Source organism: Leptodactylus fuscus, chromosome 10, assembly GCF_031893055.1.
Source record: "Leptodactylus fuscus isolate aLepFus1 chromosome 10, aLepFus1.hap2, whole genome shotgun sequence".
In the NCBI taxonomy this organism is placed as follows: domain Eukaryota; kingdom Metazoa; phylum Chordata; class Amphibia; order Anura; family Leptodactylidae; genus Leptodactylus; species Leptodactylus fuscus.
Window position 1 is genome coordinate 6148544 of NC_134274.1, and position 121896 is coordinate 6270439.

Sequence of the window (121896 nt, forward strand, 5' to 3'; positions counted from 1 at the left end):
ATTCAACCGGTGCGCTGGGGGTTAAGTGGCCGGACACCGGCACAGGCTGTGTGCCGATGGCATCCATTCATTCTTATGGAAGCGCAGTTTCGAATAGTACTCGCTCACTAGCTTCTGCCACAATGCTTGGCATTGTAGGAAATAACCTCTGACCTCAATCCCGCCTAAAAAGATCGCGATCATGAAATTTACTTGATCACCGATCGGAATCCGATCTTTTCCGATCCCGATCGCTCAACCCTACTTATAAATACTGTCCCTGGTGGCCTCATGCTTCACTACGATTTCATGGACATGTTGGTCTGGGTACAGTTGATATAAAAGTCACCTGAACCTGTTGAGTTCTGAATATCTTAAGTGTATGATGGCCATAGTGACTGATCCTTACAAGATTGCTCTTCCTTTACCGGCCATTGAGAAGTTCAGAAAGTGACCATAAATGGGTGCCTGGATCTTTTTGACTTTTCCCTTCCCATTATTAGACCAGGCAGAGTAGCAAAGCCTAACTCTTATCAGTAAGAACAACACGACATCCCGCCACACCATCTGTATAATACTCCTGCAGTGACCTGATTCACATCTCCTTTCTTGCCAAATTTCTAATCAGCGACCAATCGACCGTGTGAGCAAAGAAGCAAACAAAGTAGTGAAAGTAAATGTAACGGAGAGCGAGAAAGAAGACGCCTCCAGGTAGAAGAAAGAAGACCCAAATGTCCGACCAATAGAGATGATGGAAGTAACGCAGAGAAAGACACGAGGAGGAGAATCCATAATCTGTAATAATCCAAAGAGAAAAACCGAATAATAGAGATACTATAATATACAAGAGAGTACAGTGGTACTAAAGAGGCGGTAATATAGTAATCGTATATATAGGAGTAGTATTATAGTAGTTATATTCTTGTACATAGGAGTAGTATTATAGCAGTTATATTCTTGTACATAGGAGTAGTATTATAGTAGTTATATTCTTGTACATAGGAGTAGTATTATAGCAGTTATATTCTTGTACATAGGAGTAGTATTATAGTAGTTATATTCTTGTACATAGGAGTAGTATTATAGTAGTTATATTCTTGTACATAGGAGCAGTATTATAGTAGTTATATTCTTGTACATAGGAGTAGTATTATAGTAGTTATATTCTTGTACATAGTAATATTATAGTAGTTATATTCTTGTACATAGGAGTAGTATTATAGTAGTTATATTCTTGTACATAGGAGGTAGTATTATAGTAGTTATATTCTTGTACATAGGAGGTAGTATTATAGTAGTTATATTCTTGTACATAGGAGCAGTATTATAGTAGTTATATTCTTGTACACAGGAGTAGTATTATAGTAGTTATATTCTTGTACATAGTAGTATTATAGTAGTTATATTCTTGTACATAGGAGTAGTATTATAGTAGTTATATTCTTGTACATAGTAGTATTATAGTAGTTATATTCTTATACATAGGAGGTAGTATTATAGTAGTTATATTCTTGTACATAGGAGTAATATTATAGTAGTTATATTCTTGTACATAGTATTAGTATTATAGTAGTTATATTCTTGTACAAAGGAGTAGTATTATAGTAGTTATATTCTTGTACATAGGAGGTAGTATTATAGTAGTATAGTAGTTATATTCTTGTACATGGGAGTAGTATTATAGTAGTTATATTCTTGTACATAGTAGTATTATAGTAGTTATATTCTTGTACATAGTAGTATTATAGTAGTTATATTCTTGTACATAGTAGTATTATAGTAGTTATATTCTTGTACATAGGAGGTAGTATTATAGTAGTTATATTCTTGTACATAGGAGGTAGTATTATAGTAGTTATATTCTTGTACATAGGAGCAGTATTATAGTAGTTATATTCTTGTACACAGGAGTAGTATTATAGTAGTTATATTCTTGTACATAGGAGTAGTATTATAGTAGTTATATTCTTGTACATAGTAGTATTATAGTAGTTATATTCTTGTACATAGGGGTAGTATTATAGTAGTTATATTCTTGTACATAGGGGTAGTATTATAGTAGTTATATTCTTGTACATAGGAGTAGTATTATAGTAGTTATATTCTTGTACATAGGAGTAGTATTATAGTAGTTATATTCTTGTACATAGGAGGTAGTATTATAGTAGTTATATTCTTGTACATAGGAGGTAGTATTATAGTAGTTATATTCTTGTACATTGGAGCAGTATTATACTACTTATATTCTTGTACATAGGAGTAGTATTATAGTAGTTATATTCTTGTACATAGGAGTAGTATTATAGTAGTTATATTCTTGTACATAGGAGTAGTATTATAGTAGTTATATTCTTGTACATATGAGCAGTATTATAGTAGTTATATTCTTGTACATAGGAGCAGTATTATAGTAGTTATATTATTGTACATAGGAGCAGTATTATAGTAGTTATATTCTTGTACATAGGAGCAGTATTATAGTAGTTATATACCGGTCATGGTATTGTTATGGTGATATATATCTCATTACTCCTACTCCTATATTTTATTGTATAGTCACGTATAACCACAACTTAGACTCTTGATGTCTTGGAGTGTGTCACATGTTTCCTTTTGTGGTTGATGATAGAAAATGATTAGTAGACGCAGTAAATGGTTTTTCTTGTGACATTTCATGTGTCATCTGCTTTGCAGCTTTACTATTGGAGGAAGTACATGTCATATAGAATTCTGCCTATGGCTGCTTTCACACTTTGAGTATCCATCAGACCTTTATGTACAGAGACTTTTACCCTCCAGTATATGGCGGTGTCCATCACTCACAGATTATATCCTTATTATTACATACTTGCCTCTGTATTGGTCAGCACCGCAGATGTGAAGCTATACTGATCTATCGCAGCCTGATGGACAATCTTGTGGTCTGATCGGATAAATGGAGGGTTATAGAAATGAAATCTACGCCAAGAGGTTTTCACATCTAACAAATGGACATTGGAAAATGTGATGCAAGTAGTTTTAGTAGTTGATCTTCCATCCTAGGCAAATGTAATATTAAAAAATATATATTTTACAACAGCTGCTAAAAATAATTTTTGTTTATTTTTGACCATCCCTGTGTGTTAGGACCTGCCCAAGTGACCCCTTTACCCCCCCCCCCCCCGCGCCCTTTACCAGCAGTCGATCCTTATTTCCCATCTTTCCTTACTTACATGCTCACGCCCCAGGTCAGCGCACTGCGCCCTGTTATTGGACCGTTTCCTTAATTTCGTGCTGACAGCAGGTTCTTGTGTTGGTAATGATGATAGATTTTGTCGATTTTACTGGCATGGCAGTCGTGTCCTTGCACAATGTGATTGGGCAGGGCTTTACTGTACACAGCAAATACATAGAGAGGAGCAAAAGGGTAACAATGCTCTGACCTTGTGACTTTCATGCTGCGCAGGGGTTTTATTGCAGTTGTTAGTATGGGGGGGGCTATAGGTCTGCATTGACCTTGTTAATCCTAAATGGAAGGAAATTTTTAACCAAGACTGAGTGTCAAGAGGAATCATAGATGCAGTGGAGCAGTAAAACGATGGTTGCTAAAGTGCTATACAAATATTTGCTTTTCCATCTGCTTCCTCCCGTCGTCTTCTTTTTATGCAATTGTCATCATGGTATCAAAATAATTATGAATAGGGAAGCGAGTGTTATGGGGTTTCAGCTGATGTATGTCCGTATCCGTGCAAGGGCTAAAGATTTAGGAGAAGTCATCCTATGTGTCTTGTCAAAACCCTCAGCTATGAACTGATTTATGTCATAGAGTATGTAGTAGGTGACTTATGGTAATGTAGTAAAACATAGAATTTAAAGGGGTTTTCCAGGATTTAGATTTTGATGGCCTATCCTATTAGTAGGGGCACAGGACCTTGCAACAGCCACGTACTTCATTACTGGATGGCTCCATATACTGTGTAGTGGTTGTTCCTAACTACTGCAGCTTAGCTCCAATGTAAAGCAATATTACAGAGTGCTTGGGAATTTTTTTTTAGAGTCAAAATCTGCTTTGTGATTTTTGTCACCCATGTCTCGTGGCCTGAAGCCCCTGTCTTTCGTGGCCCGTAGCCCCTGTCTTTCGTGGCCCGTAGCCCCTGTCTTTCGTGGCCCGTAGCCCCTGTCTCTCGTGGCCCGTAGCCCCTGTCTCTCGTGGCCCGTAGCCCCTGTCTCTCGTGGCCCGTAGCCCCTGTCTCTCGTGGCCCGTAGCCCCTGTCTCTCGTGGCCCGTAGCCCCTGTCTCTCGTGGCCCGTAGCCCCTGTCTCTCGTGGCCCGTAGCCCCTGTCTCTCGTGGCCCGTAGCCCCTGTCTCTCGTGGCCCGTAGCCCCTGTCTCTCGTGGCCCGTAGCCCCTGTCTCTCGTGGCCCGTAGCCCCTGTCTCTCGTGGCCCGTAGCCCCTGTCTCTCGTGGCCCGTAGCCCCTGTCTCTCGTGGCCCGTAGCCCCTGTCTCTAAGTGGCCCGTAGCCCCTGTCTCTAAGTGGCCCGTAGCCCCTGTCTCTAAGTGGCCCGTAGCCCCTGTCTCTAAGTGGCCCGTAGCCCCTGTCTCTAAGTGGCCCGTAGCCCCTGTCTCTAAGTGGCCCGTAGCCCCTGTCTCTAAGTGGCCCGTAGCCCCTGTCTCTAAGTGGCCCGTAGCCCCTGTCTGCTACCTGTACTTAGGTGTCTATTAATGCTCATGGGATGGTCTTTTACAACTTGTCCAAAAATAAAATCCTGGGGTGTTCCTTTTTAAGAATAGGTCATCAACCTCGAAATCCCAGCAAAACCCCTTTTAAAGGGTCGGCTGATATAGAGAATTCTCTGGAGTCACCCTGTATGGGCATTACATGGATTCTTCCATCAGCGGGACAAGCTCTGATCAGTTTATAGTCAAGAGCCCCCTTATAACAAAGTGTGACGATCTAAAAGAGGACATATCCTTTAAGGGTTACTCCACATCCAAACATACATTGTATCCCTACTGGTTTATCAGGTCATTCTGCTACAACTAGAAATTCTGTAACTGGTATGAAGATGTTTCTGAATCTCTTCCTATACGTTGGTTACGGTTTTCCTACCATTTTTGTATTTTGGGTTTTTTCCACCAATTTAGCAATAATTTAATAATCTTCTCTCCGTATAATCTGACCAGTATTTGCATCTTCATCCTGCATGATCGAACAAAATTGAAAGCAAATTTCTTAATTTCTGCTGAAGCCTCAACCACATTTACTGTAATACACAGGAAGCTTGCGCCCATTTCCTAAAATAACGATAAAAGGTATCGTAGAGGTCAAGCACCTCCAGTCAAACCTCAAAACCACAGTTTCACTGATGCCCCCTCCCTCTATCAACTTATAATTAAATGGGTTAAAAATAGTGAAAAAATGGCTTTTGACACAAACAATTGACCGTGATTCTGGTCAGTTTTGTGACACTTGAGACCCAATGGCAATTCTTGTTAAAAGAAATGACACAAGGTCCCTCCAAGTTTACAGCCTAGCTTTACCAGACTGGCAATGGTCATATATTTTGGCTCTTCCCGGTCTAATGCCAGCTGTGGCCATTCCAATGCTTGGCTATCTTTAGACGGCTAGGTACTGGATGATACCCGGCTCTTCCCAGTACCCCTGATGGTGGTAGGTGCCTGGGTAATAATTGAGGAGAGTTAATGTTGGCCTTTTTACCAGCTAACATTAAGCTCATGACAGCAGCCATTGCTAAGGCAGTAGTAGAATATTTAAAAATATATTAATTACATATAATACTCTTCACAGTTCTCTTCTTTCTTCTGTGGTAAATAAATAGAAACCAGAGTTCAAGGTACTTTGGTTTCTATTCTGGTGTAGTTGACCTGGAAAAGAGAAAATTCTCTCTCCTCGCAAAGGTCTTGTAAACCAGTATGAGCTATTGCAGGGACTCCTAATACTACCTAAGAGTCCCTGCACTATGTTAGAAGAGTCACGTCTTCTAGTCAGACTTAATGTGAGCTACTGAAGTGACTCACTGTCAAGGCCACCAGAACCAACCCAATCAGATTGATGTTGTAGATAGGGGTGAGGGGCAGGAGAGACAGGAGATACCGGCTATTCATATTTTGTTTGCATGTTTCTAATGCATTGAACTGGTTTCTTAAGAAATTGGAGTCTTTAAAGTGATTTCTCCATGAAAATAACTATATTTACATTTGTAGACAAAAGTTAGAATTTTTGCAATTAATATACATTTCTTTAAAATTTTATAGATTTTCTCTAGTCATCTTAGTTTCAAGACAGGGACACTACATATATGAGAAGATAACCTGACCACAATAAGGACATCATGGCTGGTTATCAGGAGGAAACTACATATATGAGAAGATAACCTGACCACAATAAGGACATCATGGCTGGTTATCAGGAGGACACTACATGTATGAGAAGATATACAAACACAAAACTGGAACAGGCCAGATGGTTATCGACACTCAACATATCCAACTACAGGTTCAAATATAAAAAATATATACCTTTATTAACACAATGTTAAAATTATATACATCAATATAGAGAAATACACATATACTGGACAGATGCAAAACACTGTATAAAACAGTACACATAGATGATTTTTTTTATATTTGAACCTGTAGTTGGATATGTTGAGTGTCGATAACCATCTGGCCTGTTCCAGTTTTGTGTTTGTATATCTATGTTTGGGGTTTAAGACATGCTAGGTTTGAAGGGCTTAATGAGGGAGGGAGGTAGGATTGAATTATGATGGGTTATACCTATTCCTCCAATAGATGTGCTATACTTTTGGTATATTTATGTATGAGAAGATAACCTGACCACAATAAGGACATCATGGCTGGTTATCAGGAGGACACTACATGTATGAGAAGATAACCCGACCACAATAAGGACATCATGGCTGGTTATCAGGAGGACACTACATGTATGAGAGGATAACCTGACCACAATAAGGACATCATGGCTGATTATCAAGAGCGGACACTACATGTATGAGAGGATAATCTGACCACAATAAGGACATCATGGCTGGTTATCAGGAGGACACTACATGTATGAGAAGATAACCTGACCACAATAAGGACATCATGGCTGGTTATCAGGAGGACACTACATGTATGAGAAGATAACCTGACCACAATAAGGACATCATGGCTGGTTATCAGGAGGACACTACATGTATGAGAAGATAACCTGACCACAATAAGGACATCATGGCTGGTTATCAGGAGGACACTACATGTATGAGAAGATAACCTGACCACAATAAGGACATCATGGCTGGTTATCAGGAGGACACTACATGTATGAGAAGATAACCTGACCACAATAAGGACATCACGGCTGGTTATCAGGAGGACACTACATGTATGAGAAGATAACCTGACCACAATAAGGACATCACGGCTGGTTATCAGGAGGACACTACATGTATGAGAAGATAACCTGACCACAATAAGGACATCATGGCTGGGTTTCATTACTAAGATAGTTAGAGAAAATCTATAAAACTCTGTAAAATCTTTACATGATATTTGCAAAAATCTTTGCCTCTTAATAGTTTACCTCTGTATATCTGGTTGTGTCCATGAGACTGTCCCTTTAAGTACATTCAATCTAAGGGCGGATCTGTCACGATCCCTACCTAGGAGCAGATATTACACCCTCCGTATCTACCTGCCCTGTATTTGTCAGGTTACACTTGTGCTGATACATTATACAGAATCTTTTCCCCTCCCTTTGTGTGTTCAGGGGGTCACTGCTTGTGGGATTCCCCTGATATCTGGACAATAATATAATTTCATTTGGTATCTTCTAATTCAGGGCATAAAACATGGTATCTTCTTGTTTTGGTGACTTTATCGATGACCCCGATCACATCATTGCTTTTAATTGGTTACTTTTAATTTTGTTTTTTAATGACCTCTAAACTGCCGTCATTACACCGAGTGCACGTAAAAAGTGGGAAGGACGCGTCTACATGGTAACCCATCTCAAAAGAGAACGGGCTCCCAAGACTACTGGATCAAAGACCAAAAGGTACAAATTTTAATTGGTTCTTGTAGACTTGATTTTGTCGTGTTGCTTCCACAATCAGGCCATGATGGGGGAAGACTGTATAGCCCAAAAAACATAGGCACTACTGTTTCACTTTCTACAACTTGGAGAACCTTTCACCAGCTTGAGCTCTTTACATCCTATAACGAGCGCTGCTCCACCGATTCCAGCACAGTTGGAATTTTCTCTCTAGCCCCCACCATGACCAAGAAATCAGTACAGTTAATTTTGGTGCTCGATATGTTAACTAGACTCCCTAACATCAAGTGGGTGGTGTCAGGCAGGAGCAGGGAAGGGGGCGTGACTTAGAGCTCCAATCAGAGGCAGACAATGTCACAGCTCTGAGTCACGCCCCCTGCCTGCCTGACACCACCCACTGGAGATTAGGGAGTTTAGTCAACATATCAGGCACTGAAACTAACAGAACTGACTGCTCGTGAATGGTAGGAGCTAGAGAAAAAATTCCAACTGTGCTGAAGTCAGTGGAGCAGCTAAAGTAGAAGGATATGAAGATGTTGAGTAGGTGCAAGTGGTGAAAGGTCTTCTTTAGCCCTGGACAACAATGTTAATGAAAATTTGGATTTGTATACAGTTTGTAATGCTTTTCCTCGATGCTGTGTATACCTTAAAAAAAAGTAAGAAATTATCTCGCCATATTCCCCTACATCACAACAATCATGCACACAGTTGTACAGAATTCATACATAATTATAGGTCCCCTACTGAACCATGCAAAGGATGTAGTACCTTGTTACAATAGACATACTCAGTATCCTGTCCCCAGTATATGGCACTATATAGCGGTATGCAGTGCATATGTCTCCGGGGTACACTGTGCACCCCCCTGCAGCTTTACGTTCCATGTTGTTGGAGAGCTCCTTTATCTTTGGTATTATCACACCTCCCTTGCTCCATGCCAGCCCTGGATTAGTGTAGAATATCTGTTCTCCTGTGGGCTGGTATAAGCTGTCAGCAGACACAGGCGTACACGAGATTATCATCTGCATATGACCCAGAGGTGTGTGCTGGCATATGGAGCAAATACACACTGGGAGAAGGAATCGTTCAGAACAGGCTCTGCAGGTACCAAGTCCTGTGCCAAGAGCTGCGTATCGAATGATATACTTAAAGGAGCCACAAATCCTGTTCATATAGCATACCAGTGCAGACATGTAGGTGACGCCGCTGTTACGGTAAAACAAAGCTCAGTCATTGTGTCATGCAAAGCTCTGCAACTTTCTAACAAACTTTGGTGTTCAATTTGCCAACTTGTTCTAGATCTCTGCTGTTATACTGATATCATAGAGGTCAATAGCCTTGACAGGCCTAACACTACTCACAGCTGAGAGTTGAATCCAGTCTTCAGTTCACCAGTTTGTGGATGCCCATGTCCGTGTTGCCCTCTCCAGTAGTTGGTGTCCGTGGCTGTTGCTCGCTGTAATGAGATGTAGTCTGCAACCTAAGAAACAATCTCTCCTGAAAACCACCATCCACATTGGACTGGTCTACTTGAGTTTGATTGTCTGCCATGCGGGGAGGAAGTCTCCCTCTCCTCCTATACACTATATTATTAGTTTATCTGTCATCTCCTTCCCATATGACCCTAGTACACAGGTAGTTCATAGCCCTGCAGTTTTAGGGTCTCCATGTCCAGCCGCCCCCATTATCCTGCAGTCCTTACTCCCTACTGTTAGCCGGGCTTCTCCCCCACACTATGCAAACAGGGAAGGGAATAAACACACCGTCCGCAATATATGGGTCAGGTGCGTTGTCAGTTTGTGTTAAGATACAGAGAGGATCTATATCATATATATACTGCCTTGTCCCTTTACATAATTAAAGAATGATTCATTTTGTAATCTCTAATTACGGTAAGTGAGGCTAAATTATGCATTTAATTTGGGGGAGGAGCGGTGCACTAATTTCACCACACTATTGGCCCATGATCTGGGCACATGTCATACGAATGCCAGGCAGCTCGGCCAGAAAGACACAGTCTTCTCTGTCCATGCTCTATATACATGCAGCGCGCTCTACATCTGCTCCCAAAATCCTGGCACTGACACATTGTAACGCTGATTGTACACTCACATTCCATTAAGGGCACAGTGGTTCTTGGCAGCGAAAGGCACTGATACCGCGACACTGCCCACTGTGCATATATTGTGTCTGGCACTGACTAATGTGGATATAATGGATTACTGCGAATTTATAGGGTCTCTGGTTGGACCCACGTCATAGTACTAGGAATGATAGGAGACAGTAGATATATTCTTGTACATAGGAGGTAGTATTATAGTAGTTATATTCTTGTACATAGGAGTAGTATTATAGTAGTTATATTCTTGTACATAGGAGCAGTATTATAGTAGTTATATTCTTGTACATAGGAGTAGTATTATAGTAGTTATATTCTTGTACATAGGAGCAGTATTATAGTAGTTATATTCTTGTACATAGGAGTAGTATTATAGTAGTTATATTCTTGTACATAGGAGCAGTATTATAGCAGTTATATTCTTGTACATAGGAGTAGTATTATAGTAGTTATATTCTTGTACATAGGAGTAGTATTATAGTAGTTATATTCTTGTACATAGGAGCAGTATTATAGTAGTTATATTCTTGTACATAGGAGCAGTATTATAGTAGTTATATTCTTGTACATAGGAGCAGTATTATAGCAGTTATATTCTTGTACATAGGAGTAGTATTATAGTAGTTATATTCTTGTACATAGGAGCAGTATTATAGTAGTTATATTCTTGTACATAGGAGCAGTATTATAGTAGTTATATTCTTGTACATAGGAGCAGTATTATAGTAGTTATATTCTTGTACATAGGAGCAGTATTATAGTAGTTATATTCTTGTACATAGGAGCAGTATTATAGTAGTTATATTCTTGTACATAGGAGGTAGTATTATAGTAGTTATATTCTTGTACATAGGAGCAGTATTATAGTAGTTATATTCTTGTACATAGGAGCAGTATTATAGTAGTTATATTCTTGTACATAGGAGTAGTATTATAGTAGTTATATTCTTGTACATAGGAGTAGTATTATAGTAGTTATATTCTTGTACATAGGAATAGTATTATAGTAGTTATATTCTTATACATAGGAGGTAGTATTATAGTAGTTATATTCTTGTACATAGGAGTAGTATTATAGTAGTTATATTCTTGTACATAGTATTAGTATTATAGTAGTTATATTCTTATACATAGGAGTAGTATTATAGTAGTTATATTCTTGTACATAGTATTAGTATTATAGTAGTTATATTCTTATACATAGGAGGTAGTATTATAGTAGTTATATTCTTGTACATAGGAGTAGTATTATAGTAGTTATATTCTTGTACATAGGAGTAGTATTATAGTAGTTATATTCTTGTACATAGGAGTAGTATTATAGTAGTTATATTCTTGTACATAGGAGCAGTATTATAGTAGTTATATTCTTGTACATAGGAGTAGTATTATAGTAGTTATATTCTTGTACATAGGAGCAGTATTATAGCAGTTATATTCTTGTACATAGGAGTAGTATTATAGTAGTTATATTCTTGTACATAGGAGTAGTATTATAGTAGTTATATTCTTGTACATAGGAGTAGTATTATAGTAGTTATATTCTTGTACATAGGAGCAGTATTATAGTAGTTATATTCTTGTACATAGGAGCAGTATTATAGTAGTTATATTCTTGTACATAGGAGTAGTATTATAGTAGTTATATTCTTGAACATAGGGGCAGTATTATAGTATTTATATTCTTGTACATAGGAGCAGTATTATAGTAGTTATATTCTTGTACATAGGAGCAGTATTATAGTAGTTATATTCTTGTACATAGGAGCAGTATTATAGTAGTTATATTCTTGTACATAGGAGCAGTATTATAGTAGTTATATTCTTGTACATAGGAGGTAGTATTATAGTAGTTATATTCTTGTACATAGGAGCAGTATTATAGTAGTTATATTCTTGTACATAGGAGCAGTATTATAGTCGTTATATTCTTGTACATAGGAGTAGTATTATAGTAGTTATATTCTTGTACATAGGAGGTACTATTATAGTAGTTATATTCTTGTACATAGTAGTATTATTGTAGTTATATTCTGGTACATAGGAGTAGTATTATAGTAGTTATATTCTTGTACATAGGAGCAGTATTATAGTAGTTATATTCTTGTACATAGGAGCAGTATTATAGTAGTTATATTCTTGTACATAGGAGTAGTATTATAGTAGTTATATTCTTGTACATAGGAATAGTATTATAGTAGTTATATTCTTATACATAGGAGGTAGTATTATAGTAGTTATATTCTTGTACATAGGAGTAGTATTATAGTAGTTATATTCTTGTACATAGTATTAGTATTATAGTAGTTATATTCTTATACATAGGAGTAGTATTATAGTAGTTATATTCTTGTACATAGTATTAGTATTATAGTAGTTATATTCTTATACATAGGAGTAGTATTATAGTAGTTATATTCTTGTACATAGGAGGTAGTATTATAGTAGTTATATTCTTGTACATAGGAGCAGTATTATAGTAGTTATATTCTTGTACATAGGAGCAGTATTATAGTCGTTATATTCTTGTACATAGGAGCAGTATTATAGTCGTTATATTCTTGTACATAGGAGTAGTATTATAGTAGTTATATTCTTGTACATAGGAGGTACTATTATAGTAGTTATATTCTTGTACATAGTAGTATTATTGTAGTTATATTCTGGTACATAGGAGTAGTATTATAGTAGTTATATTCTTGTACATAGGAGTAGTATTATAGTAGTTATATTCTTGTACATAGGAATAGTATTATAGTAGTTATATTCTTATACATAGGAGGTAGTATTATAGTAGTTATATTCTTGTACATAGGAGTAGTATTATAGTAGTTATATTCTTGTACATAGTATTAGTATTATAGTAGTTATATTCTTATACATAGGAGGTAGTATTATAGTAGTTATATTCTTGTACATAGGAGTAGTATTATAGTAGTTATATTCTTGTACATAGGAGTAGTATTATAGTAGTTATATTCTTGTACATAGTATTAGTATTATAGTAGTTATATTCTTATACATAGGAGGTAGTATTATAGTAGTTATATTCTTGTACATAGGAGTAGTATTATAGTAGTTATATTCTTGTACATAGTATTAGTATTATAGTAGTTATATTCTTGTACATAGGAGCAGTATTATAGTAGTTATATTCTTGTACATAGGAGTAGTATTATAGTAGTTATATTCTTGTACATAGGAGTAGTATTATAGTAGTTATATTCTTGTACATAGGAGTAGTATTATAGTAGTTATATTCTTGTACATAGGAGGTAGTATTATAGTAGTTATATTCTTGTACATAGGAGTAGTATTATAGTAGTTATATTCTTGTACATAGTATTAGTATTATAGTAGTTATATTCTTATACATAGGAGTAGTATTATAGTAGTTATATTCTTGTACATAGGAGTAGTATTATAGTAGTTATATTCTTATACATAGGAGCAGTATTATAGTAGTTATATTCTTGTACATAGGAGTAGTATTATAGTAGTTATATTCTTGTACATAGGAGCAGTATTATAGCAGTTATATTCTTGTACATAGGAGCAGTATTATAGTAGTTATATTCTTGTACATAGGAGTAGTATTATAGTAGTTATATTCTTGTACATAGGAGTAGTATTATAGTAGTTATATTCTTGTACATAGGAGCAGTATTATAGTAGTTATATTCTTGTACATAGGAGCAGTATTATAGTAGTTATATTCTTGTACATAGGAGCAGTATTATAGTAGTTATATTCTTGAACATAGGGGCAGTATTATAGTATTTATATTCTTGTACATAGGAGCAGTATTATAGTAGTTATATTCTTGTACATAGGAGCAGTATTATAGTAGTTATATTCTTGTACATAGGAGCAGTATTATAGTAGTTATATTCTTGTACATAGGAGCAGTATTATAGTAGTTATATTCTTGTACATAGGAGGTAGTATTATAGTAGTTATATTCTTGTACATAGGAGCAGTATTATAGTAGTTATATTCTTGTACATAGGAGCAGTATTATAGTCGTTATATTCTTGTACATAGGAGTAGTATTATAGTAGTTATATTCTTGTACATAGGAGGTACTATTATAGTAGTTATATTCTTGTACATAGTAGTATTATTGTAGTTATATTCTGGTACATAGGAGTAGTATTATAGTAGTTATATTCTTGTACATAGGAGCAGTATTATAGTAGTTATATTCTTGTACATAGGAGCAGTATTATAGTAGTTATATTCTTGTACATAGGAGTAGTATTATAGTAGTTATATTCTTGTACATAGGAATAGTATTATAGTAGTTATATTCTTGTACATAGGAGGTAGTATTATAGTAGTTATATTCTTGTACATAGGAGTAGTATTATAGTAGTTATATTCTTGTACATAGTATTAGTATTATAGTAGTTATATTCTTATACATAGGAGTAGTATTATAGTAGTTATATTCTTGTACATAGTATTAGTATTATAGTAGTTATATTCTTATACATAGGAGTAGTATTATAGTAGTTATATTCTTGTACATAGGAGGTAGTATTATAGTAGTTATATTCTTGTACATAGGAGCAGTATTATAGTAGTTATATTCTTGTACATAGGAGCAGTATTATAGTCGTTATATTCTTGTACATAGGAGCAGTATTATAGTATTTATATTCTTGTACATAGGGGCAGTATTATAGTATTTATATTCTTGTACATAGGAGCAGTATTATAGTAGTTATATTCTTGTACATAGGAGCAGTATTATAGTAGTTATATTCTTGTACATAGGAGCAGTATTATAGTAGTTATATTCTTGTACATAGGAGCAGTATTATAGTAGTTATATTCTTGTACATAGGAGGTAGTATTATAGTAGTTATATTCTTGTACATAGGAGCAGTATTATAGTAGTTATATTCTTGTACATAGGAGCAGTATTATAGTCGTTATATTCTTGTACATAGGAGTAGTATTATAGTAGTTATATTCTTGTACATAGGAGGTACTATTATAGTAGTTATATTCTTGTACATAGTAGTATTATTGTAGTTATATTCTGGTACATAGGAGTAGTATTATAGTAGTTATATTCTTGTACATAGGAGCAGTATTATAGTAGTTATATTCTTGTACATAGGAGCAGTATTATAGTAGTTATATTCTTGTACATAGGAGTAGTATTATAGTAGTTATATTCTTGTACATAGGAATAGTATTATAGTAGTTATATTCTTGTACATAGGAGGTAGTATTATAGTAGTTATATTCTTGTACATAGGAGTAGTATTATAGTAGTTATATTCTTGTACATAGTATTAGTATTATAGTAGTTATATTCTTATACATAGGAGTAGTATTATAGTAGTTATATTCTTGTACATAGTATTAGTATTATAGTAGTTATATTCTTATACATAGGAGTAGTATTATAGTAGTTATATTCTTGTACATAGGAGGTAGTATTATAGTAGTTATATTCTTGTACATAGGAGCAGTATTATAGTAGTTATATTCTTGTACATAGGAGCAGTATTATAGTCGTTATATTCTTGTACATAGGAGTAGTATTATAGTAGTTATATTCTTGTACATAGGAGGTACTATTATAGTAGTTATATTCTTGTACATAGTAGTATTATTGTAGTTATATTCTGGTACATAGGAGTAGTATTATAGTAGTTATATTCTTGTACATAGGAGCAGTATTATAGTAGTTATATTCTTGTACATAGGAGTAGTATTATAGTAGTTATATTCTTGTACATAGGAATAGTATTATAGTAGTTATATTCTTATACATAGGAGGTAGTATTATAGTAGTTATATTCTTGTACATAGGAGTAGTATTATAGTAGTTATATTCTTGTACATAGTATTAGTATTATAGTAGTTATATTCTTATACATAGGAGGTAGTATTATAGTAGTTATATTCTTGTACATAGGAGTAGTATTATAGTAGTTATATTCTTGTACATAGGAGTAGTATTATAGTAGTTATATTCTTGTACATAGTATTAGTATTATAGTAGTTATATTCTTATACATAGGAGGTAGTATTATAGTAGTTATATTCTTGTACATAGGAGTAGTATTATAGTAGTTATATTCTTGTACATAGTATTAGTATTATAGTAGTTATATTCTTGTACATAGGAGCAGTATTATAGTAGTTATATTCTTGTACATAGGAGTAGTATTATAGTAGTTATATTCTTGTACATAGGAGTAGTATTATAGTAGTTATATTCTTGTACATAGGAGTAGTATTATAGTAGTTATATTCTTGTACATAGGAGGTAGTATTATAGTAGTTATATTCTTGTACATAGAAGCAGTATTATAGTAGTTATATTCTTGTACATAGGAGTAGTATTATAGTAGTTATATTCTTGTACATAGTAGTATTATAGTAGTTATATTCTTGTACATAGGAGCAGTATTATAGTAGTTATATTCTTGTACATAGGAGCAGTATTATAGTAGTTATATTCTTGTACATAGGAGCAGTATTATAGTAGTTATATTCTTGTACATAGGAGTAGTATTATAGTAGTTATATTCTTGTACATAGGAGTAGTATTATAGTAGTTATATTCTTGTACATAGGAGTAGTATTATAGTAGTTATATTCTTGTACATAGGAGCAGTATTATAGTAGTTATATTCTTGTACATAGGAGCAGTATTATAGTAGTTATATTCTTGTACATAGGAGTAGTATTATAGTAGTTATATTCTTGTACATAGGAGTAGTATTATAGTAGTTATATTCTTGTACATAGGAGGTAGTATTATAGTAGTTATATTATTGTACATAGGAGTAGTATTATAGTAGTTATATTCTTGTACATAGGAGTAGTATTATAGTAGTTATATTCTTGTACATAGTATTAGTATTATAGTAGTTATATTCTTATACATAGGAGGTAGTATTATAGTAGTTATATTCTTGTACATAGGAGCAGTATTATAGTAGTTATATTCTTGTACATAGTATTAGTATTATAGTAGTTATATTCTTATACATAGGAGGTAGTATTATAGTAGTTATATTCTTGTACATAGAAGCAGTATTATAGTAGTTATATTCTTGTACATAGGAGGCAGTATTATAGTAGTTATATTCTTGTACATAGGAGCAGTATTATAGTAGTTATATTCTTGTACATAGGAGTAGTATTATAGTAGTTATATTCTTGTACATAGGAGTAGTATTATAGTAGTTATATTCTTGTACATAGTAGTATTATAGTAGTTATATTCTTGTACATAGTATTAGTATTATAGTAGTTATATTCTTATACATAGGAGGTAGTATTATAGTAGTTATATTCTTGTACATAGGAGCAGTATTATAGTAGTTATATTCTTGTACATAGGAGTAGTATTATAGTAGTTATATTCTTGTACATAGGAGTAGTATTATAGTAGTTATATTCTTGTACATAGTAGTATTATAGTAGTTATATTCTTGTACATAGTAGTATTATAGTAGTTATATTCTTGTACATAGGAGCAGTATTATAGTAGTTATATTCTTGTACATAGGAGGCAGTATTATAGTAGTTATATTCTTGTACATAGGAGTAGTATTATAGTAGTTATATTCTTGTATATAGGAGTAGTATTATAGTAGTTATATTCTTGTACATAGGAGTAGTATTATAGTAGTTATATTCTTGTACATAGGAGTAGTATTATAGTAGTTATATTCTTGTACATAGGAGTAGTATTATAGTAGTTATATTCTTGTACATATGAGCAGTATTATAGTAGTTATATTCTTGTACATAGGAGTAGTATTATAGTAGTTATATTCTTGTACATAGGAGTAGTATTATAGTAGTTATATTCTTGTACATAGGAGTAGTATTATAGTAGTTATATTCTTGTACATAGGAGTAGTATTATAGTAGTTATATTCTTGTACATAGGAGTAGTATTATAGTAGTTATATTCTTGTACATAGGGGGTAGTATTATAGTTATATTCTTGTACATAGGAGGTAGTATTATAGTAGTTATATTCTTGTACATAGGGGGTAGTATTATAGTAGTTATATTCTTGTACATAGGAGGTAGTATTATAGTAGTTATATTCTTGTACATAGGAGTAGTATTATAGTAGTTATATTCTTGTACATAGGAGGTAGTATTATAGTAGTTATATTCTTGTACATAGGGGGTAGTATTATAGTAGTACCCCAGTCCAACTCAGACTATTACTCCTTAGCACTTGTTCCCACACTGTTGCCCCTGACATATTAGGGCCAGTTCACATGGGGTTAACGCGTGTGCATTCTGGCACATATACATGTGTCAGAATGTGAGCGCTCAAAACAGATCCCATTCATTTCAACGGGTCGTTACGGGCGTATAACATGTGTAATTTTATCATAAACAGAACAGCAACTTTCTCAAGTCACATTTTCTCAGACCGTTCACATTTACTTGTCTGTATTATAAGTAGAGTTTCCTCCTGTTCTCTGTACGGTATATGACCGTGTTTAGCGCAGTGTGTGCAGCTTTCGGGCTGTGGATTTCTATCATATACGGTCACACTTCCTATTTCCGCTCTTATCTTCCAGTGTGACAATATGTTTCTCCCCATGTTTTATATTTTATTTGACCATTGAGTAGATGCTCTAACAAAACTAAATAAATCCTCGGCTCCCCGGCACGTCTGTCATCAGTCACACATGTTTGGGGCTGTGGGCCAAGGTTTCATATTAATCTTTTTGACCTCTATTTGCTGAATTCCTTCCCTGCGATTCCTTTAGCACTGTTTGGCGGCGCTATGTGACACTGTTACTCAGCCCCATACAGTTTGTGTTATTTTTGCAGTATATGGCGGTGGTGACTCAGTATAGATTATTTCACTAATTTATGGGATTGTTTTAGGACTTTACTGGTCCTTGGAATTCACGCCATGTCATAGAGCTATATGGGATCCTCACCAGGGGTGCAGGGCGTCATCCTTAACAGATTCATCCCATGTAGGCCAGTTGCCACCTGGTTAGTAACCCACTAGCCCAGCAGGACTGACATAATGTGACCGGTCAGCCTATAGGAAGGATCTGCGATGGGGCAGCAGAGTGGAAGATGTGCGGCCCAGGGAAGACTAAGATAACATGGTGTATAGTAACACACATAAAGGTTCTCTAGATTTCCGGCACTTCTATTGCCCGCACCCTATCACACCCTGACGGGAATATTACGAGAACTGGCTCACATTCTGTCGATATTTCCTGCACTAATAATGGCGAATGGCCAAGAATAATTATATGTATAGAGGATGGGAGCTGTAAGACACATATATTAAATATATGATCTATAGAGAACTGCCCCAGTTTATGTCGGTCCATTCTGACAACCACAATGCAATGTAGTGACTGTTTAGCTTCTGATCTGCAATACCAAGCACAGCCACTATACAATGCACGGCGCTCTTCTTGGTATTCAGTTGCAGTCTCTTCCACCAGCTGATCTGTGGGGGGGTCTGGGGTATCCATTACATAGTGATGGTCTATTCCAGGGGGCAGAGAGCCTTGGCTCTCCAACTGTTGCAAAACTACAACTCCCAGCATGCATACTTGTTCTGTTGTTCTTGGATCTCCCATGGAAGTGAATGGAGCACGTTGGGAGTTGTAGTTTCGCAGCAGCTGGAGTGCCGAAGGTTCCCTACCCCTGATCTGTTCTAAAGATAGGTCACTAGTATACACGTCCCAGAAAACCCCTTTAATCCATGGGATGCCGCACCCCTTATTTTGGTTGTATTACCCTGGTTGGAAAGATAGCAACGCTAAACCTATGTGACAAATACTGTATATGGCTCTAGTGCGGAGTGATTGGGTCAGATGCTATGTCCTGAAGGGGTTAGAGGGGTTTGTCCACAAATGCAGATTATTCCCTACCCAGAAGTGGTAGATTGGAATGATGTGACTGCTGGGACCTGCACCGATGATGAGAATGACCTCTTTGCACACTGATCTGCGTGGAGCGCTGGTCGCACATGTGCACTGACACTTGGTACTATTACTATTCCAGCAGCCCATAGAAACGAATGGAGCAGCAGCTCGCTTGTAGGACCACCATGTCCAGGCGCAAGGCCCCTTATTCTTGAGACCGGTGCAGGTCTTGCCATCTGCAGCTTCAGGATGGGGAATACGTTGCGTTCATGGAATAACTGAAATACAAACACAATGTTTTCTTCTCGGATTACATAACCCCGAGCTGCCTGTCTGTGCCCGGATTATCTCAGCACTTTATAGGTTACTGCGGGAATTTGCCTAAATCCAGGGGGAGGCTCTGGGTAACCCGGTATGGGTACACGGGTATCTATATCCTAGATAATGCCCAGCCATCAACAAGTTGTCAATCAAGACGATGCAAACGCTTAATGAGGTTGAAGGTTAAAAAATAAAGTCATGTATTGTGCGGGGGCCAAAAATAGGGGTGTTATACGCCAAATACGGGAATTCTTTGATCTGCCAATTGGGATGTGCAAGGGGGTGTAGGACCTGCTGTAAGTGCTCTGCAATAACATGGACACATGAAGTCACTTACATATAATGACTGCGATAGAAATAGGACAAGGGGTTATTTTTTTTTAATCCTGGTGATGAGGCGTGAAGGGTTAACCCTACGGAGCATGCTCAGTGGACATTACTCCACTATGTAACGGGAAGAAGTGAAAAGCAAACACGAGACGAGTGTACGGCGGTAAACACGAGGCGCTCCGGCATCAAAGATCTGGCAGGAGGTGGAGACGTTCTGTACGCTCCAGCCTGCCAAGAAACACCTAGAAACTGCAGAGGGGGCAAGTCCGTACCTGCCGCTCTGACTGATGTCTATTCAGGGTGTCGCACCCTCAGCAGGCCAAAATCTCAAGAAGATGCAAGTGCATAGAGGCTGATCTGCGGGGGTCCCAAGTGTCAGACCCCCTCCTAAGGAAAGGTCCTCAATCTACAATGCAGCAATAAAACTTGGATCCTTGCGCAAACCTTGGGCTTTGTTGCCACTACCATCATAGTTCTCTTCTTAAAGGGGCGGTCCAGCTTGGAATACACATTTTCTAGGAAATTTTAATTTAAAAGGACAATAAACCTAAAAAAAAATTTATAGGCTTAGACAGGAGATGATTTTGCCTCTGTGTGTAAGTTTCCCGATCAGAATTTTTGCAGAAACTGAAGGATAATCTGCTGATCTGCTCCATCTCCACTGACTGAGGGGCGGAGCTTAGAGAAGGGGTGGGGCTTATCTAGATTTATGACTTGGGGGGAGGCTCCTGCTGCAGCCAGTTGTCTTACAGCCAGATAAAGGACCGCACAGAGGATGAAGAGGGGAACCTGTCCCAATTTATTTGTACTGAGACACACAATAGGGTTAAAGACAAGAGGGAGATGAAGTGCTGGGATATTGTGGGTGCACTTTAATAGCGCGGGGTATCCTGGTCTCTTAGAATGCAGCTGCAAAGAGCGTCTCCTTGTCTGGAGGACCCGCCCTGTCCTGTATGGACAAGTCATTGAAGTGAATGAGCACTGTGTAATGCTTAACTTCCCCTGCGGGGGCGCTGCAGGTATCTTGAATGCTTAAGGTTTTCTTACAGATTACAGCTGATCTCTGGTGGTCCCAGTTGGAGGACACTTTGTGAGCTGCTTACTGTGATGGGTATGAAGGATCCCGTTGACTCTTATATTAAAATTTCCTGTTTCCCGTTGAGGTTGTGATGTTTTTGTTATCTGGGGGTTTCCCACAGGCTCCTACGATGTCGCTAAACACAGAGCCAGTGTGAACAGAACCTAACCCATCATAGCACATGACACATTCAGCGGCTTCTGAATCCTGATCTTCACAAAAGGTCACTTTATCTGGATAATTCTGCAGGTAAACAGTTCCTCGGCGCTGCAGTCCCGTAAAAACAGATTTACATTCTTACTTAATCCTCTAACAAAAAGGAAATTAATCAACATGTGATGATGGCCAGAAAGTGGCAGGTCCGGGAACGCGGCCCAGGAGAGCGGAGAATAGTGTGTGAGTATAGTAGGGAGGACGCAGCGACCAAAAAAGTGGCTGTGATGTCGTAAGGGGGTGAGGGACGTCTTATTATGTCACCGACTCTGTGCAAGGTCAAAGTGAAAACTTTAAAGGCGTTGTGTTAGCTGAAGCTAGTATATCCCCCCGTGGATATAGGTTAGGGTCACCACCTGACTCAAAGATTTGTGGCCTTCTTGCAGAGATATCGCTGTTTTTGTCTAAGGTCTTTGGAGTAAGGAGATTGTTGCTGCACAGATTCTTGTTGCTTGAGGAGTTAATTTGCATATTGACAAAACTTACGAAATTTCAGCAATGGAGGCAGCGATACACAAGGGGAAAATACTGTTAGATAGGTTTAGGTTCACCTGGATCAGTCTGCAGGGCTGGGGTGATATGCTGGTTCTGGTGACACTAACCTATCTATCTGCAGGGCTGGGGTGATATGCTGGTTCTGGTGACACTAACCTATCTATCTGCAGGGCTGGGGTGATATGCTGGTTCTGGTGACAGTAACCTATCTATCTGCAGGGCTGGGGTGATATGCTGGGTCTGGTGACAGTAACCTATCTATCTGCAGGGCTGGGGTGATATGCTGGGTCTGGTGACACTAACCTATCTATCTGCAGGGCTGGGGTGATATGCTGGTTCTGGTGACAGTAACCTATCTATCTGCAGGGCTGGGGTGATATGCTGGATCTGGTGACAGTAACCTATCTATCTGCAGTGCTGGGGTGATATGCTGGTTCTGGTGACAGTAACCTATCTATCTGCAGGGCTGGGGTGATATACTGGTTCTGGTGATAGTAACCTATCTATCTGCAGGGCTGGGGTGATATTCTGGTTCTGGTGATAGTAACCTATCTATCTGCAGGACTGGGGTGATATGCTGGGTCTGGTGACAGTAACCTATCTATCTGCAGGGCTGGGGTGATATGCTGGTTCTGGTGACACTAACCTATCTATCTGCAGGGCTGGGGTGATATGCTGGTTCTGGTGACACTAACCTATCTATCTGCAGGACTGGGGTGATATGCTGGGTCTGGTGACAGTAACCTATCTATCTGCAGGGCTGGGTGATATGCTGGTTCTGGTGACACTAACCTATCTATCTGCAGGGCTGGGGTGATATGCTGGTTCTGGTGACACTAACCTATCTATCTGCAGGACTGGGGTGATATGCTGGTTCTGGTGACAGTAACCTATCTATCTGCAGGGCTGGGGTGATATGCTGGGTCTGGTGATAGTAACCTATCTGCAGGGCTGGGGTGATATGCTGGGGTCTGGTGACAGTAACCTATCTATCTGTAGGGCTGGGGTGATATGCTGGTTCTGGTGACACTAACCTATCTATCTGCAGGGCTGGGGTGATATGCTGGTTCTGGTGACAGTAACCGATCTATCTGCAGGACTGGGGTGATATGCTGGGTCTGGTGACACTAACCTATCTATCTGCAGGGCTGGGGTGATATACTGGGTCTGGTGACAGTAACCTATCTATCTGCAGGGCTGGGGTGATATGCTGGTTCTGGTGACAGTAACCTATCTATCTGCAGGGCTGGGGTGATATGCTGGGTCTGGTGACAGTAACCTATCTATCTGCAGGGCTGGGGTGATATACTGGTTCTGGTGACTATAACCTATCTATCTGCAGGGCTGGGGTGATATGCTGGTTCTGGTGACAGTAACCTATCTATCTGCAGGGCTGGGGTGATATGCTGGTTCTGGTGACAGTAACCTATCTATCTGCAGGGCTGGGGTGATATACTGGTTCTGGTGACAGTAACCTATCTATCTGCAGGGCTGGGGTGATATGCTGGGTCTGGTGACAGTAACCTATCTATCTGCAGGGCTGGGGTGATATGCTGGTTCTGGTGACCCTATAACCTATCTATCTGCAGGGCTGGGGTGATATGCTGGTTCTGGTGACCCTATAACCTATCTATCTGCAGGGCTGGGGTGATATGCTGGGTCTGGTGACAGTAACCTATCTTTCTGCAGGGCTGGGGTGATATACTGGTTCTGGTGACAGTAACCTATCTATCTGCAGGGCTGGGGTGATATGCTGGTTCTGGTGACAGTAACCTATCTATCTGCAGGGCTGGGGTGATATGCTGGTCCTGGTGACAGTAACCTATCTTTCTGCAGGGCTGGGGTGATATGCTGGTTCTGGTGACAGTAACCTATCTATCTGCAGGGCTGGGGTGATATGCTGGTACTGGTGACAGTAACCTATCTATCTGCAGGGCTGGGGTGATATGCTGGTTCTGGTGACAGTAACCTATCTATCTGCAGGGCTGGGGTGATATGCTGGTTCTGGTGACAGTAACCTATCTATCTGCAGGGCTGGGGTGATATGCTGGTTCTGGTGACAGTAACCTATCTTTCTGCAGGGCTGGGGTGATATGCTGGTTCTGGTGACAGTAACCTATCTATCTGCAGGGCTGGGGTGATATGCTGGTTCTGGTGACAGTAACCTATCTATCTGCAGGGCTGGGGTGATATGCTGGTTCTGGTGACAGTAACCTATCTTTCTGCAGGACTGGGGTGATATGCTGGGTCTGGAGTCACACTCCCTTTAAGGCCCAAGCAGTCTTGCTGTGGAGGTTTGACTTACTATACGACCTCCTGAGCTGCATGCATAATTCTGTTCGGTCTATACTCGCCTCTCCTACACCCCCTGCTGGTTCAGTGATTTCCTTCCTAGTAGTCTCATGTCCAGTATTGCGCTGTGATCTCCCAGAATACCTTGCAGCGTACAGCATTGGTTGCATTCATTGTCCCACTCGCACCGCAGGTATTAAGTCCTCTGAAATGTCGCGGACACTACAATGCAGCGAGCGAGGATGCCTGAAATTCCTGAAATATAGAAGAGCCTCCTGCTGGGCAACAAAAGAAACGACCAGGGCAACATCGCAGCCACAGGGGCAGAATAACCTGCGGACTAGAATCCTATAGGTGTCCAGTGACAAGAAAAAGTAAGTGAACCCCTTTAGAATTCCCTGGATTTTTATCCGAGTAACAATTATAGACAAACACATTGTAACCAAATAATAATGCGCAGTTCACTTATGTTATTGAGTCCGTCCATCGTGCAGGGAGAAAGTAAGTGAACCCCTACATTTCATAACTTGTAGATCATTTCTCCTTCACCAAATGTTTTCTGGAGCTGCAAATAAGATTTGTACAATGTTAAAGGATTATTGTTACACCCTTGCTCGCTGCCTGCTTGATGACTGTGTCTGGGATGCCTTGTGTGCGGCGCCCTCTGCAGGTCATTCCTCAACCGTCCAGACTGGCCGTTCCAAAACACAAAATCTTGTATTTCAGCCATTGTTTAGTTGATTTACTTGTGCGCTTTGGGTCGTTGCCTCGTTGCGTCATCCATTGTCTCTCCAGCTCCAGGTCACGTATGGCCGCCCGTATGTTCTCCTGTATAATCTGATACCGTACAAGTTATTAGTTCTTCTGTGACCACAAGGCGCCCCCGCCCCATGGTGCACAATGGCCCCAAACCACAAGGTTCCCTTCACCAGGCCTTACACCGCGGCAGAGGAGTTGGTGTTATTTTATCTCTATACATTATATTGTCTATTTGTACTAACAAAATGTCACTTTTGTCTCCTTCGTCCATTAAACATTTCCCCAGGATCGAAGCTCAAGGAGTCGCCGGGTAAGATGAAGAGCGATCTGAAAATCCTGATTATAAATAAGCAGAGTATAATAATTGGAGACCCAGGGGGAGAAAAAACTTTTTAAAAAAACTGTTACTCCCCTATCTCCTGTCTCCTACGCTGTCAGCCTCCGCTGTAGTCCGTCTTCGATGACGTCAGACGTCACATGACCTGGGAACCAGGACGGGGTCATGAGATGACCAGGCCGAAGCCTGCCCGGATCGTGGAGAGGTAAGTAACAGTGTTTTTTATGTTTCTTACCTCTCCCGGGGCCCGATCATTATACGCGGGGGTCCAAAAAGACCCCCTGAGTATAATGGTAGCGGTTGTCACCGGGCCCCTAATGTCCCGGGCCCTGTAGCAGCTGCCTCTGCTGCTATGGCGGTAATTACGCCACTGCATAGACTATAGACTCACAATGAGCAGAACCTAACCCACAGACAGCATGAACGTGGTGCCATCTAGTGGCAGAATATAAAAACTACATGGTAGATGTATGAATCCTGCCCTAAATTTACATCACATAAGACTCAACAAGACGGACGCACAAGTCATAATAAACTTGGCATGTTTTGGACTCCTTCATGTCAGAACGTTTGACCGCCTGTGGGACGTCTAACCATGTAGTGGCTTCAGCTTGCTAAAGTGTATAAGGAGCGAGTCTGGGTAAGAGTAAGTGTATGAGGAGCGAGTCTGGGTAAGTGTATCAGGAGCAAGTCTGGGTAAGTGTATCAGAATAAGGAGCGAGTCTGGGTAAGAGTATGAGTATAAGGAGCGAGTCTGGGTAAGTGTATGAGTATAAGGAGCGAGTCTGGGTAAGTGTATGAGCATAAGGAGCGAGTCTGGGTAAGTGTATGAGCATGAGGAGCGAGTCTGGGTAAGTGTATGAGCATGAGGAGCGAGTCTGGGTAAGTGTATGAGCATGAGGAGCGAGTCTGGGTAAGTGTATGGGCATGAGGAGCGAGTCTGGGTAAGTGTATGAGCATGAGGAGCGAGTCTGGGTAAGTGTATGGGCATGAGGAGCGAGTCTGGGTAAGTGTATGGGCATGAGGAGCGAGTCTGGGTAAGTGTATGGGCATGAGGAGCGAGTCTGGGTAAGTGTATGGGCATGAGGAGCGAGTCTGGGTAAGTGTATGGGCATGAGGAGCGAGTCTGGGTAAGTGTATGGGCATGAGGAGCGAGTCTGGGTAAGTGTATGGGCATGAGGAGCGAGTCTGGGTAAGTGTATGGGCATGAGGAGCGAGTCTGGGTAAGTGTATGGGCATGAGGAGCGAGTCTGGGTAAGTGTATGGGCATGAGGAGCGAGTCTGGGTAAGTGTATGGGCATGAGGAGCGAGTCTGGGTAAGTGTATGGGCATGAGGAGCGAGTCTGGGTAAGTGTATGGGCATGAGGAGCGAGTCTGGGTAAGTGTATGGGCATGAGGAGCGAGTCTGGGTAAGTGTATGGGCATGAGGAGCGAGTCTGGGTAAGTGTATGGGCATGAGGAGCGAGTCTGGGTAAGTGTATGGGCATGAGGAGCGAGTCTGGGTAAGTGTATGGGCATGAGGAGCGAGTCTGGGTAAGTGTATGGGCATGAGGAGCGAGTCTGGGTAAGTGTATGGGCATGAGGAGCGAGTCTGGGTAAGTGTATGGGCATGAGGAGCGAGTCTGGGTAAGTGTATGGGCATGAGGAGCGAGTCTGGGTAAGTGTATGGGCATGAGGAGCGAGTCTGGGTAAGTGTATGGGCATGAGGAGCGAGTCTGGGTAAGTGTATGGGCATGAGGAGCGAGTCTGGGTAAGTGTATGGGCATGAGGAGCGAGTCTGGGTAAGTGTATGGGCATGAGGAGCGAGTCTGGGTAAGTGTATGGGCATGAGGAGCGAGTCTGGGTAAGTGTATGGGCATGAGGAGCGAGTCTGGGTAAGTGTATGGGCATGAGGAGCGAGTCTGGGTAAGTGTATGGGCATGAGGAGCGAGTCTGGGTAAGTGTATGGGCATGAGGAGCGAGTCTGGGTAAGTGTATGGGCATGAGGAGCGAGTCTGGGTAAGTGTATGGGCATGAGGAGCGAGTCTGGGTAAGTGTATGGGCATGAGGAGCGAGTCTGGGTAAGTGTATGGGCATGAGGAGCGAGTCTGGGTAAGTGTATGGGCATGAGGAGCGAGTCTGGGTAAGTGTATGGGCATGAGGAGCGAGTCTGGGTAAGTGTATGGGCATGAGGAGCGAGTCTGGGTAAGTGTATGGGCATGAGGAGCGAGTCTGGGTACACACACACACACACACACACGAAACGTGTTTGTGCGGTTTTATCCATTTCAATAAAGACTCTACATTGGACATTTTGGTTTCTGTGTCGTTCCATCACCAGTGAGCGCTGGTCTGCTCTCCATCACGGATTTCAGGTTTGTGTTCTCCTATGCATTCCTCCTCTGGTTATCCGGTGCACCGCCAGATCTGCTGCCGTTCTCATCTGGATTTCTCCTATAAGTGCGACATTAGGAGTTGTGACTAATCACAGCCCTATCAGGTGAGAGACCAAGTGCTCATTCCATCGCTGCTTCTTATTCTCACGCGCCTGACTATTCTAATACTGCACGTAGAGCGCTCGCTGTCTCCTCTTTGCACTTTACTTGCTATGGCAATGCCAAATATCTATTCGGATGTGCCAATACAGCTTCTTTGATTCTATACATGCAAACATCCATAGATACATATATACATGCAAACATATATACATGCAAACATACATACATGCAAACATACATACATATACACAGGCTTTCCTAAAGCAGTTGAGCACCCTTGTAATAGACTATATAGTGTGCTATAGGACCAAGTACTACAATCCATGCACCAACTACAGAGAAATGTAGCAGAATATTAGAGACGTGACTGCTACATTATACCTGCGCTGATACATTGTAGCAGAATATGACATGACTGGCATGTTGGCGGTAGAGCAAATCAATACTGCTATCATGACTCTTGCCTGGGCTGCTGTCAGTCGCCATTTGATTTTTCCCGCACCCCGGGGTGACGCCTCTGCTCGGCTTTTATAGATATGGAGCATTATAGGTCATTTTTGACAAATTACCCTGTGATAGATATCTGCAGGATGCGAGTGTGACGAGAGCTCTGAAAGCAAAAACCGCGCTCCGCTGTCTACTAACACACAGTCCCTGCATCACTAAACTGGAAAAGCCAATATCTGTCACCGGGAAAGTTGAGTATTTATATGTCCACCACTGCAGCCGTCTTAAAGGGCACCTCCGGCTCGAAGACAACCTTTCATACATAAGTAGTCCAGGTGAATATAAGAAACTTTCTAATATATCTTATTAACGGAATCTGTTCACTTCTCCACTTGCCAGGCTGAGTTACTTTTTACATAGACGTCTATGGAGCGGGGAGGAGGCTGCTTGAAGAGACTCACAAATCACGGGAGATTTTACTCTCTGCTACATCTGCTGTATCTTCAATATAAGGCTCTGCCGCAGCACAGAATGAGGCAATCTCCTCCTCCCCTCTCCATAGACTTCTATGTAAAAAGTTACTTTGTTCAATAAGTGGAGATGGAAGCATTTTTCTTTAATGAGATATATTACAAAGTTTCTTATATTCACCTGTACTATTCATGTATGGAATGTGGTTTTATAAGCGGAGGTTTACTTTAACCCCTTAACAACCGGCCTATAGTAAAATTACGTTGGGCTGTCAGGGAAGGATTTCCTGTCAGTGCTGACGTAATTGGAGCGGATCTTAGCTGTATTTGATAGCTAAGACCCTGCTCCATTACCCCCCATTGGAGGCGGCTCTAATCGGGTTTTTTTTTAACCCCTTCAGTTCCGTAACAATCTGTACAATAAAACTGAAACAATATTTAATGTACACAGTGCACGTTGGAAAATAAAACGGAAAAAATCCACCGAAAGTAATGATTCAAACCCAGGACGCCAGTGCTGTAAGGCTGCAGTCCTAACCACTGAGCCACCGTGTTATCAGATATTCTGTGTTATTGGATATCTACAGCATCTCCGCAGGGTTAATCTGCTGTATCTCTCTATATTATAAAAATGAATTCTTGTCTGTCTGTCTGTTCTCTAATGCGAACCAAACGACTGGACCGATCTTCACCAAATCTGGTACAGAGATACTTCAGATATCCGGGAAGGTTTAAGACAAGACTCCAACTCACTCGGACGTACCGTTGCTGAGATACAGCATTCCAAACACAATGCCCACCCCTTAGCCAATACAAACCTGCAAGTCTTTCACTCATATTCCAACTGCAATACACACAGTCACTGCACATGCACAATACAACACTGATATCCAAACTGAGATACACGCATCAGAGGATTAGATACACAGATCAGCACACAGTATCACACGCCAGAGGATTAGATACACGGGTCTGCGCACACAGTCCCACAAACCAGAGGCTTAAATACACGCTTCAGCACACAGTTCCACATGCCGAAGGATTAGATACACGCGTCTGCACAAAGTACCACACGTCAGGGGATTGGATACATGCATCTACACACAGTTCCACATGCCGTACGATTAGGTACGCGCCTCTTCACACAATACCACACAGGGGAGGATTAGATACGTGTGTCTGCACACAGTACTACACTTTGGAGGATTAGATACATGCCTCTGCACACAGTACCACAAGCTAGAGAATTAGATACACATCTCAGCACACAGTACCACACGGGCGAGGATTAGATACGCACATCTGCACACAGTACCACACGCCAGAGGATTAGATACGCGCGTCTGCACACAGTACCACACGCCGGAGGATTAGATACACGCGTCTGCACACAGTACCACATGCCGTAGGATTAGATACGCGCGTCTACACACAGTTCCTCACGCCGTAGGATTAGATACGCACCTCATCACACAATACCACACAGGGGAGGATTAGATATGTGCATCTGCACACAGTACCACACCAACAAGGATTAGATACTTGCGTCTAAACACAGTACTACACGGGGAAGGATTAGATACAGCTTTACTCCAGGTATCCATAACAACTGATCACAGGTTTTTCACTGATATCCAAAATGAGATACACATAATCACATGACGCTTATGGACATACACACAAACCACATACAAAATACTCCAGTGCAAAACTGGACAATTCTTATGGGGCCACTACACAAACATAACATGTAATATACCCGTGCGAAGCCGGGTCCTCCCTCTAGTATATTATAAGGGGATGTGCCGCAGCTGCTCCCCCCTGCCTGAGCCGCAGCTGCTCCCCCTGCCTGAGCCGCAGCTGCTCCCACCGCCTGAGCCCGGCGCCATTTACCATCTGCTTTTATTACTGGATTTTAATGTTTAAGTCTGAGCTACTTGATTCGGGATCTCAGTGAGTGCGGCCTTCTCTGCACCCTGCCAGCGCCCGTCTCTGCACCCTGCCAGCGCCCGTCTCTGCACCCTGCCAGCGCCCGGCACTGCACCCTGGCAGCGCCCGTCTCTGCACCCTGCCAGCGCCCGTCTCTGCACCCTGGCAGCGCCCGGCTCCTGCCTGTAAGAACATCCCATTAGCGCTCCCCACACGTTGCAGCAGATGGGGCTCCGGCTCCGGCCTCGGCTTACTTGTGCGGCTCTTAAGGTTCTTCTCTACTAATAGCAGCAAAAAAAGAGGATAAATTTACGTTCAGATCCTCCGGCCTGTAGGCGACACGCTGGCTTAGTGGTTAGCTCTGTAGCCTTGGAACGCTGGAGTCATGGGTTTGAATCCAGCCATGACCAAAACATCTTCAAGGTGTTTGTATGTTCTCCCCGATGTCCTCCAATAGTTAATGTGATATAATGAGAGCCCTGTATGGAGCTCGCAACCAGTATTTATATGGAATAACCCTGTAATGTAATAATAACCCCGACACATAGTCTATGTCCTGAGCGGAAGACCTCGCCCCATAGTGGTAAGTGCTGGAAGTTGGTCTTGTACAAAGACCAACAATACTATGTAAGGGAGGCGGGATCAGCCCCTCCTCCCAAAAAAAAAATCAGAGTATCACTGTCATCATAAGTCTCACTCTCTGCCCCCTCCCTCTCCCATAGGCCCCGCCCTCCTCCACAGGCCCTATGCCAGAAAATAGCAGCACAGCATGATACCAGAGAATATCATAAGTCTCACCCCAATCAGGCCCCGCCCTCCCCCACAGGCTCCTCCCCCACAGGCTCCATGCCAGGAAATAGCAGCACAACATGACCCCAGAAAATATCACTGTCATCATAAGTCTCAGACCCCTCCCCCATGTCAGGAAATCGCACACACCATAACACAAGAGAATATCCCCTCCCCCCTCCCCCCTTCCCCTTCGAGTAGGGGGGAGGTGAGGTAGAGTAGGCTGGAGGAAGGTAGAGTAGATCTGTACATCTACTCTACCTTCCTCCAGCCTACTCTACTTTACCTCCCCCCTACTCCCCTACTCTACTCTATTCTACCCCCCCCCCTACTCTACCCCCCCTGCCCCTACTCTACCCCTCCCTCCCCCACCCTCCCCCACCCTCCCTCACCCCCCAGGTTGTAGCGGCTGTACATATAGCGTTATATACAGTATATACCCAGGTTGTAGCGGCTGTACATATAGCGTTATATACAGTATATACCCAGGTTGTAGCGGCTGTACATATAGCGTTATATACAGTATATACCCAGGTTGTAGCGGCTGTACATATAGCGTTATATACAGTATATACCCAGGTTGTAGCGGCTGTACATATAGCGTTATATACAGTATATACCCAGGTTGTAGCGGCTGTACATATAGCGTTATATACAGTATATACCCAGGTTGTAGCGGCTGTACATATAGCGTTATATACAGTATATACCCAGGTTGTAGCGGCTGTACATATAGCGTTATATACAGTATATACCCAGGTTGTAGCGGCTGTACATATAGCGTTATATACAGTATATACCCAGGTTGTAGCGGCTGTACATATAGCGTTATATACAGTATATACCCAGGTTGTAGCGGCTGTACATATAGCGTTATATACAGTATATACCCAGGTTGTAGCGGCTGTACATATAGCGTTATATACAGTATATACCCAGGTTGTAGCGGCTGTACATATAGCGTTACATACAGTATATACCCAGGTTGTAGCGGCTGTACATATAGCGTTACATACAGTATATACCCAGGTTGTAGCGGCTGTACATATAGCGTTACATACAGTATATACCCAGGTTGTAGCGGCTGTACATATAGCGTTACATACAGTATATACCCAGGTTGTAGCGGCTGTACATATAGCGTTACATACAGTATATACCCAGGTTGTAGCGGCTGTACATATAGCGTTACATACAGTATATACCCAGGTTGTAGCGGCTGTACATATAGCGTTACATACAGTATATACCCAGGTTGTAGCGGCTGTACATATAGCGTTACATACAGTATATACCCAGGTTGTAGCGGCTGTACATATAGAGTTACATACAGTATATACCCAGGTTATACCGGCTGTACATATAGAATTACATACAGTATATACCCAGGTTATACCGGCTGTACATATATAATTACATACAGTATATACCCAAATTATACCGGCTGTACATATAGAATTACATACAGTATATACCCAGGTTATACCGGCTGTACATATATAATTATATACAGTATATACCCAGGTTATACCGGCTGTACATATATAATTATATACAGTATATACCCAGGTTATACCGGCTGTACATATATAATTATATACAGTATATACCCAAGTTATACCGGCTGTACATATAGAATTATATACAGTATATACCCAGGTTATACCGGCTGTACATATAGAATTATATACAGTATATACCCAGGTTATACCGGCTGTACATATAGAATTATATACAGTATATACCCAGGTTATACCGGCTGTACATATAGAATTATATACAGTATATACCCAGGTTATACCGGCTGTACATATAGAATTATATACAGTATATACCCAGGTTATAGCGGCTGTACATATAGAATTATATACAGTATATATCCAGGTTATACGGGCATGGTCCATGGTGTAGATGATTGGAGTAGATCCAGTAAATGTTCTGTGAGATTTATTATCTGTAGGGTTGGAGAATGTCATATAATGGAGGAGGAAATTCTAGAGGAGAAGGGAAGCTCATGAGAATGATTGGACATGAGATTAGAATGGTGGATCCAGCAGGTGGCGCTGCCTCAGGTATGGGATGTGCACTGTACAGTTTGGCTCCAGTGGTTACAAGTCTCCTAAATTCGCCCCCTACTGGTTCCACGCCATGTACGGGAGAATCTACTGTTAACCCCTACCGTGCCATTGTGCATTCACCTTAGCAGTGATGGGGGCGGCTTTTCTGGTTTCTGAGATGACCTTACAGTCTGGACCCCCAGAAGAAGTTCCCTTTAAAGCAGCCGAGTATAAATCCTCACGTCTGGCCTCATCGTATAGACAGACACAAGGTTATGCGCGGCTCAGGCGGTGCGGGGCGGAGGGCTTGTCATTAGCGTGTCCCTTCTCCCTTGATGACATCATCACACTTCCTTATGACTCATAGTAACATAGTAGATGAGGTCGGATACAGACTCGGGTCCATCACGTCCCACCTATAACCCTACAATGTTGATCCAGAGGAAGGCAAAAAAAAAAAAACCCCTGAGGCCGATGACAATTGCCCCATATCAGGGGGAAAAAATTCCTTCCTGACTCCAGATCTGGCAATCAGTATAAACCCTGGATCAACTTTATTAAAATGTAAAATCCAGAATATTTATCAGGAATAACTTGCTGTGGAGATGATTTGACTTCATATCTGACACCATCAGCCGCTCACATATACAACATAGAGCACACAGAGGAGAGAGAAGTGCGAGACCACAGGAGGAACGGAGCATGGCAGAGCACCAGAGATGACAGCGCCTCATCCTTACAGCAGGCGGGAGGTGGTAGTGCAAGGACCAGAGTGAGACTGCCAGATACAGAAGTCCAAGGAAGACGTCACCTCAGACCTACAGACAAGTACAAGGTGAGAAGTTGTGAGGAGACGGCGGTACAGAGTCAGTCACACACAGCTGGGGACCTGCAGATAGAGCATCACTACCCTCAGTGACATCACTGTCCAGTTACAGGCTCATCATCCAGTCAACAGCTGGCTACAGAGGCCATTTGATTACCATGTGAAGCCCCGCAAAGACTGTGTGACATCATCACCCAATCACAGTATACCTGCCAATGACCTGGTACAGTAATGATGTAAGCACTCTGATCTTACTCTATGACATCATCACCCAATCATTGTATACCTGCCTACAGAGACTGTGATAGCACTGCCCAATCCCAGGCTCAGTAATGATGTAAAGCATACCGATCTTACTCTATAACCCTACAGTGTTGATCCAGGGGAAGGCAAAAAAAAAAACCCATGAGGCTCCTGCCAATGGCCCCATTTCAGGGAAAAAAATTCCTTCCCGACTCCAATCTGGCAGTCAGTATAAAACCCTGGATCAACGTGTCCTTAAAATCCATAACCTGTAGAACACGCTATACATTGTATACTATCATTAGAACGCTATATACATTGTATATTGGTGATAACACTCTATAGATTGTATAGTATGTAATAAAACTCTATACATTGTAAAAACAAGTCTGTGCATTGTGTATCAGGCATTATAGGAAGATAGAATTGTGTACTGGCCATTATAAGACTCTATACATTGTATCGCAATCATTATAAAAACACTATACTGATCAGTAGAAGCTCTATACATTGTATACTGTCATTAGAACACTCTATACATTGTATACTGTCATTAGAACGCTCTATACATTGTATACTGTCATTAGAACGCTCTATACATTGTATACTGTCATTAGAACGCTCTATACATTGTATACTGTCATTAGAACGCTCTATACATTGTATACTGTCATTAGAACGCTCTATACATTGTATACTGTCATTAGAACGCTCTATACATTGTATACTGTCATTAGAACGCTCTATACATTGTATACTGTCATTAGAACGCTCTATACATTGTATACTGTCATTAGAACGCTCTATACATTGTATACTGTCATTAGAACGCTCTATACATTGTATACTATCATTAGAAGCTCTATACATTGTATACTGGTCATTAGAACGCTCTATACATTGTATACTGGTCATTAGAACGCTCTATACATTGTATACTGGTCATTAGAACGCTCTATACATTGTATACTGGTCATTAGAACGCTCTATACATTGTATACTGGTCATTAGAACGCTCTATACATTGTATACTGTCATTAGAACACTCTATATATTGTATACTGATCATTACATAGTAGATGAGATGAGGTTGGATAAAGACATCAGTCCATCACGTCCCACCTATAACCCTACAGTGTTGATCCCGGGGAAGGCAAAAAAAAACCCATGAGGCCGATGGCAATTGCCCCATTTCAGGGGAAAAAATTCCTTCCCGACTCCAATCTGGCAGTCAGTATAAAACCCTGGATCAACGTGTCCTCAAACTCTAGAGTCCATAACCTGCTCTATACATTGTATACTGGTCATTAGAACACTCTATACATTGTATACTGGTCATTAGAAGCTCTATACATTGTATACTGGTCATTAGAAGCTCTATACATTGTATACTGGTCATTAGAACGCTCTATACATTGTATACTGGTCATTAGAAGCTCTATACATTGTATACTGATCATTAGAACGCTCTATACATTGTATACTGGTCATTAGAACGCTCTATACATTGTATACTGGTCATTAGAACACTCTATACATTGTATACTGGTCATTAGAACACTCTATACATTGTATACTGGTCATTAGAATGCTCTATACATTGTATACCACGGATGTAAATCTAAGGCACTGGAGAGCCTGCAGGGGGCAGCAGAGATGACTGGTTAGTAATGGCCTTACAGCCTGGAGGAGATTCAGTGACAACAGCAGAGTAAGATCTAAGGTTTGGAGTTGTCAGCCAGGACTTGTCGCTCTGCAATGACTCGAGCAGTTACTCCAGGCATCCTGATTATAGGTGACAATTCACATGGGTAAGTGTAGTGTTCCCCTTTAAGTCTCTGCACGAGGTCACCGACCCCTTTATGGTCAGGGCTGCCGTCTCATGACTGCACGTTTTACTCCAAATGAAACAATCTTCTATGAAATCGGCCTATAGGAGCGGCCACGACCGCGGACTTGTAAGTGCTACATAAATGGCTTCTCATCTGAGAACATCCAAACATTCAGCGGGGCGACGGCGAGGACGGGGTCAGCCGCTAACAAGGGTCTGACATCTTGGCTGGGTTACAGGGACGTTCTGCAGATCTCATCATTGTCTGGAAGGAGAGAAGTTTCTTTCCAAGCACTTCAAGTGTAAGAATCGCCTCCATTTGGGTCAGACAAAAATCACCTGGACGTGAATCATCTGAGGCCGTTGTCAGACGCCGACATGGAAAGTTTCTTTAGAAGAAGTGGAGCCGGTTGTGAAGCCGAGCGAAGCCCCTGATTGCTATTCACAGCCAGTCCGTCTCCTGTCCTCACCTAAACCCAAAATATCTGCCGCTCACTCATCTCTATTTCCAGAAAGTGCAGAAGTCCTGGAGATCCGAGACGTGATGTCTATCCCAAGATGTCCGTAGTTACCTTCTCTTATAGGGCTTGTCCCACAGGACACACCGACCTCATAGACCATGTAGTGGGGACAGAGAGTTTAGCTCTGGAGGACTTAATGTGACCATGTAGCACTAGGGGGCGCCATGTAATCCTAGAACATCCAGCAGGCGGACCACCGGTGATCAGTGTCCTTGGGGTGTCCAATTGTAATGGGTAGGAGCCCACCTGTCCCACCTGTTGTGGTCTAGACCCACATGGACGTGTAGATCTGGATCTCTCCATACACTTCGCTTATCCCAGGTCAGGTCAGTGAGGACCAAAGGAAATCGCAGCTCTGGTTGTCACCGGTACAATACTCAGCACAGTAAGAGTTAAGGACGTCCTGCATTAAGGAAATCTTCTGGAGTCTTCTTCAGACCAGGTGAAGTGTTGCGGCACCGCACATGTGTGACCACTACTCTAGAGGGGGCGCAGGACCCCATCCCGATGACTGGTGGTGGCCCCAGAGGTAGGTCGCCCCCTGGTGATCGCACAGTTATCTCCTACACTGTACCCCACACTCCATAGACATCCTGATATGGAATATAGATTGTGAGCCCTATATAGGACAGTGACTATGTCTGTACTGCGCTGCGGAATATGATGGCGCTACACATGGAAGAATAAAATAAAATAATGGGAGAAATCTTTATTGTATTTATTTGGTGTGATGGGATTGTCTGGTCCCTGCTGTGATGAGTAGGGGGCAGGTGACCCTATAAAGGGGTTATTGGGTGAATATGGCGATCAGGGTATGTAGAAAGCTGGGTGACATTCTCTAGGACTATTGTTATCAGTCTATTACCCTGAACATCATCCTGTCCTTGCCCTGAGGCCGCGGCCATCGCCTTATCGTGCGGCAGAGCCATGACTTGGGGTGTCAGGAGCCGGAGATCCCCATAAATGACATAAACTCCTATTCACATTACGGCTTCTTCCACTCCCTCTAAAGCCGCATCTTTCTTGGATTCTCTACATTTATTATTATTATTGCGGCCGCCGCTCACATTAGAGCGAAACATCAGTATTAGGGCGAAACATCAGTATTAGGGCGAAACATCAGTATTAGGGCGACGCGAGATACTGAGAGATGGAAGAAACGCTGCTCATAAGTAACAGAGCGGAGCGCTGCCCCTGGTGGCCGAGAGAGGGAACCACATGTCACTGACTGCACTGTACAAAGAGCAACAGCCCCAAATCATCTCTAGTAATAGCATATATAGTATATAGCACCCAGTATACGGATACACCTATAGGAATAGCATATATAGTATATAGCACCCAGTATACGGATACACCTATAGGAATAGCATACCTACTAATACAGCGAGAGGCCGACTGTAGGACAGGGGAATACAATCTATTACTATCTGTTATCAGCCATGTCAGGAGAGGCCGACTGTAGGACAGGGGAATACAATCTATTACTATCTGTTATCAGCCATGTCAGGAGGGGCCGACTGTAGGACAGGAGAATACAATCTATTACTATCTGTTATCAGCCATGTCAGGAGAGGAGAGGCCGACTGTAGGACAGGAGAATACAATCTATTACTATCTGTTATCAGCCATGTCAGGAGAGGAGAGGCCGACTGTAGGACAGGGGAATACAATCTATTACTATCTGTTATCAGCCATGTCAGGAGAGGAGAGGCCGACTGTAGGACAGGGGAATACAATCTATTACTATCTGTTATCAGCCATGTCAGGAGGGGCCGACTGTAGGACAGGGGAATACAATCTATTACTATCTGTTATCAGCCATGTCAGGAGAGGCCGACTGTAGGACAGGAGAATACAATCTATTACTATCTGTTATCAGCCATGTCAGGAGAGGAGAGGCCGACTGTAGGACAGGAGAATACAATCTATTACTATCTGTTATCAGTCATGTCAGGAGAGGAGAGGCCGACTGTAGGACAGGGGAATACAATCTATTACTATCTGTTATCAGCCATGTCAGGAGGGGAGAGGCCGACTGTAGGACAGGGGAATACAATCTATTACTATCTGTTATCAGCCATGTCAGGAGAGGAGAGGCCGACTGTAGGACAGGAGAATACAATCTATTACTATCTGTTATCAGCCATGTCAGGAGGGGCCGACTGTAGGACAGGAGAATACAATCTATTACTATCTGTTATCAGCCATGTCAGGAGAGGAGAGGCCGACTGTAGGACAGGGGAATACAATCTATTACTATCTGTTATCAGCCATGTCAGGAGAGGAGAGGCCGACTGTAGGACAGGGGAATACAATCTATTACTATCTGTTATCTGCCGTGTCAGGAGAGGAGAGGCCGACTGTAGGACAGGAGAATACAATCTATTCTGTTCAGTATCAGGCCTAAGCCTCTGATTTTTTAGTGAGTTGAGGAGATTGTTTTGTTTGTGAAGTCTACTTTCGGAAATGTGTGACATCAGGATATAATCTGGTGACATCACAGCCCTAGTTGGTTATTCCTGATGCTGTAGATTACTCAGATCATTGGTTCGCTGTCCATGGTGCTGAACCCCAATTACTGCCCATACAGTGACCTCTGCCCCCTCTATAGACACTGAGGATACATTAATAGGGTGGTCGGGTCTGACTATAGTTGTGTCCAATCTCCAAACACAGAGATGTATTACAGCAGAGCACCCCACATGCTCCTCCCCACCCCCATTTTTCTGCGTTTTTACAGGTGCAATCAATCATTTTGACATTTTTTGCAGAAATATTTTAAGAATGCAAGACAGCTCTCTGTATAGACCCAATATTTGGTCCATAAAGGGGTATTCAAGATATAAGCTCCAACCCCTGACTTGCTACATTGACATTAAATATGTAAACCCTGCCCCTGACTACACAGCGTAGTCAGGCCTGAAGAGGAATGAGTCATGTGACCTCTGTCAGCTCTAATAGGCGTCACAATTGGAGATCTGTCTGTCTGACTCCCTGGTTGTTGCAGTTGCGCCCTCTAGTGTTTCAGCTGTAAAGGGGCAGAGTTATGGATTTGCTATATAAGCAATTCCCTGGTAACTGATCAGATCAATAGACCACAAGTATACAAGCTGCCCGCAATCCAGCACCGCTCTGGTTCGCAGAGTCTAAGGCTACCCCGAGGTGTTCACCAGAGCCCGCCGCAAAGCAGGATGGACTTGGCTGCTCGGGACCCAGGTTGCAGCCGCAGAACAAGGTGTCAGAAAGCAGGTGCACTTGTAGCCCAAGAACCGGACCAGAAACCCTACAGTGGGCAGGGACAGCCGTATACAAGCCGGGGGCATAACCAGGAGGGTACGGGAACAGCCAAAACAAGAGCAGAGGAACATCAGAAGCCGAGACTATGGTCAAGTCCAAGAGGTCACAGACAAAGCCAAATCAGCCAGAGAGGGGATAACCAGGAGAGCAAGCCAAAAACTAGGGAAAGGTCCTGGAAGGTCACCTACATACCAGGAAAGGTTGTCAGTGCTCGGTGTAGCATCAAATGACTAACAGCGTCCAACAGCTCTGGATGTGATTGGAGTATGAGATGGACACAACTAAAGAACGGGGCTAAAGTAATTGCCCCCTCAGAGACCTGCCGTCGGCCCCTCCCCCTGCTGTCGGCCACTCCCCCTTCTGGCTCAGTGTCTGCAAGGTGTGCGGTGCTGATTTGCATTCTGGAGGTTGTATTTTCCATAGTAGCCCTATTTCTACATAATTGTCTCTGAATATAAAGCACCGACATATAGAATATTGTAAAACCTCAGCTACACTGTTAGGAAAGTATCTGGCCAGATCAGGGTTAATTCCAGCAGTAATGAACAAAATTGTACTTGCAGCTTTAGATGTGATTGGAGCATAAAACATGTAAATCAAGATCACTAAATTGCAAATAAAATTATAAAATTAGTTATATGCAATTCACAACCAAAGTTGCATTTAGAGTAGATCAGGATATTGGTGAAGCCTTTGCCATCAGGGATTAGAATTGTAAATGCAGCTCTGGATGTGATTGGAGAATAAAGCATGATGTAAATCAGTAAGTGTATAAAGTATTTGCATTCAACTCACAACCAGAGCTGCATTCAAAGTCAGGAAAGAGCAAGCCAGGGCAGTATTGAAACTGTATATAAGGGCATGTGCTGAACTCTTTATAGAAGTATACACGGTTACTACTCAATATGGGCGAGACTTGGCTATACTGTGTGTAGGAGCATAAAGGAGGGAATTAATAGGGGGGGGGGGGGAGTGTATGCACTGTATATACTGGAGCCTGTCCATATGGAGGAGTGTGCTTGCACAGTATATACTGGGGATATGGAGGAGTGTGCCTGAACTGTACATACTGGAGCCTGTTCATATGGAGGTGTGTATCTGCACTGTATATACTGGAGCCTGTCCATATGGAGCTCTGTGCCTGCACTGTATATACTGGAGCCTGTCCATATGGAGGAGTGCACCTGCACTGTATATACTGGAGCCTGTCAACATGGAGCTCTGTGCCTGCACTGTATATACTGGAGCCTGTCCATATGGAGCTCTGTGCCTGCACTGTATATACTGGAGCCTGTCCATATGGAGCTCTGTGCCTGCACTGTATATACTGGAGCCTGTCCACATGGAGCTCTGTGCCTGCACTGTATATACTGGAGCCTGTCCATATGGAGCTTTGTGCCTGCACTGTATATACTAGAGCCTGTCCATATGGAGCTCTGTGCCTGCACTGTATATACTGGAGCCTGTCCATATGGAGCTCTGTGCCTGCACTGTATATACTGGAGCCTGTCCATATGGAGCTCTGTGCCTGCACTGTATATACTGGAGCCTGTCCACATGGAGCTCGGTGCCTGCACTGTATATACTGGAGCCTGTCCATATGGAGCTCTGTACCTGCACTGTATATACTGGAGCCTGTCCACATGGAGCTTTGTGCCTGCACTGTATATACTGGAGCCTGTCCATATGGAGCTCTGTGCCTGCACTGTATATACTGGAGCCTGTCCATATGGAGCTCTGTGCCTGCACTGTATATACTGGAGCCTGCCCACATGGAGCTTTGTGCCTGCACTGTATATACTGGAGCCTGTCCATATGGAGCTCTGTGCCTGCACTGTATATACTGGAGCCTGTCCACATGGAGCTCTGTGCCTGCACTGTATATATTGGAGCCTGTCCATATGGAGCTCTGTGCCTGCACTGTATATACTGGAGCCTGTCCATATGGAGCTCTGTGCCTGCACTGTATATACTGGAGCCTGTCCATATGGAGCTTTGTGCCTGCCCTGTATATACTGGAGCCTGTCCACATGGAGCTCTGTACCTGCACTGTATATACTGGAGCCTGTCCATATGGAGCTCTGTGCCTGCACTGTATATACTGGAGCCTGTCCATATGGAGCTCTGTACCTGCACTGTATATACTGGAGCCTGTCCACATGGAGCTCTGTGCCTGCACTGTATATACTGGAGCCTGTCCATATGGAGCTCTGTGCCTGCACTGTATATACTGGAGTCTGTCCATATGGAGCTCTGTGCCTGCACTGTATATACTGGAGCCTGTCCATATGGAGCTCTGTGCCTGCACTGTATATACTGGAGCCTGTCCACATGGAGCTCTGTGCCTGCACTGTATATACTAGAGCCTGTCCACATGGAGCTCTGTGCCTGCACTGTATATACTAGAGCCTGTCCACATGGAGCTCTGTGCCTGCACTGTATATACTGGAGCCTATCCACATGGAGCTCTGTGCCTGCACTGTATATACTGGAGCCTGTGCATATGGAGCTCTGTGCCTGCACTGTATATACTGGAGCCTGTCCACATGGAGCTCTGTGCCTGCACTGTATATACTGGAGCCTATCCACATGGAGCTCTGTGCCTGCACTGTATATACTGGAGCCTGTGCATATGGAGCTCTGTGCCTGCACTGTATATAGTATAGGGGTTTATTAGCACTATAGATGGAGGTTCTCAGAAACACAGGCAAAAGCTTAAAAGTATAGGGGATAACATGCAGATCACTGGGGTCCAACCACTCAGAGCCCCACTAATCAGGAGAACAGGGAACTTCCGCCCCCCTATTGGAATTAGAGCAGTGGTCAGACAGCGCGCACAACATTACCTTCATTCCAGTGGGAGCAGCGGAGACAGCCATAGTACAACACCTGCACGGTATATACTGGAGCCTGTCCACATAGAGCGGTGTGCCTGCCAGGAACGTAATATGAGGGGGTGCAGTTGCATCGGGGCCCAGGAGCCTCAGGGGGCCCATAAGCACTGACATCAGTACTGAGATTGCAGCTTCCATCTGACCCATAAACCAGGGAGGCCACAGATTACCCGAACCACAGTAAAGTGGCTTAAACTCCATAGCACCCGTATCCATCACTATCAAGAATTCGCTGTAGGGATGAGGTAGGGGGCCCCGGACAAAAGACTGCACTGGGGCACACGAGACTTTTGTTTCGCCACTGCCGCTTGCACTGTATATACCGGAGCCTGTCCATATGGAGGAGTGCGCCTGCACTGTATATACCGGAACCTGTCCCTGCACTGTATATACCGGAACCTGTCCATATGGAGGAGTGCGCCTGCACTGTATATACCGGAACCTGTCCATATGGAGGAGTGTGCCTGCACTGTATATACCGGAACCTGTCCATATGGAGGAGTGCGCCTGCACTGTATATACCGGAGCTTGTCCATACGGATGAGTGCGTCTGCACTGTATATACCGGAGCCTGTCCATATGGAGGAGTGTGTCTGTACTGTATATACCGGAGCCTGTCCATATGGAGGAGTGCGCTTGCACTGTATATTCTGGATCCTTTCCATATGGAGGAGTACGTCTGCGCTGTATATGCTGGAGCCTGTCCATATGTTGCTGTACACCTGCACGATATATGCTGGATCCTGTCCATATGGAGGAGTGCGCCTGCACGATATATACTGAAGGCAGTCCATATGGAGGAGTGCGCCTGCACGGTATATACTGGAGCCTGTCCATTGGTTGCTGTGCGCCTGCACTGTATATGCTGGAGCCTGTCCATATTTTGCTGTGCGCCTGCACGGTATATACTGGAGCCTGTCCATTGGTTGCTGTGCGCCTGCACTGTATATGCTGGAACTTGTCCATTTGTTGCTGTGCGCCTGCACTGTATATGCTGGAGCCTGTCCATTGGTTGCTGTGCGCCTGCACTGTATATACCGGAGCCTGTCCATTTGTTGCTGTGCGCCTGCACTGTATATGCTGGAGCTTGTTCATATCTTGATGTGCGCCTGCACTGTATATACTGGAACCTGTCCATTTTTTGCTGTGCGCCTGCACTGTATATACCGGAGCCTGTCCATTTGTTGCTGTGCGCCTGCACTGTATATGCTGGAGCCTGTCCATTTGTTGCTGTGAGCCTGCACTGTATATACTGGAGCCTGCACTGTATATACTGGAGCCTGTCCATATCTTGCTGTGCACCTGCACTGTATATACTGGAGCCTGTCCATATGGAGGAGTGTTTCTGCACTGTATATACTGGAGCATGTCCATTTGTTGTTGTGCACCTGCACTGTATATGCTGGAGCCTGTCCATTTGTTGCTGTGCGCCTGCACTGTATATACTGGAGCCTGTCCATATGGAGGAGTGTTTCTGCACTGTATATACTGGAGCATGTCCATTTGTTATTGTGCACCTGCACTGTATATGCTGGAGCCTGTCCATTTGTTGTTGTGCACCTGCACTGTATATGCTGGAGCCTGTCCATATCTTGCACTTCATGTACATCTGAATATGCAGCAGAACTTTCTTCAGTAAGTAATACACAGCAGCCTCATCTCACCAGCCCGGCTGTGCAGGACACTCAGTCAGATGCTTGTCCAGGCCCAGGAACACACAGGAAGGACTCCACACCCAATCTCCAGGTCTCAGTCACATGACAGCACCTGTTCTGCCCCTTCCCCCACCTTGGTAATCAGGTAAACCCTGGCTGGACTAAAGGAACAACCTCCCCACCCAAAGGTCTTCACAATCCTAAATCCTGAACCCAAATTCCAGTCCATAAAAATCCTCTCAGTGGCCGTTTATTACTGGGGCAGATTTTGTTTCCAGGATCTGCGTTACCAAAGCAAAAATTCTCAGTGACCCCTACATGATTGTACCCCTGGATTATTACAATGTATATATGTGTCTGCACTGTATATAGGGGACCTGTCTGTACTGTATATGGATATATGTGACTGCACTGTATGTAGGGGACCTGTCTGTACTGTATATGGATATATGTGACTGCACTGTATGTAGGGGACCTGTCTGTACTGTATATGGATATATGTGACTGCACTGTATGTAGGGGAGCCTGTCTGTACTGTATATGGATATATGTGACTGCACTATATGTAGGGGACCTGTCTGTACTGTATATGGATATATATGTGTCTGCACTGTATGTAGGGGAGCCTGTCTGTACTGTATATGGATATATGTGACTGCACTGTATGTAGGGGACCTGTCTATACTGTATATGGATATATATGTGTCTGCACTGTATGTAGGGGAGCCTGTCTGTACTGTATATGGATACATGTGACTGCACTGTATGTAGGGGACCTGTCTGTACTGTATATGGATACATGTGTCTGCACTGTATGTAGGGGACCTGTCTATACTGTATATGGATATATATGTGTCTGCACTGTATGTAGGGGACCTGTCTATACTGTATATGGATATATATGTGTCTGCACTGTATGTAGGGGACCTGTCTGTATTGTATATGGCTACTTGTGACTACACTGTATATAGAGACATTTTCAGCACTGTATATAGGGGATCCTGGCTGTACTGTATATGGATACATGTGTCTGCACTGTATGTAGGGGATCCTGTCTGTACTGTATATGGATACATGTGTCTGCACTGTATATAGAGACATTTTCAGCACTGTATATAGATACATGTACTGCACTCACTTTGGAAAGAAACCCCTTGTGACCCCCGAGGGCTCCTGTGCTGAGGTGTGGCCGCACCCCCTACACCCCCTTAGGTTATGCCCCTGGATAGTGCCCCGAAGTCGGTGCAATGTCTTGTATCTTTCTCAGCCCTGACTATGGCGTCTGGTCCAGGATCCCCATCCGGAGCCTCCACCAGGCTGCACACCCGGCTGATGTGGCCGAGCAGATGCAGGTTCTTGCCTTTGGGATGGCGCCAAGCTTCTAGGTATCGCCGGTGAATTCCCAGGAGCCGCAGTAGAGAGGGGGCAGCACTTGCAGGGCAGCTCTTGGCAGTGCAGACGCGTTCCGGGCTCTCCAGCCGTCCATTAGTAACACTTGTAATTACTGCAGCTCAGTCACTTCTTGTAGGATCAGACATAAAGCTCATCCCTGTGCAGACTGGGGAGGAAATAACCGATACACGTGTAGCAGAGCGGAGTCTGTCATCTGCACCATTGTATATGGAGAATGTCCCCTGTAAATCTGCAGACAATACACTGCTGTATCACAAGACAAACTCAGCTCTGCTACATGACGTGCCAGGGGAAGTGCCCCTTTATGACATGGGAATCTCTGTGTGACCCCCCCCTGGCGTACCTCAAGTAAAGCTTCCTGTCAATCAAAACCAGAAAGGTAGCTTGGCAGAGAGGTGTCTTCCTTTTGGGTATCTAAATGGATGAATATAATGCTAGAACAGCAGTGAGAACTGACACAGCACCAAGTTAGAATGGAATATGGTTATAGCCTTCCAAAGAAGTGAATTAGACTCCTTTCACAATGTAATTATTTGGTGTGTCCTCCATTTCCAAGTACTACAATACTTTAATCTCCGAGTTAGGAATACAATTCTAGGGCTACAGTGAAGACTGACATCGGTACAGGCAGATCATGAAGGCGCTTGATATGAACTGAGTAACAAAGCAGATATAGAGATGTAGCAGAGCTGAATGCGAGTCTTATGTTGTAACTCGGATCCTTACTGACTTAAAGGGGTTGTGTCACTCCAAATAGTTACCTGCTATTTATAATATTAGTGGCACGGCCCCTTTAAGGTAAAAAAAAAAATATTAGCAAACTACCAAGTAAATCCCAAATCAGCGGAATTTTTATTGTCCCAATCTACGACCAAAACTTCTAGGATTTCCCAATACTGGGGGTAGATTTCCAATAAATTCCACTCGCTAGGGGTACAGGCCATGGGGCGATGAGGGGTGAGATCTTTGCTGTATAAATAATAGGAATAAAAGGGGCGGTGCTTACAGTAATCAGCTGATCGGCGCCAGTTGGTAGCTGGTACTTCCTGTACATGCAGCCTGCAGTGGCCACTACAGGAGAACAGTGGTATTACATGGTGCCCATTCAAATAGATGAGTAACTAGGAACATGATGTGCTGGGACTTGCAGGGCAGGGGCTGCTGCTGCTTTCTATTTGGGGTTATAGAGGGGGTCCTAAGCCCCTAATACATGTACCCCACATTCCCCTATCCTATATATGTGATCTATAACTGGGCATGCAGGGTACTTGTAGTTCTGCAACAGTATAAGACACAAGTTGAAGCCCACTACCCTAATATGAGGGCCGGTTCTGCCCAGGACTTCAGTTTACAACTCTATTTACATGGGTCCTTCAACAGCTTCTTGATGTTGTTGGGTGTCCTTAAGATAGGTCACAGGTTCCTTAATACGTGGGCACCAGAACGTGGCACCTACAGGGGTCTAACAGGACAGCTCATGGATATAAAGTAGAGACGCCGGCCACTTCTCTACTCCAATAGCCTCAGTCCATTCTGGTTAGTATCAGGTACATGGAGTCTGAAGAACGTCAGAGGGTGCTGACCCGGCCCTAGTGGAGGATGGGGTTAAGGTCAGGGCTCCTTACAGTCCATCTCTCCCGATAATAGTCCCCTCCACAGGTCCCCTTTAAGTTAGTACCAGCTACTACCTTATAAGTATCAGCCCTGGAGGTGGATTACCCCCCGATATTCTGAAGGTGACAGCAGACAAGTGATCAATCCCATATTATCTGCCATTTACAGTGGTGATATTGACAGAGTGCAGATATACCGTATTACGTATAGTATAGTGTGTACATATGTATATTACAGTGTGGCAGTATGTGTATAGCAGTGTCACCAACAGATCCCCGGAAGGTTTGGCCCCATGTCCATACACCTGGTATTAGGAGCTCCAGGTTGTTATTATGGCGGCCGCTGGTAACCAGGCGGTATGTGATATAATGACAGGTCTCATGAGGCGATGGCTGTCCGCACCCCGCCATTATTTCCAGGTTCCCGCCGCTCTCCAGGATTGATTTCTTACATGTGCGGCAATTCCTCAAACACCGTCACAATATATTATCACACAGATTTTACACCGTAATTATAAGAGAGGGAGGAAATCCATATCCGGCCGCCTGCCCGAGCCGTCCCTTTAAGGGGGTCTTCTCAGGTCACATCAGTCAGGAGAGCTCGTAATCTGAAATCTGTAGACCCCGTGTACATTACATGACAACCCCGCAACACTTCAGGATCTCTGCTGGTTGTCAGGGAAGGAGAAAATCCCACAGCTCTAGAAACCTGAAAATCCAAAAATACAGAGAATTATCCAGGATAGGCCACAGACAGCTGATCAGTAGGGGGCGACACCCGGCCAATCAGCTGTAGGGAGCCAATCACTAGACACAATATAAAAAAAACTTAAAAAAACAGTCCACACACCCCCTTTACTGTCCCCCTAAAACTCCACACTTTAATGTGCCCCCATCCTGGATATTAGCCCCGTCACCATACAATATAATGACCCCGTCACTAGTCCACAAACAGTCAGGAAAACCAGAAAAAGGACCATAAACAAAATAACACAAAAACATCCCCTTTAAGGACATTGTCCATATTGGTGGAAACCTTGTAAGACAAAAAGATAACAACATGAACAAACTCACCAATCCCACCAAAAGACAAAAATATAAACCCAACCCCAACAACTCAGCTGGCTGACTAATGGAATCCTTTTATACCCTTGACATTTCCCATAATCCTCTGCAGGTTCCTCTATAAAACCCTGGAGTGGCGGCAGACTCTCCTCTAAAGAAAACAAGGGTGGACACACCTGAATACAGCTCCAGACTGCAGGTAAGAAATAGAAGCTTCTAGATCACCCCAAAGTGTTCAAGAACCATTCCTTAGATATAAAACATTGTTACCAAATAGCAAGACCAGAAAGAGGAGAAACCGAGAACATAAGGGAAGAAATAAGACGCAGGAACCGAACAGTCACACAGAGGCCGGAACAGACCTGAGAACTCAAGTACCAAACCCAAGGTCTTATACATAGGAGTAGTATTATAGTAGTTATATTCTTGTACATAGGAGTAGTATTATAGTAGTTATATTCTTGTACATAGTAGTAGTATTATAGTAGTTATATTCTTGTACATAGGAGTAGTATTATAGTAGTTATATTCTTGTATATAGGAGGTAGTATTATAGTAGTTATATTCTTGTACATAGGAGGTAGTATTATAGTAGTTATATTCTTGTACATAGGAGCAGTATTATAGTAGTTATATTCTTGTACATAGGAGCAGTATTATAGTAGTTATATTCTTGTACATAGGAGCAGTATTATAGTAGTTATATTCTTGTACATAGGAGTAGTATTATAGTAGTTATATTCTTGTATATAGGAGGTAGTATTATAGTAGTTATATTCTTGTACATAGGAGGTAGTATTATAGTAGTTATATTCTTGTACATAGGAGGTATTATAGTAGTTATATTCTTGAAGCATATAGAAAAGGATAGTAGGATCCGCTCGACCAGGTAAGTTAAAAAATAACTTTTAATCCGACATGGTTAAAAAACACACAAAAGTAAATAGATGTGAAATGACAAAAAAGAAGAAAAATGGTGATTAAAACCACATTCTGATAGCTCTAGCTGACGCGTTTCAAGACGCAGGGTCTCTTACTCATAGCTTTGCTTCTGCAAAGAAGCAAAGCTATGAGTAAGAGACCCTGCGTCTTGAAACGCGTCAGCTAGAGCTATCAGAATGTGGTTTTAATCACCATTTTTCTTCTTTTTTGTCATTTCACATCTATTTACTTTTATGTGTTTTTTAACCATGTCGGATTAAAAGTTATTTTTTAACTTACCTGGTCGAGCGGATCCTACTATCCTTTTCCATATGCTTCAACTACAAAGTGCCTTAGTCAGAGGCCAGGATCGTGCACCCAGGAATTATAAGGACTTATCAAGCTAACTGGAGGTGGTGAGCTATATGCTTATTTTTCTTATCTATTTATAGTTATATTCTTGTACATAGGAGGTAGTATTATAGTAGTCATATTCTTGTATATAGGTGTAGTATTATAGTAGTTATATTCTTGTACATAGGAGGTATTATAGTAGTTATATTCTTGTACATAGGAGGTAGTATTATAGCAGTTATATTCTCGTACATAGGAGGTAGTATTATAGTAGTTATATTCTTGTACATAGGAGGTATTATAGTAGTTATATTCTTGTACATAGGAGGTAGTATTATAGTAGTCATATTCTTGCATATAGGTGTAGTATTATAGTAGCTATATTCTTGTACATAGGAGCAGTATTATAGTAGTTATATTCTTGTACATAGGAGCAGTATTATAGTAGTTATATTCTTGTACATAGGAGTAGTATTATAGTAGTTATATTCTTGTACATAGGAGTAGTATTATAGTAGTTATATTCTTGTACATAGGAGTAGTATTATAGTAGTTATATTCTTGTACATAGGAGTAGTATTATAGTAGTTATATTCTTGTACATAGGAACAGTATTATAGTAGTTATATTCTTGTATATAGGTGTAGTATTATAGTAGTTATATTCTTGTATATAGGAGTAGTATTATAGTAGTTATATTGTTGTACATAGGAGCAGTATTATAGTAGTTATATTGTTGTACATAGGAGGTAGTATTATAGTAGTCATATTCTTGTACATAGGAGCAGTATTATAGTAGTTATATTCTTGTATATAGGAGGTAGTATTATAGTAGTTATATTCTTGTACATAGGAGGTATTATAGTAGTTATATTCTTGTACATAGGAGGTAGTATTATAGTAGTCATATTCTTGCATATAGGTGTAGTATTATAGTAGCTATATTCTTGTACATAGGAGCAGTATTATAGTAGTTATATTCTTGTACATAGGAGCAGTATTATAGTAGTTATATTCTTGTACATAGGAGTAGTATTATAGTAGTTATATTCTTGTACATAGGAGTAGTATTATAGTAGTTATATTCTTGTACATAGGAGTAGTATTATAGTAGTTATATTCTTGTACATAGGAGTAGTATTATAGTAGTTATATTCTTGTACATAGGAACAATATTATAGTAGTTATATTCTTGTATATAGGTGTAGTATTATAGTAGTTATATTCTTGTATATAGGAGTAGTATTATAGTAGTTATATTGTTGTACATAGGAGCAGTATTATAGTAGTTATATTGTTGTACATAGGAGGTAGTATTATAGTAGTCATATTCTTGTACATAGGAGCAGTATTATAGTAGTTATATTCTTGTATATAGGAGGTAGTATTATAGTAGTTATATTCTTGTACATAGAAACAGTATTGTAGTAGTTATATTCTTGTACATAGGAGCAGTATTATAGTAGTTATATTCTTGTACATAGGAGCAGTATTATAGTAGTTATATTCTTGTACATAGGTGTAGTATTATAGTAGTTATATTCTTGAACATAGGAGCAGTATTATAGTAGTTATATTCTTGTATATAGGTGTAGTATTATAATAGTTATATTCTTGTATATAGGAGTAGTATTATAGTAGTTATATTCTTGTACATAGGGGCAGTATTATAGTAGTTATATTGTTGTACATACTAGTATTACAGCAGTTATATTCTTCTATATAGGTGTAGTATTATAGTAGTTATATTCTTGTACATAGGGGCAGTATTATAGTAGTTATATTGTTGTACATAGGAGGTAGTATAGCAGTTATATTCTCGTACATAGGAGGTAGTATTATAGTAGTTATATTCTTGTACATAGGAGGTATTATAGTAGTTATATTCTTGTACATAGGAGGTAGTATTATAGTAGTCATATTCTTGCATATAGGTGTAGTATTATAGTAGTTATATTCTTGTACATGGGAACAGTATTATAGTAGTTATATTCTTGTACATAGGAGGTAGTATTATAGTATATTCTTGTACATAGGAGGTAGTATTATAGTAGTTATATTCTTGTACATAGGAGTAGTATTATAGTAGTTATATTCTTGTACATAGGAGGTAGTATTATAGTAGTTATATTCTTGTACATAGGAGTAGTATTATAGTAGTTATATTCTTGTACATAGGAGGTAGTATTATAGTAGTTATATTCTTGTACATAGTAGTATTATAGTAGTTATATTCTTGTACATAGGAGTAGTATTATAGTAGTTATATTCTTGTACATAGGAGTAGTATTATAGTAGTTATATTCTTGTACATAGGAGGTACTATTATAGCAGTTATATACTTGTACATAGGAGCAGTATTATAGTAGTTATATTCTTGTACATAGGAGCAGTATTATAGTAGTTATATTCTTGTACATAGGAGCAGTATTATAGTAGTTATATTCTTGTACATAGGAGCAGTATTATAGTAGTTATATTCTTGTACATAGGAGTAGTATTGTAGTAGTTATATTCTTGTACGTAGTAGTATTATAGTAGTTATATTCTTATACATAAGAGCAGTATTATAGTAGTTATATTCTTGTACATAGGAGGTAGTATTATAGTAGTTATATTCTTGTACATAGGAGGTAGTATTATAGTAGTTATATTCTTGTATATAGGAGTAGTATTATAGTAGTTATATTGTTGTACATAGGAGCAGTATTATAGTAGTTATATTGTTGTACATAGGAGGTAGTATTATAGTAGTCATATTCTTGTACATAGGAGCAGTATTATAGTAGTTATATTCTTGTATATAGGAGGTAGTATTATAGTAGTTATATTCTTGTACATAGAAACAGTATTGTAGTAGTTATATTCTTGTACATAGGAGCAGTATTATAGTAGTTATATTCTTGTACATAGGAGCAGTATTATAGTAGTTATATTCTTGTACATAGGTGTAGTATTATAGTAGTTATATTCTTGAACATAGGAGCAGTATTATAGTAGTTATATTCTTGTATATAGGTGTAGTATTATAGTAGTTATATTCTTGTATATAGGAGTAGTATTATAGTAGTTATATTCTTGTACATAGGGGCAGTATTATAGTAGTTATATTGTTGTACATACTAGTATTACAGCAGTTATATTCTTCTACATAGGTGTAGTATTATAGTAGTTATATTCTTGTACATAGGGGCAGTATTATAGTAGTTATATTGTTGTACATAGGAGGTAGTATTATAGCAGTTATATTCTCGTACATAGGAGGTAGTATTATAGTAGTTATATTCTTGTACATAGGAGGTATTATAGTAGTTATATTCTTGTACATAGGAGGTAGTATTATAGTAGTCATATTCTTGCATATAGGTGTAGTATTATAGTAGTTATATTCTTGTACATAGGAGGTAGTATTATAGTAGTTATATTCTTGTACATAGTAGTATTATAGTAGTTATATTCTTGTACATAGGAGTAGTATTATAGTAGTTATATTCTTGTACATAGGAGTAGTATTATAGTAGTTATATTCTTGTACATAGGAGGTACTATTATAGCAGTTATATACTTGTACATAGGAGCAGTATTATAGTAGTTATATTCTTGTACATAGGTACAGTATTGTAGTAGTTATATTCTTGTACGTAGTAGTATTATAGTAGTTATATTCTTATACATAAGAGCAGTATTATAGTAGTTATATTCTTGTACATAGGAGCAGTATTATAGTAGTTATATTCTTGTACATAGGAGGTAGTATTATAGTAGTTATATTCTTGTACATAGGAGGTAGTATTATAGTAGTTATATTCTTGTACATAGGAGTAGTATTATAGTAATATTGTACATAGGAGTAGTATTATAGTAGTTATATTCTTGTACATAGGAGGTAGTATTATAGTAGTTATATACTTGTACATAGGAGCAGTATTATAGTAGTTATATTCTTGTACATAGGAGGTAGTATTATAGTAATGTTCTTGTACATAGGAACAGTATTATAGTAGTTATATTCTTGTACAGGAGGTAGTATTATAGTAGTTATATTCTTGTACATAGGAGTAGTATAATAGTAGTTATATTCTTGTACATAGGAGGTAGTATTATAGTAGTTATATACTTGAACATAGGAGCAGTATTATAGTAGTTATATTCTTGTACATAGGAGGTAGTATAGTAGTTATATTCTTGTGCATAGGAACAGTATTGTAGTAGTTATATTCTTGTACATAGTAGTATTATAGTAGTTATATTGTACATAGGAACAGTATTATAGTAGTTATATTCTTGTACAGGAGGTAGTATTATAGTAGTTATATTCTTGTACATAGGAGCAGTATTATAGTAGTTATATTCTTGTACATAGCAGTAGTATTATAGTAGTTATATTCTTGTACATAGGAGCAGTATTATAGTAGTTAAATTCTTGTACATAGTAGTATTGTAGTAGTTAAATTCTTGTACATAGGGGCAGAATTAGTCGTTATATTCTTGTACATAGGAGTAGTAGTATTATAGTAGTTATATTCTTATACATAAGAGCAGTATTATAGTAGTTATATTCTTGTACATAGGGGCAGTATTATAGTCGTTAGATTCTTGTACATAGGGAGTAGTATTATAGTAGTTATATTCTTGTACATAGGAGCAGTATTACAGTAGTTATATTCTTGTACATAGTATTATAGTAGTTATATTCGTATACATAGGAGGTAGTATTATAGTAATATTCTTGTACATAGTAGTATAGTAGTTATATTCTTATACATAGGAGGTAGTATTATAGTAATATTCTTGTACATAGGAGCAGTATTATAGTAGTTATATTCTTGTACATGGGAGCAGTATTACTGTAGTTATATTCTTATACATTTTAATATTATAATAGGTATATTCTTGTACATAGCAGGTAGTATTATAGTTAAGAATATAACTACTATAATACTATGTACAAGAATATAACTACTATAATACTGCCCCTATGTACAAGAATATAACTACTGTAATTCTGCTCCTATGTACAAGAATATAACTACTATAATAGTACCTCCTTTGTACAAGAATATAACTATGAGAAAAAATTCCAAAAAGGATTCAAACAAAGTTTGAAGGATCTGCAGCTCAGAGGAGGTTAAAACTCAAAAAAAACTTTATTTCATACTTTTAAAAGGACTCACCCCAAGTGGGTGAATACATTCAGAAGTTTAACAACAGAACATAGTGAGAAAAAGATAGAAAAATGTGAAAATAAAACCAAAACCGCTGACGCGTTTCGGGACAGATTTTTAATGTCCCTTAATCATAGCGGAATATTTTATTTTCACATTTTTCTATCTTTTTCTCACTATGTTCTGTTAAACTTCTGAATGTATTCACCCACTTGGGGTGAGTCCTTTTAAAAGTATGAAATAAAGTTTTTTTTTGAGTTTTAACCTCCTCTGAGCTGCAGATCCTTCAAACTTTGTTTGAATCCTTTTTGGAATTTTTTTCTCATCGTTTTGCTCCAGGAGGTCAAGGAGAACAGGGTCGTGCACCACAGGAGGATAAATGAACGGAAGATAGGTGAGCTACTTCTCTATTTTTTCTAAAAGTGTTTTTTGAAGAATATAACTACTATAATACTGCTCCTATGTACAAGAATATAACTACTATAATACTACCTCCTATGTACAAGAATATAACTACTATAATACTACCTCCTATGTACAAGAATATAACTACTATAATACTACTCCTATGTACAAGAATATAACTACTATAATACTACTCCTATGTACAAGAATATAACTACTATAATACTACTCCTATGTACAAGAATATAACTACTATAATACTACCTCCTATGTACAAGAATATAACTACTATAATACTGCTCCTATGTACAAGAATATAACTACTATACTACTGCTCCTATGTACAAGAATATAACTACTATAATACTGCCTCCTATGTACAAGAATATAACTACTATAATACTGCTCCTATGTACAAGAATATAACTACTATAATACTGCTCCTATGTACAAGAATATAACTACTATAATACTGCCTCCTATGTACAAGAATATAACTACTATAATACTGCTCCTATGTACAAGAATATAACTACTATAATACTGCTCCTATGTACAAGAATATAACTACTATAATACTGCCTCCTATGTACAAGAATATAACTACTATAATACTGCTCCTATGTACAAGAATATAACTACTATAATACTACCTCCTATGTACAAGAATATAACTACTATAATACTACCTCCTATGTACAAGAATATAACTACTATAATACTACTCCTATGTACAAGATTATAACTACTATAATACTACCTCCTATGTACAAGAATATAACTACTATAATACTACCTCCTATGTACAAGAATATAAGTAGTATAATACTGCTCCTATGTACAAGAATATAACTACTATAATACTACTCCAATGTACAAGAATATAACGGCTATAATACTCCTATGTACAAGAATATAACTACTATAATACTACTCCTATGTACAAGAATATAACTACTATAATACTACTCCTATGTACAAGAATATAACTATTATAATAGTACCTCCTATGTACAAGAATATAACTACTATAATACTGCTCCTATGTACAAGAATATAACGGCTATAATACTCCTATGTACAAGAATATAACTACTATAATACTACTCCTATGTACAAGAATATAACTACTATAATACTACTCCAATGTACAAGAATATAACGGCTATAATACTCCTATGTACAAGAATATAACTACTATAATACTACTCCTATGTACAAGAATATAACTACTATAATACTACTCCTATGTACAAGAATATAACTACTATAATACTACCTCCTATGTACAAGAATATAACTACTATAATACTGCTCCTATGTACAATAATATAACTACTATAATACTGCTCCTATGTACAAGAATATAACTACTATAATACTACTCCTATGTACAAGAATATAACTACTATAAAACTGCTCCTATGTACAAGAATATAACTACTATAATAGTACCTCCTATGTACAAGAATATAACTACTATAATACTACAATGTACAAGAATATAACGGCTATAATACTACTCCTATGTACAAGAATATAACTATTATAATAGTACCTCCTATGTACAAGAATATAACTACTATAATACTGCTCCTATGTACAAGAATATAACGGCTATAATACTCCTATGTACAAGAATATAACTACTATAATACTACTATGTACAAGAATATAACTACTATAATACTACTCCTATGTACAAGAATATAACTACTATAATACTACTCCTATGTACAAGAATATAACTACTATAATACTACTATGTACAAGAATATAACTACTATAATACTGCTCCTATGTACAAGAATATAACGGCTATAATACTCCTATGTACGAGAATATAACTACTATAATACTACTCCTATGTTCAAGAATATAACTACTATAATACTACTCCTATGTACAAGAATATAACTACTATAATACTATGTACAAAAATATAACTACTATAATACTACCTACTATGTACAAAAATATAACTACTATAATACTACCTCCTATGTACAAGAATATAACTACTATAATACTACACCTATGTACAAGAATATAACTACTATAATACTACTCCTATGTACAAGAATATAACTACTATAATACTACTATGTACAAGAATATAACTACTATAATACTGCTCCTATGTACAAGAATATAACGGCTATAATACTCCTATGTACGAGAATATAACTACTATAATACTACTCCTATGTTCAAGAATATAACTACTATAATACTACTCCTATGTACAAGAATATAACTACTATAATACTACTATGTACAAGAATATAACTACTATAATACTGCTCCTATGTACAAGAATATAACGGCTATAATACTCCTATGTACGAGAATATAACTACTATAATACTACTCCTATGTTCAAGAATATAACTACTATAATACTACTCCTATGTTCAAGAATATAACTACTATAATACTGCTCCTATGTACAAGAATATAACTACTATAATACTACTCCTATGTACAAGAATATAACTACTATAATACTACTCCTATGTACAAGAATATAACTACTATAATACTACCTCCTATGTACAAGAATATAACTACTATAATACTACCTCCTATGTACAAGAATATAACTACTATAAGACTGCTCCTATGTACAAGAATATAACTGCTATAATACTACTCCTATGTACAAGAATATAACTACTATAATACTACCTCCTATGTACAAGAATATAACTACTATAATACTGCTCCTATGTACAAGAATATAACTACTATAATACTACTCCTATGTACAAGAATATAACTACTATAATACTACCTCCTATGTACAAGAATATAACTACTATAATACTGCTCCTATGTACAAGAATATAACTACTATAATACTACTCCTATGTTCAAGAATATAACTACTATAATACTACTCCTATGTTCAAGAATATAACTACTATAATACTGCTCCTATGTACAAGAATATAACTACTATAATACTACTCCTATGTACAAGAATATAACTACTATAATACTACTCCTATGTACAAGAATATAACTACTATAATACTACCTCCTATGTACAAGAATATAACTACTATAATACTACCTCCTATGTACAAGAATATAACTACTATAAGACTGCTCCTATGTACAAGAATATAACTGCTATAATACTACTCCTATGTACAAGAATATAACTACTATAATACTACCTCCTATGTACAAGAATATAACTACTATAATACTGCTCCTATGTGCAAGAATATAACTACTATAATACTACCTCCTATGTACAAGAATATAACTACTAGAATACTGCTCCTATGTACAAGAATATAACTACTATAATACTACTCCTATGTACAAGAATATAACTACTATAATACTACCTCCTATGTACAAGAATATAACTACTGTAATACTACTTCTGTACACACATTGTGCGGGGACATCACCTATTGACAGCTCCAATCACAGACACAATCAGTCACTGCTCCACATGTCACATCAGTCATCGCCGTCTTAGGTCTCATCATCCTATTGTTACACAATGTACCGCCTGCCCCTCACAAACCGGTCAGTCGTCTTAAAGAACTACAGGCTCCAGCATTCCTTTGGATGTCCAAGACTCCTTACAGCAGAAGAGTAACTTGATGCTCTTGGACCCCAATGCAAAGTCTGAGACAATTCCCCCACCCCAATATTATGTATTGTACTGTTCTTATGGGGGGGCAAACGCCAAAGGATTAGACTCATGCCTCTGCACACAGTACCACACGCTGGAGAATTAGATTCACGCTTCTGCACACAGTACCACATGCTGGAGGATTAGATGCGCAGCCCTGCACACAGTACCATATGCCGGTGGACTAGGTATGCACCTCTGCACACAGTACCACACTCCAGAGGATTAGATACGCATGTCTGCACACAGTACCACATGCAGGAGGATTAGATTTGTGGCCCTGCACACAGTATCAGACATCAGAGGTTTAGTCCAGGTTTCCATAGCAACCCAGCCATTTTTTCTTCACTGCAGTATTTCAGCTTTAAAGGGGCAGGGCACTGACTGTGGATGACAGTTACACAAGATCACATTCACACAGCTTTACTCCAGGTATCCATAACAACAGATTGCAGGTTTTTCACTGATATCCAAACTTAGATTCATATGATCACATGACGCTTATGGACATAGACAAATGACATACAAAATACACTAGTGTAAAAATGGACAATTCATACGGGACCACTACACAAACAAAAGACACATACCTGTGCGAAGCTGGGTCCTCCTGCTATAATTGAACTAGCAGGAGGACCCGGCTCCACACGGCTGTCATTTTTTTTGTTTGTGTAGTGGCCCCGTTTGAATTGTATGTTGTGTGTGTGTCCATAAGCATCATCTGTAACTCAATTTGAAAATCAATAAAAATCCTGCAATTGGTTTTTATGGATATGTGGAGTAAAGCTGTGTGTATGTGACCTTGTGTAACAGTGTCATCCACAGTGCCCTGCCCCTTTTAAAGGGATCCTATCATTCAGACGATATTTTTTTCTAAGTACCACGTCGGAATGGCTTTAAGAAAGGCTATTCTTCTCCTACCTTTTTTTTTTTTTGTCTTCTCCATGCCGCCATTCGCTTTCAATCCCGGTTCTTGTCGGTATGTAATTTGGCTCTCTTGCAGCACTTTGGGTGGGCCCCAGTGCTCAGACAGCACTGGGGGCGTCCCCAATGCTGCGAGAGAACTGTGGAACTGTGTGCAGTGGCGTGTATTTAATCCTCTTGCATGTGATACTATGTGCAGAGGCGCATATCTAATCCTCCTCTGTGTGGTATTGTGTGCAATGGCGAGTATATAATTCTCCAGCCCTTGGTTCTGTGTGCATACGCACGTATCTAATTCTCCGGCTAGTGCTACTGTGTGCAGTTGCGTGTATCTAATCCTCTGGCGTGTGGTACTTTGTGCTGACTTGTGTATCTAAACCTCCAGCATGTGGTACTGTGTGCAGATGCATGTATCTAACCCTCCCCATGTGGTATTGTGTGCAGTAGTTTGTATCTAATCCTCAGCGTTTGGAACTTTGCGCAGATGTGTACATCTAATCCTGCGGTGTGTGTAACTGAGTATAGACGCATGTATCTAATCCTCCAGCATGTGGAACTGTGTGTAGATGCTCGTATCTAATCCTGCAGCATTTGTAACTGTGTGAAGTGGCGTGTATCCAATCCTCTGGTGTGTGGTATTGTGTGCTGACTTGTGTATCTAATCCTCTGGCATTAGGTACTTTGTGCAGACGCATTTATCTAATCCTCTGGCATGTGTAACTGTGCATATGCACGCATCTAATCTTTCGGCTTGTGGAACTGTGTGCAGACTTGCATATCTAATTTTCCGGCGTGTGGAACTGTGTGCAGACACGTGTATCCAATCCTCTGGCGTGACATACTGTGTGACCTGTGTATCTAATCCTCCAGCATGTGGTACTTTGTGCAAATGTGCGTATATATTTCTCTGGCATGTGGGACTGTCCACTGACATGCGTATCTTATCCTGTGGTGTGTGTAACTGTGTATAGACGCATGTATCTCTGTCATGTGGTACTATGTGTTGAGGTGCATATCTAATCCTCTGGTGTTTGGAACTGTTTGCAGACGCACATATCTAATCCTCCGGCATGTGGAACTGTGTAGATGCGAGTATCTAATCCTGCAGCATGTGTAACTGTGTGCAGTGGTGCCTATCCAATCCTCTGTCGTGTGGTATTGTGTGCAGTGTCTCATATCTAATCCTCCGGTTTGTGATGGTGTGCAGTGGTGTGTATCTAATCCTCTCCTGTGTGGTATTGTGTGTAGTGGAGTATATCTAATCCTTCGGCGTATGGTAGTTTGTGCAGACACGCGTATCTAATCCTTTGGCATGTGGAACTGTGCGCAGAAGCATGTATCTAATCTTTCAGCGTGTTGTACTTTGAGCAGACGCAAGTATCTAATCCTCTGGTGTGTGATACTGTGTGCTAACGTGTATCTAATCCTCCAGCGTGTGGTACTGAATGCAGAAAGCAGTGGGAAAGCTGCATCTCCGAAACGGTATGTCCAAGTGAGTTGGGGCCTTGTCTTAAACGTTCCCGGACACCTGAAGTATCTGTGTGCCAAATTTAGTGAAGATCGGTCCAGTCGTTTGGTCGCGCATAAAGAACAGACAGAAATTCATTTTTATAATATAGAGATGAGTTTCTGTCTGTTCTTTATGTGCGACCAAACGACTGGACCGATCTTCACCAAATTTGGCACACAGATACATCAGCTGTCCGGGAAGGTTTTAGATCAGGCCTCAACTCTGACATACCATTCCTGATGCATCTTTCTCAAAACAATGACCTGCATTACGCAATACTAAATACTGTACTAAAATACTCCACATGCACAATCCAACACGGAGATCCAAACTGAGATACACGCATCAGAGGATTAGATACACGCCTTAGCACACAGTACCACACACAGGGTCGGACTGGCCCACTGGGGAACTGGTGAATTCCCCAGTGGGCCCTGGGCCCCAACTGAAAGTCCTCATTTTGCAAATGCATTGGTTAGGGGCCTGATCGGGACCTGACTAATGCATTTGCCTCAACAAACAGGGGCCCCCCATTAGCTGATGCTGAAGCTGTACACGGTGTCATCCTGATATATAGGGAAAGTACATACCGGAGGACACCATGTGAATCTTGAGTATCAGCTGATGGCTGCTTGTGCTGCGGCTATGGCTACTTTCTTCCCTGTCCGTGCTGCCTGAGCTTCTCCCTTCCTCCTCACATTGAGTTCTCTCTGAGATTGTAGCGTGTTGGGACAAGGAGCTGTCTGCTGCAATGCTTCACTGCTGCAAAATGTGAGTATATTCTTTTGGTAAAATGTGTATTACGTATATGTGTGTACATTTGTTTAAAGTATGTGTGCTTTCACTGCACACCGCTTGCTAATGCGTTCGGTAGTCTGTTTAGGGGGTTCCCATGCGGACTCCCCAAATGGATTACCGAATGCAGAAGTGAACCAGGCCTGAGTGTGTCGGTATATTGTCTGTGTAATCCTTTCCACACATTGCAGAAAAATACATGCAGCGGACACACGGCAATTTCAAAAACTGTTGTGTTTTTGGGAATCGCAGCACGTCACTTATACGTACAAGAACATTGGCGGTTTCCCTATAGATATAAAGGAAGCAGAAAGTCCGCAGGGGAAACCTCTGGAGTTTCTGCAATAAGATGTGCGGTACACTGATGCATTGCCGCCGGGGGTTTTCCCGCAGTGCTTTTTTGCTGCGGCCGCTACATTGGGCTTTAGCCTTATAGCGTGATGCTCAGTATATAGAGATAAGGATGAGGCCCAACAGTGAGACACAGCTAAAAAAAATACTGTGGAAAAAATAGCATTGCATTTTTTCTAGTGTTTTTCATCGAGCACTTTTTCCCGATTGCGCAGCCGAAAGTAACGGGCCATGTTTTTTTGAAGTGCTTGCATTTTAGAGTTTGCAGCATCTTCCACATCTTTTTCTTCCTATGTGTGCATGAGGTATATTTAATTAAATTTCATTCACTTTGCTGGGTCTATAAAACAGATTTTTTTTTTTTTTTCTGTAGTAGACAGACGTGGTGTTTCTGCAATGTGGGGTTTCAGCTATTTATTGGGATCCTACCATTAAAATCAAATTTTTTTGTCTAACACGTAAGAATAACCTTAAGAAAGACTATTCTCCTAACTTTAGATGTCTTCGCTGCTGTTCTGTAGAGATCCCGGTTTTTTCTGGTATGCAAATGCATTCTCTTGCAGCACTGGGGGCGGTCCCCAGCTCTCAAACAGCACTGGGGGTGTGTACAATGCTGCGAGAGAACTCTCCAGCGCCGCCTCCATCTTCTTCAGCAACGGTTCTTCGCGTCTTCTTCCGGGGGTTGAGTTCAAACTTCCAGGCCTCAGTATTGTAAGCGGCCATTTTTTTGTCGCCGGCGGGCATGAGCAGTCTGCTTTTCTCAAGGCCCGAGGCCTAGAAGTTTGAAGCCAACCCCTGGAAGAAGACTGCAAGAACCGTTCCTGAAGAAGGAAGCAGAGCTAGAGAGTTCTCTGGCAGCATTGGGGACGCCTCCAGTGCTGCGAAAGAACTCATTTGCATACCGGCGGAAACCAGGATTTCTACGGAACGGCGGTGCGGAGAAGAAATCTAAAGGTAGGAGATGAATAGCCTTTCTATTCTATTCTAACTTAGCTATTCCTACGTGTTAGGGACAAAAAAAATCAATCTTAATGATGGGATCCCTTTAACGTCCCTCTTCCGCACAGGATGTCAGCCCCATCATTGCTCCCACACAATATAATGGCCCCATCGCTGTTCACTTGCCATACAAGGTTTAGCAGCAGGTTGAGGTAGTGCACATGGTATAGTGCAAGGGTAGGGAACGTACGGCTCTCCATCTGTTGCAAAACTACAACTCCCAGCATGCATACTTGCTCTGATGTTCTTGGAACTCCCATGGAAGTGAATGGAGCATGATGGGAGTTGTAGTTTCACAGCAGCTGCAGAGCCAAAGGTTCTCTAACCCTGGTATAATGGGTGAGCAGCATGACTCCCGACATGTTACTACCTTTAGCTGTCGTGTCTCGGTACTGCTGCTCTGCAGGGTCCTGGTGTTGGGCCCCTAGAAAGAATTCCACTGGTGGACCCTAGATACCTCAGTCTGACTCTGACCACACATCAGATGATTAGATACACAGGTCAATACATATATAGCCAGGCCTCAACTCTCTAGGATGTACCGTTCCTGAGGTACAGTATTCCCAAAACAAAGACCTGCATTAGCCAATCCAAACCTAACAATTTTTCACTCCTATTCCAAGTGCCTTGACAGTCACTCCACATGCACACAGCTTTACTCCAGTTGTAACCAACACTGATATCGAAACTGAGATGCACACAGAGGATTAGATACACAGCTCATCACATGTCACAGCTTTCCTCAAGATTTCCATAGCAAACCAGACTTTTTTTCTTCACTGCTGTAGGTCAGCATTAAAGGGGAAGGGCACTGTAGATAAAACTGCTACAAAGTGACCTACACACAGCTTTACTCCAGGTCTCCATAACAAATGATCGTAGGTTTTTCACTGATATCCAAACTGAGATACACATGACACTTATGGACACACACATAAATGACACAAAATACACCAGTGCAAAACTGGGCAATTCTGATGGGGTCACTACACAAACAAAACATAAACTAGACTCCTGCTAGTACCTTATGTTAACAGCCCGTTTTATGTCACTTTCTATACTTGTATATTACTTTTTTTTTTATTCCCTGTCTTGTATCTGTTTCATGATTAAATATTTGACTATCGTCTCGTGTTTTATTTGTTGGTGAACCTGCCCTATGATGTCACGGACCTCGGCACGCATATGGTAGGTGGGCTGGTCATTGATGTAGCTCAGGAACCCCTACTGTCATAACGTATCCTACTAAAACGTGACTGTCACTGAGGCCAGTGATTGGCTGTAGCAGCCAAGTGGATAGGTTATCAATGTGAAATTGATGAGGGCTAATGGGCAGTAGACAGCGCTGTTGTCTCTATAGTGGTTGACCTGAGTGACGCTAGGTTTACACTAGCGTTCGGGTTTCCGTTCTGAGCTTTCTGTCTTTCGCCGCCAGAAGACAGAAAGCTGACAGAGCGGGTCTGGCTGTGAGTGGCGGTGAGTGTTTTATGCTCTCAGCCGCGAAATAATTTTTTAAAAACCGGACCTAAAGTACTGCATTTCTAACTCTGTGTCCGATTTTAAAAAAAACAGTTTCGCAGCGGAGAGTATAAAACTCTCACCACTGCTCACGGCCAGACCTCATTCAAACCCCTTCAAACGAATGGGCTTGAAAGAGTTTTGTGGCTGTCTCCTGCGTCTGTCTTGTGTAGGAAACAAAAACCTGCAGCATGGAGAACGGGCGCAGATGTGAACAAGCCCTGACTACAACTTGAGCACCAATCAAGTAAATAGTACCTGATTTGTAATACCTGGTCTGGCCACTCCACCGATAACAGCGCTGTCTGCTTCCTGCTCTATTCTTTGTGTATGAGCAGCTGAGAACTGCTAATCAGTGGGGGTGCAGAATATCAGACTCTCCCCTTCAGGTGGATATTTATTACCAAGTTAAATTAAAATTTGCTCCATCCTCTCTTCTGCTTTAGCTTGCAGATGGGGTAAACTTTGTTATTCGTTTTGCACATCATGGTGAGGTTCATTGGCCTCTATTTAATTCCAGATTTGTTATATTTACAACCTGCAATTTTTTTTCAAACCCTTAAGCATACGAAGTGGAGGGTCAGATTGGGAAATCCAATAAGCACCTACACTTGCCAATCCATCATGGTCCTCATCCATTATTCTCTAGCCCCCTGGCAGACTACGGAATTTTTTTTTTTTTTTTTTTTTTGAGGTTGCAGGTTTTACTGGGGCCCCTGGAACCTTTTTTTTTTGTAAATATATATTTTTTCCTAACATTATGTCTTTAAAGTATGGAAGGAAATCTACACCAACACATGGAGATTTTCAAACTCCTTGCAGATGTTATTGGTGGCAGAATTCAAATATAGAACTCCAGCACTAACCACTGAGCCACCGTGTTGTTCCAAGAAATGTTTATTTCCTCACACCTCTCCTGAGTTTATGAACCCAAAATGTGGGGGAAATTAGGAACAAATCCAACAATAAAGCAATTTGCTCATCTCTGCCCACAACACTCTAGTAATACCATTGCAGCTTTGTATGTGATGTCATTCCTACCTGTGACCACTGGAGGGCGACCTCGGATAAGTTTTGCTCCAACAATCGGGTGATTTCCTTTTTTCGCTCCAGTTTCGGCTGTGACTCTGAAAGTGCTAAAGATAGAAGAGAAAAGCAATTAATATCAGTAATCATGGCTGACACAGCCCCGCCCACTACGACAGCCAGCGCTTAACCCTTAATAGCACATCATATCACATAAGAACACTCCGAAGCACAAAAGTGCAATTATTACATGGACGACCTCGTACATTTGCGCCAACGTTTACGAAATTAAACTATGTATATGACCGAATAAAGGACAAAGGACACGATTTTGCTGCATTGATAACATCAGTCACATAGAAAATCAGATACAGATGATGCAGAGCTGAGTTTGTTATAGGTCAGATATAGCAGTGCCAACCTGGTGAGATGCAGCAGGACAAGACCTGACATTTGGTACAGTCTGACAACCCGATCAGGAAGATGGACTAGGCCTGAGATTACTTGGAACACTTGTGTGGGTTTTCCTCAGATGTAGCAGAGCTGTATAGTTCATTTGAGAACAAAACACAATGATGAGTTTGTCAGAAGTAACAAAACTGGTATTGTCATTTAGCAAACAGTTGAACTTTAGAACAGCAGAGATGAGTTTGCTATTTAGCACAAGTTACAGCGAGTTTGACAACTGGGAGGATCTGTGGCGAGTTGGCCCAATGTAGCAAAATAAGTTTCAACAGAAGCAGTTGAGTGGAGTTTGTCACTTGGCACCATTTATGGTAGAGCTGTCAGATGTAGCAGGGTGGTGTTTGTTGCATCTGACAAACCTACCATAAAGGTGCACAAAGTGACAAACTCCACTCTGCTGAATCTGACAAACCTGCTATAAACTGAACATAAAGCAGAGTTTATAATATTGCACAATTTAGGATAGCTTTGTCAGGTGTAGCAGTGCAGGGTTTGCTATTTTGCACTATTTATAGTGGGTGTGCAAAACAACAAACCCCAATCTGCTACATCTGACAAATGCACCCCACTCTGCTGCAACCGACAAACCTACCATAAGTTGCACATAACAACCCCCACTCTGCTGTATCTGACAAAACTGCTATAAACTGAACATAGTTAGAGCAGAGTTTATTATGTAGCAGAATTTAGGATAGCTTTGTCGGGTGTAGCAGAGCAGGGTTTGCTATTTTGCGCTATTTATAGTGGGTTTGCTATAGAATAGAATATCATTTTATTTATGGCAGGACTGTCAGTGCAAAACAACAAACCCCACTCTGCACAATTTATGGCAGGTTTGTCATATGTAGCAGAGTGGGGTTTGTTATGTGCAACTTATGGTAGGTTTGTCGGTTGCAGCAAAGTAACAAACCCCACTCTGCCGCAACAGGCAAGCCTAACATAAATTGCACATAACACACCACACTATGATATATCTAACTTAAGGTAGGTTTAGCATATGCAGCAGAGTGGGGTTTGTCACTTTGCACAATTTATGGTATAATGTCAGATGCAGCAACAAAACAAACCCCACTCTGCTACATATGACAAACCTGCCATAAATTGTGCAAAGTAACAAACCCCACTCTGCTGCAACAGGCAAGCCTAACATAAGTTGCACAAAACACACAACACTATGATACATCTAACTTAAGGTAGGTTTATCAGAGTGGGGTTTGTTACTTTGCACAATTTATGGTATTTTGTCAGATGCAGCAACAAAACAAACCCCACTCTACTACATCTGACAAACCTGCTATAAATGGTACATAACAAACCCCACTGTGCTGCATTTGATAAAACAAAATAACATCCACAATAAACAGATGTAGCAGAGGGGAGTTTGTTAATTTGCCCCATTTAGGGCAGGTTTGTCCGATGTAGCAGAGGGGAGTTTGTTAATTAGCCCAATTCATGACAGGTTTGTCTGATGTAGCAGAGGGGAGTTTGTTAATTAGCCCAATTCATGACAGGTTTGTCCGATGTAGCAGAGAGGAGTTTGTTCATTTGCCCCATTCATGACAGGTTTGTCCGATGTAGCAGAGGGGAGTTTGTTAATTTTCCCCATTTATGGCAGGTTTGTCCGATGCAGCAGAGAGGAGTTTGTTCATTTGCCCCATTTATGGCAGGTTTGTCCGATGCAGCAGAGAGGAGTTTGTTCATTTGCCCCATTTATGGCAGGTTTGTCCGATGCAGTTTAACTAACTTTGTCCACTCCCCAATCTAAGAAACATTAATCGGATGCAGCAGAGCTGGTTTGTCATTTGCCACAATTTTATTAAAGGGGTTGTCAAGTGCAGCAGAGCCGAGTTTGTTACTTATCGTGTTATCTGTGTTTTACATAGGACTGCAAGTATTGTTCATTATATTTATCCATCACAGAGCACAAAAGAAAGCGTTCAATGACAAACCCAGCTCTGCTACTCAGTATCGGCCACACTCCATGTGATATAATTGATACTTTGGTGCTGGTATTGCTGTGCACTTGGCTTTCTTCCTGCTGCTTCCCCTCCCCTCTCCCCTCCCTTCTCCTCCCTTCCTCCCTCCTTTTCGCCTTCCCCTCCTTTTTCAGACTTATGGCCCGGAAGAAAACCCAACCCTGCAGGAAGCAGAAAGTCCTCCTCTATCTGTCTGGATCCCCCACCCCCTCCATCAGAAATCTGCCTCTCCCCCCTCCCCAGCCTGTGCAGAGGAGAGGGGGCGACCCCCCAAGAAGAGACCAAGAGAGGAGGCGCAAAGTGCCAGAGACAACAGGAGGGGAACCAGGGTGAGGAGGGGGCAAAGGGGAGTCGCAGAGACAGAAGTGACAGCTCCAGACAGATGTGTTCACATGCGGATAATTATAGACACACGTACATATATCAACACGCCAGGGCAGGTACACGCTACAGTGACAGCTCCTGACACTCACGCCTGCCTGTGTCAATGTGTGTACACTGACAGCCGCACTCAGTGACAGCCACTAACACACAGCACTACAGGTACAAGGACGACTGACGGGGGGGAGGGGGCGTCTGATGGGTCTGGCACTGACGGCAAAACGGACAGACTCTAGAAACCTGGCCAAGAAAAGATGAATGTCTGTAGTCTGGCACAGGCAGACACCGGCAGGCGGAAAATGTGGCAGCGGGTACCGGCAGACAATGAGAAAAAGGGAGCAGGCGGGCAGACTGGCATCAAAACTGCAAGTGGGCGATAACAGGAGTAGACGGGGGTGGTAGCGGTACCGAAATGTGTAGGTGTGAATGACAATGTGACTAAGGAAGAGAGAATGGTGTCGCGGGCAAGCAAATAAGCAAAGGATGGAAACATGGGGCAAGTAAGCAGAGGATGGTAACGTGGGGCAAGCAAGTAAGCAAAGGATGGAAACATGGGGCAAGTAAGCAGAGGATGGTAACGTGGGGCAAGCAAGTAAGCAGAGGATGGTGACGTGGGGCAAGTAAGAAGAGGATAGAAACATGGGGCAAGCAAGTAAGAAGAGGATGGAAACATGGGGCAAGCAAGTAAGCAGAGGATGGAAACAGTGGGCAAGCAAGTAAGCAGAGGGGGGAAAAGTGGGGCAAGTAAGAAAGGGATGGAAACATGGGGCAAGCAAGTAAGCAGAGAATGGAAATATGGGGCAAGCAAGCAGAGGATGGTAACGTGGGGCAAGCAAGTAAGATGAGGATTTTAACTTGGGGTAAGCAAGTAAGCAGAGGATGGTAATGTGGGGCAAGCAAGTAAGAAGAGGATGGTAATGTGGGGCAATCAAGTAAGCAGGGGATGGTAACATGGGGCAATCAAGTAAGCAGGGGATGGTAACATGGGGCAAGCAAGTAAGCAGAGGATGGTAATGTGGGGCAAGCAAGCAGAGGATGGTAACGTGGGGCAAGCAAGTAAGCAGAGGATGGTAACGTGGTGCACATAAGTAAGCAGAGGATGGTAACGTGGTGCACATAAGTAAGCAGAGGATGGTAACATGGGGAAAGCAATCAAGGGATGGAAACACGGGGCAAACAAGTAAGAAGAGGATAGAAACATTGGGAAAGCAAGAAAGCAGAGGTTGAAACGTTGGGCAAGTAAGTAAGCAGAGGATGGTAACGTGGGGCAAAGTAAGATTGGCAAGCAGAGACTGAAGAGGTGGGGAAGTTGGGAAAACTGTATTTAATGGGGCAGAGAAGCAGGAGAGTTCTTGCATGGAAGTAAGCACGCTGGGTTTAATGTGGCAGGCTGGCAAGTAAGCAAGCAGGCAGTTGGTAGGAGGCAGGGGAAGTGTTGCATCTATTGTAGTGGAAAGCAGGCAAATGGGCCATGGATTAATAAGACTCACAGACAAGCAGGTAGGAAATTGCTGGTATGAGACAGGCACAAGAATATTTGCTTGTATAGTGGAACCAACATGCACCAAGGAAGAAGACAGGCAGACTACATTTAATGGGCAAGCAGGCAAATAAGTGCATGTAATGTAGGGTAGGCAGGGGCTAGGAAAGCAAAACTGTGGGGCAAAAGGGCTGAAAGCTCTGATATGGTGTGGTGACCAAGGGGTAGCAACAGGAAAGCAGAGAGACTGTGCAGCCAGCAGTGACAGTGTGCGACAGAGCGGACAGCAGCTTATACAAGGAAACGAGACAACTAGATGCAAAGTGACAACACAAGGATGGCCTAAAGCCTAGATACAACGTGACAGCTTACTGACAGGCGGATAGATACAACGTGACAGCTTACTGACAGGCGGATAGATACAATGTGACAACAGACAGGTGGCTAGATACAATGTGACAACAGACAGGAGGCTAGATACAATGTGACAACAGACAGGAGGCTAGATACAATGTGACAACAGACAGGTGGTTAGATACAATGTGACAACAGACAGGTGGCTAGATACAATGTGACAACAGACAGGAGGCTAGATACAATGTGACAACAGACAGGTGGCTAGATACAATGTGACAACAGACAGGTGGCTAGATACAATGTGACAACAGACAGGTGGCTAAATATAATGTAACCGCAGACAGGTGGCTAGATACAATGTGACAACAGACAGGTGGCTAGATACAATGTGACAACAGACAGGTGGCTAGATACAATGTGACAACAGACAGGTGGCTAGATACAATGTGACAACAGACAGGTGGCTAGATACAATGTGACAACAGACAGGTGGCTAGATACAATGTGACAACAGACAGGTGGCTAGATACAATGTGACAACAGACAGGTGGCTAGATACAATGTGACAACAGACAGGTGGCTAGATACAATGTGACAACAGACAGGAGGCTAGATACAATGTGACAACAGACAGGTGGCTAGATACAATGTGACAACAGACAGGAGGCTAGATACAATGTGACAACAGACAGGTGACTAGATACAATGTGACAACAGACAGGAGGCTAGATACAATGTGACAACAGACAGGTGGCTAGATACAATGTGACAACAGACAGGAGGCTAGATACAATGTGACAACAGACAGGTGGCTAGATACAATGTGACAACAGACAGGAGGCTAGATACAATGTGACAACAGACAGGTGGCTAGATACAATGTGACAACAGACAGGTGGCTAGATACAATGTGACAACAGAGAGGTGGCTAGATACAATGTGACAACAGACAGGTGGCTAGATACAATGTGACAACAGACAGGTGGCTAGATACAATGTGACAACAGACAGGTGGCTAGATACAATGTGACAACAGACAGGTGGCTAGATACAATGTGACAACAGACAGGTGGCTAGATACAATGTGACAACAGACAGGTGGCTAAATATAATGTAACAGCAGACAGGTGGCTAGATACAATGTGACAACATACAAGCTGATAAATACAAGACTACCTGCAGACAGTCAAATGGGTAGGAACAAACAAGATGATGTCAAACAGATGGACAAATGCATAGATACTACATGACTACACACAAAGACGTCAGTACAATTTCACAACATACATGTAGATACAATGTGACAACACGCAGATATCTAAATTCAAACATGACAACAGATTGTTAGATGCCGCCTGACCACAGACAGAAGCAGTGTGACTACACACAGATGGTTAGCTACAACATGACAACATACTGTATGTGTACTGTAATACCAGGTGCTTATATATGTGAAAATACAATATGTGACTGATAGAAGTAAATTGCTAGATACAATGTACAGATGGACACGCACGTAGATACAATGTGAGAAGGAAGGAGAACTACATAGAAATGGAAAGAGGGCTAGCTACAATGTGTTAACGCAAATATAGACTTGAGCGTAGATACATGACAACACACCAGAAGATAGAGGCATAATACAGTGTGACAACACTCAGACTGACCTATACACAGAGTGTAAAACACACAGATGGCAGGTGACTAGAAAAAAACAACACAAAACGATAGGCAACAGCATACTGTGACAACACACATAGATATGCCTAGATACAATGAGACAACACAAAGACATATTCCTAGATACAATGAGACAACACACATTCTTAGAAACAATGTGACAACACACAGATGGACATATGCCTAGATATACTGTCACAATAAACAGAAGGATATGTCTAGATTTTATGTGACAACACAAAGATACTTAGAAACAATATAACAACATACAGAAATGCCTACATACAATGTGACAAAACAAAGATGGGCATACACCGAGATATACTGTTACAACTCACAGACAGACAGACAGATTACTACACACTATACAATGTTGCAGGTGCAGACTGTTGTGTTTTGTGTTGACATAACTAATATACTGTACGTTGTTACTGCCACAGCGGTGTTATTTGTTATAAAAGTTTCCCTTTTATAACAAATAACACCGCTGTGGCAGTAACAACGTACAGTATATTAGCTACATTTTGTCTATACAGGGCAGGTGGATCTTTGTACAACACAGATGATAAAGTTCTCTCTACCTGCAGTCACCATTAGGGGGAGCTTGAAGCAGTTGTGCCATTATGGACACTTATGCCCTATTCATAAAACAGGAGATAAGCGTCTGATCGAGTCTCCCAGTGATCAAGAGGATGGGGGATCAAAAATAAATATAGCACAAGTGGACTTGTATGACCAGCGCTCCATTTACATCTATGGGGCTTCCAAGACTGTAATCTCCAGGAGCGCCCAAGGCCCATAGAAGTGAATGGAGCACTGGTCCAAGTAAGTGATTGAACCTTCCTCCTGGATACTGGGGGGGCGCCAACCTGACCCTCAGCGATCAAACACTTATCCCTTGTTCAGTGGATAGAAGATACGTGTCCATATCAGCACAACCCCATTAAGTGCTTAAAACATATGTTTATTCTTGTACATAGGAGCAGTATTATAGTAGTTATATTCTTGTACATAGGAGCAGTATTATAGTAGTTATATTCTTGTACATAGGAGGTAGTATTATAGTAGTTATATTCTTGTACATAGGAGGTAGTATTATAGTAGTTATATTCTTGTACATAGGAGTAGTATTATAGTAGTTATATTCTTGTACATAGGAGTGGTATTATAGTAGTTATATTCTTGTACATAGGAGGTAGTATTATAGTAGTTATATTCTTGTACATAGGAGGTAGTATTATAGTAGTTATATTCTTGTACATAGGAGTAGTATTATAGTAGTTATATTCTTGTACATAGGAGCAGTAGTATTATAGTAGTTATATTCTTGTACATAGGAGGTAGTATTATAGTAGTTATATTCTTGTACATAGGAGGTAGTATTATAGTAGTTATATTCTTGTACATAGGAGTAGTATTATAGTAGTTATATTCTTGTACATAGGAGTAGTATTATAGTAGTTATATTCTTGTACATAGTAGCAGTATTATAGTAGTTATATTCTTGTACATAGGAGCAGTATTATAGTAGTTATATTCTTGTACATAGGAGCAGTATTATAGTAGTTATATTCTTGTACATAGGAGGTAGTATTATAGTAGTTATATTATTGTACATAGGAGGTAGTATTATAGTAGTTATATTCTTGTACATAGGAGCAGTATTATAGTAGTTATATTCTTGTACATAGGAGGTAGTATTATAGTAGTTATATTCTTGTACATAGGAGTACTATTATAATAGTTATATTCTTGTACATAGGAGTAGTATTATAGTAGTTATATTCTTGTACATAGGGGGTAGTATTATAGTAGTTATATTCTTGTACATAGGAGCAGTATTATAGTAGTTATATTCTTGTACATAGGAGGTAGTATTATAGTAGTTATATTCTTGTACATAGGAGCAGTATTATAGTAGTTATATTCTTGTACATAGGAGTAGTATTATAGTAGTTATATTCTTGTACATAGGAGGTAGTATTATAGTAGTTATATTCTTGTACATAGGAGGTAGTATTATAGTAGTTATATTATTGTACATAGGAGGTAGTATTATAGTAGTTATATTCTTGTACATAGGAGCAGTATTATAGTAGTTATATTCTTGTACATAGGAGTAGTATTATAGTAGTTATATTCTTGTACATAGGAGCAGTATTATAGTAGTTATATTCTTGTACATAGGAGTAGTATTATAGTAGTTATATTCTTGTACATAGGAGTAGTATTATAGTAGTTATATTCTTGTACATAGGAGTAGTATTATAGTAGCTATATTTTTGTACATAGGAGCAGTATTATAGTAGTTTTATTCTTGTACATAGGAGCAGTATTATAGTAGTTTTATTCTTGTAATATATGAGCAGTATTATAGTAGTTTTATTCTTGTACATAGGAGCAGTATTATAGTAGTTTTATTCTTGTAATATACGAGCAGTATTATAGTAGTTATATTCTTGTACATAGGGGGCAGTATTATAGTAGTTATATTCTTGTACATAGGAGCAGTATTATAGTAGTTATATTCTTGTACATAGGAGCAGTATTATAGTAGTTATATTCTTGTACATAGGAGTAGTATTATAGTAGTTATATTCTTGTACATAGGAGCAGTATTATAGTAGTTATATTCTTGTACATAGGAGTAGTATTATAGTAGTTATATTCGTGTACATAGGGGTACTATTATAGTAGTTATATTCGTGTACATAGGAGGTAGTATTATAGTAGTTATATTCTTGTACATAGGAGCAGTATTATAGTAGTTATATTCTTGTACATAGGAGTAGTATTATAGTAGTTATATTCTTGTACATAGGAGCAGTATTATAGTAGTTATATTCTTGTACATAGGAGTAGTATTATAGTAGTTATATTCTTGTACATAGGAGTAGTATTATAGTAGTTATATTCTTGTACATAGTAGCAGTATTATAGTAGTTATATTCTTGTACATAGGAGCAGTATTATAGTAGTTATATTCTTGTACATAGGAGTAGTATTATAGTAGTTATATACTTGTACATAGGAGTAGTATTATAGTAGTTATATTCTTGTACATAGGAGTAGTATTATAGTAGTTATATTCTTGTACATAGCAGGCAGTATTATAGTAGTTATATTCTTGTACATAGGAGTAGTATTATAGTAGTTATATTCTTGTACATAGGAGCAGTATTATAGTAGTTATATTCTTGTACATAGGAGGTAGTATTATAGTAGTTATATTCTTGTACATAGGAGTAGTATTATAGTAGTTATATTCTTGTACATAGCAGGCAGTATTATAGTAGTTATATTCTTGTACATAGGAGGTAGTATTATAGTAGTTATATTCTTGTACATAGGAGTAGTATTATAGTAGTTATATTCTTGTACATAGCAGGCAGTATTATAGTAGTTATATTCTTGTACATAGGAGCAGTATTATAGTAGTTATATTCTTGTACATAGTGGCAGTATTATAGTAGTTATATTCTTGTACATATTCTTGCTTACTGTAACGTTACTATACCCTCACATGCCTGTAGACAGATATCTTTATATATCACACACATATTCCTACCCTTGTCATTTTCACACTGACACCTTTCCAGTAATATTTGAGTACGAAAATTGCTGACCTGCTCTTTTCATCCTCAGCCTCAAGATGGCGTCAGACCTGGGAAGTAGCCTGACCTCTATAGACTGGCTCCCGCAGCTGACCATCCAGGCTGCTATGAAGGGGTCCCAGCAGGGCAGTGGAGGAAGAAAAGGACCTGGCTCTCCCACTGACCCCAATGCCATGTTAACTAAGGAGGAGGCAGCGGCACATCGTGATGGGAAACCCCCGTATAGTTATGCCAATCTCATCCAGTATGCAATAAACTCTGCACCTGCCAGGCGTATGACCCTGAGCGAGATCTACCGCTGGATCTGTGACAACTTCCCATATTACCGCAATGCTGGTGTAGGATGGAAGGTAACTATAGACTCTGTATATAAATCCTAGAAAGTGCTCATTTATATTAGGCAGGCAGGTGACATATATACATATACACTGTATGATACTATTTTCTTACATTGTTACTATTCCATTTTTGCAGAACTCGATCCGCCATAACCTGTCACTAAATAAATGTTTCAGGAAAGTGCCGCGTCCGAGAGATGACCCAGGAAAGGTGAGCTAGAAAGATATATGTATATATCAGTACTTGCAGGGCTGGAGACAGACGACCTGCTATATAACACAACAGTATTTGCCTTGGCAGCAGCTACCTGGCATTGGGTAGTAAAGTAACTAACTGGAATACCCCTTTGCTTACTGTTCGCCAATATTCCCAGTATAACCCAGTATATGATGATATAATGTATAGGTATAACCATAAATTTACTTGGGTGATGGTGAGGGGTAACAAAGATACTAGGATTGAATAACCAATTTCAGTTTTGGCATCTAATTTCCAGGGATCGTACTGGATGATTGACAGCTGCCCCAAAGAAGACGTAGCCCTCCCCCGCAGGAAACGTCCGCACCCCGACGATGAGGTAACTAAAACCGGAATCACTTAATATGATAGGTCATTGATATAAGACGCCTGGTACCCCCACCAGTCCCCTGTTAGAGGGAGACGAAATACCAACGTATAAGTATCATATTGTACAGGGATAGCCGACATGCCAATAAAGTGAAAATTCAAGAGTCACCGCCATTTATGGCAGCCTGTACAGCCCAGTATAGTATAGTGTTAATGACCAATATAATAAGGCTGGATTGTTAATGATTTACATTATAATGTGGTCAGCGAGAAAGTAATACCGTGCAATGATCTCTATTTACAGCTCTCCCAGGATTCCCCCGAACCCGAGGTCAATAAAAGTCCCCTGAGCTCCACCAGTGATGTGTCCTTATCTACAGAGAACACCCAAGGACATCACATGGAGAACAACGCAACGCTCCCCAGCTACAGCCAGGTATACAATGCCCACGATGTACAAGAATATAACTACTATAATACTACTCCTATGTACAAGAATATAACTACTATAATACTACCTCCTATGTACAAGAATATAACTACTATAATACTGCTCCTATGTACAAGAATATAACTACTATAATACTACTCCTATGTACAAGAATATAACTACTATAATACTACTCCTATGTACAAGAATATAACTACTATAATACTACTCCTATGTACAAGAATATAACTACTATAATACTGCTCCTATGTACAAGAATATAACTACTATAATACTGCTCCTATGTACAAGAATATAACTACTATAATACTGCTCCTATGTACAAGAATATAACTACTATAATACTACTCCTATGTACAAGAATATAACTACTATAATACTACCACCTATATACAAGAATATAACTACTATAATACTACTCCTATGTACAAGAATATAACTACTATAATACTACTCCTATGTACAAGAATATAACTACTATAATACTACTTCTATGTACAAGAATATAACTACTATAATACTACCTCCTATGTACAAGAATATAACTACTATAATACTACTCCTATGTACAAGAATATAACTACTATAATACTGCTCCTATGTACAAGAATATAACTACTATAATACTACTCCTATGTACAAGAATATAACTACTATAATACTGCACCTATGTACAAGAATATAACTACTATAATACTACTACTATGTACAAGAATATAACTACTATAATACTACTCCTATGTACAAGAACATAACTACTATAATACTGCTCCTATGTACAAGAATATAACTACTATAATACTACCTCCTATATACAAGAATATAACTACTATAATACTGCTCCTATGTACAAGAATATAACTACTAGAATACTACTCCTATATACAAGAATATAACTACTATAATACTACTCCTATGTACAAGAATATAACTACTATAATACTACTCCTATGTACAAGAATATAACTACTATAATACTACTCCTATGTACAAGAATATAACTACTAGAATACTACCTCCTGTATACAAGAATATAACTACTATAATACTACTCCTATGTACAAGAATATAACTACTAGAATACTACCTCCTGTATACAAGAATATAACTACTATAATACTACTCCTATGTACAAGAATATAACTACTATAATACTACTCCTATGTACAAGAATATAACTACTATAATACTACTCCTATGTACAAGAATATAACTACTATAATACTACCTCCTATGTACAAGAATATAACTACTATAATACTACCTCCTATGTACAAGAATATAACTACTATAATACTACTCCTATGTACAAGAATATAACTACTATAATACTACTCCTATGTACAAGAATATAACTACTATAATACTACTCCTATGTACAAGAATATAACTACTATAATACTGCCCCCTAATATGATAATATCCCCCCTTTCTTGTGTTTTTAGGCTGCCTCGGCTCATATGCCAACAGACTCAAGGACTTCATCCTACAACAATAGCGACTGCTACAAGTTTTCCTTCTCGGAGATCCCAGACCTCAGCTGTTCCTTCCGCAGCCTATACCGTACTTTGCAGGGTAAACAGGGTGAGGATAGAGGTGGGGTAAAATTTGGGAACCAGGTAACCAGAGAATTGGGTATGGGAGGGCACAGTATCCAGGGACAGCATGTTTTACAGGATTTATACAATATGCAAATGTTTAGACTCTTTAATACGATTTCTTCTGTTTTCGTCCATTCTAATATCTCTGTTTGCTGTCAGTGATTGGTGCATTGTGTAGCAGACCTGTAGATAGTGACGGTCTTCGTCTCTTGTCCAGGGCTCTCGCCGCTCCCCACTGATGTCCAGACGCCATCGTCAAGCTGCTGCATGTACCAGCAGAATTCAGGGGAGTCCTCCTCACTGCACCCCCACAGTGTCCCCAACATGAACAATCCCTCCTCCTCTCACCATCCAAGCCAGCACCAGCAGCCGCCCTACCTACCCTCCCAGCCGATGCCTCGACCCCCCGCACCCGGGATGTCTATGGGTATGTTCTAGCTGTGATGTCTGCCTTCACCAGATCCAATGTCTTGGCCACAGAGCTTACACTTGTCTCTACTTCCCCCTAGGCCACCCCAGTGACTGGTGCTCCAACATAGACTCCTTAAAGGAAAGCTTCAAAATGGTCAGCAATTTGGACTGGTCGACTGTTGACTTATCCCAGTTCTCCGGTAAACCCAAAATTGCCAAAAAGCGGGGATTGGGTTGAGATTTGGGATGCTCATGGGTTCCCCCTATTGGAGAGTTATGGAACTAACATTTGCAGGATGAATTCGTAGATATTGGTTACAAAATTGAAGTTATTACTAACTAGCATCACATTCAAAAATTTTGTTGGCACATTTAGTCTTATAGTCTAGTCACTCCCAGAGCTGCGTTCACAATACCAGCAGTTTTTTAAAGGGGTCTTTTCACCACCTACAACTCTCTGCATCCTTCAATGGGCTTGGCCTCACCGATTCTGGCTCAGTTGGAATTTTGTCTCTAGCCCCCACCGTTCCTGAGCTATGAGCCATGTTAGTTCCAACACACAGTAGGATTTGTCAGGTGGGTGGTCTTGAGCTAGAGCAGACAGTCTAGGACCGCCCACCTGACAATAAATAGCTTAATTAGCATATAGGGTACTGAATTTAACTACTATGATTGCTCAGGAACGGGGGGGGGGGGGGGCTAGAGAAAAAATTCCATGTGTGTCGGAAACCACTAGAGGGGCAACTTTTGGAGGTGACAGCCCTACGCCCTGATGAATATAGTCAATAGGTGGTCAAGGTGTGAGTCAATGCAGCTTTGGTTATGACTAGAGTATAAAAAGAGTCTAACTAAGGACTATGGAGAGGATAGCAGTCACTGACCTTTATAAGGGACCTCTAATAATGGCTGTCTCCTCTCGCCAGACCTCATGGAGAGTCTCCGTCAGGCGGAGCTGAAGAACTGGAGCCTGGATCAGCATCACATCGCCAGCCTGTGCGATTCCTTAAGTCATCTGCTAAGTCACACCGGACTCCTGCCGCCCACCTCCTCACACGGACAAGCGGCGTCCTGCCAGGCCCAGTGCATGCCCCCTACCACCAGCAGCGCCTGTGCACTCCAGGGAGCAAAGCCGGGCCATACCATGGCAGGTAGGAATGGGGGGAGACTGCAGTAAGATATCGGTTTAAGCAACAAAGTGACTACCCACCGGCACCCACAATCACGTAGGGGGAGCCAATGGGGTGCCGGAGGGAGGACCGTGATATTGATGGTCTATTGTTATATATTAGATTGGCAGGGTTCTGAGTTCCGGCGCCCCCACCGATCGGCAGACTGTAATAATGCTTACTTCTTATATTTTTGTTTCTTTTTGTTTCCAGTCACCTCCTATGGGCAGAACCAGCAGCCTCCGGTCTCCTGTGGTCACAATTTCACTGCACCCCCTGGGTATCCTATTCAGACCCAGGCCCCCCCAACATATAGCCAGCAAGGTAAGAGTTGTCTCTTGGTGTCTGAGTTAGTCAGATATCCACCTCTCTCTCTCTGCCCCCCATGCTTTATACTGCAGCAGGTAAACTAATAGACAATAAAGCTAAACGGAATGGAAAGATAGAAATCGTGAGCGCCTCCCTTGTTCATGGCTTGTGCCTGGTACTGCAACCCGTGACTTATTCCCTACTAAAGACCATTGTCGTTTCGGCAAACAATATGGTAGCCAGATAGGGTTAGGTAAGAAGGATGGCGGAGAATTTTCCTTTACTTGTTCACCGATCTTTTTCTATCCACAGGTCGCCATTCACAGCGCGCTCTGTATCCGCCTACTCGCCAGGTACTCCGTTATCCGCCCAGCAGCGAAGAAATACAAGACGACTTTGACTGGGACTCTATCGCTTAAAACAGACTGCACAGCATAACCCCTGGCAGAATGCAAAAGAAATATAGGAGAGGGTTAAACCTTCCCTCCTCGTGTATAGATATATATAAATATATAAATGTATATCTTCGCCCGACAATCAGGGCCAATGGGCCCCTCTCACTGGATACGGAGACCCTTCCCGGACTTTTCCATCACTCCCTTGGTGACACTGCGAGTAAACAAAAGACCAGTGAGGACGGCGATTCCCTCTACCCGCCTCCAATCTCCTAGTGCCAAGTCGTTCCGGTGTTACCGTGGGAGAGGGTATTCGCAGCGTCTCTGAGGAGCGGGAGTCTTGGTTGCCAATCTACCCAAGGCCATATTGATTTATTTATAAAGCGTACACCTATTGCACAGCACAAAGTGTTAACAAGGAGTCTGCAGCCATCTTGGACTTAAGACGTTGGTGAGATTTCCTACAGACTTTCCCAGCTTCTGGATAGACCCCCCCTATCCCGAAATCCCAGAAACAGCTGTTGGCAAACCAGCGCGCCTGTCCGTCTTCTTTGTATGGCTACGATTTCACGTTGGATGTCTCTTATGCTTTAACCGTTTTGTTGTGAAGTTCATTACTGTAGTGGTATGTGGCACTTAGAACGAGCGGACCCTACAACGCCGTGCGTGGCTTCATGGTTTGCACACCACAAAAATATGGATTTTTTTTTTTGTATAACTCCTCCCTCCAGCACTTTTTTTTTTCCGTTTGGGGTTGGATTCCAGGGTTGGGGTTCCATCTTGGATCGTTACAGGATTGGCAATGGTTTCTCCCAGGTATACAACTCAAGGTACATTGATCAAGAATGGATCCTACATGTAAACGCAAAGACCAGTGATGAATAGAAGGTGCAAATTTGGAACATCCAAGGCTTGGTGATGAGCACAGTCCACGAGTCAATGGTTATCCTGGTTACTTGTGGGCAAAGTCCACTTGTCCATGTTTATCCCGGTCATGTGGACACAAATCACTAGTCGAAGGTTATGCTGGTATAGGAGAAAAGGCCACTAGTCAATGGTTATCTGGATCATGGATGGGCCAAGTCCACTTGTCAATGATAATCCTGGTAATATGTTTACATAGTTGGCTAGTCTGTGGCTATTCTGGTCTTATGAGGGAACAGTCCACTAATTAAGGGGTATCGATAAGTATCTTGATCCTACGTGGGTACAGTCCACCAGTCAATAGTCATCCTGGTCATTTGTAGGCGAATTCCACTCATCAGGGAGTATTGGGGTCATATGTCAACAAAGACTACTAGTCTATGACTATCCTCTGACTATTCTGATCTTACAAGGGCACAATCTACTAGTCTATGACTATTCTGGTCTTACAAGGGCACAGTCCACTAGTCAAGGGTTATCCTGTACATATGTTGGCAACAACCACTTGACATATGACTAGGAAACTCATTAACAACACAGTCTAGTAGTCTATGACTATCCTCTGACTACTCTGGTCTTACAAGGGCACAGTTTATTAGTCTATGACTATTCTGGTCTTACAAGGGCACAGTCTACTAGTCAAGGGTTATCCTGTTCATATGTGGGCAACATCCACTTGTAAATGAGTTTCCCAGTCAGATGTCAACACAGTCTACTAGTCTATGACTATCCTCTGACTACTCTGGTCTTACAATGGTACAAGTCTATTAGTCAAGGGTTATCCTGGTCATATGTGGGCAGAGTTCACAAATCTTTGATTATCCCGTTCACTAGTCAAGGGATATTCAAGTCCTGGGCGGGCACAGTCTAGTAAAAAGTACCAGCCTATCTGCCATTGGATGGACAGGGACCACCCAATAGCCATTAGACCTTTCTAAAGGTGTGGTCAACCACTATCGTGGTAATGACTACCAGACAGCCACTGTATGCTGAAGGTCACCGTACAAAGGGTCAGCTTTAGGCAGGCCATGGGTTCTTCATATAGGAGCTTTTCAGTAAAAACCAATGCCTTACACAAGGTAGTCAATTACTTGTCGTATATCAGCACACATATAGGTGGGAAAAAAACTTCCAGTTGGTGTCCCGCTCAGGAGAAGTCATATTGGCAGATCAGATATAGCCTGGATCAATGTGCATCACCGCAGAAGAGTAGAGTACCACCAAACATTTTCGAACACGTACCCCAGGTAATGGGTTGAATCCAGCAAAGGTTGAATCACCCAGTAAGTAGACTTGTCCTTGTACAGCGCAGAGCTGGTGGCAGTGACCTCGATGTCCTGGTGGCCACATTGTGCACATAGTGACAGCTGATAAAGTTGTATCTATGACCCATCCATTGCTCTTCTGAGACTTGGTGGGTTTGGGATTGACTGTCTTCACGAAGTCACCGGTTTGCCTATGACTAGTTGTTTGGTGCTCTTCAGTCACGGCTACATATACACTGTCCCAATAGTTCACTACTAGGCTCATCATCAAACCCATCATTGAAACTTTTCCTCCTAATTTTACTCATTTCCAAAGGCAAGACCCCATGACATTACCCCAATCTGGACAAGTCCAATCCATTCACACAGCCTGGGATGATAGAAATTCACCCACAAACTTCATGTTCTTCTTAGAATCGTAGGAGCCTTCACGTCAGTCTTGGCTGGTCAGTGGAGGAGAAAGGAATCAGTAGTCGACGAGTTGCCCCGGGATCATTGAACAAGGCGCCATTCTCTACCCCAGAAGCCATCTTTGTGACTCCCAATTACTTTTCTGTTCAGAATGAGGCTCAATGGACGCTTATTAAACATATCAGCAGAAAGTGACTACGCTTGATGTTATTGCAATGGCTTTAGTGGTGGCAGCTGAACTTGAGGCACAAGGATTGCACACATAGGGGTATAAATGTATGTAATTCGCCATACAAAATACAGATTTACATAAATAATGTACAAAGAAACATATAGAGAGAAAGACATCTGGTTGTGATAGGGCAGCCCGGCAACACAATGCTGCCACGTCACTGTATTAAATACAATATACAATCATGTACACAATACTGTTTATTAAAATATATAGATATATAAATATAAAAATAACTGTATAAAATAAAAAGTTATACGATAGGCCATCAGCCTCAGCCAACACACATTGTATCCCAGTAACAGAAGAGTGATTCCATCCAGCAGGCCCCAACCTATGTAGAATTAAAGGGGTTGTCTAGTTTGAGGTGTACTGCCGAGAATGGCCGCCATCAGGGCCCTGCATGGTGGAACCTGAGATACCAGGAAGCCCCACTCTGAAATTGCAGTACATTGCCCATGTGATGTTATCATTGCAACCCCGTCAACCAGTGATGGATGCGGTTGATGCTGGAGCGGTAAGTATTTCTAGGTTTCATGTTTAAGGACAACTCATGTCTGTGGCTTATTCTCACCTAAAACTTGACAACCCCTTTTAAAGGGGTTTTAAAGGGATCCTAACATACAAATGCTTTTTTTCTGAGCAACAAGTCGGAATAGCCTTAACAAAGGATATTCTTCTCCGCGCCGCCGTTTGCCCAAAATCCCAGTTTTTGTCGGTATGCAAATGAGTTCTCTCGCAGCACTGTGGGCGGGCCCCAGCGCTCAAACAGCACTGGAGGCGTCCCCAATGCTGCGAGAGAACTCTCTCCAGCACCGCCTCCATCTTCGTCAGCAACATCCTCTTCACCCTCTTCTTCCGGCGCAGGTTTCAGACTTCTAGGCCTCGGGCAGCGCAGACTGCGCATGCCCGCAGGCCACGAGAAAATGGCCACTTACACAGTATTGTAAGCGGCCATTTTCTCGTGGCCTGTGGGCATGCGCAATCTGCTCTGCCCGAGGCCTAGAAGTCTGAAACCTGCGCTGGAAGAAGAGGACGTTGCTGACGAAGATGAAGGCGGCGCTGGACAGAGTTCTCTCACAGCATTGGGCACGCCCCCAGTGCTGTTTGAGTGCTGGGGCCCGCCCCCAGTGCTGCGAGAGAACTCATTTGCATACCGACTAAAACGAGATTTCGGGCAGACAGCGGAGCGGTGAAGACAACGAAAGGTAGGAGAATGATAACCTTTCTTAAGGCTATTCCGACGTGTTACTCAGAAAAGAAAGCATTTGTATGATAGGATCCCTTTAAGGAGTCTCCATCAACAATGAAATTGTAGCTGCCCTAAGCCCTGGAAATCGATGGGAAACCAATAGGATCTCCCATCTATTTTAATACAAGTAGTACGTGCTAAAACTAAAAATGGGGCCATCATACTTTGTAGCCACCATCTAAAGCCACCTTCATTGTGGCCTGTGGAATGGAACAGACAACTATTAGGAGGGCCCAAAAATGTTGTACAGAATGGGTTGCTGCTTATTCGGTTTTTCAACATCCCAACCCAAATTCCCAACAGGGTTGCTTTGTGTAAAGTTACAGACTGGATGGAATAACCCTTTAAGGGCATGTTTACATCTGCGGTCTGTTTGGTATCCATTAAGGTACCTGACCTTTTTGTCCGTAGTTTATAATCGGAGCCTGCGAAGCAGATGTGAACATACCCCAAGAGGTCACAAACATTTGATAACTTCAACAAAATACCATATAACAATCGTATGTCAATGCAGCATAACCCAAAACTACACGTCAGTCATCACAACAATCACAGCTATATTACCCTGTATCACACATCACTCTGACACCCTGTTCCACAAACTGATTGTCATTGCTGTCATGGAGGTGTCAACAATCTGTCACCTCAATATCGCCCTGTACATGCATTAATATGCAGCTACATTCTGACCACATCGCACGGTTTCACATCTCTTCATGAAGGTAGCCATTCCAAATAGAATTGTAATAATACACAACACAGTGCATTGCCACTGTCTGGCTTTAGCGTTAATCTACAAACTTGTATATTGTGACGTTAGTATGCTAATGCACAAATCCATTTTTTTCCCTTATATGTCACTCAAGGAGTTAATTTGAGCCATATATAGTGAAATATAGAGTGCTGCTGATGACCAGGGGCAGTGCATGACAAGAATGGGTTAGTGTCGGACCCCATTGCGGTACCTTCATAACATATTATAACCGATTCCTGTAACATAGGAAATCATCCTGGACACTATAACCTGACTTAGTAAAACACAATATAAAGGGATCTTGGTTTTTGCGTTAGAGACAATATTGCACAAAACTGACCTTGTGTAGCGTTTTTCATCCTATAGTAAGATAGACTGTAGATACACAATCTAGTAAGAAATAGTAAGGAGTTCTGATGACAAGCAACTGTGTGTTTAAAGGAAGGATTTGGGTCAAACCCCATTGCGATACCCACACTACATATTACAATTTATTACTTTATCTATAGGAAACCATATTGGACACTACAATCGGACTAAACCACAATTTTGAGCTACAACCAATAATGTATGAAGTTGACCTTGTGAACCCTTTTGGATACCTACCTCATTCAATAACTGCTAGTGCAACATTACAACTTTATTGTAAAGGAGTCCTCAGACTGTCATGATAACTTACCCCTCAAGAGTCATTGGACATATCTGATGACTTGCCGCACCGAATGTCATATACAAAAGTTTTCACTATGTCAGAAAAATCTGCTGCATATGCCAAAGGGCTAGCGTCATACCCCATTGCGGTACCTACTGGTCTGAAAAATAGAAACTTCAAGTATGGTTTGTGTGTGGTCATCTTAATACAGGTATAGTTAACTCTAAAGCATGGAGTTATGACCTTAGACATAATTGTGATCATGGAAGAACCCTGCCACAGGTGGATTAGCACATGCAGACCCCACTGATATGAAATTCCCATCTCATTGTGAAATACACAATGGGATAGACTCACTATTCTTGTCTCTGGGCCAGATTTATCCCAGGGGCTCACACTGCATGATAAATTTGGTGCAATTTTACAAATTTTTGTCTAACTTTACACTGTCTATTGGCTGGCTAACTTTGTACACAATTCTTACACCACACACCATTTCAAGCTTATTTGTGTCCGTGTCATGGAAGGTGCAAAGTGTTTAAAAGAGTAACAAATTTCCTTCAAGGTTTTACATGTAACACCAACCCATAACACACATTCTGAGTAAATCCTGTAACATTCTCGAACTCCAACTTCCCACACACAAAGATTTGTCATGGCAAACAGGTCTAGTACAATTGTCCCTGATCACTCACTAAACCTGGGACCTTTGTACTTCTAGTGCAATTGACCTGGACTTCTGTAAGACGCGTATAAGGGGGGGGGGGGGGAAACACCTTTTACAGGACGGATTTGCCCATTTGTTCCCACTGCGCTCCGTCTCAATGGCCCAACCTATTTCTCAGCGACTTGCTCACCCTCAGAACTGCACACTGGGAAACACATTCAGGTCGTTGGAAGGCCAAGGCTGCGGTTTAATGTGTCATCCAGTCGGAGAGTTTCCCTCTGTAGTACCTGAGGTCTAATATCAGAGGTCACTGCGGCCAATGAACGGGTCAGATTGTGTCTCAAGTTCATAAGATCGTCCGTGGTGCGGGAACATCGCTGTATGTAACGGGAACGGTGGCCACGTTCCGTCTCAAGCTGCGACTTTAGGAAGGAGATCTGTGGGAGAGGATACAAGATGGCTTTATTTATTCTCGCTCCAGACCATTGCAGCAACCCATTAGTTCTGTCTTATTATGTCATATTCTGCATACACCATATATGCCAGGGGTACACAACTACTCTAAGAATGGGCCACTACCATAACCTTGCCGAGCTCCACCCATGCTCCCCTATGATCTTACCCAATTTCTTTATGCCCTATACTGTAATAGTAAGCCTCCTTAGTGCCTCCTTATAGTATAATGCCCCCTTAGTGTCTCCCACCTTGAATAAAGGCCCAGTAGTGCCCCCGCATGGAATACTGCCCTCTTAGTGGCCTGCACATGCTACAATATCCTATTGATGTCCCCACACAGTAAAATGCCCCCTTGGTGGCCTCCACACTGTATAACGTCCTCTTAGTTCTCCCCGTACAGCATATTGACCCCATACAATATAATGCTCCCTTACTGGCCTCCACATGGTATAATGTCCTATTGGTGCCCTCACACAACATAATGCCACAGTAGTGTCCCCACATAGTACAATGCTACATTGATGCCCCAACACAGTAACATGCCCTTTTCGTGCCCCCACACAATATAATGCCACATCAGTTGTCCCAACAACAGTATAATGCTACATTGATGCCCCAACATAGTAAACTGCACCATTAGTGCCCCAGCACAATAGCATTATATTGTGCCCATGCAACATAATGACCTCGTAATACCCCCCCACACTCTGTAAATGTACAAGAGGGCTCGAAGGAACTCCACTGCCTTGCTCCTTCATAGAGATGACCTGATCTCCCGACCACTGTTCCATTTGCACTGTAGTGGTAGCACCGTTTGGCACTCATCCCTGTTGCCTATACAGGAGTAGCTGGGGGTATATTGCTGTTTAGGCAGACTTTGATACAGCAGTGCAAAATGGAGAGTGGACTGTAGGAGTCTGGACAGAGGGCATCTGCGGCTGGGGTCTGACAGGAGTCCACCAGTTGAGGACCTCTGATATACGTTATATGTCGTAGATGCAGAACGACAAGTGTCACTTACCTGTTGTTGCAAATCTGTCACACTCAGCTGAGACGTAGAAGAATCGTCAGCATCCTAGAGGTATTAAGGGAATAAGAAGACATTGCAGCCTATGTAAGTGCGCCTGTTAAGACGGAAGTTACTAGATTGGCCAGTGCTAATGATAACACTCAAAAAGGCACCGCCATAGAAACCCATGAATCTTATTCATCAGTGGAATATCAGATGTATCTCACCTCACGTGTTTTATCCGTCGAGTGCTGCAACGCCGAAACATTGAGCTTACGCAGCTCCCTCCGGAGGTTCCTCCGCTCCTTCTCCACCTGTCAAAGTACACAGAAGTAAATGTAAGAAATCTTTGGCCCAGTTCATCATCCACGACTATTACTCATAGGGGCTCTTACCTCTTGTAACGTCTCACTCAGACGTAGGGTTTGGTTTTCCAATAAAGCCTTGTCATTTTCTAACCTGGCGACAGCCTCCTGGAGGACCTGCAGCCTCCTCTCTAGAGAGTCGCCATTCGTTGCGGCTAGGATCTCCACAGTTGTAGGATCCTGTTTAGAAGGGAAAAGCAATACATTTACTCATTGACTACAACTACCCCAGTCTTGTAACACCCAACATTTAAGGAAACATTTTGGGCACTTTTAGAAGAGAACAAACCAAAAAAATAAAAAATTAAAGTCTACATTTAGTTGTGCGGCGAACCAGGGACATGGCCGTTCCTGTTTTTGCCACCAGGCTCTGCACTCTAACAATGGGCCCAATGGACGATGAAGAAAGGAAATTTTGGTTACCATATAATGGCGATATTTGGTCTCTAAATTTTCAAAAGTGGAAGAGCAGGAATCGCCCTACCATCTGTCCCAAGAGTCAGAACCCTGCCAACCTCCTCTACAGAGCCTACAAGTGCTCCGAACCTGTTCTTAGTAGAGAGGACACTACAGAATTGATCTAAACTCGCTGGTCTCGTTGTTAAAATTTCTACCAGATACATGACGGATCTGTTATGATCAGCTTGAACGGTTGCTCCACGGTTCGGGATACAATTTACAACAGTTTACACTAAAGACTAGGGGTACAGAACCTACAGGCCATTATCCGAATCCTGACTGTAGATGACAGCTGTCCAGACCTGACTCCTTTATAATGACAGCTTTTACGAAAAAAGACTGATCTCCCGATCACTGTCCCTTTTGCACTATAGGACAGTAGCAGCAGCAGGGATCGGCACTCACCCCACTGCCTACGAAGGAGTAGCACAAGTGAGATAAGTAGGCGCATAGCCACCTATAATACGCAACTAAGGACATGAATGGTTGCCCACGTGAAACTCAAACTCACTTTTCTAAGTCTCTTCTCGAGTTCCTGAGATTTCTGCCTTAATGTAATCTCCTCGGCCTCCATGTGTCTCAGGGCAGATTCTGCTTTCTTCAACTTCCGTTTAAGATCAACTTCCCTCTTCTTAGCTTCATCTCTTTCATGATAAAGTGCCTGAATTTCTTGTAACATCTCTTGTATTTTTGTTGCTTCCTTTGGATAATTGTTCTTCAGAATCGTAGGTTCCTCATGGTGGTTTTCTAGCAGATCTCTCCTTTCAATCACCTGTATGCCTTCTTGGGACTCTTCCACCTCAGATATGAAACGTGTATCTTTTAGTGACTCTCGTATATTATCGTCCAGACGTCTCCTTTCTTCAGTATCTGTCTTTACTACTAGAAGTTTCTTTCCATAATCTTGCACATTTAAATTTAGGTCAATAGTCTCCGTTTTCGCTAAATCTTCAAATTTCTTCTCCAGTCTTAATAACGTCTCATTTTCTTCATTTTCTTGATTTTTTGTTCTTACATCTTGGGTTATAACCATCATGGCTTGTCTCAGTTCTCCTATCTCCACATTCAGCACATTCTTCTCAAGAACCATCATATCTATTGTCTTCTCCTTCTCTTCTGTGGTCTGAACAAGTTCTAACACTTTTTGTTTCAGCACATTTTTCTCTTCTTCATTCATCTTACTCTCTCGTTCTTTATCAATTAAACCCAGTCTTAGTTTTGCTATTTGCTCCTTCAAGAGTTTCATCTGCCTTTCTGCATCTTCTGCTTCTTTCTCCTTGTCCATGAGAGCTTGAGAAATTTCAACTACTTTATTCTGCATGGTCAGCTTTTCTTCCTCACGTAATCTTTTTTCTTGTATTACCCTTGTCTCTGTCTCCTTCAGAGCCTGCCCAACTTGTTCTATTTTTTTCTTTAAGGATTCCATATTTTCGACCACTTCTTTCACTTCCTTTTCTTTATTTCCTAAAGCTTGAGTAAGATCTGTCACCTTTTCTCTTAAACTTTTCTTCTCAGCTTTACTTTGCATTTCTCTCTCTTGGATTTCTTGTTCCTTACGAGTCAGGTCTTGTGTTAGTTCTCCGACTTTCTCTCGTAGAGATGTTAATTCTTCTTTTAGAACAGAAGATTCTCTTTCGTTTGCCTTCAAAGTTTGAGAAAGTTCTTCCACTCTCTGGCTCATAATTGTCTTTTCTTCAATACTAGCCTCTCGGGCCACTGTTTCTTTCCTTACCAAGGCTAGACCAAGTTCTTCTATCTTCTCTCTAAGGGAGGTCATCTCCATCTTGGTCCTATCTGCTTCATGGTTCTTCTCTCCTAGAGACTGGGACATTGTCTTAATTCTCTCTCTCAGAACTTTCTTCTCTTCTTCATAGTGTCTTCTTTCAGTCTTGATCTGTTCCTCCTTATTTACCAAAACCTGCCTTACTTCTTCTATGGTGTCTGTTAGATATTTAATTTCTAATTTTTTCTCCACAGCCTCTTGCTCCCTCTCTACTAAAGCTTCGGACAGTTCTTTCACTCTTTGTATTAAGGATGTCTTCTCTTGTTGACTTGCTTTACTTTGCTCCCGAATGTCATCTTCTTTAACTAGTAAGACTTGTCTCAGCTCTTCCATTTTCTTTTTTACGGCTGTCACCTCATGTTTCGCCAAATCAGATTCTTGCTCTTTCTCAAGCAGAGCCTTGGTAGCGTCCCTAACCTTCTGCTGTAGAGTCTTCCTTTCTTCGTCACTCACTCTTCTGTCTTGTTCGTTATGGGCAAGCATTTCCTTGAGTTCTCTTATTGTTTCTTTCATAGTGTTTACCTCCTCTGCTTCTCTCTCCTTTTGTGTTAGAGATAAAGAAAGTTCTGACATACTTTTCCTCAGACGTTGCGCTTCTTCTTCATGTTCCTTATTTTCTTGTTCCTTCTCATGGAGACATTGCTCCAGTTCTTCAATCTTCTCTTGAAGAAGCTTCACTTGCATCTCTTTATTATCCCTTTCTCGGCTCTTTTCCATTGCAGACTGGGTAAGTTCCATAAGTCTCTGTCTTTGAGATTCCTTATCTTTGGCAATTTGCTTTTCTCGTTCTTCCATTTCACTTTCTTTCTCTACCAGCTGTTCTTTAAGTTTTTCTATCTTACTATTCAATAATTTTATATCTCTGGCTGCAACATCTGCATCCTGAATTCTCTCTGCTAAAGTCTGGGAAAGTTCTGCCACTTTTTCTCTCAGGACTTTATTCTCAAGATCCCTCCGAGTTATCTCCTCTTTTAGCTCATGCTCTTGATTGATTAAAACCTGTCTAAGCTCGGCTATCTTGTCACTCAGAGATCTAATTTTTAGCTCTTTGTTATCGGCTTCCCTTTCCTTTTCTGTTAAAGATTTAAAAAGTTCTGATTCGGTCTTGTCCTGAGACTTTTTCTCCAGCTCAATGAATCTTTCTTTCCTTCGTATTTCTTGATCCTTCTCCATCACGACTTGCCTAAATTCTTGGACCTTATCTTTCAAAAATGTAATTTCGACTTCCTTCTCTTCAATCTCTATCTTCTTTTCGGAAAGACTGCGAGACAATTGAGATATGTTCTGTCTCAGAAGAGATTTTTCTTCCTCGGTTTTTAGCTCCTCATTCCTTACTTCATCTTCTTTTTTCAGGAGAACTCCCTCCAGTTCAGTTATTTTCTCTCTCAGCAATTTCCTTTTATCTTCTGCCTCTTCTAAGTCATGTTCCTTCTCGATAAGAACTTGAGAAAGTTTTGCTACTTTTTCTTTCAAAGTGTTTTTCTCAAAGTTTGCTTCTTCGCACTGTCTCTGCCGATCTCTCAAAACTCTTCCAAGTAACTTTAGTCTATCTATTAAAGCTTTACCTTCTTCTTCTGTAGACATCTCTCCAATAAGAGCCTGGGAAAGTTCTGTCACCCATTTCTGGAGTTCCCTTCTTTCTTCCTCTCCTTGAACAGATGCAATAGCTCGATCCTTTAACTCTTGACCCATTTGGTCAATTGTCATGTTCAAAGCTTTTATTTGTCTTTCCTTCTCCTCATCATGGACCTCCCGGTCTTCAAGAGCCTGAGACAACTCTGCCACATGCCGTTTTAGAGTCATTATCTCTCTATCGCTCTCACTTTTGGCGTCTTCTGCCTCTCTTTGAGTCTCAACCAGCAAAAGTTGAATTTGTTCCACCTCTCTCTTCAGATCTTGTATTCTTGTCCTATCCTCCTTTTCTTGAATTTCTCTCTCTTTATGGGCGCGCAACAGATCTTTGAACCGAACATCCAAATCGTTGTTAATCCTGCTCAAATGTATTCTCTCTCTATCGGCCTCGGCCCCTTTCTCTAGCAAAGTCCGAGAAAGTTCTTGTAACTTTTCTTGAAAAGATTTGTTATCCCTTTCCCTCTGTTCCTCAACAAATTGTCTCTCATTCAAGACCTCGGAAAGTTTCTTCTCCAGTTGTCTATTCTCTTTCTCAAGTCTTCTCCATTCATCCAAATCTTTCTCATTCTCTCTTAAAGAACGTGAAAGCGTCTCTAGTTTGTTATTTAGACTCTCCCGCTCCCTTTCATACTTCCTTTCTAAAACTTCAAGCTCTATTTCTTTTTCCTTTAAGGCTTGAGAATACTCAATCACTTGTTCTCTCAGAAGTTTTTCCTCCAGTTGTGCTTGCTTCTCCGTGGATTCTTTCTGTTCCAGTTTAGCTTCGACCATAGACTTTACATGCTGGCACCTCTGAAACTTCTCTTCTAAGTTCATGAGCTCTCTTTTCTGCTGCTCTACAGTTAGCCTATGACGCTCTTTTTCTTGCTGGCTGTCTCGCAAAGTTTCCAGCAGTTGCTTGCAGGCTTCGTCTCTCTCTTTCAAAGTTTTGGAATGAAACTCTAAATCGTTACAGATCATTTCTTTTTCTTTTTCAACATTAAACAAACTGTCCTTCAACAATTTTATTTCACGCTCTCTCTCTTTACTCCCCTCGGTTTGAGACTGCAACAAACTAGACAACGTCACCTTTTCTTCCACATACCCCTGAATATTCTCTTTTAACATTGCTATGTTTTCTTCATACTCTTCAACACTTTGACCAAGTTGTTCTTTCTCTAACTCACACTCCACAATTCTAGATCGTAAAGACTCAGCCAGAGAGTCCCTCTCTTTTAACATCACGGTTTGATGGGTTATTTCTTCGAGTGCGCTCTCTTTCTCGGCTTGCTGATCCTTTAGATGTTCTCTTAATGCCTCCAACTCTTTTTTCAGTTCTTCAACACTTTGCAACAACGCCTTCACCTTGGTTTCTCCATCTTCTTGACACTGTCTGAGACGCTCCTGTAGATCGGATTGTTTCTGCTCTGCCGTGGTAGTTTCATCAGACAACTGCTGGAAGACAGATTCCTTTTCTTTTTGAAGGAGGCTCAACTTTTCATTACAGATATCGATTTCTCGCTCCCTTTCTGCTATTATCAGTCGGCTCTCCTGTTCGGCCTTTAGCGCAAGATCTTTCTGAACTTCACACTCTTCCAGACGTTGTGCCAAGATTGTCAATTGTAGCTCGGTCTCCTTGTAGCTCTGGATCTGATGTTGTAACTGAGCGTGCACCATTTCTCTCTCTTGCTGGAGTTGTGTTACAGTCTCTTTACAAGTCTTGATTTCACGTTCTCTTTCTTGTACAGTTACCTGGAGCTGAGCTGCTGAAGTTAAAGCGTTCTCCTTCTCTCCGTTACAATTCTGAATATTCTCTCTGAGTTCTGTAATCTGCCTCTCGATCTCTTCTAAACTATCCTCTTGGTTTGTCAACGCAGCCAGCGCTCTCTCTTTCTCGTCATGACACTCTTTCAAGCTCTCTTTGATGATCTCCATTTCCCGGTCCTGTTCACTTTTCATTAGAACTTGGCGCTCTAAGTTTTCCAGGGCTGCCTCTTTCTCGGACTGACATTTTTTTAGGTTTTCCTTGAGCTCAGAAACTTCTTTTTCCATTTGCGCCTGTAGAAGGGCTACTCCATCCAGCTCAGACTGTTTCTCTCTCGCCAGTTCTTCTACACGCTCTTCTACCACCTGTCTCAGACTCTTTTCTTGCTCCAGACAGTCTCTCAAGGTGTTTAATTGTTCCTGAAAGAAATTAAAGTTCAGAATTATTAAATTATATTTCATCAGGTCTGTTCTTAATCTGCACAACTGTGTACCTATAGCTGATTTTAGCGTCAACAGTCAATCATATAACTGCTATTTTATCTACAACACACTATGATCAGTACGGACATTCACATTCAATAGCTATATGCCGACGACTATCTCACCAGATTCCCCCATACACAAGCACGCTCTGGTCAGATGTGGATAGAACAAATGGATCGGGCAGCTGAAATTGAACCCCAATATCTTCGGAGGTTCCCTATACACATTAGATGTTTAGATACTTCTGTATAAATCAGCGGAATCAGTGGACAAAGATCTAATATACAAGGCCAAACTTACTCAAAAAATATTGGTAACTGCTCTCCCACCACTATCACAGTCTAAAATTGGCCATACCCCGCACATGACACATTACCCCGCCCATGAACACAAGCCCATATGTGCCCAGAGATAAACCAGGAGACCAAAGACAAATCCAAATGGTCCAAAATATGGATTAAAGCAATGCATGCTGCAACCACACCGTTTGGATCTGTGCACCGTAACATACAATAAAGCATCCGGAAATGCTGAAACTGAATATGCCAAATTCATAGTCTCCATGACAGCAGGTGTCAGCAAGCTGTCCAATTACATATTGGCTGCGGACTTTATACAAATTTGTCTGATGTATACGGCCACTTTGTCATATCACAGACTAGTCGTTGACATGTTAAACTAGGCAGTCTGATCAGCCATGGTTCCAGCACTCTTCATACAGTCGATATTGCCATAGGAAGCCATGGCCGGCCAGACAGGCAAACTCTTTATCAGACAACCCATTTGAAGGGTTTTTCCTGACCCCATGGTAACTTTTTCTATTGATGACGTATCTACAAGATGGGTCACCAGCAATCAATTTGGTGGTGGGCATCCAACACCCAGACCCCACACTGATCAGCTGATTCAGCTTCCACCAGAATTGCAGCCTCCTCCCTTGTATAGTGTTGGTGCTGGAGTAGTGTAGCTCTGCATCTAGTACTTGAATAGGAGCGGAGCAGTTTCCAGTCCAGAGCACTAGTTTCTGACGTCAGGAGGCAGTCAAATCAGCTGATCGGTGCGGGGTCTGGGTGTTACTGATTAACTATCCTGTAGAAAAGACAACGGTATAAAAAAAAAAAAAAAAAAAAAGAACTCCCCTTTAAACAGCTCATATACATAGTACACAGTTTTCTCTGAACCCATCCAATAGAACAGGAGCAGTCTCAGTCTCGTCGTGAAAAAGCTATAGGACAGAAGGGAGGGGTTAACTATTATTTATACCAAGCTTAACTCCAGGTCTCCTCTCACTGATTTTTCTGCCTCATTCTCTTCTTCCAAGTCAGCCAACCTCTGGGACAGAGTGAGACATCTCTTCTGTAAGGCGTCCTGCTCAGCATATAAGATGGAAAGCTCATCTGTAATAAATTCAGACAGAAAACCATAAGTTACCGTCTCTTACACACAGAACGTCCCGGCATGATGTACGATGACTCTTACCTTGGACAGTCTTCTTGGCCTGAGCGACGGTCTGGACTTCCAGCTCTAGCTGGCTACACCTAATCTCCAGCTGAGATGATCTTTCCTGAGATGTAAAAACTGAATTCTCCAGAGACTGTTTCATGACTCTAAGAAATAAACACATAAGATGCAGATGAGACAGTAAGATTTATAAGTCACCGGGGAGAGATGTGCAGGGACACTTGGAGACATGGTTCTTACTGGAGGTCCCTGAGCTTCTCTCTCAGCTCCAGACATTCTCTCTCGCTGACTCCAAGTTGTACGTCAAGTGTGGACCTTTCCCGATTCAAGGCTTCTGCGTCCTGAGATAACTTGTCCTGCTCCTTCTGCAGGTTCTCTCGTTCCTATCAAGTCAAATAGATATATAGTTACGGAATCATTTACATTGCTGCCTTAAAGGGGTATTCCAACCTCTGCAAATTGCTGCTGAGATGGGAACAACTGGCCACAAGTCCTGACCACCAGGCCGGAATTTATGAAAACAAGCTCTAGGCGGTTGAAATCCCATGCATGCGCAGAAATGCTTGGTTCTGAGCGGTACTGCGCATGCCCGAGCGCCATTTTGTTGTAGAGAACTGCACGGTCTACAACAAAATGACGCTTGGGCATGCACAATACCGCTCAGAACGGAGCGTTACTGCGCATGCATGAGATTTCAACCACCCGCGGCAAGACTACAGAAGATACAGGACGTGTGGAGGAGGAGGTCTTTTGGAGCACAAGCAACAGAGGAGTGTTTCGGAGGTTAGATGCGAGGGGTGGTCGCTGGCCCTGGAGCTCAGTGATCATCATTTGCATATATTAGTTACCTATTTTTACTAAAAATTGGGGGGTCTTTTGCAGAACTGGAGGCAGCACCTGAATAGCCTTTATAAAGGTTATTCAGGCATATGTTTACCTCAAAATCACCTTTCTAAATGATAGACTCCCTTTAAAAATCCATACTGTGCCTTGCAAACTGTGACTGTGATACCAAAATCAAACTTTTTTGAGCTTGCACAGCATACCGTATATAAAAACACAACTTAATATTTCATATATGCAATCACCTTCATGCAACTTTGCAGCAAAAATTGCACAAAAAAATCAAATTTACCACTAAAGTGAGGCTCAAGCAATCCCGGGCTGCAAACAAAATGTACTGTCCAAAAAACTGCAAGATGTGAGGAGTTCATACATACCACACTAGAGATGAGCGAGTAGTATTCGATCGAATATCTCTTCGCCATAGGTATGCGTGTAAGCGGCCGAACACCAAGGAGTTGAACGCATCGAATATTCGATTAACCCTTTGGTGTTCGGCCGCTGACACGCATACCTATGGCAAAGAGGTATTCGATCGAATACTACTCACTCATCTCTATACCACACGTCTATATTTACAGGGGCGGGTGTTAAAGAAACGCCAAAACCGCAGAAAGGCATCAACCCATTTTATGCATGCAAATTAAATCGGAGTTTACATAAAAATGTAATTTTCTATATAGGTTCATCTCTAGCGATAATCGTTATTGCTATTGTTTTAGTGTAACGGGTATCGCTAGAGACGTATTTTACTCTAGAAAGCTCAGGTATGGACAGGACAGGGATTGGGTGAAATGTAAACTTTATCGATGACTTTGTGCATGTATTGTGTAAGTGTTTGGTGCGAGTCTTTTGGCGCCGCAACTTGGACAATGGGTGATAGCGCCAATAAACTTCCTGGTTACGTTCAGAGGGGTATTACATAAGAATACCCCTCTAATAAGGCTCCGAGGGGTATTACATTATCCCTCTATATGACAATCAGAAATCAAAAGAATAGTATGCTCTCTGATTGATAGAAGTGGGGATAACATGGATAGAAGTCCTCGTCCCCCCCCCACATACGCAGATAATGATAAGGATGAAGGGCTCCTTCAACCCCTCTTCCCTAACATGCTATCTGAGACAGGAGAGGGGAGAACATTTTAGAGCCTCATATCTCAGGAGCTCTTAGGGCTATTAAGAAGATCTTGGATTTATTTTACCGAATCGCTGTTAAAAACGCTGTCGGGAATGGAGATCTGCAATGGGAGCTCAATGCCGAATAGCATTTTTAACAGTGAATCGCTACGGATCTGTAAGGGCTATCATGAAGTTCTTGATATCGTTTTAAAGATTTGATTCCCATCTTTAAAATGAATCCAAGATCTTCTTAATAGCCCTAAGGGATCCTGAGATATCAGCATTAGGAGCAAGGACGTAATAGATACGTTCTGGGCTAGAAAAGTGACGCTCTGGGAGGACGTAGAGATACGTGGCTGGCAGGGAAAGGGTTAAGTCTGGAGCAAAAGAAACAGCGTGTATCTCAACTACCATTTTCCCCTATGGAATAGAAGAGCACTGGTTACTTCTTTCCAGAAGTTCCACCTTGTCGGCCAGGACTTTTGGCCAGTTTTTCCCATCTTAGCAAACCGTTTACTATGTCCAAACACTCATACAGTTAGAATCTACTCCTTTGAGCTCCCCCATGTACATGCATACTCGGAAAGGAGGAGATAAGTTGCTGCCAGACACCTCTGACAGTGGCTTATCTACCTTAACGCTAGAGGTATTGCACGTATTAAAATAGAACGTGCTCAATTAACAAACTTCTTAAAGTAGACTGAGCATACTACTATACAAACTGTATTCTCCTGTGGCGCCACCACAGGGGAAATAAAGTATTACATGTTGCTCTTTTATTTATTTTATAACTGACAGACATCTAAAAACTGAGCTACACCTGTAACATTGGAAGAACCATGTCATGATGCTGCCATTCACCTGCTTAAGCTCGGCCTGCAGTCTCTCTCGCTCTCTTCGGAGGTACGACAGCTCAGTCTCCAGGTTCTCTCTTGCTGCTTCGTAGTCCTGGAGGAGGAGCTGTGTCTTGGTGAGCTCCGCCCCCTGCTGTGAACACTGCTCCTCACATTGGTGCAGGTGATGCTGGGCGTTCATTAGTTCCCTCTGTGTCTCCTGGAGGATTTCTCTTACAGACTCCAACTCTTTTTCCCTCTGTAGAAACACAATGAAGGGTGAGTCTTCCCTGCAAGCGACTGAACAAGCATCAAGACTGCTGACATTTTCATTTACGAATATGCAGGATCAATCGTAACCTCTGTACTGCTAGGATAATGGACAACTATAGAAGTGCACAATGCACAGGACCGAGCTTTGGGACCCCCTAACAACACAACTATAATGCTAGGAGTCCCCCCCCCCCATAGTGCTCACACCTGTATATCAAGCGCACACATGGACCAATTTCACAGCCATTCTGTATATTTACTTCACCTGTTGCAAGAGACTGTTCAGCTCCACCTTATCCAAAGATAAGGCTCGATTCAAGTCTCCCATCTTGGCTACTGCATCTTGCAGGTCGTCCACCTCGGCCTTGTGTCGGCTCTGCTCCACCAGTAGTTCTGCCATCTGCTTTTCTGCCTGTGAAAGCAACAAATCGAATAAGCTGTACAAGACTGGAAATGATGTGATAATACTCTAATACCTAAAGAGTCCATGGAGAGGTTTACCTGGTGGAGGGCTCCCTGCATGCCAGTCCTTTCATCCAGAGACAAGTCGGCCTCGAGACGAAAGCGCAGCAGCTCTTCTCGCAACACCATCAACTCATGGAGTAGATTGGAGCGTTCAGACTCTACAGCATCAAGCGACCGCCGACTATCGGAGTGCAAAGGAGACAAATGAATAGAGGGTGGTCCGGCCATGCATTTACAAACGACATATTCCGATTTTATAAGCAATTGAAGAGGTTATCTCCTGTACTATGGATAGTGGATAACTTTAATAGACAGGTCAATGAACCACCTAGATATACACAATATATAGAGACTCCATAACATACTACTTACTGACTGTCTCGCAGGTCTTGCTCTACATTGAGAAGTCGTGACTCTTCTTCCATTTCTTGCTTCATCAGGCTGGTTCTCAGAAGCTCCGCCTCTTCAGAGCGCTCTTGCAGCTCCGCCTTCAAAGATTGGACTTCCTGTTCCAGCTTCCCAACTTGCTCTCTGTAGGATTCCATTTTCTGTACCATTAAATCCAGGGAGCGCACTTCCTGCTGAGATATCTCCATTTGTCCCATGAGTGGAGATAATTCTAGGAGGGGCGACAGTGAGGTTGGAAGAGTTGTGTCTTGTAGTGAAGTCATCACGTTGCCCTCCTCTAATGTCATCACTTCAGGCAACTTGATCTCGTTGGTGTCCTGTTGCAGGGTCTCTGGCTGTAATGTCATTTGAGACCTCGTAGTGCTCGCTTCCTGCTCCGCTGCCACTAGCTGTGTCCTCACTGTGCTCGCTTCCTGCTCTGCTGCCGCCAGCTGTGTTCTCATGGTGCTCGCTTCCTGCTCCGCTACCACCAGCTGTGTTCTCATGGTGCTCGCTTCCTGCTCCGCTGCCTCTAGCTGAATCTTCATGGTGCTCGCTTCCTGTTCCGCTACCACCAGCTGTGTTCTCATGTTGCTCACTTCCTGTTCCGCTACCACCAGCTGTGTTCTCATGGTGCTCGCTTCCTGTTCCGCTACCACCAGCTGTGTTCTAATGGTGCTCGCTTCCTGCTCCGCTGCCTCTAGCTGAATCTTCATGGTGCTCGCTTCCTGCTCCGCTACCTCTAGCTGTGTCCTCATCATGCTCGCTTCCTGCTCCGCTATCACCAGCTGTCCTCTCAAGGTGCTCGCTTCGTGCCCCGCTTCCACTAGTTTTGTCCTCATTGTGCTTGCTTCTTCCTGAGCCACCACCAGATTTGTCCTCATGATGCTTGCTTCGTGCTCCGCTTTCATGAGCTGTGTCCTCATCATGCTTGCTTCCTGCTCTAATGCCTCAAATTGAGACTGAAGTGATTTCAGCTCCTTTTCTAATCTCTGCTCACATGAGGTTTTTGTTTCCAGTTGCAGCTCCTCAGATTGAGATTGTAACAATTCCTCCTGATGTTTTCCTGTGCCCAGCACAGAACGTTGTTCCTTCACCGCTGCTCCTTCTTCTTCTCCTGTTGCCTCTATTGATTCTATCCCATGAGCCCAAGTGACCAACAGGTACTTTGGTGGCTCCGTTATGTTTCCAAGGCGTGGCCTCCATGAGATAAGGGAGGAACATGAAGTTTGTAGAAGGCGGATACATCTTGTCCACTCAGCTCGCAATGCAGATAAATCTCTGAAAAAAAAACATGTATATAAAGGATCTGTCCTCTCTCCTGTGTGGTGTAGTATATAGAGGACCTGTCCTGTGTGGTGTAGTATATCGAGGACCTGTGCTGTGTGGTGTAGTATATAGAGGACCTGTTCTGTGTGGTGTAGTATATAGAGGACCTGTCCTGTGTGGTGTAGTATATAGAGGACCTGTCCTGTGTGGTGTAGTATATAGAGGACCTGTCCTGTGTGGTGTAGTATATAGAGGATCTGTCCTGTGTGGTGTAATATATAGAGGATCTCTCCTGTGTGGTGTAGTATATAGAGGATCTGTCCTGTGTGGTGTAGTATATAGAGGATCTGTCCTGTGTCGTGTAGTATATAGAGGATCTCTCCTGTGTGGTGTAGTATATAGAGGACCTGTCCTGTGTGGTGTAGTATATAGAGGACCTGTCCTGTGTGGTGTAGTATATAGAGGACCTGTGTGGTGTAGTATTTAGAGGACCTGCCCTGTGTGGTGTAGTATATAGAGGATCTGTCCTGTGTGGTGTAGTATATAGAGGACCTGTCCTGTGTGGTGTAGTATATAGAGGACCTGTGCTGTGTGGTGTAGTATATAGAGGATCTGTCCTGTGTGGTGTAGTATATAGAGGATCTGTCCTGTGTGGTGTAGTATATAGAGGACCTGTCCTGTGTGGTGTAGTATATAGAGGACCTGTCCTGTGTGGTGTAGTATATAGAGGATCTGTCCTGTGTGGTGTAGTATACAGAGGATCTGTCCTGTGTGGTGTAGTATATAGAGGATCTGTCCTGTGTGGTGTAGTATATAGAGGACCTGTCCTGTTTGGTGTAGTATATAGAGGGTCTGTCCTGTGTGGTGTAGTATATAGAGGATCTGTCCTGTGTGGTGTAGTATATAGAGGACCTGTCCTGTGTGGTGTAGTATATAGAGGACCTGTTCTGTGTGGTGTAGTATATAGAGGATCTGTCCTGTGTGGTGTAGTATATAGAGGATCTGTCCTGTGTGGTGTAGTATATAGAGGATCTGTCCTGTGTGGTGTAGTATATAGAGGATCTGTCCTGTGTGATGTAGTATATAGAGGATCTGTCCTGTGTGGTGTAGTATATAGAGGACCTGTCCTGTGTGGTGTAGTATATAGAGGATCTGTCCTGTGTGGTGTAGTATATAGAGGACCTGTTCTGTGTGGTGTAGTATATAGAGGATCTGTCCTGTGTGGTGTAGTATATAGAGGATATGTCCTGTGTGGTGTAGTATATAGAGGATCTGTCCTGTGTGGTGTAGTATATAGAGGATCTGTCCTGTGTGATGTAGTATATAGAGGATCTGTCCTGTGAGGTGTAGTATATAGAGGACCTGTCCTGTGTGATGTAGTATATAGAGGACCTGTCCTGTGTGGTGTGGTATATAGAGGATCTGTCCTGTGTGGTGTAGTATATAGAGGACCTGTCCTGTGTGGTGTAGTATATAGAGGATCTGTCCAGTGTGGTGTAGTATATAGAGGACCTGTCCTGTGTGGTGTAGTATATAGAGGATCTCTCCTGTGTGGTGTAGTATATAGAGGATCTCTCCTGTGTGGTGTAGTATATAGAGGACCTGTCCTGTGTGGTGTAGTATATAGAGGACCTGTCCTGTGCGGTGTAGTATAAAGAGGATCTGTCCAGTGTGGTGTAGTATATAGAGGATCTGTCCTGTGTGGTGTAGTATATAGAGGATCTCTCCTGTGTGGTGTAGTATATAGAGGATCTCTCCTGTGTGGTGTAGTATATAGAGGACCTGTCCTGTGTGGTGTAGTATATAGAGGACCTGTCCTGTGTGGTGTAGTATATAGAGGACATGTCCTGTGTGTTGTAGTATATAGAGGACATGTCCTGTGTGTTGTAGTATATAGAGGACCTGTCCTGTGTGGTGTAGTATATAGAGGACATGTCCTGTGTGTTGTAGTATATAGAGGACCTGTCCTGTGCGGTGTAGTATATAGAGGACCTGTCCTGTGCGGTGTAGTATATAGAGGATCTGTCCTGTGTGGTGTAGTATATAGAGGATCTCTCCTGTGTGGTGTAGTATATAGAGGACCTGTCCTGTGTGGTGTAGTATATAGAGGACCTGTCCTGTGCGGTGTAGTATAAAGAGGATCTGTCCAGTGTGGTGTAGTATATAGAGGATCTGTCCTGTGTGGTGTAGTATATAGAGGATCTCTCCTGTGTGGTGTAGTATATAGAGGATCTCTCCTGTGTGGTGTAGTATATAGAGGACCTGTCCTGTGTGGTGTAGTATATAGAGGACCTGTCCTGTGTGGTGTAGTATATAGAGGACATGTCCTGTGTGTTGTAGTATATAGAGGACATGTCCTGTGTGTTGTAGTATATAGAGGACCTGTCCTGTGTGGTGTAGTATATAGAGGACATGTCCTGTGTGTTGTAGTATATAGAGGACCTGTCCTGTGTGGTGTAGTATATAGAGGACCTGTCCTGTGCGGTGTAGTATATAGAGGATCTGTCCTGTGTGGTGTAGTATATAGAGGACCTGTCCTGTGTGGTGTAGTATATAGCGGACCTGTCCTGTGTGGTGTAGTATATAGAGGACCTGTACTGTGTGGTGTAGTATATAGAGGACCTGTCCTGTGTGGTGTAGTATATAGAGGACCTGTCCTGTGTGGTGTAGTATATAGAGGACATGTCCTGTGTGTTGTAGTATATAGAGGACCTGTCCTGCCCCTCATACCTTTCTGTTGCAGTCTTTAGTTCCTTAAAATGTCTATGAAATGTCACAACTTCAGTCCATAATCCCAAGAGTCGCGCGTGCTCGCCCTGTATTTGACCTTTATAAACCTGAATGACAAAAAGCAATAAGACCGACTGAACTTCTTACTACAGAATCACTTTACACAAGAGGAGACATTACAGTCCTAGCTGTGCCATGTATCACATCTCTGGGCTCTATCTATATAGCACAGTCCAGCTGCAGGTTCCTTATACTCTGCCTCATATAGAATGGTTACAGGTGCAAGGATGCAACATATATGACCATGACCTCCAAAGCTTGTGACTGCCTAGACTTACTCCATGGCACTCCAATGGTTAACATACATTGCTAATGCAGTACCGTTTGTATGACGCTCATCTACACTGGTCTCCAGAGAAGATGAGGTCTCACTATAAGGGTTACACCCCTGGGTTACTCACCTCTCTCTCCTCCTGCCATTCCCTCTCCTTTCTCTCCAGTTCCTGGATGGCGCTGGACCAGTCCGCTGTCAGCTTGTGAATGTCTTCACCCAGCAGCTTATTAGACTCCTGGGTCTGTACCAGATCTTCCCTGAGCAGAGCGTTGACTGCGGCCAGACCGGCACATCTACACCAGAGGAGGAGAACCACCATGTATAAGAGAACACAACCCCCATCGTCTCATTCCGGAGCGCCTCCTCCTCCTCTGCTCACCTTTGTTGTTCCTCTTCCAACTTTCGAAGAGCTTTCTCCAACTCCAGTTCTCCACGGCTCTGGGAGGGAAGACAATACATGTGTATATAGGAGGCGGCTATGATGTCATTGACAAGTAGGTGCGGTAATCGTTTGATAAGCCGGCACCTGATGACATCATCAGAGACAGTCATCACCTGGCTGTACTATTGTACATGGTATCATCTTCCATCTAAACGGAGACCATTATATTCTAGCAAGCACCAAAACTACACTCCGAGCATAACAGCTGCACTGTGATATAGACAAAGGGGCGGAGCATGACACAAGGATTCTGTATTTGGTGCTCATGCACCGCCCCAATGCCTTAAATCTGTAACATATATAAGCAAAGTGTATTTGTTTTTGGAGTCTTCATTGCAAGAGACAATCCACAGTTTTACTACTGATGCCCCATCCTTATTAGATCTGCAGGGGTCCAACATCCAGGACCCTAACAGATCAGCTGTACCAGTTCACTTGCTGCACAAACTGTAGCAGCGGGTGCAAGTACTACATCCCCGCCCCAATAGGACAGCGCTGCAGTACCAAGACCCGCCACTACAGTTAGTACGGTGAGTGGTATACTGTATATACGTCACTGGGAACTGCGCTCTCTCAATCTGCGGGGTTCCCAGGTGTCGCAGATCTAATATGGATCACCCATCTAAGGATAGGCCATCAATAATCGAAACTGAATACCCACTTTAAATTTAACTCCTTTGGGACAGTGAGATTTTTATTTTTTTTTATTTTTCTACCTCCCTTTTTGGATACAGTGATACCAACTCTATTTATTTTTATAAGTCAACTTAAAAAAAGCGGAAAGTTATTTTTTTTCTATCACATTTGCTTTCTTACTTTTATTTTCAGTTCCCCCTATGGGGTTTGAACTTGCAATCATTTGATGTCTCATAAACATATTAACCCCTTCCCGCCGATGGCATTTTTTGATTTTTGTTTTTGACTTCCCTCCTTTTAAACCCCATAACTTTTTTATTTCCCCGCTCCCAGAGCCATATGAGGTCTAAATCTTTGCGGGACAAATTTTTCTTCATGATGCCGCCATTAATTATTCTGTATAATCTACTGGGAAGCTGGGAAAAAATTCAGAATGGGGTGGATTTGAAGAAAAAGTGCATTTCTGCGACTTTCTTATGGGCTTCGTTTTTACGGTGTTCACTGTGCAGCCAAAATGACCTGTCCCCTGTATTCTGTGTTTCGGTACGATTCTGGGGATACCAAATTTCTATGGTTTTATTTACATTTTAACCCTTAAAAAAAAACCTTAACCCCCTTAAAAAAAATCCAAAACAGTGTTAAAAAATTTTTTTTTCTAAAAGTCGCCATATTCTGACAGCCGTAACTTTTTTATACGTCCGTGTACAGGGATGCATAGGGCGTCTTTTTTTGCGGGGCCGGGTGTACTTTTTAGTTCTACCATTTTCGGGAAATGCTTTGGCTTTCATCACTTTTTATTAAAATTTTTATCAGAATCAAAATAGTGAAAAAAACGGCGGTTTGGCACTTTTGATTATTTTTCCTGCTACGGCGTTTACCGAACAGGAAAAATATTTTTATAGATTTGTAGAGCGGGCGATTTCGGACACGGGGATACCTAACATGTATGTGTGTCACAGTATTTAACTACTTTTATATGTGTTCTAGGGAAAGGGGGGGATTTGAAATTTTAATACTTTTTTATTTTTTTTTTAACTTTTTTTATTTTTTATTTTTTTTTGCATTTATTAGACCCCCTAGGGGTACTAAACCCCAGGGGGTCTGATCACTAATGCATTGCATTACAATGCTAATGCACTGCAATACATTGCAAAATACCGGCGCTTCTATTGCAGGCTATGTTGCATAGCCTGCAATAGAAGCAATGTAATGACAAGCCGGGGAGCCTTCACAAGTAACATGACGGCAGCCTGGAGCTTACTTCGGGTGCCGGCGATCACCAGGAAAATGGCGGCGCCCACACGCCACTGGGAAAATGGCGCCTCGGTCAGCTTTGACCGAGGTGCCGGAAGAGTTAATGCCTCCGATCGGAGACATTAGCACCGGTTGTCTACTGCGTAAAGCAGTAGACACCCAGCGGCTATGGCGGCCGCCATTGTTACACACCCGGCATGCGCCGTACTAGTATGGCGGATGTCGGGAAAGGGCTAAAATAAACCTACCTTGCAATATATTATCTACATACTGCATTTCTATTACACACAGTTCTAGGACGACAGGCCTTGCAGCCTTCCATAGGCTCCCAGCTATCAAAACAAGCAAATTACATCCCAGTATCCTATGTATAAAGATGGCTGGCTCCATGAGATGTAACGTCTTAGAGATGCTGCTGTAATACACTGTAGCATTTAAGTTGCTACACAGCCATGATCGGTGATCGCACAGATCACGACAGTGAGCCGTAGGTGTAGGTGTCTGCCATATAACATAGGTGACATCCTCCGCAGTTTCTGAGCCTGTGCCATATTACTCTGATGCCCGCCTGTCATACATGTACAGAGGAGGCTGCTGAGGGGTTGTATAGAACGTGACTATCATGGCTACCTTCTTCCCAAACAGGCCGCACCTGTCTGCAGCCTCAGTGTGGAATCATTTCAATGCCAAACACAACCTGTCGCTGTTTCATAAAGCAAGCAGCCATGTTTTTCTAACCCCGTCCAGTTGTTCTCCATACCAGACTGAACTCCTGGCTCTCCTGCAGCTCCTGGTAGCGACTTCTGTATTGCACAACCTGAAATCGGAGACAGAAAGATAGAAACAATTACATATAGTCCAAGTGTACAGGGCAGGGCCTATCATGTCGCTGCAGAACTAGCTATCCCTAATGTATGGCTGCTGAGGGAAACTATGGGGGATATGACTAGTGAACAGGTAGACTGCAGCGACTATACACAATGAGGGGGTGCAGACTGTGCCCCTTATACAGTCACTGCAGGAGATCAATAGGAGCATCGAGTCCTCACTGAACAAACTCTCCAGCTGTTGTGAAACTACAACTCCCAGCATTCTCCATTCGTGAATACAAACAGGTCATCCCTCACTCCTGAGGTGGACGGACAGGGTAGAAGACCTGTTATATATTCACAATATGCTGGATTTTATGGTTTCCTTGTGCACAACATAAAAGTGCTCTGTGGCTCACCATTTTGCAGCGCTTCACTATTGTGCACCTTCACCTCTGTTGCAGTCACTTTGGCTGGTGTCACCTTTGTGAAACGACTGTAAGATCTCATGTAAGATCTCATTAGACCTCCAGGACATGTAAGAGGTTACAGAGTCCTGCTGCACGCTCCTCTATTGTTTTGTATGGAGGGTAGCCATGCACTAGCCATGAGTCCACATGCGGCCGCACTCAGCTGTGGTGAGACTACAATACCCAGCAAGTCCTGTGGTTGAGAACCGTCCTGATAGGGAATGCTGGGAGTTGTAGTTTCACAACAGATGGCGTGCCACCAGTTCAAATGATCTAGATGAATTTTTGCAGTTCTTCCTACAAGAGATGACATTGACCATCAGACACTGAATAAGCAGGGAATGCTGGGAGATTTCTGCTCTGGAGGCTGCAGATTCTGATTTTAAGCATTTTTAGGCTGCTAAAATATTAGGATAATTCTCCAGTTTTGTCATCACTTTGTTCACTCGGATGAATAGATGTACAGACTTCACCTTTGCCTGCAATTTCTCCACCAGCACCGCCTGCCTCTTCTGAGCTTCTAGAGAGTTCTGTAGCTCCTTCTGCAGCGCCAGCCAGTCCCGGCCAAGCTCCGCCCCCTGCGTCATTGCTATGAGGTCATCACGTGCCTCCTGCTAAACCTGTGCAAGGAGAGAATCAGAATACAACGTCACATCTCAATGCCCTGTATACAACTCCTAAGGACACTGATATCGCACCATAAGGAAGACTTGGTTTCTCCACAGAGAGGATCTGGGTTCCAATTGGAGACCCCACACCCCTATGATGCCCACATGTGCTGATAGTAAATATGGAAAGGAATAGCCCTAATGACACAACTCATTTAAAGGGGTTTTCTGTCCACAAATCAAATAGGATAAGTCAATGTATGTGATGTGTCGGGGTCTGACACTTGGTATGGTACAAATCATTGTTCTAGCAGCCTCCATGACAGTGGACGAGGTTGTTGCGCCGCTCTTATTACTTGAATAGAAATGGTGCTGCCCACACTCGAGAACCAGTTTATTTCTATGGCCCTATATACACAACTGGGTATTTACATGATCCTGTAATTTGGGTCATGGGCAAAAATCAGGACAGGTCCTCTCCATTTTGCAGCCCGTGCTCACTGACCTCTGAATGGGGCACAGGCAGCAAACAAATAACATCCATGCCATTCAATCACGACCCGAGAACGCACACGTGGTCATGCGCATGTCGCCTTAGGGCAGGGGTAGGGAACGTACGGCTCTCCAGCTGTTGCAAAACTACAACTCCCAGCATGCATACTGTCTCTGCTGTTCTTGGATCTCCCATAGAAGTGAATGGAGCATGCTGGGAGTTGTAGTTTCACAGCAGCTGGAGAGCCGAAGGTTCCCTACCCCTGCTTTAGGCTGAGGTCAGACATTGCAGAAAAGTTGGGTTTTCTGTTGCAGGTTTCTGAGCCAAAGCCAAGGCTTCGAAAGGAATGTGAAATATATAGAAAGCGTCATATACTTATACACGCTTCCTATCATACTCTTCTTATTTCTCCTGCTGGGAAATCCGCTCTTGGCTACAGCAAAATCTGCAATAAAAAAAAAAAAAAAAAAAACTTGTCTGCAACGTGCGGCTTCAGAAAAAATAAAAATAAATTGCAAATCAAATCCTGAAAACCCTTCAGATAGCAGGGGCTAAGACAGCAAGACGGCAGACCTGAAGAGTTTGACCAGGTCGGAAGCAGTGATCGCATCCTTAGAGATCAGTCCCGCACGGCAGAATAATAGTAACGACTTTATCTCTATATCGCCAACATATTCCGCGGCACTGTATACAGCAGCGGGTACATGTCACCGTCCCATTCATCCGAACTACCATGTGTCAACACGGCCTGATCGTGAGAACAGGAAGGCAACGGGCACCGCTTTCCACGAAATCTACGACGGACAGGACGCCTGGATGGAGACGTCTTCTCATCGCAATTCCTCTTAAGTCTTAGTTCTTACAATTCAATCCAATCGATCTCTGGGAAAGCTGGGTGACAACTCACACTGCCGCTCCCACAGGTGTTGTCACCCAGCTTTCCCAGAGATAGTCTTCTTATTCTCATGTTTATTCATACAATGACGCATCTACATGTACAATCACTCAGCTTTCCCAGGACCCTGAATAGGTATAGTTGCCGCCTGGATGGAGACGTCTTCTCATCGGGAATCCTCTCAAGTCTTAGTTCTTACAATTCAGGTTCATTCTCAATCCAATCGATCTCTGGGAAAGCTGGGTGACAACTGACACTGCCACTCCCACAGATGTTGTCACCCAGCTTTCCCAGAGATAAACTTTTTACTATCATGTTTATTCATACAATGACGCATCTACATGTACAATCACTCAGCTTTCCTAGGACCCTGAATAGATATTGTTGCCGCCCGGATGGAGACGTCATCTCACTGCAAATCCTCTCAAGTCTTAGTTCTTACAATTCAATCCAATCGATCTCTGGGAAAGCTGGGTGACAACTGACACTCCCATAGGTGTTGTCACCCAGCTTTCCCAGAGATAGACTTCTTATTATCATGTTTATTCATACAATGATGCATTTACATGTACAATCACTCAGCTTTCCCAGGTCCCTGAATAGGTATAGTTGCCGCCTGGATGGAGACGTCATCTCACTGCCAATCCTCTCAAGTCTTAGTTCTTACAATTCAATCCAATCGATCTCTGGGAAAGCTGGGTGACAACTCACACTGCCGCTCCCACAGGTGTTGTCACCCAGCTTTCCCAGAGATAGTCTTCTTATTCTCATGTTTATTCATACAATGATGCATCTACATGTACAATCACTCAGCTTTCCCAGGACCCTGAATAGGTATAGTTGCCGCCTGGATGGAGACGTCTTCTCATCGGGAATCCTCTCAAGTCTTAGTTCTTACAATTCAGGTTCATTCTCAATCCAATCGATCTCTGGGAAAGCTGGGTGACAACTGACACTGCCACTCCCACAGATGTTGTCACCCAGCTTTCCCACAGATAAACTTTTTACTATCATGTTTATTCATACAATGACGCATCTACATGTACAATCACTCAGCTTTCCTAGGACCCTGAATAGATATTGTTGCCGCCCGGATGGAGACGCCTTCTCACTGCAAATCCTCTCAAGTCTTAGTTCTTACAATTCAATCCAATCGATCTCTGGGAAAGCTGGGTGACAACTGACACTCCCATAGGTGTTGTCACCCAGCTTTCCCAGAGATAGACTTCTTATTATCATGTTTATTCATACAATGATGCATTTACATGTACAATCACTCAGCTTTCCCAGGTCCCTGAATAGATATTGTTGCCGCTTGGAAGGAGACGTCATCTCACTGCCAATCCTCTCAAGTCTTAGTTCTTACAATTCAATCCAATCGATCTCTGGGAAAGCTGGGTGACAACACCCGTGGGAGCGTCAGTGTCAGTTGTCAGCTTTCCCAGAGATAGTCTTCTTATTATCATGTTTATTCATACAATGACGCATCTACATGTACAAGTCTTAGTTCTTACAATTCAATCCAATCGATCTCTGGGAAAGCTGGGTGACAACTCACACTGCCGCTCCCACAGGTGTTGTCACCCAACTTTCCCAGAGACAGTCTTCTCATTATCATGTTTATTCATACAATGACGCATCTACATGTACAATCACTCAGCTTTCCCAGGACCCTGAATAGATATTATTGCCCATAAGCACATTACACTCCTCACTTCATCACCCAACTTTCCCAGGACCCTGCTCCTGTGTAATACTGCCGTATAACTGGTCAGCTGTGCCCTTCAGAGCCCTCAGAAAGCTGTGTCATCCCCAGGAGAGTCACCGCGGGCAGGACCCGTTAGTTACCTCACAGTATCACCCCTCACCCCCGTATTTGCCTATAATGACCCCATTGACAGACCCACCCCCTCCCCCTCCCCCTAATGGCGCCCCCCAACCCTCTCTCTCACCCCCATTTTGAATCTCCCTCCAGTTTCTCCCGTTTTGGAGCACAACTGACCTCTGACCTCTCACACACGGCCGCGGACCAATCACTTCCTGCGTCGAGGTCATGTGACCGGGCTCTTCCTTCTCCTAGCAACCAGACTGCCGCCGCACTGCATTGTGGGGGTTGTAGTTCCTGGTGACGTCAGCGCTGTTCACCCTGGGGCTTGTTTTTTTGTTTTTGTTTTTGTCGTTTTTGTCTTTTCCCTGCAGTTTTTTTTGTCACTGTATATATCACAGTTTATGTTTTGCACCCTTCAAATATTCATTGGTGCGGAAACCGTTTTTTTTGTTCTTTCGTCTCCGTTTAGTCATCCTTGGTTTCCAAGAGCCGTAACTTTGACGTGACCACATGAGGACTTGTTTTTTGCCGGACGAGTTGTATTTTTTAATGCCATAATTTATCTTCATTAGAGATGAGCGAGTAGTATTCAATCGAATACCTCGCCGCCATAGAAATACATGTGAACACCAAGGGGTTAATTCGATGCGCTTAACCCCTTGGCCGCTTACACGCATTCCTATGGCAGTGAGGTATTTGATGGAATACTACTCGCTCATCTCTAATCTTCCTATTTAATGTAATGGCATATGAGGGGTTAAATTGAGCCCATTGTAAATATCTCCGGTCGCAGCCGTTGCAGGTCAGGGGTCAGCTGTATAACAGAGCCTGTACCGACCATATATAAAGTAAGCCTAGTACCTGACTTACGCCAGGTAACGATTCGCTCTTCTATGGGCGTGGCTTGGACCCTTTTTGAGCACCCCCATGCCCCAATTTTCGCGATGTGGGCAGAAAATGTGACGGCGTGTCCCTTTGTCAGACGTGGCCATGTCACGTATAAAGAGACTCTTGGCCTGGCGGGGAGGACGTCCCTTTAATCATGAACCTCTTGGAGAGTCGAGTATGACTTACCCCATGTCCATCCTATACACGACAGTCTCACCCAAAACATCCTACCGTTGTTTTCATGACAAGACAAACTGGCACAGATGGCTTAGTAAATTCCCCCATTAATGCCAAAGATGGCCATACACATAAGGCCCCTTGCACACGACCTTGTGGTAGCTCACTGTGGTATTCAGGTTTTTGGGATGGCACAGTGACCCATTCAGTGCAGGCCGACAGTCCGGGCCGCAAAACTCAGAACAAGTCTTATTCCTATCCGGGCTTGTGGCCGTTCTTCCGTGGCCCCTATTCATTGAATGAATGGGACCACGGGCAGCACACGGATGTCACCAATCATGGCTGCCAACCCTTTCGATTTCGGTGGGAGCGACCAACCCCCTACTGTGTAGGGTGATATTCTGAGGATCGGATCATTGGATTTCTTCATGCTCAATCCGAAGGGAGATAAACCGTCCCCAGAAGTGTCTGACCCAGGCTTACTCCCATATGGAGGACATGGATGCTTGGCTGAGCCTAGTGTTCATGTGTAGAGGGAGGGGGGCAGAGTTTACCTACTTGTGGGCGATTCGGTAGCTATAAGGATATGACCTAACCTCTTGGTGACTGGTAAGGATGTTAGAAATAAGGAGAAGTCATTTCTTCATAGTTAGCGCGTTTTATGACATGCTCAGCAAATCTATAACAGGAAGCCGCTCCGAGTTGTGTCCGACCTGAACACGAGACCTTGTGACCTAACGTGACAACTAGCAGAACCTAATGGGGAACCAAAGGCACTGGATGATGGAGGCCAAAAACTTGGGGATCGACCTTCTATGTAGATCCCAACTATGGTCACTTGCTCTGAAACTACAACTCCCAGCATGCTGTGCTGAGATAACCTATATTATGTGGTCTCAAGAGAGATCTTTGGGACCCCCTTATTGCCCAATAGTGCCTGCTACCACTGCACCCCTTATAGCTACACCGCCACATACGGAAGGATTATAGGGTCGTCAATGAGGGTTTCCAAAACTGTCCATTCCCACCACAGCTTGTCTCAGATTGATGACGCCAGATGAGGAATCGTTTAAGGACCATATAGCGGTATAATTTGGGCTGTTGGACATTGTAGTGGAGCTGATATGTATTCACTGTATGGCGATATAATGTACGGCGCTGCAAGTAAAGAGGCTGAAGAGTTCACCTGAACGCTGCGGCCTCATTGACTAGCTGATCTGTAGGGGTCCTGGGTGTCGGATCCCCGCCTATCCTAAGGACTCACATCAGTATATAAGTCCTGGAAAACCTCTATAAGCTGTAAAGCTAAAAATGATATTCAAAGATTTGTCACTGGAGACGCTTTAACATGACAATGTGAATGGAAAGACAACCAGGTCAGTGTAATATGACGATGCTCACGCCCAGTGTCAGTTTATTGTTCTCTGTTATCGGCCATTTTAGGTTATACAAGTAATTTCTTAGCGAAAACATTGCCTTTTGCCCATAATAATCACTTTTTTCTTTGTCTGTCCTCAGATGATGTCATCAGTTAGCAGGAATATAATGCATCGATCCCAGGAACGCCGCCACGTGCAGTTTTCTGCTTCATGTACAGTATCTTGCACCAGTTTTGAGCACGGTAGAGTTTTCTTCTCTATTCACACCCAAAGAGATTGGAACGTACCCTAAGTTGCCGCGGTGGCTTATTATCCTCTCTGAGTGTGCATGTGTATGGAGGGTTCAGGAGGAATAGATGTTGGACATGCAAGTGTTTGGCCAACAACTATCTTGTATCCTACATGATTCCCCTCTCTGCAGGCTCTAGCTGTTGTTCGCAGTCCTCTCTGAGCTGATGGGTGGAGTTGCCATACACTGCACACAGTAAGTACAGGAGAATCTGCTCCATAGCTTTCTTAAGACTATGCAGGACATATAGAGAGAAATACTGATGAGTACCAATGTGAGTAAAGTGATCTGGTTGTGATAGAAAGCTTCTGTTTAGCTCCAGCGTCAGTCTTATAGGCTGCATTCAGATTAACATTTGGCAAATTCTTGCAGCTCATTTCAAGATGGTTATAGCAGAGATTTTCAGAGTGTAAGTGCTTAGCAATTGGAGGGGAGCAGGGAAATTGCCTGATAAGTGGAGAAAGAAGCATTTTTCTCTGATAAGATATATTGCAGAATTTCTGATGATCGCCTGTACTATCTATTTATATATCGTTAGTGACCTTCTATGTAAGCCCCATATGATCTTGGTTTACCCATTACAAGGGTGTGATTGGTTGCACGGGCCCAGAATATGTCTTTTCTGTAACCTACACTTTTTGGCGGGACCAGCCAACTATCTTATGTGTATGGGGCCACTCAGCTCTCCCTTTAAAGAATGCTATCCAGGAGATAAGGTGCCACAGGGTGAGACTTACTCTCATGTCCCATTGACACGACATGCACACTTGGAAGAAGTGGAAGTGCATGTGTGTGGGGGAGTTGGAAGAAGTAGATGTTGGGCCGACACATATCTAAAGTGTGTGGGCATCTTAAGATCGTAGCCTTAGGACCAACACACAAGCTTGAAAGCCTTTTAGGACACCAATGAAGCATATAGGCAAATATCAGGTGGCCACATCCCACTCAGATAAGCCCCACCCCCTTTTTATAGGTGGCATGAACCTTTATAAGAACCCTTTTCTTAGGTTGGAATAGGCCAAAGGGTCACACCACTCTTCTATCCTATAAGCAGATACTGAGTAGGAACCAAGATCGGCAGAAGAAGCCATGTTGATTTTTGCCAAGGTCTCGCTCTCAGTTCCTCCTATGAAGGTCACAGCATGGTTTCATCTCCTTAGACGTCCACGCTGTTTTGGATGGAGCTTCTAGTCCTGCTACGTTCAGTGACTTTAGTCATTTCTTCGCTGAAGGCGCTTTCCATGAGCTCCCGCAAAGACTGACTTATCTTCGCCTTGAAGTCCTTGCCCATGAAGACGTAGAGTATTGGGTTGATGCAACTGTTGGAGAAAGCCAAGGCCACGGAGAGGCTGTTCAGAATTATCACTACGTGGTCATGAACGTACAACAGGATCATGCCGACGACGTGGTAAGGAGCCCAGGTGACGCAGAAGGCCACGATGATGCCATATACCACCTTGGTAGTTTTTCTGCCCACATTGAGGAACTTGCTGTTTTGGACTTTAAGAACCAGGCGAATGTAGCATGCGGCAATGATCAAGAGCGGGATCAAGAAGCCAAATAACATACGTGTAACTGTGACTGCAACTTCGGCATTGGAGACCTGGGTGGGCGAACCAAAGTGGGAGCCACCAAAGTCAATGGATGAAGGAATGGATGAGTTATTTAGATTGAGAAGGATCTCGTAACCATAATCATAGTCATCATCATAGTAACTGGTGTGATCATGGTGACCAAACTGGTACTGGCATCTGGTGATGTTGTCGACTGTGGAGATCTCTTTGTAGATAAAGACTGGTAAGGACATGATGAACGATAATATCCAGATCGCCAGGCAGGTGAGCCAAGCCATTCGTAGACTTCGGTGATTTTGGGCCCACACCGGCAGGACTACCTGAATGCAACGGTCAATGCTGATGGCCACCAAGGTGAAGATGCTGGCAAACATGTTCAGGATGACTATGGCCGGGATTATCCTACACAGTGCAGCGCCGTACAACCATTCGTCATAATATAACTCAATGGTGGTGAATGGAATAGACAGACAACACAGAATGTCGGCCACTGCCAGATTCCAGAACCAAATGGTGTTCACAGTCTTCTTCATCTTCACACCGGTGACCCAAAGCACCAGAATGTTACCGGGAACCCCCACCAGAAAGGTGATAACATAAATCAGTGTCGTGACCACAATCCCTTCGTTAAGATGGTGATGCATGGTTGGGTCGATAGTCTCATCACTCCCGTTGGACATCTTGGTGACCTGCAAAAAATATCGAAGTTCAGTGAGGTAGATACATAGATATGGGTAAAAATTTGGTGAGAGAGGCTTTAAGAAAGGCTGGATTGAGTTTTTGGGAACAGAGTGAAGATCAACAATGTTAGATGCTGGGATGGAGGGGTTAGAAGTAGGTTCTCCCTGGCCTGGCATGGGTCCAGTAGGGGGCGCTGCCTTGGCTGTTAGTATTAGGCACCGACGCCTGTGTCCACGTTAAACCAGCCAGTTTAGGGTTAAATATAGGAGAGGCAAATATCCTACTAATATTATAAATGTTAAAGTTTGTTTGTTTGGATGTTTGTTCCTCAATCACGCAAAAACAGCTGCACGGACTGGATGGAATTTGGCACATAGATAGATTGTAACCTGGAGTAACACATAGGCTACTTTTTATCCTGGTAAATGACATGGCTTCACGACTGTTATGAATTTATGTTCACATACTATATTACACTGGTCCTGCAGCAGCTTATCCCAGGTCCCAGGTCTGTTATCTCTCTATGTAAACACTCAGTAGATTGTGTACATGCATTTGCATACTATCTGATCTGCTCCAGGCAGTGCTGACACACTGGATGGGAAAACACCTTTAATCCAAATTGGCAGTTTGCTACTTTTGAACATGTCGGGAAAAAGAAAATCTAATTTGTCGCAAACAACGAGAGCTATGAAGGAGCCAGAAGTCACAAAGTTCTCCTCAAGCGGAGCTGACAGGGATCATTGATGCCAACAACACGTTCATTATATGGTGTCTCAGCAAGCTGCTGAGATGCCGGAACAATCACGGGCACAGCGCGAGGAACAAGTTCAGCAGCAGCACAGCTTAAGAGCTGCTGAAATGCGGAGCAGGCAAACCATCGACGCCAACAACACGAAGATGATGTCGCGGGCAGAGGCTAGTATAATAAATATATACAGACATACAGATGTGACTACAGTCCTATGAAAAAGTTTGGGCACCCCTATTAATCTTAATCATTTTTAGTTCTAAATATTTTGGTGTTTGCAGCAGCCATGTCAGTTTGATATATCTAATAACTGATGGACACAGTAATATTTCAGGATTGAAATGAGGTTTATTGTACTAACAGAAAATGCGCAATATGCATTAAACCAAAATTTGACCGGTGCAAAAGTATGGGCACCTCAACAGAAAAGTGACATTAATATTTAGTACATCCTCCTTTTGCAAAGATAACAGCCTCTAGTCGCTTCCTGTAGCTTTTAATCAGTTCCTGGATCCTGGATAAAGTTATTTTGGACAAACAATTCAAGTTCAGTTAAGTTAGATGGTCGCCGAGCATGGACAGCCCGCTTCAAATCATCCCACAGATGTTCAATGATATTCAGGTCTGGGGACTGGGATGGCCATTCCAGAACATTGTAATTGTTCCTCTGCATGAATGCCTGAGGATTTGGAGCGGTGTTTTGGATCATTGTCTTGCTGAAATATCCATCCCCGGCGTAACTTCAACTTCGTCACTGATTCTTGAACATTATTCTCAAGAATCTGCTGATACTGAGTGGGATCCATGCGACCCTCAACTTTAACAAGATTCCCGATGCCGGCATTGGCCACACAGCCCCAAAGCATGATGGAACCTCCACCAAATTTTACAGTGGGTAGCAAGTGTTTTTCTTGGAATGCTGTTTCTTTTTGGACGCCATGTATAACGCCTTTTTTTATAACCAAACAACTCAATTTTTGTTTCCAAAATGAAGCTGCCTTGTCCAAATGTGCTTTTTCATACCTCAGGCAACTCTATTTGTGGCGTACGTGCAGAAACGGCTTCTTTCTCATCACTCTCCCATACAGCTTCTATTTGTGCAAAGTGCGCTGTATAGTTGACCGATGCACAGTGACACCATCTGCAGCAAGATGATGCTGCAGCTCTTTGGAGGTGGTCTGTGGATTGTCCTTGACTGTTCTCACCATTCTTCTTCTCTGCCTTTCTGATATTTTTCTTGGCCTGCCACTTCTGGGCTTAACAAGAACTGTCCCTGTGGTCTTCCATTTCCTTACTATGTTCCTCACAGTGGAAACTGACAGGTTAAATCTCTGAGACAACGTTTTGTATCCTTCCGCTGAACAACTATGTTGAACAATCTTTGTTTTCAGATCATTTGAGAGTTGTTTTGAGTAGCCCATGATGCCACTCTTCAGAGGAGATTCAAATAGTAGAACAACTTGCAATTGGCCACCTTAAATACCTTTTCTTATGATTGGATACATCTGGCTATGAAGTTCAAAGCTCACTGAGGTTACAAAACCAATTTTGTGCTTCAGTAAGTCAGTAAAAAGTAGTTAGGAGTATTCAAATCAATAAAATGATAAGGGTGCCCATACTTTTGCACCGGTCAAATTTTGGTTTAATGCATATTGCGCATTTTCTGTTAGTACAATAAACCTCATTTCAATCCTGAAATATTACTGTGTGCATCAGTTATTAGATATATCAAACTGAAATGGCTGTTGCAAACACCAAAATATTTAGAACTAAAAATGGTTAAGATTAATAGGGGTGCCCAAACTTTTTCATAGGACTGTATATATAGATGTCACCAGTATATACAGATGTGACGAGGATATATAGGTTTATAGGCGGGATTTTCGCCTTTGCAAACAAGAACAATCACACTTACCGATATAAATAGATGTTGAAAATAAAGGGGAACTGAAACCCACATTATATTAGAAAGTTGAAGACTTTTGCCTTAAAGGATGAGTCAGTCCGATCCAGATATAGCAGAGCTGAGCGTGTCACTAAACACAACTGAAAATAACAGCACCATGGCTGAAATTTACCAACATATAACAAGGTGCGCAAGACTTTGTGGTGGAAAAGAAGGGGGACCATGAAGTGGTATAAGAAAGAGGAATTATCCAAGATCCCTAGAAGGTTCCTCCAAATATCTGATGCCACATGCGGCATTTTTGGTGCAGTCGGCGCCATTCTTTACCAATATGAGGACTTACCTACTCTAATGATGAATCACCCCCTATGTGATATGTTTGCTCGTCCGCAGGACTGTAGGGACACCCTGACTTACCATGTTGAATCATAGATGTGTTTGATGACACGGTCGGCTCTGCTATATCTATAGGCTGGAATTGCCAGGATTGCAACACCGCTGAAAGGGCGCATCGGCAAAGAGCCCATCCACTAAAGGAGCAGATATCCGTGGACCCCATAAACTACAATGGCGTCTGCCGGGTGTCTGTTGGGTTTATACTGAAACCAGCAATGAGAAAAGTCCTTCATGCCGGACGTTTCTCCTGGACGATTTTTGACAGAGACTCCGACGCAGATATGAACCTAGCCGGAAACGTGGAATAGGTGCAGAAAACAGGTGTGAAATACGCCTGAAACCTACACCAGCTCCTGACTCCTCCGAGGAAGAAATAGGGAGCGCAAA

General features: G+C 41.9%; 3 protein-coding genes across 4 annotated transcripts; 1 reads left to right on the plus strand and 2 right to left on the minus strand.

Moving 5' to 3' along the window:
* The first annotated feature begins 69641 nt into the window (after window positions 1-69641).
* FOXJ2 (forkhead box J2) lies at window positions 69642-85107 on the plus strand. Of its 2 annotated transcripts, none has more exons than XM_075257628.1 (11): window positions 69642-69804; window positions 77019-77337; window positions 77462-77536; window positions 77823-77903; window positions 78198-78329; window positions 79790-79928; window positions 80163-80372; window positions 80455-80556; window positions 81280-81504; window positions 81736-81846; window positions 82144-85107. In XM_075257628.1, the coding sequence occupies exons 2-11, from the start codon at window positions 77026-77028 to the stop codon at window positions 82248-82250; spliced, it is 1494 nt and encodes a 497-aa protein (XP_075113729.1). In that variant the 5' UTR covers window positions 69642-69804; window positions 77019-77025; the 3' UTR covers window positions 82251-85107. The 2 variants fall into 2 exon arrangements, with proteins under 2 accessions (XP_075113729.1, XP_075113730.1); XM_075257629.1 differs by having other exon boundaries at window positions 69681-69804; window positions 79790-79919.
* Window positions 85108-88359: 3252 nt separating this feature from the next.
* Window positions 88360-113656, minus strand: LOC142182878 (uncharacterized). The gene is made up of 18 exons (XM_075257651.1): window positions 113593-113656; window positions 110118-110264; window positions 109126-109182; window positions 106413-106471; window positions 106161-106326; window positions 105700-105806; window positions 101686-102981; window positions 101350-101494; window positions 101114-101260; window positions 100604-100834; window positions 98018-98160; window positions 97796-97923; window positions 97580-97713; window positions 91184-96250; window positions 90244-90393; window positions 90076-90162; window positions 89861-89914; window positions 88360-88820 (listed from the first exon to the last, which is right to left on the minus strand). Exons 2-18 carry the CDS (start codon window positions 110229-110231, stop codon window positions 88602-88604), a joined length of 8304 nt encoding a protein of 2767 aa, XP_075113752.1. The 5' UTR covers window positions 110232-110264; window positions 113593-113656; the 3' UTR covers window positions 88360-88601.
* A 3701-nt stretch (window positions 113657-117357) lies between these two features.
* On the minus strand, window positions 117358-118455 carry C3AR1 (complement C3a receptor 1). Its single transcript, XM_075257661.1, has one exon. It carries the CDS (start codon window positions 118453-118455, stop codon window positions 117358-117360), a length of 1098 nt encoding a protein of 365 aa, XP_075113762.1.
* Between the last annotated feature and the right edge of the window lie 3441 nt (window positions 118456-121896).

Coding starts and splice junctions, on each gene's coding strand:
- LOC142182878 (XM_075257651.1), bottom strand. CDS start 110,231: ATGACGCAGGGGGCGGAGCTTGGCCGGGACTGGCTGGCGCTGCAGAAG. Junction 102,982..105,699: donor CTAAAGACTGCAACAGAAAG/GTATGAGGGGCA, acceptor TTTTTTTTTCAG/AGATTTATCTGCATTGCGAG. Junction 101,495..101,685: donor CAAGACCTGCGAGACAGTCA/GTAAGTAGTATG, acceptor GCACTCCGATAG/TCGGCGGTCGCTTGATGCTG.
- C3AR1 (XM_075257661.1), bottom strand. CDS start 118,455: ATGTCCAACGGGAGTGATGAGACTATCGACCCAACCATGCATCACCAT.
- FOXJ2 (XM_075257628.1), top strand. CDS start 77,026: ATGGCGTCAGACCTGGGAAGTAGCCTGACCTCTATAGACTGGCTCCCG. Junction 80,373..80,454: donor CGCACCCGGGATGTCTATGG/GTATGTTCTAGC, acceptor ACTTCCCCCTAG/GCCACCCCAGTGACTGGTGC. Junction 81,847..82,143: donor CCCAACATATAGCCAGCAAG/GTAAGAGTTGTC, acceptor TTCTATCCACAG/GTCGCCATTCACAGCGCGCT.